The 128,742-nt window shown below is 45.0% G+C and overlaps 2 protein-coding genes across 3 annotated transcripts; both read right to left on the bottom strand.

The window, feature by feature from the left end:
* Nucleotides 1-24,348: 24,348 nt before the first annotated feature.
* Nucleotides 24,349-52,262, bottom strand: LOC135887924 (arylsulfatase D-like). Its single transcript, XM_065415728.1, has 10 exons — nucleotides 52,117-52,262; nucleotides 47,558-47,707; nucleotides 45,347-45,468; nucleotides 40,982-41,104; nucleotides 33,924-34,347; nucleotides 31,279-31,415; nucleotides 30,921-31,055; nucleotides 28,849-29,011; nucleotides 25,468-25,589; nucleotides 24,349-24,719 (listed from the first exon to the last, which is right to left on the bottom strand). Exons 1-10 carry the CDS (start codon nucleotides 52,260-52,262, stop codon nucleotides 24,349-24,351), a joined length of 1,893 nt encoding a protein of 630 aa, XP_065271800.1.
* Nucleotides 52,263-54,669: 2,407 nt separating this feature from the next.
* On the bottom strand, nucleotides 54,670-79,878 carry LOC135887705 (arylsulfatase D-like). Of its 2 annotated transcripts, none has more exons than XM_065415441.1 (10): nucleotides 79,844-79,878; nucleotides 76,161-76,310; nucleotides 74,797-74,918; nucleotides 72,664-72,786; nucleotides 66,541-66,964; nucleotides 63,484-63,624; nucleotides 62,418-62,548; nucleotides 55,929-56,091; nucleotides 55,477-55,598; nucleotides 54,670-55,040 (listed from the first exon to the last, which is right to left on the bottom strand). In XM_065415441.1, exons 1-10 carry the CDS (start codon nucleotides 79,876-79,878, stop codon nucleotides 54,670-54,672), a joined length of 1,782 nt encoding a protein of 593 aa, XP_065271513.1. The 2 variants fall into 2 exon arrangements, with proteins under 2 accessions (XP_065271513.1, XP_065271509.1); XM_065415437.1 differs by having other exon boundaries at nucleotides 62,418-62,552; nucleotides 63,488-63,624.
* Nucleotides 79,879-128,742: the final 48,864 nt, after the last annotated feature.

Raw genomic sequence — 128,742 nt, 5'->3', positions numbered from 1 at the left:
GCTTCAGAGGTCAGGGCAGAGGGCTGGGGGGGTGTGGGGGTGCAGGGCAGAAGGCTGGGGGTGTGGGGGGCTTCAGAGGTTAGGGCAGAGGACTGGAGTGGTGTGGAGGTGCAGGGCAAAGGGCTGGCGGTGTGGGGGGCTTCAGAGGTCAGGGCATAGGGCTGGGGGTGTGTGGGGGTGCAGGGCAGAAGGCTGGGGGTGTGGGGGGCTTCAGACGTCAGGGCAGAGGGCTCGGGGTGTGTGGAGGTGCAGGGCAGAGGGCTGGGAGTGTGGGGGGCTTCAGAGGTCAGGGCAGAGGGCTGGAGAGGTGTGTGGGGGGTGCAGGGCAGAAGGCTGGGGGTGTGGGGGGCTTCAGAGGTCAGGGCAGAGGGCTGGGGGTGTGTGGAGGTGCAGGGCAGAAGGCTGGGGGTGTGGGGGGCTTCAGACGTCAGGGCAGAGGGGGTGTGGAGATGCAGGGCAGAGGGCTGGGGGTGTGGGGGGCTTCAGAGGTCAGGGCAGAGGGCTGGGGGTGTGTGGAGGTGCAGGGCAGAGCGCTGGGGGTGTGGGGGGCTTCAGAGGTCAGGGCAGAGGGCTGGAGGGGTGTGGGGGGGTGCAGGGCAGAGGGCTGGGGGTGTGGGGGGCTTCAGAGATCAGGGCAGAGGGCTTGAGGGGTGGGGGGGGTGCAGGGCAGAGGGCTGGAGGGGTGTGGGGGGGTTCAGACGTCAGGGCAGAGGGCTGGGGGTGTGTGGAGGTGCAGGGCAGAGGGCTGGGAGTGTGGGGGGCTTCAGAGCTCAGGGCAGAGGGCTGGAGGGGTGTGGGGGGGTGCAGGGCAGAGGTCTGGGGGTGTGGGGGGCTTCAGAGGTCAGGGCAGAGGGCTGGGGGTGTGTGGAGGGGTGCAGGGCAGAGGGCTGGGGGTGTGGGGGGCTTCAGAGGTCAGGGCAGAGGGCTGGGGGTGTGTGGAGGTGCAGCGCAGAGGGCAAGGGGTGTGGGGGGCTTCAGAGGTCAGGGCAGAGGGCTGGAGGGGAGTGGGGGGGTGAAGGGCAGAAGGCTGGGGGTGTGGGGGGCTTCAGAGGTCAGGGCAGAGGGCTGGAGGGGTATGCGGGGGTGCAGGGCAGAGGGCTGGGGGTGTGCGGGGGCTTCAGAGGTCAGGGCAGAGGGCTGGGGGTGTGTGGAGGTGCAGGGCAGAGGGCTGGGGGGCTTCAGAGGTCAGGGCAGAGGGTTGGAGGGGTGTGGAGGTGCAGGGCAGAGGGTTGGAGGGGTGTGGGGGGCTTCAGAGGTCAGGGCAGAGGGCTGAGTGGTGTGGAGGTGCAGGGCAGAGGGCTGGGGATGTGGGGGGCTTCAGAGGTCAGGGCAGAGGGCTGGGTGTGTGTGGAGGTGCAGGGCAGAGGGCTGGGGGTGTGGGGGGCTTCAGAGGTCGGGGCAGAGGGCTGGAGGGGTGTGCGGGGGTGCAGGGCAGAGGGCTGGGGGTGTGCGGGGGCTTCAGAGGTCGGGGCAGAGGGCTGGGGGTGTGTGGAGGTGCAGGGCAGAGGGCTGGGGGGCTTCAGAGGTCAGGGCAGAGGGTTGGAGGGGTGTGGAGGTGCAGGGCAGAGGGTTGGAGGGGTGTGGAGGGCTTCAGAGGTCAGGGCAGAGGGCTGGAGTGGTGTGGAGGTGCAGGGCAGAGGGCTGGGGATGTGGGCTCAGGGTGTGTGGAGGTGCAGGGGCAGAGGGCTGGGGGTGTGGGCTCAGGGTGTGTGGAGGTGCAGGGCAGAGGGCTGGGGGTGTGGGGGGCTTCAGAGGTTAGGGCAGAGGACTGGAGTGGTGTGGAGGTGCAGGGCAAAGGGCTGGCGGTGTGGGGGGCTTCAGAGGTCAGGGCAGAGGGCTGGGGGTGTGGAGGTGCAGGGCAGAAGGCTGGGGGTGCAGGGGGCTTCAGACGTCACGGCAGAGGGCTGGAGGAGTGTGGGGGGGTGCAGGGCAGAAGGCTGGGAGTGTGGGGGGCTTCAGAGGTCAGGGCAGAGGGCTGGAGAGGTGTGAGGGGGGTGCAGGGCAGAAGGCTGGGGGTGTGGGGGGGCTTCAGAGGTCAGGGCAGAGGGCTGGGTGTGTGTGGAGGTGCAGGGCAGAAGGCTGGGGGTGTGGGGGGCTTCAGACGTCAGGGCAGAGGGGGTGTGGAGATGCAGGGCAGAGGGCTGGGGGTGTGGGGGGCTTCAGAGGTCAGGGCGGAGGGCTGGAGGGGTATGGGGGGTGCAGGGCAGAAGGCTGGGGGTGTGGGGGGCTTCAGAGGTCAGGGCAGAGGGCTGGAGGGGTGTGGGGGGGTGCAGGGCAGAGGGCTGGGGGTGTGGGGGGCTTCAGAGATCAGGGCAGAGGGCTTGAGGGGTGTGTGGGGGGGTGCAGGGCAGAGGGCTGGAGGGGTGTGGGGGGCTTCAGAGGTCAGGGCAGAGGGCTGGGGGTGTGGAGGTGCAGGGCAGAGGGCTTTAGGTGTGGGGGGCTTCAGAGGTCAGGGCAGAGGGCTGGGGGTGTGTGGAGGGGTGCAGGGCAGAGGGCTGGGGGTGTGGGGGGCTTCAGAGGTCAGGGCAGAGGGCTGGGGGTGTGTGGAGGTGCAGGGCAGAGCGCTGGGGGTGTGGGGGGCTTCAGAGGTCAGGGCAGAGGGCTGGGGGTGTGTGGAGGTGCAGGGCAGAGGGCAAGGGGTGTGGGGGGCTTCAGAGGTCAGGGCAGAGGGCTCGGGGTGTGTGGAGGTGCAGGGCAGAGGGCTGGGGGTGTGGGGGGCTTCAGAGGTCAGGGCAGAGGGCTGGGGGTGTGTGGAGGGGTGCAGGGCAGAGGGCAAGGGGTGTGGGGGGCTTCAGAGGTCAGGGCAGAGGGCTGGAGGGGTGTGCGGGGGTGCAGGGCAGAGGGCTGGGGGTGTGCGGGGGCTTCAGAGGTCAGGGCAGAGGGCTGGGTGTGTGTGGAGGTGCAGGGCAGAGGGCTGGGGGGCTTCAGAGGTCAGGGCAGAGGGTTGGAGGGGTGTGGAGGTGCAGGGCAGAGGGTTGGAGGGGTGTGGGGGGGTGCAGGGCAGAAGGCTGGGGGTGTGGGGGGCTTCAGAGGTCAGGGCAGAGGGCTGGAGGGGTGTGTGGAGGTGCAGGGCAGAGGGCTGGGGGTGTGGGGGCCTTCAGAGGTCAGGGCAGAGGGCTGGAGGGGTGTGCGGGGGTGCAGGGCAGAGGGCTGGGGGTGTGCGGGGGCTTCAGAGGTCAGGGCAGAGGGCTGGGGGTGTGTGGAGGTGCAGGGCAGAGGGCTGGGGGGCTTCAGAGGTCAGGGCAGAGGGTTGGAGGGGTGTGGAGGTGCAGGGCAGAGGGTTGGAGGGGTGTGGGGGGCTTCAGAGGTCAGGGCAGAGGGCTGGAGTGGTGTGGAGATGCAGGGCAGAGGGCTGGGGATGTGGGGGGCTTCAGAGGTCAGGGCAGAGGGCTGGGTGTGTGTGGAGGTGCAGGGTAGAGGGCTGGGGTTGCGGGGGGCTTCAGAGGTCAGGGCAGAGGGCTGGAGGTGTGGGGGGTGCAGGGCAGAAGGCTGGGGTTGTGGGGGGCTTCAGAGGTCAGGGCAGAGGGCTGGGAGTGTGGGGGGGTGCAGGGCAGAAGGCTGGGGTGGGGTGGGTCAGGGCAGAGGGCTGGGTGTTGGGGGGGGAGGTGCGGGGCAGAAGGCTGGGGGTGGGGGGGTTCAGGGCAGAGGGCTGGGGTGCTCGGCTCATGGGGGTGCTCCCAGCCCCCTGCCCTCTGCCCTGAGCAGCTCATGGCAGGGGGTTGGAAGGGATATGTCCTGTTCCACCCCCTGCCTCAAGGCCCGTCCCTACCTCCTCTCTGCCTCCTTTACCCAGGGCCGGCTTTAGCAAGGGGCCGCGGGGCTGCCACGCCCCGGCTGGGGGAGGGTGGGGAGCTTGGCTGCTGCAAGACGAAGCTTCTCCCTCCTGCCCCAGCAGGGGAGAGCGGTGCGCGGGGGGGCTGAGTGAGGCTGGGGGTCGGAACCACGGCAGGCAGCTGTGTGCCATTCAAAATTGGCTCGCCTGCCGTGTTTGGCACGCGTGCCGTAGGTTGCCGACCCCTGTGTTAGACACATCCTAGTGGATCAGTGCTGCTTATCAGAAAGTGGCATATGTAAGCAGCGGAATAGTCCCGCTATTGTGGGGAACTTTCCTGGCTTCTACACTACCCCGGTGAAGTGGGCTAGCGAAAGGATATGAGTCCTCGCTCCCAATTCCTTTACCCAGAGGCCTCCCTGCCCTTGAGGACTCCCCTTCCACTCTCCTGTCTGGCAGAGTTCTCATAAACCCCGACAAGGCTGGGCCCAGAATTCCTGGAGGGCTCAACCCCCAACCCTGCTGTAGTCACCCAGGACAGGGGCTAGGGTGTCCCCACTCCGGGGTACTCGCTCTGCACTGGACACCTCCCTGACCCACTGATCATTTCATACAATTTAAAGCAAATACAAGTTGTTTAATTAACAATTAATTTTAAAAAAGAATAAGGAAAAATGGGAAAGGTTAAAGGAAAACACATCACCCTGCTCTGTGGCAGGGAACATTACAAACAGTGTCTCTGGAACGTCAGGGCAGTTCACAGTCTGTTCCTTGTAGGTTCCAGGCTCCTTCTCAGGCCCTGGCTGTGCTGCAGAGACACTGCGGGTTGGACACTTGCTCTGGCGGTGGCCACACGCTCTCAGGCTCTAGGTGGCAGGACCCTTTTTCCCAGCGTCGCCCCTGCCCGGTCGGGGTTATGATCCGCCTCCAAGTCTGGCCTGCAGAGCCTCTTGGCTGAGGCGTCTCCCTGTGCTGGGCCCACTGCCCAGGGTCCCCCTCACTCTCCCAGCTGCTCACCGCACCCAGCTCTGGACTGCTCCAGCCCCAGCTCCAGCTCCACTCTGCCTCAGCACGGCTGCTGCTGCTGCTCTGCCTCCAGCTCCCTGGGCTGCTTCTCTGGCCCCTCTGGCTCTGGTTGCTACAGCTCTGCTCCCAGCACAGCTCTGCCCTGCAGGCTGCTTCTGTGGCTCTGCTCCCAGCTCTGACCTGCTTCCTGGCTGCTTGTCTGGCCCCTCTGGCTCTGGTTGCTGCAGCTTTGCTCCCAGGGCAGCTCTGCTCTCTCTGGGCTGTGCTCTGGCTTTGGGGCTGCAGCTCTGCTGCCAGCAGCTTAACTTGGGCCTCTGCTCTCTCCTTAGCTTGGCCCCACTCTGTCTGACTCAGGCAATTCCAGTTCACACGGAGGACGGGACCCTCCTGACTCTCTGATTAGCCTACCCGCCCTGTCAATCAGGCTGATCTGGAGCATTGGCCTCTCCCCATTGTTCCTAGGGTCTGTCAGTCTCAGGCTCCTGATTTGCCATCGACCCTTCCCCTTTTAGTGCTGGGAGCTAGCCAACCAGGAGCCAACAGTCCCCTTACACATAGCTAAACCAGTCTTTCTGCTTTTCCTCGGCCATCCCTCCTCCCCCTTACCTAGTCCTTTGCACAGTGGGTCAAGGGTAACATTGCCAGGATTAGCAAACATAACTGCTGTTAAAGTTTTACACAAATTCCTGGTTAGCTGAGTATTATGACTATTTTCTTAAAATGCTGGAAAGATACTTTTACGGGACGTCCTATCTAGGCAGGGGCGGCAGGTTTGTATAATTTTTGGTGGTGCCCAGAATGGGTCTAGTCCCCCACCCCCGGCCATCTGCCCGCCCACCCGACCTGTAAGCCGATATATATTTTATTAAATAATGTAAAAATAATGGAAACCGTAAGCGTTTAACAGTTTCCCTTTATTGCACAATATCACTATTGTAAGAAAAAAATATTTAACTAAGAATATCAACGTTATTAATACTCTTTTGAATATGGAAACAACCAAGCACTCTTTGATCAATAACCCTCAAAAGCAAATACTTTCTAAAATTAAAACAAATATAGCCCCTTCTTTTGCAATATTCTTCAGGAGGCAGCAAACACTTTTCGTTGTTGTTTGGTTCTTGAAATGAAGTCATCCAGGAGACTTGCAATGTCCAATTCAGAGGTAGAGTTCTTATGAACGTACAGAAATGCCAAGTGATTTAGACGTTCTTGTCCCATTGTCGTTCGCAAATAATTTTTCAGTCGGTGCAAGCAACTGAATGATTGCTCAGCGGTGCAGGTTGTAGTCGGAATTGTGTAAAATAATTTCAGGAGAATTGTAATTTCTGACAACATAAAACTTAGAAGCCTTTATCTTTTGCACAATTTTTCTTAGCGCTATCATTGACATCATTTCGATTATTTTGTTAATAACCTCATGTGACAGCCACTTGTATTTTGTGCGATTAAGCCACTGTCTCAGTTCCTCAGAATCTGTACTGCGTAGCAACAAGAGCTGCATCAAATTTGAATCACTCTCATTATGTCATTACGTAATGCTATTCCTTGTTGAGCTAGGTACTGAACACTGGTAAAATGTTGTGCAGTGCAATCCTAGCTGATTGTGATTCTTTTCTGTAACTGGCCGACATTAGTGCAGAAATATTTACCTGTGATTGCAGAGCAGCATAATTCATTACCGCTTTCTTGTGACAGGCGGATTTTTTGTGTGATGTAAAACCACGCAATGTGTCTCCAATCTTGAAAACCAGATGAAATAAATGTTGGTTCAGCCTTCGTAGAAAATATTAAGATCTTCTTTTCAAAACAGTTTTTGCAGACTGAGCAAAAAGCTCTGTTTAATTCGCTATTGTACTCCAACCACTTAAATCTTGATAGCCAAGGCTGCTGAAAACTCCTTTTCTTATCTTGTAGATTTGCCACATCTTTCTTTTGTATGACTTCAGTTTGAAAGCTGGGTGTCGAATTCAGGCCGTCACTTGATGAATTACCCTTTTCTTCTTTTTCTCTGGGTAACTTTATTAAGAATTTATCCATTGTTGATTGTTAGTGGTCCTACAAATCAAGAATTTGTTGCTGAGATAAAATGAAGTTACAGCGCACTGGTGCCACAAGATTACAAGGGTCAATTAAAAGTGGAAAGTCAGAAGCAGCACTCGCACACTCCAATATATTATATTTTGTTGTACCTGTTGTGACGAAGTGGGAATGTTCTTAATGTTTTCTCTGAACACTGTGTGGTTGCCTCAGTTTCCCCTATGCATTTCTTAAGGTTCCAGGTGGTGGGATAAGGGTGTGTGATTGTTGTAGAGCCCTAGCGAGTCCGCCTGGGTGAGGCTCCTGGGGAAGCCAGAGGTCCCTGCACCCCAACTCCGCAGTCAGACTTGACTCTCAGCCAGCCGGTAAAACAGAAGGAACACAGTCTGAAACAGAGCTTGTGTAGGTACAGATAACATGACCCCTCAGTCAGGTCCATCTTTGGGGGTGGGGAGCCCAGACCCAAGTTCTGGGCCTCTCCCTGTTTCCCCAGTCAGCTCCAAACTGACACTGCCTCCAGCCCCTCCTCTGGCCTTTGTCTCTTTTCTGGACAAGGAGGCCACCTGATCTCTTTGTTCTCCAACACCTTCAGTTGGCACCTTGCAGGGGAGGGGCCCAGACCATCAGTTGCCAGGAGACAGGGTGTCGGCCATTCTCTGTGCAAATGGCATCACACTGGCCCTCTAGGGCTCTACAACAATCACACACCCTTATCCCACCACCTAGATCCTTAAGAAATGCATAGGGGAAACTGAGGCACCCACACAGTATTCAGAGAAAACATTAAGAACATTTCCACTTCGTAACACCTGCATACAACCAATTATATACTTTAAAGGGTGTAAAACAATCAAGTATTGTGCTAAACACGATCATACCCCAAACTGACCACCAAATTTAAGTTGCGTGTTTTTCCCCTCAGGAGAGGGCTCTGAGGTGGGGCTGGGGATGAGGGGTTCACAGTGCAGGAGGGGGCTCAGGGCTGGGACTCAGAGTTGGGGCGCTGGGGGCACAGGGTGGGGCAGGGCTGGGGATGAGGAGCTTGGGGTGCAGACAGGCTGTCCCAGGGCTAGGGTCAGAGAGGACTCTCCCACTCCGCTCCCCGCCGGCAGCAGCGAGCTCCGGGTGAGGGACCCCTCCTCTTCCCTCCCTCCCTTCCCCCACAGCACACTCACTCTGCACCACTGTCACTGCACATGCTCCTAGGGCCCCGTTCAGGTCCAGGAAGCCCCCTCGCCTCCCCTATGGTGGGTACTGGGGGGTGGGGGGGCTGCCATCATGTGTGGCCTCCCCTGCTGCTGTCCCTCACTGTAGCCTCACTGGAGGTGGGGGATGGGGCTGCCCCTTGCTCAGCATGGGGCAGGAATGGTGGCCGTGGGGTGTGTGTGGGGGGGGGCAGGGTGTCACAAAATTCACCCAAGCCCCAACTGCTCAGGTCCAGGAAACCCCCCACCCCATCTCCCCTGCAGTGGGTGGGTGCTGGGGGGAGGGAGGGGACTGCCATCACATGTGGCTTCCTTCCTCCCCTGCTGTCCCTCACCATAGCCTCACTGGGGGTGGGGGATGGGCAGGGCCGGTGCAAGGAAGTTTCACGCCCTAGGCGAAACTTCCACCTTGCACCCCCCACCCAGCCCTGCGGCAGCTCCCCGCCCCCCCCGCCCTGAGGCACCCCCCCCCGCAGCAGCTCCTCCCCCCCGCCCTGAGGTGCCTCCCCGCGGCAGCTCCCCCCCCCCCGGGAGCCGTGTGGCAGCTCCCCACCCCAGCTCACCTCTGCTCCGCCTCCTCCCCGAGCACGCCGCCCCTGCTCTAATTCTCCTCCCCTCCCAGGCTTGCGGCGCCGAACAGCTGATTGGCGCTGCAAGCCTGGGAGGCGAGAGAAGTGGAGCGGCGACCACGCGCTCAGGGAGGGGGCGTAGGAACGCTGTAAAAAAAATTGGGGGCACCGCTTTTTGGTGCCCCCAAATCTTGGCGCCCTAGGCAACCGCCTAGTTTGCCTAACTGGTAGCATCGGCCCTGGGGATGGGGCTGCCCCTTGCTCAGCATAGGGCAGGAGTGGTGGCTGGGGGGGGCAGATTACAGGGTCAAACATTCACCGAAGCCCCAGCAGCTGCTCAGGTGAGTGAGGTCCACTGCAGATGATCAGGTCTTCTCCTGGTGGGTGCTAGGTGAGGGGAGAGCTGCAAATCATGTGTGTGCCTCCTCCCCTCCAGAGTGCAGCAGCCAGCTGCCTCAGCCTACCGCCAGCGTCTTTTGTTGCCATAGGCAGCAGCAGCCGGCAGCAAGCCCAGGCAGGGAAGGGAGAGCCATGCGCAGCTTTCAAACACTCCGGGGCGAGGGACGCTCTGGGGCATGGGGGACGGCAGGTGGGGGACGGGGGCCGCTCCAGGCAGGGCCGGGGGAGAGACCCAGCTCCAAATATTGGTGGAGCAGGGCCCCTGGCCCTGAATATTCCTGGAGCATGGGCACAACGAGCCCATATAACTTGCCGCCTATGTATCTAGGCTATTCTATTGAGATTCATATAACACCACACATCACTGTTGTATCTGAGTAACTAAAAAGAGCCACTGTAAAAATAAAAATCACAACTGGCCAGTCATGGTCTCAATCTTCCTTCCCACTTCCCTTGAGTCAGAGCTTTGGAGGGGGAGGAGGGGCTTTCCAGAGGTGAAGGGGCTGGTGTCTCCTTTTAATTTATATCTTTTCTCTCTCTTTTTCCTCTTCCCTTTTTTAGCCTTCCCAGAGCTGCAACTAACTAAACCTCACAACGTTGAAGAAATGATTCTTACCCTTCATTTTGAAGGCAGTGAGCTTTGCATTCATTCCTCCTCCCCGCTTCCTGTAGTAGAGGTCCAAAGTCTTGGACCTATTGCAGAAACAATGCCCCGTGTCCTGCTCTCACAGGCTCCGTCCTTGGATCTGGCCCGCAGTGCTGCCGGCACCACATCCCTGCGGCCAGGGGAACCGCGGGGAACCGCGGCCAATGAGAGCTTCGGGGGAGGTACCTGGAGGTGCGGCAAGGGCAGCACATGCGGACCCCTCTGTCAGCCCCTCCCCCAGGGGCCACAGCGCTTCCTGGAGTGGCACTGGGCCGGGGACAGGGCAGGCAGGCAGGGAGCCTGCCCTGGCCCTGGTGCGCACCATTGCCACCCTGGAGCCTGAACCCCTCCTGCACTCTGCCCCCCAACTCCCTGCCCTAAGCCCCTTCATGCACCCCGCACCCCAACTCCCTGCCCTGAGCCCCCTGCTGCACCCTGCACCTGTGCACCCCAACCCCATGCCCTGAGCCCCCTGCTGCACCCCAACCCCCTGACCTGAGCCTCCGCCTGCAGTCTGCACCCCTGTCCTGAGCCCCCTCATACACCCTGCACCCCAACCCCCTTCCCTGAGCCCCCTCATACATGCCGCACCCCTCCTCTGCCCCAATCCCTGGCCCTTCCTGCACACTGCACCCCCTCCCACACCACGCACGCACCCCAAACCCCTACCCCGGCCCTACATACAATTTCCCCACCCAGATGTGGCCCTCGGCCCAAAAAGTTTGCCCACCCCTGTGCTAGGTGGATCCCAAGAGAGCTCAGAGATAACACCAATTTTTTAAGGATCAGGGCATATGCCAGAATATGTGGAAGAGTTGCTGACACTGGAGAGATTTGTTGGGATGTGCACCAAATCTGGAACCTGGACCATTTCTGCAGGTAAGTGTGTTGTGTGGAGGACTTTCTACTGTGTGGTAGAACTTCTTGCACTTCCTTTGGGCATGAGCTTTCTATGTGCTGGAACCAAGTAGGAGCCATGCTTTGAGGCAGAAGATCCCCAAGTTGGGATGCATGGTACACCGAGCTGCGTGCCAAAGGTTGCCGATCCCTGTACCATAACCTTGTATCAGGGTGTTCTGGTATCACCCTTCCGGAATGTGTTTACGTGAGTGTCCTGTGCTTAGTACTTCTTAGGAATGTTTGTATTTTTGCAATACCAGCCCATTCTTGCCACATGAACTTGTAGGGATATTAAAGAAGGTACTAACAGTGATTCCCCCAAGTGACAGTGACCCCCTCAAAATTTGTCCCCCACACTTTAAAATCCAACAGTTTCACCAAGAACAAAAATCTCTTGGGTCTTCTGTTAAAACTTGTAAGCTACTGTCTGTAGAAACCATTGATTATATCTATCCTGTGAAAGATACTTTATTACTATGTAAAACTTACAAACAAGTTAATTGACTTTGTTCTTGAAGTAATTGATACAATGTAAACAAACACTATAAGCCATTAAGTGACTTTCACTTCATTCAAGGGCTCCTAGGACAGACCCCCACCCTCTGTGATTAAAGGGCCGGGAGTCTCAAATGAATTAGCACACACCCCGAAGCTCCTAGGACAGACCCCCCACTTTCTGTGATTAAAGGGCTGGGAGTCTCAAATGAATTAGCACACACCCTGAAAGTGGTGGAGACAGTAAATTAAAATATGGTTAAAATATGAAATGTATGCTGATGAATGCTTGATATACATGAATGGTTAGGGAGGTGCCAGCCTAGAAAGGGAGTATCCATCGGCCGAAGAATGTGTCAACTGGATGACCAGAAAACCCCCGGAGGGTAAACTGGGATCCACCCCATCACCTGGAAGGATGAGAAACACAAACTTTGGACAGTTTGGAGCCACCAGGAATGTGTCCAGGAATGTACCATCTGCTGATTGAGTCAGCAACAGCAGGATGAAACAGCTCCCATAGACTAACATAGGAATTAATTCCTATAAGAATGGACTCTCAAGACTGATGACTTTGAGTCTCCGGTTCTGCTGCCAGCCTCCAGGAGCATCAGGTGCATCTGACACAGACTCCGCTCCATCCTCATGACCAAGATACCTGGCCAGTAACTTGGCATGAGCAACTGCTAGGCTGGTAACTATAACACCTATACAGAACTTGAATAAATGATTGTGTGAATGAATCTCTCGCTCTCTCTATATGTGTGTGTATAAGAAATAAGTAGTGATAGGTATAAGTAGTCAAACAACATTGTTTACTTTTATCTTTTGCTTTACCATTATATTTACAATAAATGTGGCATCTTTGCCTTATCCCTCTTAATAAGATCCTGCTGGTTTTTATTCTATTGGTATAACAAACTTGCAAGTAGGCATGTTTTGTAACAGGGCAGGGCCTGACTTGACCTCTTGCTATTTCTGCTTAATATTAGTAAGTCTTGACTCTGTTTAGGCTTTAGGCCTTATACTAGGCCTTTTCTACCAGGCCTCATGTCTCTCTCTATTACACTGACCTAACCTCCACTTTCAATTACTCTTTTTATACCTTTTGAGCCTGCTGTGTTTTTTTCAGAACCTGATCTACGAAAGCTCTATTAAAGCAAAGTTTGTGATGGTGGCTCCACTAGTTAAGGAGCTGCTGCTGTTCAACTGCTACTAAACTTAGGGTATGTCTACACTACGAAATTAGGTCGAATTTATAGAAGCCAGTTTTATAGAAATTGGTTGTATACAGCCGATTGTGTGTGTCCCCACATAAAATGCTCTAAGTGCATTAAGTCGGCGGACCGCGTCCACAGTACCGAGGCTAGCGTCGACTTCCGGAGCGTTGCACTGTGGGTAGCTATCCCACAGTTCCCGCAGTCTCCGCCGCCCATTGGAATTCTGGGTTGAGATCCCAATGCCTGAATGATGCAAAACTGTCGCGGGGGGTTCTGGGTACATGTCGTCAGGCACCTCACCCTCCGTCAGAGCAACGGCAGACAATCGATTCGCGCCTTTTTACCTGGGTTACCTGTGCAGACAACATACCACGCCAAGCATGGGGCCCGCTCAGCTCAGCTCACCGTCACCATATGTCCTCTGGGTGCCGGCAGACGTGGTACTGCATTGCTACACAACAGCAGCTAATTGCCTTTTGGCAGTAGACGGTGCAGTATGACTGGTAGCCTTCATCGGCAATCTGGGTGCTGGCAGACGTGGGGCTGGCAGACGTGGGGCTGCATTGCACACAGCAGCAGCCCCTTGCCTTTTGGTAGAAGATGGTATATTACGACTGGTATCCGTTGTCATCGTACTGCAGCGGCTGTCAATCATGGGCACCTGGGCAGACATGCTCAGTCCTATCGAACTGTCTTGATGATGATGGCTATCAGTTGTAGTATGCTATTTTCTGCCAAGCGCCCAGTATTTTCTGCCAAGCACCCAGAAGATGCCGAGGACTATCAGTCATGCTGCACCGTCGTCTGCCAGCTTAAGATGTAAAAAATAGATTTGTTCTGTATTCATTTGCTTCCCCCTCCCTCCGTGAAATCAATGGCCTGCTAAACCCAGGGTTTTGAGTTCAATCTTGGGGGGAGGGGGCATTCTGTGTGACAGTTGTTTGTGTTTCTCCCTGATGCACAGCCACCTTTATTGATTTTAATTACCTGTACCTGTACGCCATGTCGTCACTCGCCCCTCCCTCCCTCCGTCCGTCAGATACTAGTTTCGCGCCTTTTTTCAGACCAGACGCCATAGCACTGGGATCATGGAGCCCGCTCAGATCACCGCAGCAATTATGAGCACTATGAACACCACGCACATTGTCCTGGAGTATATGCAGAGCCAGGACATGCCAAAGCAAAACCAGGACCAGCCGAGGAGGCGATTGCAGCGCGGCCACGAGAGTGATGAGGACACTGACATGGACATAGACCTCGCACAAGGCACAGGCCCCAGCAATGTGGAAATCATGGTGTTACTGGGGCAGGTTCATGCCGTGGAACGCCGATTCTGGGCCCGGGAAACAAGCACAGACTGGTGGGACCGCATCGTGCTGCAGGTGTGGGACGATTCCCAGTGGCTGCGAAACTTTCGCATGCGTAAGGGCACTTTCATGGAACTTTGTGACTTGCTTTCCCCTGCCCTGAAGCACCAGAATACCAGGATGATAGCAGCCCTCACAGTTGAGAAGCGAGTGGCGATAGCCCTGTGGAAGCTTGCAACGCCAGACAGCTACCGGTCAGTCGGGAATCAATTTGGAGTGGGCAAATCTACTGTGGGGGCTGCTGTGATCCAAGTTGCCAGGGCAATCAAAGACCTGGTGATATCAAGGGTAGTGACTCTGGGAAACGTGCAGGCCATAGTGGATGGCTTTGCTGCAATGGGATTCCCAAACTGTGGTGGGGCGATAGACGGAACCCATATCCCTATCTTGTCACCGGAGCACCAAGCCACCGAGTACATAAACCGCAAGGGGTACGTTTCAATGCTGCTGCAAGCCCTGGTGGATCACAAGGGACGTTTCACCAACATCAACGTGGGATGGCCGGGAAAGGTACATGATGCTCGCGTCTTCAGGCACTCTGGTGTGTTTCGAAAGCTGGAGGAAGGGACTTTCTTCCCGGACCAGAAAATAACCGTTGGGGATGTTGAAATGCCTATCGTGATCCTTGGGGACCCAGCCTACCCCTTAATGCCATGGCTCATGAAGCCGTACACAGGCAGCCTGGACAGTAGTCAGGACCTGTTCAACTACAGGCTGAGCAAGTGCCGAATGGTGGTGAAATGTGCATTTGGACGTTTAAAAGCGCGCTGGCGCAGCTTACTGACTCGCTCAGACCTCAGCGAAAAGAATATCCCCATTGTTATTGCTGCTTGCTGTGCGCTCCACAATATCTGTGAGAGTAAGGGGGAGACATTTATGGTGGGGTGGGAGGTTGAGGCAAATCGCCTGGCCGCTGATTACGCGCAGCCAGACACCAGGGCGGTTAGAAGAACACAGCAGGGCGCGATGCGCATCAGAGAAGCTTTGAAAACGAGTTTTGTGACTGGCCAGGCTACGGTGTGAAATATCTGTTTGTTTCTCCTTGATGAACCCTCTGCCCCCCCCCCCACCCGGTTCATTCTACTTCCTTGTAAACCAACCACCCCACCCTCCCCTCCCCCCTTCGAGCACCACTTGCAGAGGCAATAAAGTCATTGTTACTTCACATTCATGCATTCTTTATTAATTCATCACACAACTAGGGGGATAATTGCCAAGGAAGCCCGGGATGGGTGGGGGAGGAGGGAAGGAAAAGGACACACTGCAGTTTAAAACTTTAACTCTTATTGAAGGCCAGCCTTCTGATGCTCGGGCAATCATCTGGGGTGGAGTGACTGGGTGGCCGGAGGCCCCCCCACCGTGTTCTTGGGCGTCTGGGTGAGGAGGCTATGGAACTTGGGGAGGAGGGCTGTTGGTTACACAGGGGCTGTAGCGGCGGTCTCTGCTCCTGCTGCCTTTCCTGCAGCTCAACCATACGCTGGAGCATATCAGTTTGATGCTCCAGCAGCCGGAGCATCGACTCTTGCCTTCTGTCTGCAAACTGACGCCACCTATCATCTTCAGCCCACCACTTGCTCTGTTCATCCTGCGATTCAGCCCACCACCTCTCCTCTCGTTCATACTGTGCTTTTCTGTAGTCTGACATTGACTGCCTCCACGCATTCTGCTGTGCTCTTTCAGCGTGGGAGGACATCTGGAGCTCCGTGAACATATCATCCCGAGTCCGCCGTTTTCTCCTTCTAATCTTCACTAGCCTCTGTGAAGGAGAAACATTTGCAGCTGGTGGAGGAGAAGGGAGAGGTGGTTAAAAAAAGACACATTTTAGAGAACAATGGGTACACTCTTTCACGTTAAATTTTGCTGTTCACATTACACAGCACATGTGCTTTCATTACAAGGTCGCATTTTTCCTCTTATATTGAGGGACTGCCGGTTTGGTGTGAGAGATCACTCACGCAGTGCCAGGCAACAGATTTCGGCTTGCAGGCAGCCATGGTAAGCCACAGTCTTTTGGCTTTTTTAACCTTCTTAACATGTGGGAATGGTTTCAAACAGTAGCGCTCTCATTTCCCATACCAAGCACCTGTTGGGTTGGCCATTTAAAATGGGTTTGCAATGTAAAAGGAGGGGCTGCGGTTTCCGGGTTAACATGCAGCACAAACCCAACTAACCCCCCTCCCCCCCACACCCAATTATCGGGGATGATCACTTCACCCCTCCCCCCCACCGCGTGGCTAACAGCGGGGAACATTTCTGTTCAGCAGAGCAGGAAGGGGCACCTCTGAATGTCCCCTTAATAAGATTGCCCCATTTCAACCAGGTGACCGTGAATGATATCACTCTCCTGAGGATAACAAAGAGCGATAAGGAATGGATGTTGTCTGCATGCCAGCAAACACCGGGACCATACGCTGCCATGCTTTGTTATGCAATGATTCCAGACTACGTGCTACTGGCCTGGCGTGGTAAAGTGTCCTACCATGGCGGACGGGATAAGGCAGCCCTCCCCAGAAACCTTTTGCAAAGGCTTTGGGAGTACATGAAGGAGAGCTTTCTGTTGATGTCCCTGGAGGATTTCCGCTCCATCCCCATACACGTTAACAGACTTTTCCAGTAGCTGTACTGGCCGCGATTGCCAGGGCAAATTAATCATTAAACACGCTTGCTTTTAAACCATGTGTAATATTTACAAAGGTACACTCACCGGAGGTCCCCTGTGTGCCCTCAGGGTTTGGGAGCACGCCTTGGGTGAGTTCAGGGGTTACTGGTTCCAGGTCCAGGGTGATAAACATATCCTGGCTGTTGGGGAAACCGGTTTCTCCGCTTCCTTGCTGCTGTGAGCTATCTACATTATCTTCATCCTCATCTTCCTCGTACCCCGAACCCGCTTCCCTGTGTGTTTCTCCAGTGAGGGAGTCATAGCACACGGTTGGGGTAGTGGTGGCTGCACCCCCTAGCATGGCATGCAGCTCCGCGTAGAAGCGGCATGTTTGCGGCTCTGCCCCGGACCTTCCGTTTGCCTCTCTGGCTTTGTGGTAGGCTTGCCTTAGCTCCTTAATTTTCACGTGCCACTGCTGTGCGTCCCTGTTATGGCCTCTGTTCTTCATGGCCTTGGAGACCTTTTCTAATATTTTGCCATTTCGTTTACTGCTACGGAGTTCAGCTAGCACTGATTCATCTCCCCATATGGTGAGCAGATCCCGTACCTCCCGTTCGGTCCATGATGGAGCTCTTTTGCGATCCTGGGACTCCATCACGGTTACCTGTGCTGATGAGCTCTGCGTGGTCACCTGTGCTCTCCACGCTGAGCAAACAGGAAATGAAATTCAAACGTTCGCGGGGCTTTTCCTGTCTACCTGGTCAGTGCATCTGAGTTGAGAGTGCTGTCCAGAGCGGTCACAATGAAGCACTGTGGGATAGCTCCCGGAGGCCAATAACATCGAATTCCGTCCACACTACCCCAATTCCGACCCGCTAAGGCCGATTTTATCGCTAATCCCCTCGTCGGAGGTGGAGTAAAGAAACCGGTTTAAAGGGCCCTTTAAGTCGAAAGAAAGGGCTTCGTCGTGTGAACGTGTCCAGGCTTTATTCGATTTAACGCTGCTAAAGTCGACCTAAACTCGTAGTGTAGACCAGGCCTTAGACAGTCAGGAGACGTGGTTGAATTTTGAGTCACTGTGTGCTTTATGTCATCTTTCCCTCATAGACTCATAGACTCATAGACTTTAAGGTCAGAAGGGACCAATATGGTCATCTAGTCTGACCTCCCGCATGATGCAGGCCACAAAAGCCGACCCACCCACAACAGAATCTTCCAGCCTGCGACACCTGCCCTATGCTGCGGAGGAAGGCGAAAAACCTCCAGGGCCTCTGCCAATCTACCCTGGAGGAAAATTCCTTCCCGACCCCAAATATGGCGATCAGCAGTACCCCGAGCATACAGGCAAGATTCTACAGCCGGACCCTCATTTTACCCGCGATGGCACGTTAATGCCTAATTGACTAAAACCACGTTATCCCTTCAAACCATTCCCTCCATAAACTTATCAAGCCTAATCTTGAAGCCAGAAAGGTCTTTCGCCCCCACCGTTTCCCTCGGAAGGCTGTTCCAAAATTTCACCCCTCTGACGGTTAGAAACCTTCTTCTAATTTCAAGCCTAAACTTCCCCACTGCCAGTTTATATCCATTCGTTCTCGTGTCCACATTACTACTGAGCTGAAATAATTCCTCTCCCTCCTTGGTATTAATCCCTTTGATATATTTAAAGAGAGCAATCATATCCCCCCTCAGCCTTCTTTTGGTTAGGCTAAACAAACCGAGCTCCTCGAGTCTCCTTTCATAGGAAAGGTTTTCCATTCCTCGGATCATCCTAGTGGCCCTTCTCTGTACCCGTTCCAGTTTGAGTTCATCCTTTTTAAACATAGGAGACCAGAACTGCACACAGTACTCCAAATGAGGTCTCACCAGCGCCTTGTATAACGGAAGCAGCACCTCCCTGTCCCTACTAGAAATACCTCGCCTAACGCATCCCAAAATCGCATTAGCTTTTTTCACAGCCACGTCACATTGCCGACTCATAGTCATCCTGCGATCAACCAGGACTCCGAGGTCCTTCTCCTCCTCCGTCACTTCCAACCTATGCGTCCCTAACTTATAACTAAAATTCTTATTAGTCATCCCTAAATGCATCACCTTACACTTCTCACTATTAAATCTCATCCTATTATTGTTACTCCAATTTACAAGGTCATCCAAGTCTCCCTGCAGAATATCCCGATCCTTCTCCGAATTGGCAATACCTCCCAACTTTGTGTCATCCGCAAACTTTATCAGCCCACTTCTACATTCGGTTCCGAGGTCAGTAACGAATAGATTGAATAAAATTGGACCCAAAACCGAACCTTGAGGAACCCCACTGGTGACCTCCCTCCAACCCGACAGTTCACCTTTCAGTACTACCCGCTGCAGTCTCCCCTTTAACCAGTTCATTATCCACCTCTGGAATTTCATATCGATCCCCATCTTTTCCAATTTAACCAATAATTCCTCGTGCGGCACAGTATCAAACGCTTTACTAAAATCGAGGTAAATTAGATCCACCGCATTTCCTTTATCTAGAAGGTCTGTTACTTTCTCAAAGAAGGAGATCAAGTTGGTTTGGCACGATCTGCCTTTCGTAAACCCATGTTGTAATTTGTCCCAATTGCCATTCACCTCAAGGTCCTTAACTACTTTTTCCTTCAAAATTTTTTCCAAGACCTTGCATACTACAGAAGTTAAACTAACAGGTCTGTAGTTACCCGGGTCACTTTTTTTCCCCTTCTTAAAAATAGGAACCACATTAGCTATTTTCCAGTCCATCGGTACCACCCCCGAGTTTACAGATTTATTAAAAATTATCGCCAAGGGGCTTGCAATTTCTCGCGCCAGCTCCTTCAATATTCTAGGATGGAGATCATCCGGTCCGCCCGATTTAGTCCCATTTAGCTGGTCAAGTTTGGCTTCCACCTCTGATACTGTAATGTCAATCGCCCCTCCTTTATTCCCCTCTGTCCCGCTCCCTCTATTCCTAAGCCCTTCATTAGCCTTATTAAACACCGACGCAAAATATTCATTTAGATATTGTGCCATGCCTAGATTATCCTTAATCTCCACTCCATTTACATGCTTCAGCGGTCCCACTTCCTCTTTCTTTGTTTTCTTCCTATTTATATGGCTATAAAACCTCTTACTATTGGATTTAATTCCCCTCGCGAGGTCCAACTCTACACGGCTTTTGGCCTTTCTCACCGCATCCCTACATGCTCTGACCTCAATAAGGTAGGTTTCCTTGTCGATCTGCCCCCTTTTCCATTCTTTGTACGCTTTCTGTTTTTTCTTAATCGCCCCTTTGAGACGCCCGCTCATCCAGCTAGGTCTAATTCTCCTGCCTACTAACCGTTTCCCCTTTCTCGGGATACAGGCCTCGGACAGCTCGTGCAACTTCAGCTTGAAATAATCCCAGGCCTCATCTGCCTTTAGCTCTCTAAGTATGTTAGCCCAATCCACTTCCCTAAGTAGTTGCCTTAATTTATTAAAGTTGGCCTTTTTGAAATCGTAAACCTTAGTCACAGTTTTATTTCTGTTAATCCTTCCATTTAGTTTAAACCGAATTAGCTCATGGTCACTCGAGCCAAGGTTGTCCCCTACTACCATTTCCTCAACTAGGTCCTCACTACTCACCAGCACCAAATCTAAAATGGCATCCCCCCTCGTCGGTTCAGCTACTACTTGCTGAAGGAATTCATCTGCTAGCACGTCTAGGAACATCTGAGCCCTATTATTGTTACTAGCATTTGTTCCCCAATCTATGTCTGGGAAGTTAAAGTCCCCCATGATCACACAGCTCTTATTAGTTTTTACTTCCTTAAAAACATTAAATAGTTCTCTGTCCGCATCCAGGCTAGATCCCGGCGGTCTATAGCACACCCCAAGCAGTATCTCAGGGGAGGCTCTAGTAGTTCTTTTACCCAGTGTAATCATTGCCCAGACAGACTCTGTCTTATCCATTCCATCACTTATTATTTCTTTACATTTTAGTTCATTATTCACATACAGTGCCACACCCCCACCTTTACCTTTTTTCCGGTCATTCCTAAACAGCACATACCCTTCGATACCTGTACTCCAGTCATGACTACAGTTCCACCATGTTTCAGTTATTCCTACGATATCAGGTTTTATTTCTTGGACCAGGAGCTCCAGTTCCTCCATTTTGTTACCTAGGCTTCTCGCATTGGTGTATAAACATCTTACCGTATGCTGTCTATCCTTTCTCCCATTAGTTATGCACTTTGGTACGGACCCCCTAGTGTCCATCCGCCCCCTCCTTCTAATGTCCAATTCCCTACCCCTATCTATATCTGTGCTTATCTCTTTGCCCTCATTTTCAGTGTCGGAATCTGGCGTGGAGATCAACTGGACATCTCCCAACCGTCTCCCCCAAGTTCCTAGTTTAAAGCCCTTTTGATGAGATGAGCCAGCCTCCCTCCCAGATGTCTATTTCCTTCCCTACTCAGGTGAAGTCCATCCCGCGAGAACAGCTGTCTGTCCCCGAACGCCTCCCAGTGGCCATACATCCCAAAGCCCTCCTTATAGCACCACTCCCTCAGCCAGCTATTTATCCTCACAATTCTGTCTGCCCTTTGCTGTCCTTCTCTAGGAACAGGCAGAATCCCACTGAAGATAATCTGAGCCTCAACTTCCTTAAGCGTCTTCCCCAGCCTGGCATAATCTCCCTTGATTCTCTCTAGCGAGAACCTAGCCGTGTCATTCGTTCCTACATGAAGGACGATCAAGGGGTTCTTACCTGCTCCCTTTAGGATCCTTTTCAACCGCAGGTCCACATCCCGTATCTTAGCGCCCGGCAGACAGCACACCCTTCTGTTTTCTGGGTCTGCCCTGGTCACAGGCCTGTCTAACCTCCTCAGTAAGGAGTCCCCAATCACATAAACCTGCCTTTGCCTAGGGGCAGCGCAATCTACCAATCTATCCCCCGTTCCCTGCGGCCGTAACTCCTGTCTGTCTCCATTTTCCCTTATAGTCCCCCTATTGCCATCCTGTATCCTCCCGGGGCCGAGTATTGATGCCGTCTCCATCAACTCCTCCCCCCTGTCTGTTGGACTAGCTGCCCTTCTTTTCTTCCTCTGTCTCCCACCATCAGTTACCACCTGCTGCGTCCCCTCCTCGTTAGCCAAACACCCAAACCTGTTCCTGAGTTCTATTTCCCCCTCACTAGCCCTCCTTTTCCTTGGCCTGCTTCTCACGGTCACATGCTTCCACTGCTCTTGTTCTCCCCCCGACATTCCCCCCTCACAGACCATAGCCCCCACTTCCACCTGCACCCCCGAGCATTCCCCTTCAGTCACCCCTTGCCTTTGTTCCATTAGCTGCTCAAACCCCCTTCTAAACTCTACCAGGGTCTCTACCTGCATCTCCAACCCCCGAACCTTTTCCTCTAACAGGGCAAGTAGGCGGCATTTCATACAGACATACCTCTGATCAGGTGCACCTGCTAGGACTATATACATACCGCAGCTGCTACATGCTTTCATCTGCATTGTGTCCCCTGCTGCTTGGCTCATGGCTGCCATGGTCTCTGCCTGCAGCATCTGAGGGAACAAAGCACACCGACCACCGCGCCCTCCTGCCTCCCCTTCCACCTCCCCCTGTAAACTCCCACTTAAACTCCCCTGTTAGCCGCCCTGTTTGCCGACCGCTGCTCCCTGCTTGGCTGGGAGGCCTCTTTTATAGGCCCCCTAATCAGTCAAGCTCCGCCCCCTAATCAGGGCTCGGGGCTCAGCACACTGCCCCTACAGGCCTCTACCCATACAAGCACTACAAAGACAGACGCAAGTACAGACGCAAGTACAGATACCTTCTCCTCCAATGAGACTCACTCCCACTTAAACTCCCCTGTTAGCCGCCTTGTTTGCCGACCGCTGCTCGCTGCTCGCTGCTTGGCTGGGAGGCCTCTTTTATAGGCCCCCTAATCAGTCAAGCTCCGCCCCCTAATCAGGGCTCGGGGCTCAGCACACTGCCCCTACAGGCCTCTACCCATACAAGCACTACAAAGACAGACGCAAGTACAGACGCAAGTACAGATACCTTCTCCTCCAATGAGACTCACTCCCACTTAAACTCCCCTGTTAGCCGCCCTGTTTGCCGACCGCTGCTCGCTGCTAGCTGCTCGGCTGGGAGGCCTCTTTTATAGGCCCCCTAATCAGTCAAGCTCCGCCCCCTAATCAGGGCTCAGGGCTCAGCACACTGCCCCTACAGGCCTCTACCCATACAAGCATTACAAAGACAGACGCAAGTACAGACGCAAGTACAGATACCTTCTCCTCCAATGAGACTCACTCCCACTTAAACTCCCCTGTTAGCCGCCCTGTTTGCCGACCGCTGCTCGCTGCTAGCTGCTTGGCTGGGAGGCCTCTTTTATAGGCCCCCTAATCAGTCAAGCTCCGCCCCCTAATCAGGGCTCGGGGCTCAGCACACTGCTCCTACAGGCCTCTACCCATACAAGCACTACAAAGACAGACGCAAGTACAGACGCAAGTACAGATACCTTCTCCTCCAATGAGACTCACTCCCACTTAAACTCCCCTGTTAGCCGCCCTGTTTGCCGACCGCTGCTCCTTCTCTCCTTCTCACACATCTAACTTCTAGAAGCATATTCTGATATCCAAAAATTTAGTTTTTCATCTGACAAGTTATTTACTTGGGAACATACATTGATCACAACAGTCAATAATAAAACTCAATATTGGAATGCTACAGGAATGGGAAAGAAATTGTTTCTCATTTAATACCTTTAAGATGAATAAGACAATTTCCTTCCTCACTTTGTAGCATGACAACATTCTAGTCAGTTCCTTTTCTGCTAATCAATTGAAATGTGCGAGTCACATGTTTGCAGGATCAGCCCTAGACACATCTTAAAAAAATATATATTTAAAAATCAGTTCCCATTTATTCACTTTCCAAGTCCCAAATTCTTCCTACAGCAATTGGTAACAGAATTAATGCCTACAAGCAGGTGAAACAATACAGCTAGCTCCCTGTATGGTTTAGGTATTGTAGTTATCATAAACTGTGGCTGCACATATATACACCATGCAGATGCCATAGTCCTCCATGGGGATCAAACTAGGCACTAACATGACAGGCTTCTCCTTCAGTGGGCGCTGTAACCCATGGGTCAAATTTGTCCTGGTGAATCTGAGTAGAGTTACACCAAGGATGAAATTGACCAAGTATTTCTGAATTCTTTACTGAGCAGCACCTCATTCACTTAGATATTTGCTTATTATATTAAATTACATAGATTTCTCCAAACTATTATTTTTTTCTTGTTCGTTAATTTAAGTGGTATATCCCACCAATGATCACTATACTTCTTTACTCAAGATGATTGTAAACATATCAAGTAAGTTTATTTATTTTATACATTTTTATTAGCATCATTTATTAGTAAAACTGGCAGTTACAAACTATAACAGGACCCTTTGCTCACCAACCAAAAGCTACTTTTAGTAATGATTGTGCAAATGACAATAAAAAAAATCTTAAAGAGCAATATTCTGCTTTCTGGCATGCATGATCATTTACTTTACTGTTATCCAGTTAAAGCTGGAGTTTGTTCAAAAGTTGTTGAAAAATTGCAGTTGGTTCTTTCCTAAGCCAATTTCACGTTTTCTTGTGTATATATCTCTGACAGTTTCAAATATTTATCTATAGCTAAATGCCCAACAGAGAATGGAGTTATACCTCTGCAAGGCAGTGATGTGCTGGGAAAAGGAAGTAATTGTAACACAGACGCCACTGTATCTGGATGCCTTATGGCCAAAATATTCAGACTTGGGTGCCTAAAGTGAGGCTCCTAAATACATATTAGAAGGCACAGTCTCTCCAGGTCCTATTCTATGTGTACATGGAGTGCACTTTATGCACCTAACTAGTAGTGGAGAGCGAATGGGAGAAAGCACGATCATAACCTCCTTGTCCCCACTTACAGCCTCTTTGCTCCCCAGAGAGAGAGGGCAGTAGAATAGCATATTTCAGGGATAATTTGGCCTAAAGGAGACATGATTTTTCAGAAATGATGTTATTACACATTGACTGTAGCAGAGCATTCACAGTTGCAGGGTTTTATGAACCACCACCTATTTTACAGAGCAGGGTGGGCATTGTCACCTTCTTTATCACACCAGCAAAACGGGAATGTCCCACAGCACGGCTGCAGCCAGGGCTTCCACATAATGTTATACAAAGAGAGCTGCTGTGGGACTGGAGTCAGCGTCTGGCGATGCTCCTGAACAGTTCTTGCTATTCTGCTTATTACTGTGTCAAACAGGGGCTCAGTGCGAGGTGATAGAGGTTTGGCCTCAGACGGGTCTCTCGAGAGATCAAAGAGTAAAGGGGGGTCATGATGGGTTACACCTTCCCCAAAACATGGGCAAATTCCTCTTCCATAACACGCTCCAGCACCCTCTGGATGGAATATTGGGGTCACATAATGAGCCTTCCACAGTGCACCACCTGGAAGGAGAGAAACCAGATATAGGGACCAAATGATGAGTATAACATAGCACTATAGTATTTGAGAGTGCTCCTTTAAGGAATACAAAGACATTTACCAATGAAAATATACAAGGTTACAAGGCTTCTTAAAATCCTTCAGAACAGATACTGATTTTGAAGGCACTAGACATTGTGGAGATGAAAACTTCTGTAGGATGGTACAGTACGTGTTTTCATTAAACTTCCGCTTACATCTTTTCTCTGTTGATTGCAAAGAGTCCTTCGTAGTGGTGCACCTTCTGCTGGCATCAGACATCATTACAACTTCCATGCCAGTTTTGACTTGACAAGAACCTCAGAAGTCAATCCATAGATTCCACAGAACTTGGACCAAGCACAGACAACTTCACTGAGGTTATGTCTACACTACGCAGCTTTTAGCGACAAGCCGTGCTGCTAAAAGGCGCACAGTGTAGCTGCTCTTTGTTGGCTATCCTGCTGACAAAAATCTTCCACCCCCAACAAGCGGCATTAGCGTTGTCAGCAGGAGACCACTCCTGCCGGCAAAACTTTTGTCTTTTGGGGTGTGTGTTTTTTTTAACACCTCTGAAAGACAATTTTTTTGTCATTCAGTTGCCAGTGTACTAAGTGGACTAAGTATTATTGCAAAAAAGTAATCAGTTAGGGTTGCTATGATGACTGCTCCTATGAGGAGAAAATATTTGCTAGAATTTGTATCCCTCATGGGGAGAGTGTCTATACTCACTGTCCTTTTGGTGCCATCGCACCGCGTGTAAGTATGACCCACAGTAGTGAAACATGAACTCGTGCTCTGACTGTTGAACTTTTCCTTGTAGTAAAGGCATCAGGTTCCGGCCATCAACTACCCTGATGTGATGGAGATAAGAGAAGTCACCAAACTGGGACAATAAATATTGTATTTATTACTCACTCTGCAGTAAAAAATTCTTAGTGCCACTGGCACTACATCTACAGATTGTTTACATGTTTATCTGTATATAATTTCCCTGCTGCACTTGTCCTACATTTAGAACAGCTATTAAAGAAGTTAAGCAAATACTGTAAATCCCTAAATAAAATGCTTTTTAAAACAAAAATTCAGACTTATCCCATTGAATAGTACACAAACAGTTTTTACAAAGACTTAGTTCTTATGGAAAACTAAGACCCCTATTCAGGAAAGCATCCCTAATGAGAACAGCACTTAAGCATGCTTTCCTGAATAGGGATGGATTTAAGCACATAAGTGCATCCCTGAATTGGGGCCTAAATTAGTATTTAATAGTTTTCTTGTAATAACGCTGGCGAGTAATTTTTTCTCTCCTATGTATAAGCATTTCTAAAATGTATTTCACAAATGGTATCTAGGTAAATTTTTCCGATACTTTACTTTTCCCCTTTTCTCCTAGAGCAAAATTTTCAAAAGCAGCTAAGTGACTTAAGAGTCCCATTTTTAAGGCACTTAGGTGCTTTTGAAAATATTACCCCTGGCGTGTATATTTCTGACACTTCTGCAATTAGGAGCAGTGTGGCATTCGGGGGATAGCCTCCCCACTCACAGCTTTCACCACACTCTAGTGGCGGTGAGTGTGGGGATATTGAACAGTAGGGTTGAAATCCTAATCCCACTGAAGTCAGTGATAACTCTCTCATTGACCTCAAGGGGACTAGGATTTCACCCTAGAGTATACTGCCTTTCACAATACCAGTATTCTGCTGGCAGATGGCTGCCTTTCAGTTGCTAAAGGACCACAGGGCATCCACTTTCTGGCAACGGAGTAGTCAAGCCTAAGTGATCAGGAGAATGGGATTACAAATTGCAATTCCATTCATTTTGCCAACTCCCCCCTCTGTTACATCCCTTGGGGTAAGGGCTGAGGCAGAGAGAGATGCTTTGGCCTCCTCCACAGACAGGAGGGTCATGGGTGGGCAATATTTGTAGGACAGAGAGCACTGCACTTGGCAGATTAAGTATATGGAAAGTAGATTCTGGACTGCCTGATTCTCTGCCCGGTGATGTGAGAACACATCTAGGCCTCTATAGGAAGTATGTTGGGAGCTCTCCTCACAAGATTTATCTTGCTCAGGGAGAGGAGCACATTTCACAGAACATGGCTGCTAAAAAATGGGTTATAGCTGCACGGACCAATAGAAAGAACTGCTCTTTTCTCATGGGGGCACAGCTAGAGAAAGTCTCTCCACTCCATCTAGCGCTTGTTGTGGGAGAGCAAACAGCAAGGAGAGACATGGATAGAAAAAACACATGCTTTGGAAGATAAGATGTAAGGAGGAGGAGGGGCTACAGAGAGGGTTATGAGGAGACATTTATGGGTCTTTGTGGTGCGGGAGGGAGGAAAGCCTTCTACAGTTTCCACAGAGCCTAGCAGGAATTGTCGCAACCCCTATATGGAACTCAGTCCCTTCCCTCTCGTCGATTTCCACCACAAGCCTCACTACTCATAAGGGCCCGTGTGGGGTCCATGTATGTCTGTTTGGCCCCTGCACTTCTATTACCCTAAGTGTTTTTAATTGGATATACGTATACACTGTAATAAAACAACCAGGGCTGGCTCCTATCAGCTGATTCGGGCAAGCAGGACTCGGGCTGCAAAATTGCACTGTGATGCTGTATGATTGGAAAATGACTGTTTATATAATTAATATTGCCACTTGTTATGCAATTGCAACAAATCTTGTACAATGTATGTCATGTAAGGTGTTAATGGAAAAGTTATGATTTGATGAGTAGGATTATTCTGTTTATACGCATGTATCATTTTGTATCTGAAGTTATGAATATTGGCTACATAGATCTATATTTCAATTGTGTTTGCTCCTGGGATAACACCCACAAGGCAGTTTACGTCCAGGCTAGCCAACACATTGTGAATGAACTATTCAAGTTGATGGCCCATTAAAAGAACACTTAATTCTCACAATGGGCCACAGAAAAAGCTTGTCTCCACCTGGTTAGCCTTCCTGTAGACACTTTAGCCAGAATACGGGTAATGGCTTCTATGAGTCATCAAAGCATGCAAGGGCATGTGACCCTGGACTCCATCTTGTGCCTGTAATTTTCCACAAAGTAAGACTGAGAGCAGTCCCTCAACAAGGACCCTGGAAGCATCTCCATTTTGCCTCTTTCCTGCTCTGATCTCTGGACTATGGATTTACACTAAAAAGAGCATTCCAACCAATGGACTGAGGACCTTCCAATCGTTTGGAAGTTACCAGAGACTTTACAAGCCAGCAGTCTGTAACATCACAGCTACAAACCTGATCCAAGAACTTTGCAATGTATGTATATGATTTCTTTGACTACTTTAACTCTCTCCTTCTTTTCTCTTATAAACAAACATTTACATATTAGATACTAAAGGATTGGCAACAGTGTGATTCTTGGGTAGGATCTGAGTTATATATTGATCTGGGTATGTGGCTGATCTCTTGGGATCAGAAGAACCCTTTGTTTAGTGAAATTGGTTTTCAATAACCACTCATCATAAAGGCTAGTGTCTGGATGGTGAAATAAAGGCTGGGATGCCTAAGGAGACTGCATTTTTGATTTCTTTTTAACCAGTGTGGTGAGACAGAAGTTTACTTTTGTCACTGGTTTGGAATATCTAATGATAGAATAACCACCAGCTTGGGGGTGAGTCCAGCCTATTTCACAGCAGTTTGTCCTCTGAGGCACGGTGACATGCAATGTAGGCTTTTGGGCTTGGGCTAGAACCTGGGATCTGAGAATCAAGGTGGGAGGGTTTCAGAGCCCGGGGTCCATTCCATTTACACAACAATGTTATAGCCCCACAGTCTGGGCCCTGAGAGCCCAAGTCAGCTGACATGGGCCAGCTGTGGGTGTTTTATTGCAGTAGTAGACATACTCTTAATTAGTTCATTTCATACTCTCTGGGGTTTCCTTGTTCTGACAATTATCCTACCCCTATGCGCTACATGCTATAACCCATAGTAATATCCCACATTATGATTGTATAGCAGCAACATAAACCATCAAAGCCCATTGCTTAGTGCATACCACACTATGAATGTAAAGTTTAGCAAGAGCATAAGCAGCAATATTGTCATTACAGATATAGGGAGTGAATATATTTTGTTGTCTCCTTACCTGTCCTGGGGCACAATCCCTCCACCCAGGTGAGCCACTGTGGGATAAATGTCCATAAGGCTTGTAGGTTCATCAATAACTGTGTCAGCAGGAAAGACTCCTGGCCACCTAAGTATCCCTGGCACACGGATGCCTCCTTCCCAGCCTCCCATGCCTTTTCCACCTAGAGCAAAGTGACATAACAGTTATGACTCATTAACAGACATTAGACTTGTACATGAAATTAGAGACAGATGGCAGCAACACATTGCTCATCCCTAAGGTTTAATTCAATGGTTAAGTTCTGATTTCATAAACTTCAAGAGGGATACACAGAATCACTCAAAAAATAAAAATCAAACACACCCTCCAAAACTGGGAAGGTGTGTGTTATTAATGTCTTGACTTGCAGCGTGGGATAGATGGGAAAATGGGCAAGCAAGCTTTCAAATATATGTTCTTCGGCAATAATTTTCTTTCTTTTTCCCCTCACAAAGCTCCTCCTGCACTCAGCTGTTAGTCTACATCCTTTTGTCGGGTCAGAATGGGGTGACAGGAAACTTTTGAGAGCCTACACCAAATAGCCCCATGGCCTAGCAAAAAGGGAGGGACTGGACACTCTCTGAGAACACACAAGACTGAAGGGTATGAAATATGTCTTAAACAGCATTTAAAGAGCCTCATCCCCCATTTTAATTCAGAGTTTCAGTACAGACACTGGTTCTGTTTAGACATGGGCTAACATTTTCAAAAGTGACTCTTGCATGTAGGATTTAGTCACTTAGGAGTCTAAAACCTAAGTGCCTATTTCACTTTTGAAAATGAGATTTAGGCTCCAAAGTCACTTAGGTGGTTTTGAAAAAGTTACCCAAGAACTTCAAGACCAGAAACATGAATCTGAATAATACAAAAGCTATCATATACCCTTATTTGAACTTTCAGTCAAATGATTTTCCCTAAACACATAGTACACAGGAATCAGGCAGCTATAGAGAGAATAAGAATTCTACACAGATCAAGCATCAGGATGCTCAGACTGCCTACGTGCTGAAGAAAAGATGTGTATTGTGGCACAGTTGGGTACACCCAATATAGCCATCAGGTTTCCATGTCTTTTAGCTGCTCGCCATTGCAACCTTGTTTCCCCCTGCCCTCCAAATCCCATCAGACTCATTCACCAAATCTATAACGTACTGCTTCCATTCAATGGCAGCAATCAGAGCCAATTTACTGTCCAACTGCATGAGGAAGAGCCAGGAGCTAGCAAAAGTTCCTCCTCCCCCTCCCCGAAAACAGGCGAACTCTCCCTTTCAGTAGTACACAATTTCCACCGCTCAGGGAGTCACAGTTTCAACTCTTTGCCCCTGGCTGTGTAGTTGGCAAGTGCTACACTAAAAATAAGGCCAGGTTGCAAAATTAATACAAGCTGCAGTTTGAAAAATGAAAACATTTACATTCTTTCTGATTGGCATTTGTCTTGTTTAGAGTATACTGAAAGCAACAAAACCGTGCAGTGATTGCCTTCTCACTGTAAGGGACAGCACACTCCTCCTTTCCTTTTCTGTTCTGATTACCCATGTATCTGTGATTTCTGGGGCAAAATAAGTAACCATAATTGAATTTGTCTGACTGCATGGAAATCATTCACATTTACTGTCTAGTAGGAATGATTCCATAAAATGCCATTGAAGCTTGTGAATGTCAAGAGCTTGTGTACACAAAGAAGAAAGCTTTTTTTGGTACCACTTCTCCTTACTGTTTTCCCTCGCTCTCTACAAAAGATCAGTTAATAACTAATTTAATCCAAATATTTTTCTCTTCCATGAAGTCTTCCATCCAAGGAACAAATATTGATTTACAGGCATTATGCAAGCTTCACAATACTATTGTGAGACAGGCAAGTTTAATACCTTAATTTCAGAGAAATGAGATGCAGCACAGAGAGATTAAGTTTGCTGTCCATGGTTACACATGACATCTGTGCTAGAACCAGGAATAGAAACCAACTCACATTGAACCCATCGGTGTTAGTCAAGCAAATTAATTTTCTATTGCATTTCTTAACTTAAAAGAAATCGTACCGTATTTCTTACCTTTATATATGCCATTCCAGCCACCTAGCTGAGTTTTTCCTTCTTGAGCCTCCAATTGTCCTCCATGGTCAGAGGCAAAATATGTGAATGTGTTGTTTTTCAAATCTTCCTTGTCAATAGCATCAAGAATTTTGCCTGTAAATTAAAAGAAAGACAGAAAAACAGTCAAAAGTTTGCTATGAATCAAACAAAAAGATCAAGTTCTAATTAAAATGATTAGGGAACTAAAGCTTTGCAGAGCCCTTGCAGAAATCTTTAATAGCTTTTAAGACTCTAAAAGCTTGGTTGATATCAGTATTGCACCTTTTAAAATCCACTGATACATTTAAAGAAAATCTCTTTCATAAAGGACACTTACCCACCAACCAATCCATTTCTTCTACATTGTCTCCATATAAACCGTGTCTGCTCTTCCCAAGAAATTTCTCCGTGGTGAAAAGGGGTGTGTGAACATGTAAAAAGGAAACGAAGAGGAGGAATGGTCCATGCTTGTTTCTTAAAAAATTAAATGAATATTTTTGTTGTGCACTTGGAAAATTCTAGAAGCTTTCACATTCACACATGCACACACATAGATTATAACTAGAACCACATTCATCCTGACATAATGCCATTGACCTCAATTTGGCTGGTCCACGGAGCATTGTCTCTCGTAATGTGCACAATGGATGACACTAGCTATTTTGGGGGGTAATGTCTCTCCCCAGAAGGGTTTGCATTACCATGCACCAAACAGTACACTGTTACCCCGATATAACGCTGTCCTCGGGATCCAAAAAATCTTACCACGTTATAGGTGAAACCACGTTATATCGAACTTGCTTTGATCCGCCGGAGCGCACAGCCCCGCCCACCTGTAGCTCTGCTTTACCGCGTTATATCCGAATTCGTGTTATATCGGGTCACGTTATATCGGGGTAGCAGTGTATATATTTTCAAAACAATTGCCTTAGTGAGAACAATCCCAGAACCTCCTCACAAGAGGGCTTTACCTCAACACAAAATTTAGCTATTTTCCACTGCATAGTAAAGAGAAAGAGAGAGTGTGGCACCATGGAAGGCTGTAAACTGAGTGAAAGAAAAAAGAGGGACACATGATAATGGAACAGTTAGGCAGAAATAAATGTCAGACTTCAAGGTGTAAAACAGTTATCACATGTAGTCAGGAAGGGTAAATTTTTCAAAAACACCCCTATGACTTAGGCTTCTAACTCCAATTTTCAATGCAACTTAGGCACCTTTACTTACAAAAGTATTTAGATGCCTAAAGATGCAAATAGATGCCTAGAGGAATTTTCAAAAGTGCCTAAGTGAGTTAAGCATCTAACTGAGTGGTGGGCAAACTGCAGCCCGCGGGCCACATGCGGCCCATCAGGGTAATGTGATTGCGGGCCATGAGACATTTTGCTGATGTTGACCATCTGCAGGCCCGGCCCCCCGCAGCTCCCAGTGGCTGCAGTTCACCGTTCCCAGCCAATGGGAGCTGCGGGAAGCAGCAGCCAGCACGTCCCTGCAGCCTGGTACTTCCTGCAGTCCCCATTGGCCGGGAACGGTGAACCGCGGCCACTGGGAGCTGCGGGGGGCCAGGCCTGCGGACGGTCAACGTCAGCAAAATGTCTTGCGGCCTGCAATCACATTACCCTGATGGGCCGCGTGCGGCCTGCGGGCTGAGGTTGCCCACCACTGACTAACTCCTACTGAAACTCTTTCACTGAAAGTCAGTAGGACACAGGCTCCTAAGTGCCTATGCCACTTTTGAAAATGGGACTTAAGCACTTTTGAAATTTTTACCTGAAGTTTTGTCTGCTATGTATAGCACAGTACAGTTATCTGGATGTCTCACGGGGCTTTTTGTAGTTTGTTCCCTTCCAGATGAGCACCAAAGGGGATGAGCTGCTGCAGGAGGCAGGATACCTGACCAAATAGATCAAATGGTCAGATTTACTATGGTTAATTTGTCTATATTCTTATGTAAAAAAAATAAAGATGTCTGAAAGGGAGTAAGAGCAATATAAGCCAGAGAGAATAGCCTAGCAACCACTGTAGGAGAATTGCTGGATTATGTAGTGCTGGACCAGAAACAGCCCTCCATTAACAGAGATGGGGGGCTGGCAAGAGAAAAAGAGCAGCCTGAAAGCGAAAAGATGGGACAACAGGCTAGTAGTGGGGGTGGGAGGGAAACAATAATGGAAACCTAAAAAATAAGTAATTGCCAAAGAGCATGTTTTATTTGCAGCAGTCTTGTGCTGTAACGGTGCCACTCTTCACTGGTACAGTGGAGAGTATAGACCATCAGGCTGCAGCCCATCACAAGCTCTCCATAAAAATTACTTATTCTCTCACTACAGCTTTTCAAAAGCATTTACGTGACTTTGGAGCATGCACCCCACCGATTTTCACTGGGACTTACGAGCCTAAATCACCTGGCACTTTTGAAAATCCCACCCATATGGGTCACCAAGATGGCCCCAATTCCGCAGTGACTTACACCTCAGATGATACCATGGACTTTGGCCCAGCAGTCTTTCATGATAAATATGAAGAGATAGATTTAGTTAGGAAAAAAAACTTTTAGAGTTTGTCTGATAGCTGGGGAAGCTACACAGTGTTGTTTTGCAAATAATAAAAAAATTGAAAAATGAGGCCTTAGTCACATATGTCACCTGGTTAAAACCTCTCTTATTTGAAAAGCTCCAGGTAGTTGAAAAGCTCCAGGATTGCTGAAATAAAGTCGAATCCTTGGTGTACTCATTTGTTGTCAATACTCAAAATGCTCTCCCCATTAACATGTCATTCATACTGGTACTCTTTTCTTGGCTCCAGAAACCAAGTCAGTGAGCATGTGTTTGTGGGCAGAAATTTCTTATGTGCTTCAAAAATATTTGAAAAAGAATTATCCAGAGACATTAACAGCTTATGCAAAAAAAACCACTTGCACCAAGGATCTTAAAAACACTCCTGGGATCTTGTCTCCTTTAAGAAAAAAGGAAGGCCTTTAGTTACCTTTCAATAAATGAAACTGCTTCTTTAAGCACAAGGGCAGCCGTCCTTTCCAACTTCATAGGTTGTTCAGTAATGTCATAGTTCCTCATCAGGATACAGTTCCAATATCGCACAAATCCATAACTGGAGTACCAGGAAGTGAAAAAAAGTGAGCCAGCTAAGGCAAAGCAGGCAACTATTTTCCAGCTGGTGGAGATCAAGCCAGTAAGCTTTCCAATGGTAACTGTGAGCACAGCAAGGGCAATTATTTGAGTGTAAAGCCAGAGTTTGGCTTGAAGGGCTGCATCCAACTCGGGAGGTTTGTTTTTCTGACAGTTGTTTAGAAGAGTAAAAGGCATGCCATAAAAATAATCAAAACCATGGTTTGAAGGGTGGTGGCAGTGATCATTGAGGGCTTCACAGTTCATACCCTGATGCCACTTCCCTGAAAGTTAAATAAACAAAGAAAGGCAATTGTTAGGGCTGGGATTTTCAAAGAAGCCTTAGGAGAGATAAGTGGCAGTTGGGCACATAAATCCCCTAGGTTCCTTTGAAACTCCCAGCCTAGAACATTAAAAAGCACTTGTAAAAGATGGAGTTAGCACGCCCTGCAATGCACATACCTGCTGTGCACGACTTGGAAGAAGAGCCACGGATTTCCCTGTGTTTGCAGTCTTTTATTGTGCTTGTCTTATCACAGGCCCTGAATCTAAAAAGGGATCTTCACAGGTGGATCCTTGCACCTATGGTGGAATTCCAGTGAAGCCAGCAGAACTCCATATTGGCATAAGAGTTTTTGTAGACTCTGTAGGGGATCCTGGGGCCATAGACTAAGCTACCCAGGGAAGGGATTTGTTTTGTTAAAAATATTATTCTGCATCTATGCAGCCATAAAAGCAATGAGTACTGAAACATACTGCAGGAAACACATGTATCAACATTTGTAAAATAATAGTTTTCCACAAATGTAGGCAATTGTAACTACACCTCTACCCCAATATAACGTGACCCGATATAACATGAATTCGGATATAACGCAGTAAAGCAGTGCTCCGGGGGGCGGGGCTGCGCACTCCGGCAGATCAAAGCAAGTTCGATATAACATGGTTACACCTATAACGCGGTAAGATTTTTTGGCTCCCGAGGACAGCGTTATATCGAGGTAGAGGTGTATAATAAATGTAAAGGTGAAAGGAATGCCACTAGTTTGCTATAATATAACTCTTCCCCCAAAATGAATACCTGTTATTCTTTCAATTTTGGCATATGGCAATGTGCGATTCCGTTTATATATAACTCACAAAAAACTATGTTAAAAGAACATTTTTAAGATTGCAAAGGCAAGCACTAAAAAGTTATTCCTAAACAAAGAAACATTTCTTATGTCCAAGTGCATTTAAGAAGGTTTATAAATCCACATGCAATGGTCTATCTAAACTTAATTCCAAAATCCCTGTGCATTATAAGCCCCCTCCCCAAATAAGTCTTCTCATGTTGTCAGACCCATACCAGTATCCAATCCTCAGTGGGAGAAATGACTAATCTTTCATCTGTGTAAACCAGTATTACCTCCTAATCCCAAATTCTAACAGAAAATGCCTGATTTTCCTCTTGTTACAAATCCAAAAAAAAATATGAAAGATGAATTTGCAAGCATTGCAAACTTTTTTCTTGTTGACTTGATATGCACAAAGAATTGCTTCCAGTTTATACAATCTGAACACAGATTCTAGTAAAGGCATGTCTACACTGCAGCATAATCCTGGGCTCAGACTCAGGCTTGAGTCCAAATCCTCCTTCCATCTACATCCAAATCTCTCAGACTCGTGGTCAGACCTAGGGGTTTAGGACCTTCTGGAGCTGGAGGGTCCAAGCCTTTGTCAAGCCAGGATCCAGAGTTAGAGCCCTATTGCTTTGCAGTGTAGACACATCCCTGGTTAACTCATGTCTTGTGAGTCCACCAAAAGTATCCTACAATTTCATGGACCGACTTCCTTTGCCTTCTCTATCCCAACAATCTCCAATCACCTCTAGTGAAAAACAGAAGCCACCCCTTTTGGCGAGCAGCAGAAGCTCATCAAGTCAGCATTAAACCTACCATTGTTTTCTGACCACCAAGCTACAAATACCATCAAAGAACCTTCTGTGTTTGCAACAGAAACTGAACAGAACAAGTCTTTTGCAAAGCGTGCTGCCTAATGATTACGGGAACACAGCCAGATTTTGGTGAATCTCTGGTGAGAGGCCAGTAAAACCGTAGATTTTAGTAAGACTACCTGGAATTATCCCACATATCAGCAGATAGCTAAAAAGCTTGCAGCACTGCAAATTTTCTGGACTGGTGAGCAAGGCAGGGAGAGATTAAGAGGCTGAAGAGCAAGTGCCGGAAGACCACGGACCAGAACTGCACCTCGGGTAACTCGCCAGCCAAATGCCCATTTTATGAGGTGTTTGATTGAGTGCTGGGCACTGTGCCCAGCACGGAGCCAACTGTGCTGCACAACGACGTAGTCAGCCGAGATGGTGCCCTCCTGGCTCCTGAATCCATCATGTGAAATTCTTCATGCAAAAGTTCTGGATCCACTGCTGGTCATCCCAGTTCTTCATGAAGATGAGATCCCACCAGTCTGTGCTTGTGACCCTGTGTCAAAAGCGCCGGTGTACGTGGGGGCAATCAGAGGCTATACCGAGTGTAGTGAGCAGCATCAGCCAGTGAGAGTCTACCATGCCTGGGTACTCTGCCTTCTCTGCTTCCTCCTGCTCCATCCTACAATCAGTCAGGTGCCTTTGGTGGGTCAGAAAACACCACCAAAATGTCCACCAGTGTCTCACAGAAGCTCTGCCCATTTCCTGACACAGGAGTGTAAGCACAAGCAAGGGAAGTTCTTCAAAAGGTGCCTCCTTCACGTTGCTGGCTCCAGTAGCTCAGAGCACACAAACCACAATGACTCCTCGGCAGGCTGTGTTGACGGGCTGTACTTCCTCTAACATGCAGGGTGGACAGTCAAGTTTTCCCACAGTGCATCATAGTCAAAGGGCTAGAGCAACCACATTTTGGGAGGGCGCTAGAGAGTCTGGGATATGGCTGGTTTGACTTGGGGATGTGTGCTGCAGTGTAGATGCCAGAGCCCCAGTTTCAAACCCAGATTAGAAAATTGTTAACATAGGGTTAAGAATCAGTGTAAATGCTCAAGCCCCAGGTTTTCAGCTCACTCGAGTTCCACTAGCCCTGGGATTACCCTCAGACTGTAAACTCTTTGAGGCAGAGACTGTTTTTTTTCTTTGTTTGCATAGGAATCCCTGGTCTATGACAGGACACAGGTGGTACTGAAATACTAATTATTATTAATAATAAGAAACTGCAACACAAATTCAAAAGAGCATTTTGTACAGCATGACAATTATCATCGACAACACACACACACTGTCCTATTCTAAAAAAGACCACATACAGGACAAAAAAATATAGATCCATTTAAATATGCTAACTCGGGTGTAGGAACAGTCACACCATCTATCTTTTTGGGTGCTAAATGTTAAATAAAAGATAAATAGAACTGTTGACAGTAGAAAATTATTTTCGTCCAAAAATAATGTAAACAGGAGCCAGATATTCAAGATAACAGAATACAGCGGAGCTGGTGCAATATACTGTAAAGTACTGGGTGACATGAAAAATACACGCTGTTATTATAAAAGTTGTGTCAGTGATTAATTTTTAACTAATGCAACCCCACTTGGCTCATCTCTCCTTAAGATAGTTCAATTGTTAATCTAATGCAGGAAATAAGTTACTCAATTTCTCTTAATTCTTTTATACTTGTCAACCAAAATTCTACAGTGACCATAATAGCTCTTTGGATGTCATAATACTGAAAATACTCTAGCATGATGCCCTGGGAAAAGGGCATATAGAAGCCCTCCCCACCTCAGCTAGAATAGAAAGCCCTAAATTCAGCCAAAACTGTATTGTTCCTCCATCCAAGCAGGCCTCCCCATGATACAGCCCATTTTCTCAGGGCTAAATCATTTATCTAGTGCACAGCCTAAAGAGCAAATAGAGCTCTCAATGTTCTTAAAAATGAAGTTTGCAACTATGTTAATACTAAATTTGGTTGCTCCATTACCTCACTTTCGGGGGAGGGATAGCTCAGTGGTTCCAGCATTGACCTGCTAAACCCAGGGTTACGAGTTCAATTCTTGAGGGGGCCACTTAGGGATCTGGGGCAAAAATCACTACTTGGTCCTGCTAGTGAAGGCAGGGGGCTGGACTCGATGACCTTTCAAGGTCCCTTCCAGTTCTGTGAAATAGGTATATCTCCATATATTATTATTAATTTAAAAAAATGTGGGTTACCACATACTTGGGTATGTATTAACACCAGAACATTCTGAAAGGTTCACACGTCTCAAAAACTTTAGATCCAAGATGGCAAAGGTGGAATAGCACACTAGATCATATCAAAATTCACCTTGCGATCAAGTAAGACAAGATGCGAGGAATCTTCCGTCAGTGTCAAGAAGCAGACAACTACCTGAAGAAGGATAATTTTAATTCACTGACAGAGCCAACGGCCAAAATGAAATTGGTCACTGAGTTTGTACTGGGAGCTGTTAAGACGCCATTTTTTTCTTGCTGAGAAAATATCTGAGTTAAAAATAACCTTTACAGAGGAAAAAAATTGAAGGTGATGGTTAGCAAGTATGGAACAGTCCAGTGAAAGGGTGATATTCATCTAAATGAATCAGCACAAAAATATTCTGATGAAAAATCAAAATATTCTCTTTTTTCCATGATGATTCGTCAATAAGCAAATTCAACTGATTTCATGTCCTAGGATTTTTTGGCATCTCTATTTGTGTGTCTATATACTCAAATTTTAATATTTGCTTTTATTCTGTGATCTGTAAATAAATAAATAAATTCCTGGATTAGTCTTCAGACCTCTTCAGAAAAAAGCACCTGCTCGTCTCACCTATCATTACGGGTTACAAAGGCAAACAGTACCAATGACTTGACTTCTAGGCTATACCATCAAACACTTAAATAGTACTTCACATTTTCAAATGCTACTTAATAATCCAGAGACAGAACAAGCTATTTCTGAACACGGCTGGGCTCACCTATCTATGAGTGGGGAACATATTATATTAGCCAGTTATGTACTACCTACTTGCTGTTAATTTCTATATCCCTTTCCCCCTCTAAAGCCAAATGAAATGTTTAAAGTCCTTCCTTTGTTGGATGTGTGTCTCTCTCTCTATATATATATCAAAGGAAGCACTGACAGAGTTTTGTTAAGCTTTGGAAAAGTGGTGTGCTGAGTCTTCATTTATTCACTCTAATTTAAGGTTTCGCGTGCTGGTAATACATTTTAACGTTTTTAGAAGGTCTCTTTCTATAAGTCTATATTATATAACTAAACTATTGTATGTAAAGTAAACAAGGTTTTCAAAATGTTTAAGAAGCGTCATTTAAAATTAAATTAAAATGCTGATCTTACGCCACCAGGCTGCTCAGCTCGCTGCCAGCCTGGGGTTCTGTTCACCTAGGCCGGCAGAGGGCTGATCAGGGCCTGCGTCCGGGACCCCAGACCTGGGGGCGGGAGTGTTTCATGGGTCAGGGCAGAGGGCTGGGGGAGGGGGTTCAGGGCAGAAGTCTGGGGTGTGTGTGTGGGGGGATTCAGAGATCAGGGCAGAGGGCTTGGGGCTGTGGGGGGTGCAGGGCAGAAGGCGGGGTGTGGGGGGTTCAGGGCAGAAGGCTGGGGATGTGTTGGGGTGTGGGGGGTTCAGGGCAGAAGGCTGGGGGTACGGGGGGTGCAGGGCAGAAGGCTGAGTGTGTGGGGGGGTTCAGGGCAGAGGGATGGGGCTGTGGGGGTGCAGGGCAGAAGGCTGGGTGTGTGTAGGGGTGGGGAGGTTCAGGGCAGAGGGCTGGGGGTGTGGGGGTGCAGGGCAGAAGGCTGGGTGTGTGTTGGAGTGTGGAGGGTTCAGGGCAGAAGGCTGAGTGTGTGGGGGGGTTCAGGGCAGAGGGATGGGGCTGTGGGGGTGCAGGGCAGAGGGATGAGTGTGTGTTGGGGTGGGGGGGTTCAGGGCAGAGGAGTGGGGGGTGCAGGGCAGAAGGCTGGGGGTATGGGCGGTGCAGGGCAGAAGGCTGAGTGTGGGGGGGGGTTCAGGGCAGAGGGATGGGGCTGTGGGGGTGCAGGGCAGAGGGATGGGTGTGTGTTGGGGTGGGGGGGTTCAGGGCAGAGGAGTGGGGGTGCAGGGCAGAAGGCTGGGGGTATGGGCGGTGCAGGGCAGAAGGCTGAGTGTGGGGGGGGTTCAGGGCAGAGGGATGGGTGTGTGTTGGGGTGGGGGGGTTCAGGGCAGAGGGATGGGTGTGGGGGGGTTCAGGGCAGAGGGATGGGGCTGTGGGGGGAGCAGGACAGAGGGATGGGTGTGTGTTGGGGTGGGGGGGTGCAGGGCAGAAGGCTGGGGTGCTTGGCTCGTGGGGGTGCTCCCAGCCCCCTGCCCTGAGTGGCTCAGGGCAGGGGGCTGGAAGGGATATGCCCTGTTCCACCCCTTTCCCCCAGGATCTGTCCCTACCTCTGTCTGCAACCTCTACGGAGCTGTGTGCACGCTGCCGCTCTTCCCCCTCCCCCTCACTAGGGCCATCAGCTGATTAGCCAGGGATGGAGAGGAGGCGGGGCAGGAAAGCACCACGCTGGGGGAAGAAGCGGGGGAGGGGGGACGCTTGGCTGCCGCAGAACCAAGCTTCTGCCTCCTGCCCCCGCAGGGGAGAGCGGTGGGCATGGGGGGCTGAGTGGGGCTGGGGGCCGGGACTGCGGCAGGGAGCTGCGTACCACTCAAAATCGGCTCGCGTGCCGTGTTTGGCACGCGTGCTGTAGGTTGCCGACCCCTGCTATAAGGTATTATTACTACTATTATTAATATAGACACCTGCATTTATTAATTAGTTATTTTTTTCACCTGCTCAGGAGCTACACGTGTGACTGACAGACAGTTGAGAGAAAATAAAAACCCAAACAGTCTCCCAAAAATCATTCCTGTGCCAACTCATAATAAAACATATTCCTACATACCTATAAGTCCCGTGGTGTAACCCTGCTGACGCAGCACCTTGGCAAAAGTGGTTTCATTTACAGGAAGTCCTCCTGACCCAGCATTCCACTGCAGGGCACGATACCCATTACTGGAAGCCATGCCTGCAGTACATAACAAAATACACCTAGTCATTTTCTGCTTGATTTTTCATTGTTTTCATTGCTTAGGCCACACTCCTGCCAAGATTTAAGCAGGGTTAGGTAATATCTTTTATTGGACCAACTTCGGTTGGTGAGTGAGGCAGAAGAGCTCTGTGTTAGCTCAAAAGCTTGTTTCTCTCACCAATGGAAGTTGGTCCAATGAAAGATATTACCTCATTCACCTTGTCTCTCTAATGTACTGGGACCAACACAGCTATAACTACACTGCATAGAAGATTTATGCATGTACTTAACTTTGAAACTAATGGAACTATTCATGGAGCATAAAGTACAGCCACATAAGTCTTGCAGGATCAAGGCCATAAGAATAAAAAGTAGAAGTCCCAAATTGTTTATATACTAATGTACGTATTTGCACCACACTCATTATTGCGGTATCAAAGCACTTCAATGAGTCAAGGACAAAGCAAGACAATATTTTACAATAAACAAATAATATTTGGCACTGTTTTTTGCATCGGAGAGGAGGGATGGCCCATGCTTTAGGGCATTAACCTGGGAATTGGGAAGCCTGGGTTCCACTCCCTGCTCTGTCACTGACAGCTCTATCTAGTACCATGTGACTTGCAGAATTGCTAAGATTGTACTTATAGCTAAGAAAAGGGGGGGAGAGGGAGGGGAAGTGATCCGGGGAAATAACAAACCGGTTAGTTTGTCCTCAGTAGTATACAAGGCTTTATAACAAATTGTGAAGGACAGAATAATTAAATTAAAGGAGGTAAATGATAAAGGGGATGTAATGCAACAAAGGTTTGCCAAAGATAGATCATGCAAGTCTCACCTGATTTTTAGAGAAAATGACTGATTTTTAGATAAAGGAAGTGCAGTAGATCTAATATACTTGGACTTCAGTAAACCATTTGGCATGGTACCACATGAGAAATTTTTAGTTAAATTAGGGAAGGTGGGGATCAGTATGAGCATTGTAAGGTGGATGAGGAATTGTCTAAAAGGGGAGAAGGCATCAGGTTGTGCTGAAAGGTGAATTATTGGACCAGAGGGAGGTTACTAGTAGAGTTCCTCAAGGATCAGTCTTGGGACCAATCTTATTCAATATTTTTATTAATGACCTTGGTACAAAAAAGTAGAAGTGTGCTAATGATGATCATTTGCTGATGATACATAGTTGGGAGGCATCAATATGGAGGAGGATTGGAATGTTACACAGGAAGATCTGGATGACCTGGAAGACTGGAGTGATATAAATGGGATGAAATTCAACATAATACACTTCGGTCTAATAATAAGAATTTCTGCTACAAGCTGAGGTCTCATCAGTTGGAAGCGACAGAGGAGGAGAGAGACCTGGGTGTGGGGTCAACCACAGGATGACTATGAGTCACCAACGTGATGTTGCTGTGAAAAAGGCAAATGCAATCCTAGGATGTATCAGGTGAGGCATTGCCAGTAGAAATTGAGAAGTATTAATGCCATTGGACAAGACCTCATTTGGAATACAGTCTGCAATTCTAGTCACCCATGTTCATGAAAGATTAATTTAAACTGGAACAGGTGCAGAGAAGAGCTAATTGAATGATTGGGAATGGAGAGCCCATCTCATGAGAGGAGACATGGCTTGTTTAGTCTAGCAAAAAGGTCAAGAAGGAATATGATTGCTCTCAATACATAAGGGGGTAAATACCAGGGAAGGTGAAGAGCTATTTAAGCTAAAGGACAATGTCAGCCCAAGAACAACAGGAGTACTTGTGGCACCTTAGAGACTAACAAATTTATTAGAGCATAAGCTTTCGTGGGCTGCTGAGCTGGAATTGATATGCAAACTAGACACAATCAACTCAGGGCTAAATAGGGATTGGGAATGGCTGAGCCATTACAAACATTGAATCTATCTCCCCTTGTAAGTATTCTCACACTTGCTTCTTATCATACTGTCTGTACTGGGCTATCTTGATTATCACTTCAAAAGTTTTTTTTTTTTTTTTTTCTCCTCTCTTACTTAATTGGCCTCTCAGACTTGGTAAGACAACTCCCACCTGTTCATGCTCTCTGTATGTGTGTATATATATCTCCTCAATATATGTTTCACTCTATATGCATCCGAAGAAGTGGGTTGTAGCCCACGAAAGCTTATGCTCTAATAAATTTGTTAGTCTCTAAGGTGCCACAAGTACTCCTGTTATTTTTGAGGATACAGACTAACACGGCTGCTACTCTGAAGCCCAAGAACAGTTACATATAAACTCACCATGAACAAATTCAATCTGGAAATTAGAAGAATGTTTCTAATCATCGGAGGGGTGAGGTTCTGGAACAGCCTCCCAATAGGCATTGCAGGGGCAAACAACTTAACTAGTTTCAAGAGAGATCTGGACAGATTTATGAGTGCAATTGTCTGACAGAATTACTTGTGATGATAGGGGAATCTCAGTAATCCTGGGGCTGACATCTGGTTTCTGTCTTATGTTCCTAAAGCTCATGCTTCAGGCTTTCAGCTGGCCACCTGCAGGGGTCAGAAAGGGAACCCCACACCCCAGTGTATTTTGTTAGGAGTTTTTTTTGTTTGTTTTTTAATCTTCCTCTGAAGCATCAGAAATGGCCAAACTGGAGATGGGACATTGGACAGAGTGGGCCAGGGCTCTGAGGTGGCACCAAGCATTCTCTCTCTCAGGTGTGTGGCTGGCTGGTTCTTGCTCACATGCTAAGAGTCAAAACGATACTATATGAGTAGTTGGGAAGGAAGTTTCTCCCAGTCAGATTGGCAGTGACCTTGGGGGGGTTTCACCTTCTTCTGCAGCATGTGGGTCACCTGCCAGAATTTTCTGGGTATATCTCACTCAATCTTTTTCATATCACTGCAGGGGCCGCAGGCACTGGTGCACTTCGTCCCTCTTTATTCTCTGCCTGCGACACATAATAGTCTCCTGTGGGCTGTAATCCTTTGGCCTAATTTCAGTTGTTGGGTTTACTCTGCGGGTGCTGGGTGGTGTTGGTGGCCTGTGATAAACAGGAGCTCAGACGAGGTCGTCCCTTCTGGCCTTAGTCTTGTTTTGCCTCAGTTCCCCTATCTGGGTAATACTTTCCTACATTGAAGGTTGCAAGACACTCAGTAATGCCTTGCACTAATGGGGCCAGATAGATCTCTGAGTCTCAAAATTCATCACAAACATCAATTAAGTCTCATGACACCCTTGTGAGGCAGATAAATATTATCCTCATACTGCAGGAAGGAATGAAACCCAGTCCCTAGGCTTTAAACACAAAAGTATACTTATCTCCTCCATGTCTTTGGCTTACACAAGTTTAGGCAAGCTAAGACCAATGTCAAATCTGCATACCACACAGTTTATAACTCTCACATATTTTGTGCTAGTGTTCACATTTATATCAGCTTAAAAGGCACTTCTATAGTTCTGTAGTTAGAAGACCTGCAAATGACATATGAGTATATGATAAAGACACGACCATTCAAAACAGCACAGGGAGGTCAAGTTCTTCCTCAAGAGACTGCCAGGACTACAAAGAACAATTAGCTGTCAACAATATCTTGAAAAGCTAAAAGTTAACATATTTGGTCTCTTTATAGTGTCAAATCACAACTAGAGTCTATAAAATAGCTGATATTCTCATCTGATAACAGCCATTTGCTCCCTTGCAATGTTGACCTAAAATAAAAGAATTTCTCTATTTTTGTATAATTTTGTGATCTTCCACTCCATTCAGAAATTATTATGGTATGTCAATCACCCACTGAAAAAGATTTTAAATAAATGGGAAGGGTTTTCAAAACTGTCACAGCTTGACCATTGCTCATTAGGTTTTCCCTTCGTCCATAGCTTTCAAGCTCAGCAGAACACTAAAAAGTGGACATAGCATACTCTGTAAAAGTTAAGGATGTGAAGAATCTCATTTTACATAGGCATCTTTTCAATCCTACTGTAATACACTTAAATGCAACTCTCACTTTTCTCATATAGTTATGCTGAAGGTTTGTAAAATGATGTTAACCCCCCACCCCCAAAAGTTCATTGTTTACCAAAAGTTACGATCGGAATCTGAGATACCAGCAATAGAGTATTTTCTTCTACTTAGGATAGAAAATTACTGCAGTATTTTCTATTTCACTATTTGAGGACTGTTTGATAGATGTTGACTTGTTACTTATGACCACCAGAGCTCAGCTGTTTACATAGACAGCATTGTATCACTAAAAATGTGCCCAACCTGATCTGATGGGGTATCTGCCAGTCAGGAAAGCTGCTCTGCTTGGGGTACAAAGTGGAGCTGCAGCAATGTGCTGAGTAAGTTTCACCCCTTCCTTGGCCAGCCGGTCAATATTAGGGGTCCTACAAAGAACAAACAAGAGAGGCATATGTTAACACAAGTAGGTAGCAAGTTGAAGGATACGTACATGAAACTTATTACAAGATAAATCAAAACTAACTCAGCTTTCAAATGGTTTCCCTGGAAGCATTGCTCTTTTATGCTATATGTACTTTAAGAATGTGTTTGGTACAGTGCTGAGGAGCCTTTCACCACTAGAGAACTAGGACCAAATTCATCCCTGAAGTAACTCCACTGCTTTGAATGAGTTACCACAGGTATAAATCTGGCTACTGGTTTCAAATATAGCTTAATCTGCAAAACTGAAACGACTGCAATTATACGTGTAAGTGGGATGATGAACATAGAAGGGATTTCCCATTCAAATGCTTACAGTAGAACCTCAGAGTTACAGACACCCCGGGAATGGAGGTTGTCTGTAACTCTGAAATGTTCGTAACTCTGAACAAAGTGCAGTTCGGCTCCAGTTCCAGCAGCTGACACGCCAAGCCAGGTTCCGGCAGCAGCTGAACCCCCTCCTCAGTGCCTGCAGCTTCCTTGCAGGGAGCTTCTTTCCCTGGGTCGGACTGCAACTTTGTCCCCCTCCCAGCCAGGGCAGGGGTGTGTGAAAACAGCACCCCCCTCCCAGCTGGGGGAAGGGGGAAGATGTGAAAGCAGTGCAGACCCCAGTGCTGCTCTTGATCTGCTGGCTGCCTTGGGCTGGCAGACCCAGCATCTTCACTCTTAACTATAAGTGGCTGCCCCGCATCTGAGGGTTGGGGTGGGATGAGTTGAGGACAGGCATCCCAGATGTGCCTACCTTTAAGATGCAATACAGGCACAGTACAGTATTTGTTTTCTCTCTTTTTCTTTTGTCTCCACTGCTGCCTGATTGGTTTCTTCTGCTTTCACATGGTGTCCAGTTGACCAGTCAGTCCATAACTCTAGTGTTCATATCTTTAAGGTTCTACTGTATGTCACTTTTAGCAGCCATTTTATAATGCTATATTTTGGAGTTCACTGAACCAAAATCTCCTATCAGGTATGTGGAGCTTTTGTGAGCCAAGCAGTTACTGTTCAGTGTTGACACTACAGATTATATATGGCAGCATATAATAATATAGTTACACAATGATATTTTTATAAGGTTCTAACTCTCCCAGGAGGTAGGACTGCAGCAGTAGTAGGAGGGAAACAGGCCTTCCAGACCTTCCTACCTCCATCAATGGCATATCTGGACAACGGGGACAGGAAGTCTACAGTGCTCCTTTCTGCAACCTCGGCACCGCCATGTGAGGAAAGAGGCCCCCCTACCACCTCTCTTGGATCGCCTATAAAAAAGATGGTGCTTCTTCAGGAGGAACACGCCCTTCTGCTGCTGCTACACACCCAGGCTGACTGGGAGAGTACAGGCCTTGTGGGCCATCCCTCATGAGGAAATTAGCGAGTGCCAGCCCACAGGATGCCACCCACAGTGGGTGGAGGCCTCATGTGCCCGGAGAAAGGAGTGAGAAAATGGATGAGGGTTGGAGGAAAAGCATAGCACAGAAAGACCAAGGTTTATAGATAAAAAAAAGTAGAAGTGGGTAAAGTGTAAGATATATGTAGAGATAGACAAGGGGTAAACAATAATGATACAAGAAGTAGTCAGAGGTTAATGGACAGAAAATAAAAACTATGAAGTGGGTTCTAGCCCACGAAAGCTTATGTCCAAATAAATTTGTTAGTCTCTAAGGTGCCACAAGGACTCCTCATTGTTTTTGCTGAGACAGACTAACACGGCTACCACTCTGAAACCAGAAAATAAAAGAAATTCAGATCAAGTGGAAATAATAATGTTGCTTCCTTCCCCCATTTCTTTTTTTATTGTTTATGTAGGCCCTAATCCCACAAATGCATACACATGGGCTTAGCTATATGTGAGCTGGCCCCATTGACTACAAGAAGACTACTCATATGTATCAAGTTAAGTACATGCGTGAGTGTTTGAAAGACTGGGGCCTTGGACTGTAAAGTCATTGGGGCTGGAGCTTCTCTTATTTTATGCCTGTAAAACATGTAGCTTACTTGAAAAAATTAAACACATACATATAGTAATGAGAGAGCCTTTACCTTATGGTATTGTTTCCATAGCAACCTATGTCTCCAATCCCAAGATCATCTGCCATTATCAGTAAAATATTGGGTTTAGAATCCACAGCCACACTCATTTCACATGTCTTTGGAAATATGCATAATGCCAGCAGAGCAGTCAGGTAGCTCCTGAAATATAGTAAAACAACTTAAGTTGTTACCCATATGAACCACTGTACTGTTCACAAGGGAAATGCTAATATGATTCAAGGTTTGAATTAACTTAGGACAAAACGTAGCCCCTGCCTCCACGGCCGAGGACAGTGTTGCTGGCAGCGGGTCTGCTGCATGAGGAAGTGGGGGACTAGATACAGGGGTGGGTGTAGAGCAGGGGTGAAAGTAACTTAAATGACTTACCAGTACGCAGGGCGGCCGGGGTCCTGGACAAGGTGGGGGGTGGGTGGCTCTGGGCCCCCAGAAGGGGCAGAGCCTTGGGCAGACGGGGCAGGGCTGGGGCCAAAATCCCCCAGCCAGACCTTCGGCACTGCCCAGCCTGTGCCGATTCAAAGGGCCTGGGGCTCCAGCCACAGGCACGGTAGCAGCGGCGCTGTCCGGGAGCCCTGGGGCTCCAGCCGCTGGTGCGGTAGCGGTAGCCAGGAACTCGACCCTTTAAATCGCCACCGGAGCCCCGGGGTAGTGGCGGCGGGGGCTGGGAGCCCGGGGCCCTTTTAAATCACGGGGCCCCGGGGCAGCTGCCCCAATCAGCGGCCCTGCCGGTACGATCGGCACTTTCTTACTGGTATGCTGTACCGGACCATACCAGCTTACTTTCATCTCTGGTGTACAGCTAAACTCCACAGGGCCCGCTGTGAACAGGAGGCAGCAGGGCAGCAGCTCCATTGTTGTGTGTACCATCCCATCTGTTCCTCTCTTCCACGTACTGGTCTCCCTGACCCCAAGTAGGTTACTCTAGTCATTGGGCTGCCTTTGTGGAGGAGCTCTGCAAAAGTCTCTCACTAGGGGCCTGTATGGGTATGAGGATTCCTTATCCCATTTACCTGACTTTCATGCTGGCCACAGGATTATAGTCTGAGGGTAAAATTTTCAAAACACAAGAACTAGGGAGTCACCAAATGAAATTAATAGGCAGCAGGTTTAAAATAAACAAAAGGAAGTATATTTTCACACAACGCACAGTCAACCTGTGGAACTCCTTGCCAGAGGATGTCGTGAAGGCCAAGACTACAACAGGATTCAAAAAAGAACTAGATAAGTTCATGGAGGGTAGGTCCATCAATGGTTATTAGCCAGGATGGGCAGGGATGGTGTCCCTAGCCTCTGTTTGCCAGAATCTGGGAATGGGTGACAGGGGATGGATCACTTGATGATTACCTGTTCTGTTCATACCCTCTGGGGCACCTGCCATTGGCCTCTGTCGGAAGACAGGATACTGGGCTAGATGGACCTTTGGTGTGACCCAGTATGACTGTTCTTATGTTCAAAATTGACTTAAGCTCCTAAATCCCATTTTTTCACACTTTCTATTATACTAAGTATGTCTGTCTTGAACAGGGTCAGCTCTTGAAGAGTTCTCAGCTGCTCCAAATGTCAGTTAAAGATTACATTCCTTGAGCCTGACCCCACATTTCTCTCTCTACCAAAGTCCCTGGTGAGGGAATCAGTAATTTTGCTGGAGTAAGGACAGAAGCAGGTCCATAGTACTGCACGAGAAAAGAGTCTCCCAATATCAATCCAGTTCTAAGCCTTTAGCTTTTAAAGGATTGCTGTCAAGTTGTTTATTCCAAAAATATGATGTATGGAAAGAATAGCTGTCCCCTCACAAACAAGCTGGAAACAAAAACATAGTTAGAAACAATTCAATGGTATAAAAGATTAATCTGCTTCATACTGCAAATAAGGAACATGCTGCTGCAGCCACTGAATTGTTTGAGAGCAAAGTTCTTGTCCTTATGCAATTGTCTATTAATAATTTGTGGCTTTGTATTGTCATGTGAGAAACTTGGGTCTGGACGCAACTTTGAGAATTCCACGTACTCATATTACTTGTCCTCAGGAAGGGAGGCTGCTGATCACAGTGCAGTTGAGGATAGTTCTTAAAAGTTACACCATGTTGTACTGGTGTTATGAACTCCTACAAAAAGTGATACGATAATAGCCGTGCAAGGTAATGGAGGGTAATACATTATACCGGAGGAAAAATAACAGCCCCTAGGAGGACAGGTTAATTCATGCAGGCATTTTTTTGTCTAAAATGGACAGACAGGAATAACTCTCCCTTCTCTCCTACTACTAAAATCAAGGCAGTATGATTTTATAAAAGCTGCTTTTATTAATATCTACAGGTGTCCTAGCCCTTAATGTTTGCACATCACAACCCTCTAAATATTTGTCCATGACACTGGAGTTATCAACCCAAAGTAAATTCCTGCTCAGGGTAATTGAATTTTGCTGCCTAATGTATGGAACAAGGGCATTGCGAGATCTAATTACTTTTTGTTGGAGTAGGCTAGGGTAAAAAGGAAATGTGAAAGTGGAATGTACCATGTGCAACAATATTTTTATTGTTCATTCATCCACAGCATGCATAACCACTCATGTTTCTTAAAGAACATATGTGGTGTCAAAACATTACCATATCCTCTTTTAATAAAAACCCGAACTGTCCCTTCTAGTTAATTTAGGGTGAGAGATGGCTTGATTTTACAGGGACAGTCCCGATATTTGGGGCTTTTTCTTATATAGGCACCTATTACCCTCAACGCCGGCCCAATTTTTCACACTTGCTATCTGCTCACCCTAAGTTAATTCCAAGTGGAATGAAGCCTGCCATGAGAGATTGGCATCCTGCATTGCTTGTCTAATCACAAGTGAGGAACTGATCAATCTAGAAATGTGTACAAAAGGTTGAAGGAATAGGCTCCACAAACAAAAGGAACAGACTAGGAGAGAAAAAAAAGTATTTTAACGTAATGGAATTTTACAGGGAAAATTACAACACATGCAGAATTTCAGGGCAAGCATAGCTGCAAAATTCATCTGGATCTGCATCGCTTGGTAAGCTGGGCCCATTTTAAAGCAAAAGCATTTTAATACAGCTAAATACATACCAAAGTTATACATTTGGGAACAAGGAATGCCGGCCGGGCAATTGTGTCTTGGAAGGCAGTGACTGTGAAAAGGATTTAGAGATCATAGTGCACAAGCAACTGAACATGAGCTCCAGTGCGATACTGTGGATATACAAAAAGGGGAGTAGTGAGTAGGAGTACGGAGGTGATTTTACTTTTGCATACAGCATTAGTGAGATCAACACTAGAATACTGCACATAGTTCTGGTGTCCACATTGTAAAAAGGATGTTGAAAAACCAGAGAGAGTGCAGAAAAGATTACACTGATTCAAGGGCTGGAGAAAATATGACAGTGAGAGCCTTAAAAAGAGCTCAATCTGTTTAGCTTATCAAAAACAAGATCGAGAGGTGATTTGATTACAGTGCATACATACCTTCATGGAGAAAATACTAGGTACTAAATGGCTCTTTTATCTAGCAGAGAACAGAATAACAAGAACCAATGGCTGGATGCAGAAGCCTGACAAATTCAAATAAGAAATAAGGAGCATATTTTTAAGTGGCTGATTTACCATTGGAACAAACTACCAAGGGAAAAGGTCATGAAATTATGATGATGTCTTTCTGGCAGATATGCTTTAGCTTTACATAAATTATACTTTACATAAGCACAAGTAATTGGCCTCAATACAGTGATAACTGGGTGAAATGTAACAGCCTGTCATACACAGGAGGTCTGACTACATGACTGAATAGTGCCTGCTGGCCCTAAACTTTATTAATCTATAAACCTGCAGATTTTCCTTCAGATGGGACAGTAGGAAAAGAGAAGGGAAAAAAATCAGTGATAGAAACAAATGAGATGTATGAGGAAAATAGGGCAGGTAAGAGCAAAGTAATCAGAGAAGTACTACAGATCACATGAAATATATCTAGTGTGCAAAACTCTCAGATACACCAGTATAAATGCACAGTAAGTCCACTGATGGCGAAATTGAAAGCAAACTTTTCCCCAGTGTATCTGTGCTTCCCACCATCCAGCAAATCCAACTGGAAAGAGCTGAGTTTGTAGAGATCAAAGAAGGAAAGAGGAGAGGAAATAGGGATGAATTGCTATTTTCCTTTCTTAACACTGCTTACATGTTGTTTTCCACTGTTTATGACACAGTGTGCTAGGTCTGAAGGCAGCAGTTCTGATTAAGCAGACGATTGGAGACAAGGGCAGATAGGAGCTAGCAGAGAAGAGACATAAGAACATAAGAACGGCCATACTGGGTCAGACCAAAGGTCCATCCAGCCCAGTGTCCTGTCTGCCGACAGTGGCCAATGCCGGGTGCCCCAGAGGGAGTGAACTTCACAGGCAATGATCAAGTGAGCTCTCTCCTGCAATTTGACTTGAAAGCCAGACAAAAGTCAAGAAAAACAGACTTTTACTGCCTAGGGTTAACTATTTTGAAACAGCCTGTAAATAAAATTCTGCATTAAAACAGAATATGTCTCAAAAATACCTGGGAGCCTGTGCAGAGGGCACAAAGAATACAAAGCTCTGACCATGTTCCAGAGGACCTGGACTTACACACCTTCTGGACAAAGGAAAGGTCTCCGAATGCGACCCTTTGGTACAAGTGGCAGAACACTGCTGGCCGACCCCCATCTGAAAGCCAGATTCCTGCACTGCAAATCCGGAAGCAGGAACCCTGAGAAAGGGAGCCCTAGCAAAGCTAATGTTACAAAGGCCAGAGAGGGAATGAAGGCAAATTAGAATCTTCCTTAAAAAGTGTAAACTTCTCTAAGGGACTGAGGGAAAATTCCTCTCTGGAGAAAAAGCGTGGAGCACATTTTTAAAAGCAGAGGCTGTTTAGCTTTTTCATTCTGCAGACCAGGGTGAGAGAGAGAGAGATCCTGTCTCTGCTCTCTCCCACAAGTACTGCCACTCAAGTTCCAACCCTGGGGTGCTTGGTTCTTAAAAGGGACAGATTTTCAAAAGCACAGCTCCCATTGTTCTCAAAGATCAGTTGGGTACTAAGCCCTTTGGAAAATCTGGCCGAAAGTGTTTCATCCTCTGTGACACCAGGAATGTCTGCACAGACCATTACTGCAATGCACCCTAAATAAGAACTTTTTACAGGAAATATGGGCAGAGTAGGATCTGACACAGCCCAGGTGATGAGTCAGACTTGGCATGGCCACTAATAATCAGGTGGGGTGAAGATCAGAATTCAGGAATGGTGAGATTGTTCCGCTGCTTCTACTCAAAGTTTAGGTCTGGGGACACATTCTCAGCTGTGATATATTTTTGGGAGTCCATAATAGGTTTAGAGGGCCAACGTGGATATTAATACAAGATATCTCAGCAAGGTGCAGAAATCAGGCAATGCAGAAAGGATCAAATGAAGCGCTTAGGTTTGGAAGTTTAAAAGCAATTTAGGTATGAATGGAATTTTGACTCCAAAGTGCCTAAATCCCTTTAGAAAATGAGAGCTAGGCTCCTAAATCAGTTATATGTTACAATGCTGAAGGCAGCAATGGCTAAATACCATTAAAAATCTTGGCCCTAATAAGTAGAAGCCAATCAAAAAAGAAGCCAGGAAAAAGCTAAGAAAGCAGCTCAGACATGCTCCAAGCAAGCAAGAGAAAGTTTGCATCTAGTAATTCATAGGTTAGCGGAGTCTTAGAGTTGTTAATAGTTTATATACACAGTTTATATATAGCCAAATCATACATATCCAAGGGGAAGGTGGAGGAGTCTGGGTAGTCTATGAGAAGAAGTGGGTAGGATCCACATAGTCACTCCCTTTGGCCCCATATAAATTAATCAGCAAAATAATGCAGCCTTAAGATATTATCTTTTCTGCACAGCCCTGCCCCCTCCACCATCATGCGGGCAGTCGTGTCCAGGAGATAGCTTTGTTAGTATAGCTTCCATGGAGATGTGCTGCCAGGGATGGGAGTGGGGGTCAGAGCTGGTCTAAATGATGTGGGGCGATTCACGTTAGGGGATCCTCATAGGGATTCCCTCCCTCTGAGCCCTCCCATGGCCTTTTCAGTAAGAGAGGAGGATCTCAGTCCTTATTATTTTTATTGTTACTTGACAGCAGGAATCAGTTATCACTGCGGTGTGGTGGCTAGAATAACTTTTACAGCCCTCTATCACAGTACTAAGACTGGCTATGCATATTACAATTTTCAGCCTCCACTAGGGTTGGGTCTGGTGCTGACTGTTGCTCACTCAGGCATGCCAGGTATGCCATCCATTCCTCTGGAAGCTGCTGAAAAGGGAACTTCCTTCCCTCTTGCGTCCTCCACCATGCTCTAAGGAATGCATTAGGGACCGGACTGATAGCCCCAGACCAGTTAGGGGAGATTGCCATCAGCCAGGAGAGGCCTGTCCTCTTTAAGAACCAAAGGCGAACCATTCCCCAAATGATCTCCATGGGAGAGCTAATCCCTCAACCAAGCAGCTACTGCATAGCCAGAGGATATATCTGCCATCACCACTGCTTCTAGAAGAACTAGCTGCAAGATAGAAGAATCACCTAGAGGAGCCTCTATGAGGAGCTAGGGGAGGACTAAGGGATTCTTCTCCCATGGGGTATCAAGGGAAATTATTTTGGGGGCGGGGAAGTATTTTACACAGGACGTGTCTTATATATGACCAACTGGGCTGAAACATTGTAGGCAGCCCTTTGCTAGAATGTTGGTAGTACATCCTTGCATAGAAATTCAGTATAAAAATGATGCTGAGCTAGTGAACCTATATCCACAAATTTCAAGAGATTCAAAGTTATGGTTACTACAGCACCTTTAATTTTGGCACACTGCAATGTATCAGAGCTATGTCTTCAGCCGTGGATAGATACTCCTAAGACTTGCCATACTGGAACATATTAATTTGGTCCATCTAGACTGGAATCTTGATTCATGAAATGGCCTTCACTAAACCCTATTTCATACAGCTAGCCAACTGTGTAATCCTAAATCAACAAAAAGAGAATCCATTTGCTCAAAAAAGGCACTTGATTTTAAAGCTTTTCATACAGTTAACCTTCGATATATTTTCTTTACAGAGCAGGGTGGGCACTGTCACCTTCTTTATCACACCAGCAAAACGGGAATGTCCCACAGCACGGCTGTAGCCAGGGCTTCCACATAACGTTGTACAACGAGAGCTGTTGTGGGACTGGAGTCAGTGTCTGTCGATGCTCCTGAACAGCTCTTTCTATTCTGCTTATTACTGTGTCAAACAGGGGCTCAGTGGCAGATGATAGAGGTTTGGCCTCGGAACAGTCTCTGGAGAGATCAAAGAGTAAAGGAGGGTTATGATGGGTTACACCTTCCCCAAAACATGGGCAAATTCTTCTTCCATAACATGCTCCTGCACCCTCAGGCTGGAATATTGGAGTCACATAATGAGCCTTCCACAGTGCACCACCTGGTAGGAGAGAAACCAGATGTAAGATGATACAGATAGACATAAAATGTCATTAGAAGTGTGAAAGATCTTTCAGCACTGAACATATTTTCAGAACTTAACAAGTAAAGTTTTTAATTTGTAACACAAGGTGCCAAGTTTTGCCTTCATACTGCTGGATGGGGTAGTCAGACTTTGGGTCCATCCAAACAGGATTAACCCAATACTACCCCTCCCAGAGCAACTGAGCAGGGAGAACCTTGGTTCTGCACCCAATATTCTAGTCAGCATACTTGTGCCCGTAGCGTGTATATCAAAATATACATGCAGGACAACAGCAAATTATTACTGCTCTATGGGTACCTGCACTGTTCCTACCTGGCACAACTACATACTGTCTCCTATCCCAGGCTTGTTGCAAAGCCATCATTGTTTTTGGAAGAACCGTTATACTCACTGTCCTTTTGGTGCCACCGTACTGCATGTAAATACATGCCACAGTAGTGAAACAGGAACTCATGCTCTGAGTGCTGAATGGACCCCTGCAGTAAAGGCATCAGGTTCCGGCCATCGATCACCCTAATGTTGATGGAGAGAATGGCAGTCACCAAACTGCATTGAGCTGCAGGATAACAAGTTCTGTACTCGACTGCCATTGCAATTGAAAACACTTGCAATTGAAAGCACAATTGAAAACTTACTTTTGGAACAAGGAACATTTATGAGAACGGGGTGAATCTCAAACATGTAAAAGATTTATATGAACTATATGCAGCTTAGGGATCTGAAAAAGTAGGCTGGAAATCACATGATAAACATCCAATATTGAGATCTAACATTAGGATCGTTTTCAAAAAAGATTCCATATTGGAAATTTAAAGGACTGAATATGTTTTACAATTTCTGTACCTGTCCTGGGGCACTATCCCTCCAGCCAGGTGAGCCACCGTAGGGTAAATGTCCATAAGACTTGTAGGTTCATTGATAACTGTGTCTGCAGGTAACACTCCCGGCCATCTAAATATCCCTGGCACACGGATCCCTCCTTCCCAGCCTCCCATAGCTTTTCCACCTATTTTTAAATAACAAGGCAATAGAAGATATTTTAGAAACATGAAGTGTAAATTTAGTTGTTTCAATCCCATGAAAATGGATTTTCTTCAGCTGCCCCCTCAGTAGCTTACCCATCTACTGATTCCCCTTTGTTTTACAGACAAGAGAATTGCCACACTGGACCATAGGATGGATCACATTTTACTACGTAGATGGTCACATTGATGCCTCCCTTCCCATTTACAATTCAATGGATCACCTTCCATTCACAATCATGTAACACCCTGTTAAAACTATAGCAACTGTTTAATATTGTAAGAGTATTTAATGTGTTTTAGCAGTTTTTAATGCAATTTAGCATGTGACCAGCCAGTTCTTCATGAAGCGCCAGTTTGAGGACTTCTGAATTAAAGCATTCCATCTAATCACGTAGTTGCCTATGTACTAGTGTATCTCCTGGAATTCTTTTTGGAACATTTTAATAACATAGGAAAATAGATGCAGCTTTATCAATTCCTTTCACAATACACCTCTATCCCGATATAACGCTGTCCTCGGGAGCCAAAAAAATCTTACCGCATTATAAGTGAAACCGCATTGTATTGATCTTGCTTTGATCTGCCGGAGTGCGCAGACCACCCCCCACCCCACCCCACCCCACTCCCCAGAGCTCTGCTTTACCACGTTATATCCGAATTCGTGTTATATCGGGTCGCATTATATCGGGGTAGAGGTGTATTAAAATCCTCTTATACCCCTAGTATTTTGAGCAGTCTAACTTTGATTAATTACTTGAGTAGTGTAGCCTGATTTAGGGTGTGTTAATAATATTAATTTAATTTATCATTTATCATTTATTTTAATTAATTAGTCAATATCAATAATAGTTAATAATTAATATTAATAGTATGGGTTTTAGGCTCGCCAATCTGTTTGATCAGAAGATAAAAGTTCTTGTCCCAAATCAGGCTCCACAGAATTTATAAAGGACCCTCGGGGGTCTGACAGGAAGCTCACACTGACACAGATATAGCCTTAAAGACTTTTTATTAAAATCAATAATAGTAAGTAAATGGTGAAATACTCAGAGTTACAAAGTTACAATTGCATTACTGCTATTCGAAAGATACATATGATAATATAGTATTATATGCAACAAAGCTTTGGTTAATATACTCACACCCTTCCTTGATAACCTGGTGGTAAGAGACACAGGACCAGCCTTGCAGTTCAGGTTTCTCAATTCTTGAGTGAGGGATGCAGTGCTTAGAAAAATCTAATGCTAAGAGCTATCAAAACTAAATTACTTGACTAACTTAAACTTAAAATCAAAACCTAATAAACAAACTAAGAATAAAACTTAGGGAAACCAAGCTTAGCCTAGTTTCTTTGAAACTTAAAGTTTAAGAAGAACAAGTACAGCCTACTAATATTAGCACTCATCGTAGATAGATAGAATAGATAGAGACAGTGGAGGAAGTAAGTCAGAATAATAGAGAGGAGTGCTCTAGCGAGGAGGGTCACCTCTTTTATAGGCACAAGTGCCGGAAATCCTTCCTCCTATGCCCAAATTTCATTCCTCAACCACAAAATGTTAGGGTACGCTTACTCCATAGGCTAGTATGTTTGTGCATATTGATGACATGTACATACGCACATAAGTTCCCTTGTGGTACCTGCTAAGTCTGTGGGTACAACATTGAAAACCCCCCATGCCATTCTCCATTGTCTATTGGTCTAGATAAAAGGTAATAGACATAGGCATGGGTACTTATCTATTTAGGTAACAAGGTATAGGTCAACTTTACTTTTCTGGGTAAAAGGTCTTAATATAGATGTGCAAACTTTGCCTTAGTTTAACATACAGGATATGGCCTGTAGGTCTCTTGCATTACAGCCAAACTTACTTTAATATAAATCTATAAACCTATTACAATAAACCAAATACTTAAACTATAAGAAAAGATATATATATGCAAGCAAGCAGGTTAATCCTATAGGCTACAGTAGTGGAGTGATCAGCCAGTGAGGTACCAAGACCAGGCAGGTGCAGAGGGCAGTGGAGAGGTGGAGCAGTGGTTCCAGCAGCAGCGAGTAGAGAAGCCTAATAGGTGCTGCTAGAGGAGAAGTCCCTCCCCCACTTTGTGCTGGATGATTCAACTATATTAGCCAATACATATATGCTAGGCATAGTATACACCACATGAATAGATATTATGTGCATGGTATTAATGTAACTCACATGGGTGTTGGGAAGTTATGTTACCTGAATGTATTATGCTCGTCTCACAATTCTGCCCACCCACGGCAATTGTCCCACAGCACTTTGCAAACCTGAAGTCAGCTTTGGCATTAGAAAATAGAAACTTGCCAAAGCAAAGATGCATGACTACTTTGTACCAAGTACAGTTAGAGAGTACTTTCATGGCTCATCAGCACTTGGAATCTTGAATTTAAAATGAGATATGGGAAAGTATAGGGAGGTACCAAAGCCAAAGCTGGCACAAACTGGTGGGTTAAACTTAAATTGACTGTTTAATAATTTGTTCCAGTATCTTTCCAGCTATTGACATTAGGTTGACTGGTCTATAATTGCCTGGGCTCTCTTTGTTCCCCTTTTAATATTTAAAGATATTTCAGAAATCAAAGAATCTTTCTTTGATCTCAAGGTTATGCTGGGGATTTATGACTCCAGAAATTCTAAAGGAAGCATTTTCCCTGAGGCTCCCTCATTATTAGCTGTTAATTTGAGTAGAGTGTTTAGCAGCAGCTCTGTTCTAGAATAGCTTGATGGCCCTGGTGTGAGACCTATGACCATCACAAGAAGCCTGGTGGTGACAACTTCCAAATATTCCTGCTACCCCTCCTATACCTCTTAGGTTAGTAAGAAGTCTTTTGATTTGCTTCATCTTTTCAACCCAGTCTAAATGAAAGTACCCCTGATTTAAGGGGGTAGAAATTCTAAGTATTATTTGTCAGTGGCCCTATTTAAAAAAAAATTAGGGAAAAGATAGAGTCACATGCCAATTTGCAGTACCACATACGTGTATTACTAGAATGATCAGTGTTTTATTTTCTACCCAGAAGACACATTTTAAAAGGTAAAAAGGCTCTCCAGTTTAGGTTCGCAAGAGAGAGTGGAGGGGAGTTTAAAGACTAGTGCATGGCTAAGAAAGTCTGGCGTATGAGAGCTCTTCTTAGACAGAGGCCATTCAATAGAAAAAGTCAAAGGAAAACAGTCTATGAATGTACAGCCAGGAAGAATTTCTGTTCCTTTTAACAAAATAAGTGACCAGGTCACAGAAGAAAAACCTGTTGGACTATATTCTATTTTGGAAGTTGGTGGCAATGGGTTATGACAAGATTAAAGTTAATATTGAAGCCCATATCCCCAAACCTTTGTTCTTTTCCAGAATGGCTTCCAATCTCCAGGTAAGTTACAATTTTGATAAACCAACAATATCATAACAAAGCTCCTAGGGAGGATGTTATCGCAACACAGGTTTATAAGGACAGTATAAATTTGTGGGCCCCGACCCCTGTGTTAGTAGATTATTTACTAATATAAATAATACAGAAATTTCTCCTCTCCATGTTGGTCCATCAGTTATATTGTTCTTCTTTACAAAAAAGGTGAAAGCAATGAGCCTGCGAATTACCAACCAATTAGCCTTTTACATGTGATTTTTAAACTATACTAGAGATCTCCTGTGGATATTAAAGGTTTAGGTAGAAAGTTGTAATTTATTTGCTGAGAAACAAGCTGGTTTCAGAAATGGCTGCTCTATCATTGAAAACTATTTTACCCTGTCATGGGGTGCACTCACCACTAGTGGCGTCTCCTGCTGGCCATCCTGGGGATTAGCTTTGGCCAGCCATTGTGCCCTCCCTGGAAGTGTCTCTCCCATTGTTCTCTCACCCCGTAGACCCCTCTTATTTCAGGAACCTCAGCTTCCTTTTCATGACTGAACCCTCCAGCCGAGTCACCATATGTGTTTCCCCCTTCCAGGGCTGGAAAGTCTCTCTTCACAAACAGGCTCAAGCAGTACCCCACCAGTGCCACTTCATCAGCAGCTGGTAGGGGGACCTGGACGTTCCCTCTATTCCAGGTCCCTGCTAAGGGGCCCTCTCACTAGCAGGCAAGGTTTGACCTATTCCAAACCTTGCTGCTTTTCCCCTGAACTTTGCCTACCTCTTTGGCTCTCCCCCTTCTCTGGGCTTGCCAAGCTACACTCTCTCCTCCCACGGAGTAACTGTAGGCTTCTTGCCTCCAGCCCCAGACATACGTCTCTTCTCCCAGGGAGTGACTGGAGACTCCTTCCTTCCAGCCCCTTCTGTTGCTAGCTTCCTGGCATATATAGCCCCTGCCTCTTCCTGCCCAGCTGAGCCTCTTCTAATTAAATCCCTGCTCCCTGTATCCTTCTCCAGGTGCAGCCTGGGCAGTTAATTGTGGGGTGGACACCCCGTCACATACCCTTATTCATTTAATTCATAAATATTGCTCCCCCCCAAAGGGGGGGGGGATTTTTTTGTGGTCCTTGTTGACCTGAAATTGGCTTTTGACTCCATTGATAGAGGTCATCTCTAGGATAAACTTGTGAGCGCTGTCATAGCTCTTCGGCTACACTCTCCCCTGAGAGACCTTTATAGCCAAATGGTGGCCAAAGGTAGGAGATGGCAACGAGGTGAGCTGACTGACCCTATCTACATCACAAAGGGAGCCCACCAGAGCTGTTTATTGGCCCCTTTCCTAGTTCATGTTTACACTAATGAAGTTGTGGTGATTTTAGAAGTGGTATAGTGTTTCCCTCCCTGAGGTTTGCACCAATTTACATTGGCCTTTCTTTATGCAGATGCCATGATTTTGCTGCCTCATATACTTCCGGGCTTAATGCGAATGTTAAAGGATTTTAGCTCTTTTTGCCAGCAGGAGTACCTGACCACAAAAGGGAGCTCCAAATCAAACAAATTTGACCCAGAAAACTAAAGTAATTTCCTTTGGCCACAGACCGAAGCTTCTTAAATGGATAGAGGGCTATTATATTGAATAGGATCATTGAAACCTTTTTGGGTATTTGTTTTACATATAATGGCTAATGGGATAAATCTATAGAAGAGGTAAAGAAGAAAGCCTTAAGTTCTATGCAACTGGTGCTTTCTTTTACATGGGTCCACAGGGATAATTTAATCATTCTGGCTTTTAGAGTTTTCAGGGATAAAGTCCATGCCCAAATATTATATGGTGTGGACATTTGGAGCTGGAAAACCTTTAATGTGTTAGAGGTTGTGCAAAAAAAGTTTTAAGGAGAGTGCTCCGTTTCCCAAATTATCAACCATCTGCTTTACATATGGAGATTGTACAATTTCAACTAGGGCGTGGTGCCTTTGCATTAATTATTGGCTATGTGTTCAGCATATGAATCTACAGTGTCTTCCAAGGCTATGTCTGGAGGAACAGCTTAACAAGACACATACCCTAAAGTTCCCCTGGCTTTTGCAAGTCCGTTGTTCTCTCCATTCCTTGGGCTTCTCAGAACTTGACCTGGCTAGGACTGCAGGCAAGGGTGTGAAATCTTTACTTAATTTTAGAGCAGGAAATATTTGCAGACAACAGGATGTCAGTTGTCCACCCAACAAATATGTCTCCTTGACTTTCTCATTTAAAGAATATTCATAGTTGAAAGAAATATTTGGGTATTTAGAATAATAAGTTAAGGAGAGCCTTTACAGCTCTCTGGTCTCAAACCATGCAATCAGCCTATTTGGAAGGGAGGTACACTGATATTGAGAGACATAGTTGTCTTTGCCAAGCAGGTCTGGCCAGGTCAAAGATTTACTATGCTGTCTACTTTCTTGTCACCTGGAAATAAATGGTTAGCCCCATTCCTTGCTCAGATGCTTTTTACCACACCAGCTCAAATACCAGATTACTTTTTATGGCGAGAAAATGTCTAGATTATATGGGCTGGTCAGAAGAAAAAGAAAGTAGATGAGACCTAGATCTTTAATCTTTATGACCTAGAACTTTAATACTTGTTATGTTATTTCTGTATATTGTTTCAGGGGTATCTATATGATTTTAAAGGTGTAACTGATTTGGGGAGAAGGGTTAATCTTGTGTTTTCAATTTTTGAATTTTTAAAATTTGTATCTGTTTTACTGAGCGCTGTTGATTTTACAATACGCCTTCATTTGCTATGCATTATGGCCTATTGCTAAAATGCTATTTTAATAAATATGATTTGATTACTTACTTGCTCCTATGGTACCATTAAATACTCTGTTAATTATATCAGGAAGACAATTTGCATTTTTAAGGAATTCACTCTGGGTAACAATCCTCACCTTTGTATATTCCATTCCAACCACCTAATTGGGCTTTTCCTTCTTGAGCTTCCAAAAACCCACCATGGTCAGAGGCAAAGTATGTGAGTGTGGTATTTTTCAAACCTTTCTTATCAATAGCATCCAGGACCCTGCCTGTAAATAAAAATAGTGATAAGAATGTACCAAGAAACAAAAGTAGAGCTAGGACTAGTAAAACAAATTTTGGCTTCAGTCCTACAAATATGCACACATTTAACTTTAAGGATGTGAGTAGACTCAAGTGGACTACTTGCACAGATAAAGATAAGCATGTACTGAAGTGTTTGTGAGATCTGAACCTTTGCTTGTGATTTCATTGACAATTTTTAAATGCAAAGGAAAAGTATAATGTACCATTAACCCATTATTATTATTATTAGTAGTAGTAGTATTGTGGTAGTGCCTATGAATCCTAGTCATGGGTCAGGACTCTGTTGTGGTAGGTGCAGGACAAACACAGAGCAAAAAGATGGTCCCTGTCTTGGAGACCTTACAATTCGAGGGCACATCTACACAAACACTGACTGTGTGGCTAGCAGAGGTGTAAATCTACAGCTCTCCAGTATGCCATGCATTATCTATCTGTGTGGACCCTGCTGCTATGCACTGAACATTCCCTAGGCTGCACTGACATATTGCAGTTTGAATCAAGAGTATGTCAATAGACAGTCCATAGCCAGCATGGGTCAGATTGCCAGATGCACTAGGCAATGGTTAGTGCATAGCAGCCGGATCAGCACAGACAACTAGGGTGACCAGATGTCCCGATTTTATAGGGGTCTTTTTCTTATATAGGCTCCTATTACCCCCCACCCCGTCCCGATTTTTCACACTTGCTGTCTGGTCACTCTACAGACAACTGCCCTGTGGAGAGCTGTACATTTACACACCCCATCTTACCGCACAGTAATGGTTTGTGTAGATGAGCCCTCAGCAGCAGACTACCTCAGTGAGTAATCAGAAACAATGACTCTCCTTTATGAATGTTGTGAGCATTTTAATTGTGTGTTAGGTTGTTAGAGCAAGTATCATTTGTTAAATCGACTTACCCACCATCCAGTCCATCTCCTCTACATTATCTCCATATAAGCCATGCCTGCTCTTCCCAAGAAACAACTCCGTGGTGATGAGGGGTGTGTGGACATGTAGAAAGGAAACAAAGAGGAGGAACGGCCCATGCTTGTTTCTTTAAAAGAATTAATCTGTCATTTCCTTGCAAAGAAGTACCTTACTTTATACACATACTTTGCTTTTTTAAAATTGAAGTCACAACTCTTTTGTGAAGGTAATCTGTGATATTAATATGTGCTTATGTTCTAGTAACTAGATGCTTATGGGGTTAGTTTCTGTGAAATCATAGAATCATAGACTGAAAAGGACCTTGAGAGGTCATCTAGTCCAGTCCCCTGCAATCATGGCAGGACTTAGTATTATCTAGACCATTCCAGACAGGTGTTTGTCTAACCTGCTCTTAAAAATCTCCAATGATGGAGATTCCACAACCTCCCTAGGCAATTTATTCCAATGCTTAACCACCCTGACAGTTAGGAAGTTTTTCCTGATGTCCAACCTAAACTGCTCTTGCTTCAATTTAAGCCCCTTGCTTCTTGTCCTATCCTCAGACGTTAGGAAGAACAATTTCTCTCCCTCCTCCTTGTAACAACCTTTTATGTACTTGAAAACTGTTATCATGTCTCCCCTCTGTCTTTTTCCAGACTAAACAAACCCAATTTTTTCAATCTTCCCTTACAAGTCATGTTTTCTAGACCTTTAATCATTTTTGTTGTTCTTTTCTGGACTTTCTCAATTTGTCCACATCTTTCCTGACATGTAGTGCCCAGAACAGGGCACAATACTCCAGTTGAGGCCTAATCAGCGCAGAGTAGAGTGGAAGAATGACTTCTCGTGTCTTGTCTACAACACTCCTGATAATGCATCCCAGAATTATGTTTGCTTTTTTTTGCAAGTGTTACACTGTTCACTCATATTTAGCTTGTGATCCACTTTAATCCCTACATCCCTTTCCACAGTACTCCCTTCCTAGGCAGTCATTTCCCATTTTGTATGTGTGCAACTGGTTGTTCCTTCCTAAATGGAGTACTTTGCATTTGTCCTTATTGAATTTCATCCTATTTACTTCAGACAATGTCCAGATCATTTTGAATTTTAATCCTATCCTCCAAGAGACTTGCAACCCCACCCAGCTTGATATCATCCGCAAACTTTATAAGTGTACTCTCTATGCCATTATCTAAATCATTGATGAAGATATTGAACAGAACCAGACCCAGAACTGATCCCTGCCGGGATCCCACTCGTTATGCACTTCCAGCATGACTGTGAACCACTGATAACTACTCTCTGGGAAAGGTCTTCCAAACAGTTATGCACCCACCTTATGGTAGCTCCAGATAGGTTGTATTTCCCTAGTTTGTTTATGAGAAAGTCATGCGAGACAGTATCAAAAGCCTTACTAAAGTCAAGATATACCACGTCTGCCACTTCGCCCCATCCACAAGGCTTTTTACCTTGCCAAGAAAGCTAGCAGGTTAGTTTGACATGATTTGTTCTTGACAAATCTGTGCTGACTGTTACTTATCACATTATTATCTTCTTGATGTTTTGCTTTATTATTTGCTCCATTATCTTTCTGGGTACAGAAATTAAACCCAGTGATTACAAAATTACATTAATTTTTGAATATTTAAAATATTTCCCTTTGTCTTCTATTCACAAGTAGAGAGGTTCCATTTTGGAGGCCAGATTCTTTGCTGGTGTAAATCAGCTGAAGTCCAGAGAGTTAGGCCAATTTATACCAGGTGAGAACCTGGCCCTAGTTTGCTGCCTGACTATTTTAGGACCCCAGTTCATTGCTGGGACAGAGAGAAAAGGAGGAACGTAATGAAGCACCAATATAGATCAGTAGCTGAGGTGAGCTACAATCATTTAAAATAGTCTGGTCTCATGAGGACAAAAAGCAATTTTATAAACAGAGCCTGGAAATTTTCTGTCCAAAAGTTGAAAATTTTGAAAAGTTAAGAGTTCCTGAGAACAGTAAATTATAAGGAAAACCTTCAGGCAGCCTTAACTTCAAAGGAAAATGTTGGCACAAGAACAAATGGATAAAAACTGGCTATGAATAAATTCAGGCTGGAAATTAGAAGAAGGTTTCTAACTATTAGAAGAGTAAAGTTTTGAGCCAGCCTCCCAGTTGAAGTTGAAGAAGCAATAACCTAATCAGTTTTAAGAAAGAGATGGACACATTTATGAATAGGATTGCATGACTGGGTAGCCTGTGGTGGTGGTGGACTGGCCTTGACAGCCCGGAGGTCCCTTTTAATCTGTGTCTTATGTTCCTAAAATCTCATGCCTCAGGGCTTCAACTGCTTACCAGTAAGGGTCAGGGAGGGAATCCTCCCCGCCCCCACCCCAGTGTGTGTGTATATTTTGTCTCCTTCCTCTGAAACCTCAGAGATAGCCCTGACTAGAGATGGGACACTGAATGCGGTGGACAGGTGCTTTGAGATGGTACTGAGAATATTTTTATTTCAGGTGCTTGGCTGAGGACTCTTGCTCATGGATCTCACTGATCGCCATATGTTGGGTCAGGAAGGATTTTTCCCTCAGGTCAGACTGGCAAACCTTGGGAGTTTTCACCTTCCTCTGAAGCAAGGGGCACAGGTCACTTGCTAGAATAATCTTGGTATACCTCATTAAATCAATTCCCTGCCATTGCAGGAACCTCAGGAATTGGTGCACCTCACTCACTCCTGTTCTGTGCCTGTGCCACACAAAAGTTTTGTCTTCCAAGGACCGTGATACTTTGATCTAACATTGGTTGTTAGTTTGGTATGGGGGTGGTGGTTAGTGGCCTATGATATGCAGGAGGTCAGACAAGGTGATTTGGTGGTGCTCTCTGGCCTTAAACTCTATGTCTATGACTTTAACTTTTGGAGTCAAGGTAATAATTATATATAGAGGGCTTTACATTTGAAAGCATTATTTAAAAATTAACTAATCGATCAATCAATTAGATAATTAAACAATGTAGTAAGATATTCAAGAACTAAAACAAATATGGTCAAAATGAAATGTATTTTACCTTTCAATAAAAGAAATGGCCTCCCTCAGTATAAGGGATGTCGTTCTCTCTACCACCATTGGCTGTTCAGTAATTTCATGGTTTCTCATCATAATGCAGTCCCAATATCTTATGAATCCATAACTCGAGAACCAGGATGCAAAGAACAAAAAACCAAACCAAGCAAAGCAGGTGATTATTTTCCAGGTGACTGAGACCAAGCCAGTAAGTCTTGCTATTGCAAGTGTGAGTACAGCAAGGCCAATTGTCTGAGTGTAAAGCCAGAATTTGGTTCTCAAGACTCTGTCCTTCTCTGGAGGTTGTGTTATTTGACAGTCATTCATTAGACTAAACGGCATGCCATAAAAATAATCAAACCCATGATTTAAAGGGTGATGACAGTAGTCGTTGCGGGATTCACAGTTCACACCTTGATGCCACTTCCCTGAAAATATATATATATATATTTTAAATGTAAAGTTACAATACAATACAATCATTTAAAATATTCTGCTCTCATGAGGACAAAAAGCAAAAAACTACCTCATTAATAAAATTACTTTTTCCTTCTATAATGAGACCCTAATTATGTAATCTGCTCCAAGAGGCTGAGTCTTTACATCCTCACAAGTCCCTCTGAAACCATTGGGGTTGCTGTTCAGGTACACAGTCCCTCTTGCCTGGATCGGTTTAGGCCCTATTCATAGGCCCTAAAATAGGATCCAGTAATCGAGAACAGCCAGGATTTAAAGGGTAAGGCAGAAAATATCTGGCATTCTTGGACTTCTACCAGCTATGAAAAAGGGGAAAGAAGTCCTTTTGTTACACAGGCTGAAACAACATTATTCTCTTGCCTCTGTACCCTCCAGAAAGCCAACATAATGAATGAGGGCAGTAAGTAGGATATTGTTCTGGAAAACTTAGAACAGTGTAGCAGTAGATCTCTGTAGAAAGTCAGATAATGTGTGGGTTACAAAGTGATAGGGTGTGATCTGGATATAAATATGGAGCCAATTATAAAGTGAAATAGGCTCAAGACCCCTTATACCAGTGAAAATGACATCTTTTCTGGCTATCTGCCAAACAAGCCATGAGATGTTGGGAGATATCAGTGTAAACCCTATATTGGATGTAAATAGCTTTAGTGATGAGGATATATACAGTGAACGGACATAAAGAAATACTAGTTTATGGTACCTGTCCAAGCTCTAGATAACCTTTCCAACTCAAATAATAAAGCCATCATGAAACAAAACAACAGCCACTCCTCCCCCGTAATATATAATCATTACTCAGAGAAAAAGGCCACACCACAATCCAGCTCAGTCCTCCCGCAAGGGCCCACTCAAACAGATGGTCTTTGCAGCATACTCAGAAGATCACTAAATTCAAGATGGTTTGAACCAAGGTATGGGGGCTGTGAATTCCAAAACCAAGGGGCCAGCCGCTCCCTTTCATCTATATTAAGGGAGCTCCTCAGGTGTCACTGCTGATCACCAGTGTGATACAGGGGGAAGTTCTAGTCCATCAGGTAGGCCATTTCAATGTCATGGATCAAAAATAATACCTTGAATTCCACTTTGGAATCAAGGCACAACCAGCCCCAGCTATGGAGCACAAGAGTCATGCACTTAGAGCAAGAATTCTGCTAAACAAGTGGCCCACTGAATTACTAGTGGCACACTAACTTCAGACTGCAATTGGATTTAAAAGTTTAGCTGCATGCAGAGAGCACTGTAGTATTCTAATCCTGAGCTGACACGAGCAAGGATCACAACCAAAAGGTCTATATCTGAGAAAAAAGGATGCAGCCTCCTTGCAAGATGCAGATATGAAATGATGAATAGGTGGGTGAACACTCTGATCAGGAAGTCTGAATTGCCCTCAGCCAAATACTCAAGTAGGGTGACCAGACCAGATGTCCCGATTTTATAGGGACAGTCCTGATTTTTGGCTCTTTTTCTTATATAGGATCCTATTACCCCCCTCCACCCTCTGTCCCAATTTTTCACACTTGCTGTCTGGTCACGCTATACTCAAATTATTTCCCAATCCATCATGATCAATTCCACTTTTTGATGAAAATATAGGCATACTGTCTGTAAATACAAACACAGATATAATGGGACTGAATTCAGAAGTGTTGAATGCTCAAATCTTTAGCTGAAGTTAATGGTAGCTGTGGGTTCACAGATTCTCTTTTAAAAAAACCAAACAAACAGGCCCATAGAGAATAAACATATAAATAAGAGAAATACGTTTTTGGCAGACATGCAGTAAGCAACGTTGTCAAAGCCAACTCATCAAAAGCTTATAACAAAAATATTGCCCTCAAATCACATTGCTGATCATTTAATAGCTGTTCTTGCTCTGCAGTTAAATCCATTTCAATTTTAAAGAGAGACAAAATATGCAGCCCTTAGACAATTAGAAAATACAAAGTTGTGATACACATCTTAAAAGAAATTGTGAGTTAATTTAGTGCCCAGCTAAATGTAACATGGGCAGGAACTGTGCAAGATGCCTTACTTAATGGTCGTGCACTTCAATCCTGCTATTTATTGTCAATGCTGCTTATGACCCCAGACTGTTCAACAAAGACTGGCAGTCTTGCTCAATTATATGATGCTTTTGATGCCTATGTTGGGACTCAAACTTAGGCACCCCTCGGCAAAAAGTGAACACACTCTGCCATCTAAATCCTCAGAATGAAATGCCATGGGCTCCCTAAGGGATAATGTCTATGGTGAAGTACAGGAAACTGTACATGGTTTATGTCAGTGATTCAATACTGAAGCCAAGCGGAAGCACTTGGCAGCGTCAAATGTGATGTTTATGAAAATTCTGAAACAACTACAGCATTTTTCCTCATACATCACAAGGAAAATGAAGATTCAACACAGCACAACTTAAATAATAATAATAAAAATAATGTTTTCCTGTTTTCTAATGCCTTAAGGGCTACATTTTCAATATCTTCTGCTAATTTTTGTGTCTGATTTTGAATGTACACAAATCAACTTGTGCATGCACATTAGATAGCAGATTTTTAATTTGTGTGTGTAAATGCTGTTTTGTATATGTAGGCCAAAGTTTTTGGCTGCCCAGACTTAGGTATCCATATTAGGTAGGGTTGAGTCCTCTGGAAATTCAGTCTTAAAAATTCTCAGTTTATGCTTTTTCAGACCTGGCCCTTATGGTGGGGGAGGTTAGATGAACCATTTGAGGGAATACCATTTCAGGTCATGACTAAAAAAATGAATAGTTGTTTTAGCAAGTTGCCTTATGAAAATTGAGTGGCACAATTAGACAGGTACAAATGAAACTGACATCTTTATTAATCCTGTAAAAGGATGTTTTATTTGGGCTGTATTGAAATCTTGTTCAAGTACAATGTAGTATACAGGGCCGGCTCTAACTTTTTTGCCGCCCCAGGCAAAAAAGAAGAGCGCCGCCCTGCCGTAACACCCCCCCAGCGCCGCGCCGCCCAAACCCCTGGAGCGCCGGGCCGCTCAAACCCCCGCCCCCTGAGCGCCGCGCCGCCGAACCCCCCCAGCGCCCCCGAGCACCTCGCCGGGCTGCCCCCCCAGCACCTCGCCGGGCCGCCCAAATGCCCCCCCGCCCCCGAGCACCTCGCCGGGCCGCCACCCCGAGCGCCTCGCCGGGCCGGCCAAACCCCCGCCCTCCCCCGGAGCGCCGCCCAAACCCCCTGAGCACCTCGCCGGGCCACCCAAACCCTCGCCCCCTGAGCTCCGCGCCGCCCAAACCCCCGCCCACCCCCTGAGCGCCGCGCCGGCCAAACCCCTGCCCCGAGTGCCTCGCCGGGCCGGCCAAACCCCCGGAGCGCCAGGCTGCCCAACCCCCGCCCCGAGCGCCTCGCCGGGCCTCCCAAACCCCTGCACCCCGAGCGCCGCGCCGGGCCTCCCAAACCCCCCGAGCGCCTCGCCTTACCTCGCCGGGCCGGCCAAACCCCCGGAGCGCCGGGCCGCGCCCCCCAGAGTGCCGTGCAGGGCTGGGCCGGGCCACCCAAACCCCCGCACCCTGAGCGCCGCGCCGGGCTGCCCAAGCACCGCCCCGCCCCCCCAGCGCCACCCCGCCCTACCCCACCCAAACCCCCGGAGCGCCGCGCCGCCAAAGCCCCCGCCGAAAAAACCAAAAAAAACCCCTCGAGCACCACCCCGCCAAACAAAAAAAAAAGCACCAGGAGTGCCCCCTGCCACCCTAACATTGGCCGCCCCTTCTAAGTTGCCGCCCCAAGCACGTGCTTGGTCGGCTGGTGCCTGGAGCCGGCCCTGGTAGTATACTGTAACTTTTGAATAACCTTAACTCGTGGTACTGCTATACATGAAGGGCCAAATCCTCAGATGGTGTAAATTGGCTTAGTTCCATTGCTTTCAATTGGAGCGGTGTCAACTTATACCAGCTGTGCTTCTGGCCCAAAGTGTCTAAAACCTAAAGGTACAGGCTCAAAATGTAACTCATTTGTACATGTTAATATAATATTATTGGGAATCACTAGATAGCACTATTCCTGGTACAGTAATCTTGCAAGGTCTATTTAAATGAATGCAGAGGCAGTTAGATCTTGGACAAGTGCTTGTGGTTGGGTGTGATACAGTTCTCTTTCAAAGGTGAGCGTATCATCAGTATCATTTATTCTTTCCAGCTGAATGTCTTTCTGACTGGAATAGTTTCTTTGGTGCAGAACTAGTGCCTACAGGATGTACCTGGTGCCAGATCATGCCAAGGTCCCAGGCCTCACTGAACACTGACAAATGCACAGCTGGAAACCAGTCTCACTCACCTGTGTGTTAGTGTTGTTAAAATAGATATTAGAGTTACAAGAATGTGTTTAGACTTTATGGAATGCTTGTAGGATGCTGCATGCATTAATTCTACCTATAGTATCTGTATCCCATGTTCTAAGGCAGGGATTGGCAACCTTTGGCACGCGGCCCATCAGGGAAATCTGTAACAGGCCAAGGGATGTGCTGGCCGCCGCTTCCCGCAGTCCCCATTGGCCTGGAACGGCGAACCGCGGCCAGTGGGAGCTGCGATCGGCCGAACCTGCGGACGCTGCAGATAAACAAACCGTCCTGGCCTGCCAGCGGATTTCCCTGATGGGCTGCATGCCAAAGGTTGCTGATCCCTGTTCTAAGGTAATGTTTAAATGTTTGCTAAAACTGTAAATCCCTCCACAGTCAGGGAAGAAGCATTACCAAGTGTGAAATGCCAGTTTACCACAAAAGGTGTTATCTCCTCCCCAGCAAAAGAAGGTCTACTGTCAGACATGCCATTGTGGACAAAAGACTTTGTTGATTGCTTCCCTGCCCCTCTGAAGAGGGTATGTGCACAAGCCCTCCTCCCATCACAGCTTGAACCCTCGGGGAAGGGAATAAAAATGCCTGTTAAGGCATTTTCTTTATGCTACCTGGATTCTGGGAGGCAAAGATTCCTAAACATAAGCAAGAGATCCCCAAGCTGCTTGCCTTGGGTTCGCCCTAAAGGACATAAAACCTCACTTATTATAGAAGCTTCTTTTATCTTTTGAAACTTGACTAACTCATTTGTGGGTGTATGTTTACCTGCTTTAACCGCATAAATAACTCTCCTATTTCTTTTTCTTAGTTGTTAAACCTTTAGTTAGTTTGTTTATTACAAGATTGGCTACACATGTTATCTTTGATTTGAGATCGGGGTAAGTGACTGGTTCTTCAGGACTGGGAATAACCTGAATACCGATGTGGTTTTTGGTGCAAAGGGCCATCTATTACAAAGGCAGGCTTGCTTGGGTGTCAAGATAGATTGGAGTACTCAAAGGGGGACTGTCTGTGACTCCATGTTAAGGCTGTTATAATGCTTTAGGAGGTCACATTTGATACTTAGTTGGTGAAATCTAATTATAGAACATACAGTCAGTTTGGATTTTGTGCCCTGTTCCTGATCAGTCTGCCCTGAGGTTGCACTCACGCTTGTGAGCCACTCCAGACAGTTTGACACTGACACAAGGGAACAAAGACATATTATATGATATGATGTCATAAACATTAAAACTGAGAATTGATCAGTCCCCTCACAATGAAGTATTTCAGTGCTAAGTGGTCAGCTAATACTTTTTACCCAACCAATATTGAGTCTACATACCTATTAGTCCTGTGGTATAACCTTGCTGCTGTAGTATCTTGGCAAAAGTGGTTTCATTTGGAGGGAGCCCTCCTGAGGCCCCAGCCCACTGAATAACACGATAGTAATTAGTGGCACCCATACCTATAATACACAATTTTTAAAAGTACTAAACACAGCAATGAGGGTGCTTTAGTCAAAAGCAAATTTTGTTTTTATAATAGCTCGCTAGAGCTCTCTCGTCTGCACAGTCAAAACTTGCTAGACTCAATAATCAACCTTTTGTATCTTTCCATTGTCTCTCTCCTCCTTGCCTCCAATAACTGAATAATTAGCCGGCCACTAGAAAACATACTTACATTCTTGGATCCAGATCCTCAGCTGATGTAAATCAGCATAGCTTCACCGACTTTAATAGTGTGGTGCTGATTTACACCAGCTAAGAATCTAGCCTATGCTGTCTGGTTAAGTCCCAGTGAAAATAAATTAGTCTCTGGGTGAGAATGGGGAGATGTAAATCTCTTGCTTTTATATTACCAATTTCTCATTTGAACCTCACACAGATGTGTGTGATGTTTTCCTTCTACCTTTTAATCATTATTTGCAGCAGGACTTGGAAAACATAGAAAAAACATCTTTTTACAGATTTTAGAAACCAGAGTTGTGGATCTGAGTGAATGTTTGATGGTGGGAAAAAGAGGAAAGCTGTAAACACATAGGGCATGGAGATGGTCAAACATAAGTCAAATGTCAAGTTTCTGGAAGACTGAAATGGGTCACTAATATAAGGGCTATTATATATTACAATATCATCCAGACTTTACGGGTTCTGCACTGAGATATAGGAACACATACTAGACTGTAGATATGTGTGCACAATTCCCACTGATCTCAATGGGAGGTTAAGGGTGGAAGTGGGGCAGCATATTAACTTCAAACTCTCTGGGATACACACTGCAATAATTTGCTATAGTGCAATGACTAGGGAATTGCAATCTAGAAGCTTGCATAACTATTTGTCTTTCATCCCTGGAACTTGTATCATCAGGAGAGAAAATAATGCTTCTGTCAAATTGATTACTATTGTGTGGTTAGGGTGAACTATAACACAGTTACAGAATTATAAGTTACTGACATTTGTCTTGCATGTCAGTCATTCCTCTTTTTTGACCAGAGGGAATGAAACTAGTCTGAGTATATTGCCTACATGCACTTACTTGCCATTACATTACTATCACAGGTATTTCTGTTTAGGATTTAGGACTAAAGTAAACTGGGTTTAAGAAACCTTTTGCCATTTGAGCACGGTGCTATAAATTGTTAATGTTTTGCTATAAAGTTATTAAATCTCACTATTGGCATCACTGTTACAGAGCAGCATTATTCCATGATCGTTTGTGCCACAAAATATACTAGTTTGAGGGGAAGCTGCTGCCAGGAATGACTGTTTATTTTCTACCCCACTGACTTTCATATGGGCCAGCCACATCTGTTAAATATCTATGGATCTTCAAAAGTGCATTGCCCATGTGGAGAGGCTTCTGGTGGCAATTCAGTGGGGGACATCATGGCTACTGCTCCCATCTGTTTGCACCTCCTAGCCTCCTTTCACGATAGCTACATCAGTGCTCTTTTATGTGCTGTGCAGAGGCAGGGATGAATGGATCCATGTTGCAATAATTATAACATAAAATAAGCAAATATTCCCAGCTGCTGGTGATGGGACACTAGACGAGGAGGGCTCTGAATTACTATAGAAAATTCTGTCTCAGGTGTCTGGCTGTTGGGTCTTGCCAAAATGCTCAGGGTCTAACTGATATTTGGGGTTGGGAAGGAATTTTCTCCTGGATCAGATTAGCAGAGACCCTGGTGGGTTTTCGCCTTCCTCTGCAACATGAGGCACAGGTCACTTGCAGGTTTAAACTGGAGTAAATGGTGGATTCTCTGTAACTTGAAGTCTTTAAATCATGATTTGAGGATTTCAGTAACTCAGCCAGAGGTTAGGGGTCTATTACAGGAGCGGGTGGGCAAGGTTCTGTGGTCTGCAATGTGCAGGAGGTCAGACTAGATGATCATAATGGTCCCTTTGGCCTAAATGTTTAAAAGCTAAGATCTCTTGCTAAGATGGCACTGTACCATGAAACAGGTCCAAACCTGATCTGATGGGGTATCTGCCAGTCAGGAAAGCTGCTCTGCTTGGGGTGCAAAGTGGAGCCGCAGCAATGTGCTGAGTAAGCTTCACTCCTTCCTTTGCCAGACGGTCAATATTAGGGGTCCTAAAAACAAAACCAACACAACCAAATTTCATTACAGTGGTCTGTCAGCTAATAGTGATTAGCAATGTTGTGTACTGTATTTTTTCTTTTTTTTTAAAAAATAGAAAACCTAATAAGCATTTCCTGAGCTCTCTACTAAAGTTAGCCGTTGGCTATTTCCTCTGCCATAATTAGGATAATGGATTTTTTATTTCTCTCTCTCTTAGTCTGGTCATTACAATTGTTTGGACATTTTTAAAGTGAATAATTCCCAAGCTTAGACCCCATCCCTACAAGCAGTTCCACACAGTGTATCCTCATGCTGTGGAGGCCACTGGGGCTCTCTGGCTGCAGGGGCCCATCCCTGTGCGGCTACTCACAGGAACACAGCCTTACTCAGGAATTGACAGAAGCCTGCTGGTTAATGGAAATAGCAGGTGACAATGTAATACATGGTGAGAGGCTGAAGGTTATGTGGATTTTTTTTCAAAAAATAATTATGTTGTCCTACTCTTATGGTAGAAAGACACCTGGCACTATCATACCATCACTGTTTATGCAGAACTCATCACAAAAGGCAGATTGTCCTCACTCATGCAAAATTCTCATTGAAGTCAATGCGAGTTTTGCCCAAGCGAGGACTTCAGGATTGGTTCTCTGCTTACACAACCACATATAAAGCCTACAGAAATGGGATGAAAAAAAATCAACACATCGCTGTATATCAAAATTGCCTTCCATTTTGTTAACATTAATTAACTCCTTAAACATTCTCAACTGAAGTAGGCTGCCTTTAGGAGCATAAGGAACATTTATTTCTCCTTTTCTTTATTTTATTTTCACGTTTAATTATTTTTTTTATCTGAGAGTCAGAAAAAAAAATCGCCTAAACTTATACAAATGCAACCAGGACTTGTTTTTTAGAGGGGCTGCTCACCAACCACCCCCAGTGACTTCTGTTGGTGGTGATGGCTGCTTAGCATTTCTAAAAATCAGGCCCAAAAGAACACAAAAGAATTGTTATTGATAAATAACTGACAATAAACATAGCCATTGCTAACAGAGTATGTCATTGTGAGTCTTTTATAGCGCTGGAAGAGAAATGGTCCAGTTAGTACCTTTAACCTACTGCTGGTGACACCAGCAGGGAATCCCGTCCTTCTGCCAGCAAGCGTCTCAGCAGAGGAGGAATTGGACAGACTATGACATTCTTACAATAAAAAATAAATTAAAAACTTTGATTACTATGCTTAAATCCTTTACCTTATAGTATCATTTCCATAGCAGCCTACATCTCCAATACCAAGATCATCGGCCAGTATCAGTACAATGTTGGGCTTGTAACTGACTGAAGCATGTGATCCAGGTGGCCTTAGGAACAGACATAAAACTAGCAGGATGGTCAGAGAGGTCCTGAAAAGGTTAAAAAAAAAAAAAAAAAGGGCCTAATCAATATAATTTGGCTATTTTTATTTTTAAATACATCCAGTAGGAAATGGCAGGTTAAATCAGATAATTCTAACCCCGGAAGGAACAAAGTGTGAAAAGTTTTATGAAGAACTGACAACACAAATTAAAAAAAAATACATTGTATTATATAGGAGCTTTCAGTGAAATTCAAACTGAAAAATGACCCCCTGTTACCTATTCCAACCTACAAAGCAACTCACTTATTCCCATCACTTTCTATTTACTGCTTGAATAGTGTGAACCAACAGAGATTTCCACTGTCTTCAACACCTAGGATTAGATAAAGACAGCCAATCTGGTTCCGTTTGTCAACAAGAGAGCAATAATTTTGTTCCTTCATTTCTTTCATAGCCATGTAATGAATATCTCCAAGGAAGAAGACAGCAGGAACATACTATAGGAAGCAATAAAAGTTTAGCAGGGCTAGTCTGTGAGCAAGCCACATATCTATTATTAGCTGGGGATTTCTGTGAGAAATAAGCACAAATATTAACATAGCCAAAATGCCCCTTTGTTTCCAAATTGGTGTTATGGCATTGTCATGCAAGTTTTGCATTCTGGGCAAACAAACAGTTCTATAAATCTTTAGCTAGAAGTAAATAAGTGAGGGGAAGACTACAGATCTGATTAAGTATAAATTTGTCCCTCTATATGAATATATAATGTGCCACTATGCTGAAAAAATTAAAACATTTTGTATTTCAATCAGCTTTATGGATGTCAAACAGAGTTTCTATGGGTTCCTGAACCTGCTACAGTTTACAAGTTTAAAGTTCTTAATATTTGGCCAAGAAAAATAATTGTTAAGTGTTGATCCAACATTCCATATTACAAAGAATTAAAGTTGTGGATGATACATTTTTAATGGACTAACCTAAAATACACGGGACAAGTTTTCAATTATCACCCTCGTATCATAAGGACAATTCAAGAGCTAACTAATCAAAACGTTGCTAATTATTATGGTTATTTTTCTATTTAGTCTAATAAAATTTTCCTGCAACGTTTACCCACCTTTTCCTCATGAATATTTAAATTACTGAACTACTATAATAATTTGTCTGATTTTACTTTGCACAATAACCATGACATTTTGCCTTACTTCTTTCTATTCCAGAGTTAACAATGTGTCTAGTATTACTGAATGATAACAAATGCTGCATTGAAAAGAATGACTGGACAGTAATACCTACACCACCAATATGCACATTACAAAAATGTATTACAAGATGACACAGTATCCTTCTTGTACATATCATGATAAATGACTTAACTAAATTATATAGATTTTACAGATTACCTGCTTGTAAGGATCCATGCTAGATCAATTCAAAACTCCAGGAAAGCCCGCCTTAGCACAGAAATGACAAGGTCTACATTAGACCAGCTTATATCCAGATATAGAGATGAGTGTGAATATTACTTTAGTTTGGGGTGTTTGAATTTGGAGTTTCATTAAAGTCCCATAAGTCAAGTCGCAAAATTCAAATCTTTCAGAATAAGGATTTGGATATGGAGTTTCATTAAAATCCAGTGTCTGTCTTACACACAATCACATACTACATACTGAAGACACACATCAATTAAATAGGTTAGAAAGTGTCAGGATGTCTAGTGCCCATTAACTTTATCATGAAAGAACAGGCTATACCTCCTACATACTTCACTCCCATCTTCTGTTTATCTGAAATGTACTGAAAAGTATTGCATCAATCCCTGAAGCAACGCTGGAGTCTGGCTATCTGCCTTCATTACACATACAGACTGAAGTTCAAAGCTCCTACAGCTTATGCAAAATGTCGAAAATACTTATGGAATGAGGAAATAACTTGTGTGTACTGGCTGACTGGGATTTGGAAAGATATTTCACAGAACATGAAAGGATTTTAATTCAAGAAACACATGTAACTCTTCAAATGACAAAGATCTAAATAAGGAAGAAAACATTAAAAGATCAGCCAGCTACTACTTTCTGCAGCAACTACTTCTTGGCCATAGCTTAACACATGGATAAATTATAGGCCTTCACTTGGTAGTTAAGAAGTGACAAAGAGAGGAAAACTATTTTACCTTGGCATATTGAAACCCATAGCTCTGCTTGTCACATAACTCCAAAAAGTTTTGTGCAGTATTGTATTGTAAATCATTTTACCCATCTAATTTGGAAGATGAATCCCAGTCAATCAAATCCCCTTTAGCATTACCAATGAAGAAGCTTCTGCTAGGGTAATACTTTTACTCCACAGAAGGTCTGTGGGACAACAAGATATCTAGTGGATGAAATTCTGCACTAAGTCTTTAAGGGTATGTCTACGCTTTGAGCTGTAGGTGTGATTCCCAGCTAGAGGAGACAAACCTGTGCTAGCTCTGATGGAGACAGCACGCGAAAAAATAGAATGTAGCGGCTGTCATGAGAGTGGCTATCTGCCCAAAGTGTGTGCCCATCAGAGACTTAGGCAGGTATTCGGGGCACCTGGCCCCTTCCACTACTCGCACTGCTATGGCTACATTCTATTTTAATGCACCAGCTACATCAGAGCTAGTGTGGGTATGTCTCCTCAAGCTGGGAATCTCAACTCCAGCTCGAAGTGTAGACATACCTTTAGAGGCACAGCACAAAACTCACAGCCCAGGGAGAGGTAGGGGCCCTGTAGGCCTCTCTAAGTTACAGCAGTCTCCCAGGGCTGCCCGCTGGACCACTACATTGTCCAGAATGTCCACAGTGTTGTGCACTCTGGCCCACTTCTTCCACTATGCAAGGGGATCCTCAAAGGGCAGACTCACAGCTGTAATTGACAGTGCTTCTGTGGGAGCAAGCTCCAATAGGTAGAATCGGGGCATCAGTTTCCCCAACTGTAAAATGGGAATAATGATACTTATATGTCCTTTGTAAAGTGCTTTGAGAGCCACTGATAAAAAGCCCTATGTAAGAGCTAGGTATTATTATTTAGGGCTCCTTTATGCCAATCTAGCTCTTTTACCCACCATAGAGGGGCTGGAGTGTCTTTACAATAAACAAATGGTTTTTCCTAGAATTCTCAAAATCATGCAGAGAACAAGTGCAACCAATGTATTGACCTTAAACAGGTGTAACAGAGGGAAATCCAGTCCCATAATTTTAACTGCTTTTTTGATGGTTTCTAAACTTCCCAGAAAAATTGAACTTGAGACATTTACACATGACATGTACATTTAAGTGGAATCGGTTTCTTTTTGGGATTTTTTGGGTTTTTGGGGGGTTTTGGGGGCAGCTTCTGCCATTGGTAATTTGAAAAGATTAAGAAGAAACAGGATAAAAATACCACCACACCAACAAGTCACATTATTGTTATATTTTATTATATTTTTATATTCACACTACTTTTATATTTATGATGCTGATGTAGACTTTATTCTGTCACTATTCAACTCTAATGAGCTTTTACTCATAAATAGGAAGAAACAGTTATTTGTTCTAGTGATTTTTTTTTTCTTACAGGTAGCCTGTCAGGTGCCACATGATTTCCACCATGACAACAGAGGTTGGTATTTCAGGATTCTGTAAAATAAAACAAACCACATTAAAATTAAAAAATGGAATCATGTAAATGATTAAAGAGCCTGATCCAAACCCCACTGAAATCAATGGTAGTGCTTATTCACTTCAGTGAGCTTTGGATCAGGCCCAGAATGAAAAAAGCAATGACAACAAAAAGGAATAGACCTTTAAGAACAGGTCATGATACACTGATATTATTTAATTACTTCCAGTAACACCCACAGTGTTCTAGTTGCCTTCTAAACAGAGAAGATGGCATGATCCATGCTCTGAGAAGCTGGTACCCTAAGAAAAGACAAATAGACAAGTAGAACGAGAGGAAAGTGAAGGGAGAAACAAATTATATTATCCTAGTATATGGGCCTTATTCAGGGCCTTTTGAAGCCAATGGAAAGACTTCCATTTGAACCAGGCCTTATGGTTCAAATGGAACATACACATTTCACTGAGTCATGCAAGTCCACAGAAGTAACCAGATGCCACAAGAATGGCAACTGGAATCGTTAGCTCCCATGGCATTGCACCAACACCATCATATTAACTTGTGATGGAGATTAAAATGACAGTTGATTTCTCTGTCTCCCCTGCAATTTTCAGACAGAAGCCCATTGCCTCCCTCTCTTGATGTATTTATTCTCTTTAGCTTAGGACAGTTTCCCCATTGACTGGGTAATAATTCTCTTTCACTGTACTACAAGATTATATTAACAAAGTCTACCCTTTCTAAGTTAAGGAACAGTAAGAGATCTTCTTAAAGCACAATAATAGTCTGGTAGCTCGTTTTACAATATATTTTCTTGTAGTCTTCCTAAAGACATGCTTAATTGTTAAAATTTCTAGTCATCCACTATTACAGATTGTCAGCTGATATTGTCTAAGTGATGCTGACAATTTGCTTCTCTCAGGCTCTTTATCTGAAGTTCTGAGATGTACGTTTTCCTGATTGGTACTGTTTTTTGCACCTTTTCAGTTGTTTACACCTTTTCCCTCTGGGTGCATTCTCTGGAGATTGTTTCTCCATAGCTATGATCTGGGTATTTTACTTTCACACATTTCCTCTAAGCTCTCCTATACAGTTGGCATGGTTTATATACATTTAGAACAGGATACTGTAGTTACAAAGAATTAAAATAGCAGCCTAATGATCTTGATTCACAGGCATCCCGCAGTTCCCATTGGCCGGGAACGGTGAACCACGGCCAGTGAGAGCTGCAGGCGGCCGTGCAAATGTAAACAAACTGTCTGGTGGCCCACCAGCGGATTACCCTGATGGACCTCATGTGGCCTGTGGGCCGCAGGTTGCCCACCACTGCCTTAGAACAAGAAGTGCAGTTTTTACAATTAGGGTTTTAGAATGGATGTGGTACCAATACATGGCCTACACACACAAAAACCTCACAGTAACTTCCCCAAAGTTGACTAAAAATACTGAAAGCAATTATTTTGTTAACAAGTACCTAGCCGCATGTACTGCCCCAGTTAGTCTGTAGAGACCCAGATTTAGGTGTGGGCATTAGTATATAATGAACCATATTAAGATGAGTGAAAATTTCTTGCTGCCTTCAGATCCCTCCTCTAGCCACACATTTATGACCTTACTGGCAGAGGTACTAAGCCAATGATACTCAGACCTCAGTACAACTATTTAATAACATAGTAAAAGCATCCTGATTGGTTAATAATTAAATCACACAGTGTTTTAATATCATGTGCTGCAAAGAGCTGCAGGAGACACATTAAAGAGCCACTTGCGGATTCCCGAGCCTTAGTCTGAGTGTCACTGTACTAAGCAACTTTAATACCCACCAAAGTTAAAGGAAGTTGCAGGTACTCAGCAGCTTTGAAAGTTAGGTGCAGTTACTGTGCGTTTAGCTGCTATTCAGGTCTGGATTGGCCCGTAAAGTCAGACCTTTGGATTTACCCTCCTCACATTTACTCAGAATATGGGACTGGGTGGACTTTTCTGTGGAGGTGCTTATGAAATAAAAGACAATATTGTGACGAAAGTGAACTAATTCATTTATCTTCACATTCTCCAAGTCTCTCTTCCCCCCCGCCCCGCCCAGATTAAGGAGAGTAGAGTATGATCAGAGTGCCTTTGTACTCTGGTAATTCCTGGCTACCTAAACAGCGGCATTGGGGTTGCTGCATCCATATTCAAGTATGGAGACCTCAGGGCTGCTCTAACCTCTAACTCCCATGAGCTCAAATCACTATCCCACAACTGCTCTTAAACAGACTAGTCACTTTTTATTATCCAAATTGTATTAAATTCAAATACAAAAAAATAGTAAATCTGATGAAAATGAAATTGGATCTCACCCCAGTTTTAACAATTTAAGGTGTTGTAAATAAGAGGCCTTTTATATTTTATTAACTATACAAGATTTATACTGACAGTGCCTCTAAAACTTCTGAATATTTTGCTATCAAAATACTCAGAAGCATCTAGCTTCAAGCAAAATAGCACAGCCCTAGGCAAAACCTATAGGTATTTATAGACACAATAATCCTTTTCTTAAGGATGACTCCAGCCTGTAGTACACAGTTCAACATTACTCATGGAATTCTCTTATTTGATAATTTGATTTGATTTTGTGCCACTGAATTTGTTAAACTGTTCTTAATTGTAGACTGAGTGCATACAAAGTAAAACATCTCATAATTCCAGATCAACTGGTATGCAAAATGTACCGTATGCAAAATACAACTGATTGCTCCCACTTTATACAGCACTATCATGGGCAAGAAATATTTGTGCATGGTAGTCATCGCTGTAACAAGAAACATTTTTCAAAAGTTTTATCAACTTATTTTATACTGAGGGAAACAACAAACTTTTTGGAATGACCATTAATATTTGCCTGTACATTTCCAAACACATTTTGCTACAGTAGGTCATAGAAAGTAAAAAGTACAGTACCTGGTGTTGTCACGCTGCACTCTGGTAGTTTAGAATAGAAGGCAGTCGATGCATTTGTCTGTGAGCTCAGCTTCAGAGTTGATTTTAAGTCATTTCATGTTCGTCAGTGAAACCACCTCTGCCCCAGCACAGCATTTACCATCAGTCATCATATCTCCTCTATCTGCTCATGCACACTGCTCTGCAGCACGGAAGGCAGGGCACTTCTGCACTGACGGAAAGCTTACCCAGTATAGCACCAGAGAAGCCAAGCCAGAAAAACTTTATTACGTAGCTCTGCTGCTGCGAGGCTCAATATACTAAACTTCCCTAAAGCGTACCTCCGGCTGATGTTTGCACAGTGGAAACATTCATAAACACATGTGGGACTGATCAGTGAACAGTAGGCCTTTCATTAGAGACCTAGCTAACATGATTTCTGTTGTTCACTGGTTTCCAGAAGAAGATTAAGGGGTCTGTCTCCCTTTCAGCTCAACACAGTTCCACTGAAACTCTAATCAGTCATTAACAAACAATTCCCATTAAATCATTCATCACTGCAACTCAGGCCTGGAAAAAAGAACAAACGTAATACTTTCTTTTAAACTTCTAGTGAAGCAGCAATTCTGTAAAGTTTGCATGAAGTGAGGGAAACTAATCTCTTTTAAACAGCTTTGAGTGACTGCCACAATGAGTAGGAATTGCAATCGATTTTTTAAAAAAGAAAATAAGCTTCTAATATCAGACAGAATTTACAATATTTCTCTATAATGTCCCAATTTTGTCTTCAGAAAAGAGGGTATAATACCCAGTAACCAGAATAAAGAATGGTCAGTGTATCTAAAGGCATAATGGGCATTACATGTTTTAATCATGTTATTTTTTAAAGGCAGTTCTGACTCTGTATTGACCTGACCAATACATACAAAGGGTATGTCTTCATGGCAGAGTTAACTTGAGTTATCGACACTTGAATTACTTCTCTTCAGTTAGCATAGCTTGAGTGAAAGCAGCCATACTGCGAAATAACACTTGAGCTGCTGTCCATACTGTTGCTGTTTTCAGGGCTTGTCTATATAAACATTTAGTTTGTTACAAGCGGGGGTGTGAATCTAGCCTGCCATGCACTACTAGACACCCATGGTTGGCCCATGCCAGCTGGCTCGGGCTTGTGGGGCTCAGGCTGCAGGGCTGTTTAATTGCAGTGTAGACATTCTGGCTTGGGCGGCAGCCTGAGCTCTGGGATACTCCCACCTTGCAGGGTCCTAGATCCTGGGCTCCAGCCCAAGCCCAAATGACTACACTGCAATTATACAGCCCCGTAGCCCGAGCCCCAAAAACCAAGTCTGCTGGCATGGGCCAGTCATGGGTTTTTAATTCCAGTGTAGACATACCCTAACTGTCCATGTGGACCCAGCTGATGCGCACTAGCAGTTTGGTAGTGCACTTTGATCTGCCCTGCTTTGGAATTGGAGTAGATTAACATGCACTAACAAACTATTAGGGTGTATCATCAGGGTCCACATGGACAGTGTGTGGCAGGCTAGCGCAGGACAGATTCATATCCCCGTTTCCCATGAACTAAATGTTCACCTAGACAAGCCCTCACTCGTGTGTGGCATTAAGGGCTTGTCTTCGCTGCACCGGTTAGCTCGAGTTAGTACACTTGAGTTATTGCACTCAAGCTAGTCTAGCTTCAGTAGGAACTGCCGCCCTTCAGAACAACCCCGGAAGCTACACAGAGTGATTGGATTTAGCTTCTGATGAGTTGCTGTAACTCAAGCAATCCTGACTGCATTCCTAGCTCCAGCATCACTCGAGTTACTGCACCCCTCCCTCTGAGAGTATGTCTGCGCAGCCAGTGGCAGCCCTCGGCAGCGAGCACCGAAGCCTGGGTCAACAGACTTGGGCTTGTGCTACTGCACTAAAAATAGCTATGTAGACAGTGCTTAGGCTGGAACTCAGGCCCTGAAGCCCACCTCCCTCTCTAGGCTTCAGAGCCCAAGCCACAATGTCCACATAGGTATTTTTAGTGCAGTAGCATGAGCCATGAGAGCCTGTTGATCTGGGCCATATTATAGACGTACCCTGGTGGGCCAGCTCATTTAAGCTTAAAGCACCACTTAACTCAAGCTGGAGATTTTTGTATGTGGAGGGAAGTCGAGTTGGGGTAACACTTCAGTGATCATTCTTGCTAATTGTGATATGAAGACACACCCTAAACCTTCTGGGTCTTGTGGTTCTTTGTGCTGCAGTATGCTGAGCCACGCTATGAATTCTATCCCACTGTACTGTGGGAGAGAGCCTGTCTGTCCTTTCTGGGCACACTGGGGGAATTGTGGGAAAGCAATGGAGGACTATCAACATTCAAGTGGAGCTAGCCTGCATCCACATTGCTGAGTGGTGGTGTTAGCAAACTGATGAGCCGGCCAACTCAAGTAAAAAGCACCACCACACTTGAGTTAAGGGCTTTAGTGTGTGGACAGGACTCAAGTTACAGGCAACATTTGAATTAACTTTGCAGTGAAGACAAGCCCAAATGCACAATCCATTCTGTGTTCCCCCTGAGGAAGGCTGGCCCCATGCCATCACCAATGCAGGGCTGTGCCTAAATGACACAGTTTAGCCATTTGTTTATGTAACCCTTCTGCCAGGGGAAGTTAGCAGCAACAAGGGCCAGGTTCAATATCTAAGGATTCCTCTTGGCACTACAACACAGGGCTGGCTCAAGACCTCATCCAGTAAGCTGGGAAAACTTAACACCACCCCTGGGCACCTCTATGAAGCAATACTTGCAAGCACTGAGTCTGAAGAACAACAAAACAAAACAAAACAAAAAACCCCACCACACCCCTTGTATTAAAAGGGAAAAGAAACCCAGCATTAGTTTGGGAAAACACCACAACCATCTCCCCCGGCCCCCACCAACCCCTTGGAAACCGCAGTTCAAAAAAGCCTTCAATTCGGTCAGTGAGGACCAAGGCCTCTGAAGGGGGAAACTGCTCCCACTCTGACTGCCATAGGGTCAGCCATGCCCTGTGTCCGCTCTGGGCCTTTCTTCGTACAAGTTCCTGCAGACTCTGTCTCCGTACCCCCAGGGTCAGGCTTGTTACAGCTGGGGTCTCACAATATTTAATTCTGGGCACCACCAGCCAGCGCTTTACAGTCTGATAGCCACTGCAATCACTCATTTTGTTACACACATCCAGTCATATCTACATGTGCCATGTTCTCAGTCTTGTATTTGGATTTTTCTTTCTGAATTGATGATCTAGACCTGAACCTGAGAAAAGGATGAGAAGATAGAAAAACCTTTAAACCAAAAACCTTTCCTTCTTGTTATCTTCTACTGGCTCTCCCATTCCCACTCATTCCCTTTTCATATGCTCTTCCACAGCTTGTTTTAAGCTAGTGGTGTTGGCTATGTAGAACCACAGGATATGAATACCATCTTATTTCCTAAATGTTTTACTAAATTTAGAGTCCAGTGAAAAACCTAGTGCATGTCTATAATTTTAGCATAGAATTTCCTCAGCTTTTAAAATACAGACTCTCCTCTGACACAGAGAGGGAGACCTTGAAAGGTTTATCAATGATCCCTGAATGGACAATAAACCCCACAAGTTATAAACGCCCATAACAGAAGCGAATAACAGATTTATATATGCAGCTTATTAAGCAGTAATTTGTACACATGTGTAATCAAATTGTTAAAAAACCTGCTTTTAAGATACATAAACATTTGTAGCACAGAACAATAAAACTTAGGCTGGCAAAAGACATTCATTTATTCACTCGAAGGTCAGCTAATGCAATTCAGCCAATGCTAACCTCATGAAACACCAATCAGTAGAAAAGTAGTAAAATCGTCTCAAATGAACTCTGACAACACCCCAAGCAGGTATTACGTTGTGAAATGCTGGCTACCATAAAATTGTTCTGGAACATGAATGAATTCTAATGATTAGTGAGCCTTTAGAACAAATTCTATTCTTATACACACCCCCACATTTAAAAATCATATGCAAAAAAAGATCATTAATGGGTGTGTTAGCTTTAAAGGTATACAACCAAACAACGAGAAAGTTACTTTCAATTTGGCCTTTGCTCTCTAGAGCAAAACTTAAATTTAAGAGTACATCTGTTTTTCTCAAGGATGGGATTTTCAAAAGTTCTCAGCATTGGCTTAATTCTGCTCCCACACAAGTCAATGATAAAACTCACATTAACTTCAGTGGGAGCAGAGCTAGGGCAACCCTGAATATTTCAGAAAATCCCACCCTGAATCTACAGTTACATAGAGCTCAGGATGAATCAGAACACTTAGTCCTGAATCTCTTAACAAAAAACAAAAACAAAACCACAGTCATTTTGCTTAGCCTCAGTTTTTCCATCAGTAAAATGGGGGAAGTGATATAAACCCACCTTTGTAAGGTACAGGAAAAAAATGTTTTAAAGCATCAAGTACACTGCATATTTTAACTAGTATTTCTAATACAGTATGGTGAAGACCGGGGTCCCTCTAGTGGCCAATTTAATATCTGAAGGCTGATATTTCAGAAGAAAAGGTTAGATTCATCCATCCTGCCTTGAACCTTGTTTAGTTGTTTACCCTTGTGCAAAGAGAGGAAAGTGGGTGTAAAATGCTAATCATCTTGTTTTCACTAATGTTTCAAAGGGATAAAGATTACACAAGATACAGGACAGTATAGAATGAAGCTAAAAATCCCTCCATAGTCTGGTGCAGTGGTTCTCAGCCTATTAACCATTGTGGGCCGCATGACTGGGCTGCAGGTTGAGAACCACAGCACAGCCCCCAACTCCCCCCTCCCACACTGCTATGTCCAGTGTCCCAGCCCAGAGACTCCTCCACAGACCGGGGCAAGGAGTGGAGCCCCAATGGTGGGGCCGGGTGCAATGCATTCATCTTTGGTGGCTTCTCGTGTGTCCAGTACTTCTATTCCTTCAATTGCTATGCTATTAGTTCATTCACATGATCAGGCAGAAGGCGACTTCTTTCAGAACACAAAGTTCTATTCAATGATGAAAAAGAATGCTCAACTGTAGCTGTTGTGACTGGGAGTAGCAAGAGATGAATTCTTACTTCTTTCATTCCAGGAAACATAGCACAAAGATCAGGTCAAACCACTAGTGATGATAAAAAAGAAGTTGAAGTCAAATCTTCATTCATTCATTGTATAATATTCCACTCTGTGTTCAAATTCTCTATTCTGTCCTGAGCACATAGCAGCCCCATTGCTGTAGTGCCTCACTCCACTCAACTGTTGGTGTTTTATAGGACAAGGATCTGTAAAAGCTACGTAGAGGTTGAATAGAACCTACAAGTTGCTGTTGTAGATTTTTAAGAATCAAGTCTGTGTACTTTTTCAGTTGTCTTAACAAACACTTCTTGTCCTCTTCACTTAAGGATTCAATATAAATGCCTTCATTAGTCAACTTCTGGACTGAAGTCTTTGATTCTTCCAGTACTTTTTCAATGGAGAGCTCTCTGATTGATCCAAACGTAGCTTCTATTGCTGGCAGGGCTGGCTCTAGGTTTTTTGCCGTCCCAAGCAAAAAAAATAAAATAAAAATAAACAAAACCTGGAATGCTTCCCCTGGAATTGTGCCACCCCAACCACCCGGAATGCCGTTCCTGGAATTCTGCTGTCCCAAGCACGTGCTTTGTTTGCTGGTGCCTAGAGCCGGCCCTGATTGCTGGACAAAGATCTACTACTCTTGTAGCAGATGCCTGGATGGCATTGTTTAATGACCCAAGTGATTTCAACAGTAGTCTTACAAGAGAGAGAATGGCAATAGTCTTCTCTGAATGTAGTAGCAAAAGTAATCCACCAGCCTCACTACTTAGATCCATCCCATCTTGGTAGATACTTTCCAAAGCCAGTAATAACGGCTGGAGTAATTTTAAAACAACAGCCAAGGATCGCTCATGAGAAAGCCAGAGGATTTTCCCAGGTTGGACTAACTTGAACTTCAGTCCCAGTGTATCTTCTATATTTTCCAAGATATTCAGTCTTTTTGGACTCTTGCTGAAAAAAAGACTATAATGAAGACATTAAATGTATAGCTTTTAAAATGATTTTGAAGAGTCTGCAGCTCGTACTAGCGCTAATTGGAGTAGATGGCCTCTGCAGTGTGTGTATAGGAGAGATTAGGGCTACACTTTTCTCTGAGCAAAGTTTGTACTCCACCATGTCTTCCAGAGAAGTTTGCAGCTCCATCAAATGCATAAGCAGCCATCTGTTTGGGGTCCAATTGACAAGCATTTAATTCTTCTAAGATGTGGGTTGTCACAGATGCAGCCGGTGTGTCTTCTATAACTTGAACATCTAGAAATGCATCTACTGGCCTACCACTGACATCAAAATAACATACACAATGACTTAATACTTGATACCCATTTACATTGGTGCATTCATCAGCCATGTATGCAAATTTTTTGAATGTGGTGAGAGAGTTCTTCACTTTTTCAAGGATTAGTCTTTCACTGTTGCACCACATGTTTCTAGCCAGTCAGTTGAGTTTCTTGCAGAAATTAGAAAGATAGTGAGCATTTGCTGGTCTTGTTCGGAACCAGTGTTCAAGTTCAGGATGAACAAGTGACAATGCACTTAACATTGTCCTCCAGTTTGTAATGTGTGGTAGCTCTTGCTTAAATAGAAAGTATGATGCCACAGCCATGTTTGTTTGCATGAACTGTGTTGTGTCTCCAGCATTCTTAACAGCCTCATTAACACTCACCAGTGTTGTCCTTGGTCAGTGGAGACTCAGAGTTAAGAGGTGCTTTCACATAAGCTCACCTCCCAGGTGGAGGCACCTTGCTCGTTCCTCCAGCTGCTCACTGTTCTCTCTGGCCACTGTTGTTTGTTGTGCCACCGTTCACTCCATCATTCTGTTGCCAATGGCCCTGCACCATCACCTGCCACTGTGACCTCTGCGAGTTGGTCTCTTGAGGTTCCACCCAGCTCTCAGTGATTTCAGCTGAGCTCTCAGTCAGGGCCGGCTCCAGGTACGAGCACAGCAAGCAGGTGCTTGGAGCAGCCAACTGAAAAGGGCGGCACATCCGGCTCTTTGGCGGCAATTCGGCGGCGGGTCCTTCAGTCCCTCTCGGAGGGAAGGACCTGCCACCGAATTGCCGCCGAAGAATGAAGCGGCGGCGGTAGAGCTGCCATCGAAGTGCCGCCGATCGCAGCTTTTTTAATTTTTATTTTTTGGCTGCTTGGGGCGGCAAAAATGCTGGAGCCGGCCCTGCTCTCAGTGGGGGAACCTCGCTGCTAGTGCAGGCTGGGCCGTCTCTTCCACAGAAACACTGTCCCACAGCAGGTCTAAGTACTTAGACCTGATTATCAGTGATTTCAGCTCTAGTGGTCACTTAACAAAACAAAAGACTATCTATGGAGCCTAATCAGCTCTGTCTTTAAACAGTGGAGAGGGGCAGGTCAAATAGTACTTGTGACTCAGGCAGACCATCAAGCAAAACATCTGTCCCCACCCTCTCTTTTGATGCCCTCAATCAGCACAGGCTAAGTACAGTTCTACTGTCCTTTACTCATACAATAAGAAAAACAACATTTCATTCCCCCACCCCACATTCAAGTGATTTGTAACCCAACCCCAGCCAAAATCTATCACTTGGGCAACACAACTCTGTTTCCTAGACACCTGGGTAGATTAGATGTGAATGTAAATACAATCTGGTCCTGAAGCCTTTCCCCCCAGCCCATCACTAGCTGTCAGGGAGGGCTCATTTAGACTTTGGTTATAATTCATAATTTGAAATTATTAGGTTGGCCAACATCACCAAAATGAATGCACTGACATTGCCATAAAAAACAACAGCTGTATAAGGAAGCTAGTCTATGTTCATACTTTTCAAATCTATTATACTTTTTCAGATACACGTATTTTATCATACACTTTATATGCATTTAATGTGTGTATTAATGTTTCAATTTCAATTCAAATTTCCAAACAATCACTAAACTGGCAACACTGCATGTAACTAGTTCACAAACCTGGGAAAGGAGGAGGGTGTTGGGAAATCCCTGTTGGAGGAGTTAGGCAGGTAATTTATCTTAACACCAGTGAAAATCATGAAAGTATTGATACTGCAGTAATAATCACTGAAGTTACTCTGCGTGAAACTGGTTTATTCCAACTCTTAATGGCAGAGTGTCTTCTGCTTCTCACCTTCAGTCTAACTCTTATAGTGAGTCCTAAGACTTCCCCTTTTCTTGTCATCATTCATGTCATCTTCCCTTATTGATTTAGGTACCGCTCCACTTTAGTATCGGAGTCATCAGTGCCCATGCCAGTGCTGCACAATGGAGTCCTCGGGAAACCATTTAAAATATACAAAAAGCCAAGTTAGAAGAGTCAGTTGTGGAGATATTTCACATCATTTACAAATACAATGCTTAATCACATTAAAAACTTTGTAATCCCAATAGTGAAAAGGAAACAAGTTTCCGTCCTAAGTGACATTTACTAAGGATTTCATTTACGTACACTTGTGTTCATTCTTCTGATATATACTGTTCATGTCAAGGCATAAAAACCTCACTGCTCCTACATGATAATTGCAAGAACTTTCCTATTTTAATAATGTAGCACTAATTATTTATCTTGAGTTGGCAATCTTATTTCTCTTTTGTTTTAAAGTTAGTCAGAACCTCCTTACAAATAAAAATGGGGTGGCGGGGGGATCTGTAGTTGATAGCATAGGGCATTCAGAATAATATGTTTCAGTCACTGAGAAAATGGAAGGGGCTTACATAGATTCTAAGGATAACATTCTTTTAAAATCTAGCTAGGACCGTAATGCGAGAGTGGACGTGTTCAGTAAAATGCACCTAAATGAACAGACATTTCTGGAATCTTCCTCCCAGCCTGGGAGAGGGGAGAAAAGGACCAGCCAGTAACGCCTCTCTGGGAAAGAGGAGAAAAGGACCTGCTGCAACTACCTCCTAGGTCTGAGGGGGAGAGGGAGTAAAGAACCCCAGGAGAGGCAGAGGTATGCTGAGGGGCAGATGTGTGTCAGGGTGGAGCAGAGATTTAATTATAATTTTGGGGTTGAGGGTGAAGCTGGAAGCTTCACCCCATCAGGCAGCCAGCAAGAGCTCCTGCAGCCAGGTTCAAAATCATCTTAGTCTATGGCATTTGGGAGTGCTGGTGACACTAATTGTCACACACACAAGGGGGGGGGGGCAGGAAGAGAGCGGGAGTGGGGGAAGGGGTTCTTTAAAAATCCAAAGGCGGACCAAAAACATAATATAGTTTTGTTTAAAAAAAGTCATGATTTTGGGTAATCTGACTCATGATTTTTGAACTTCTGAGGTTGGCAGTACTGAGTCCCTGAATAGTTCCTGACAGTAGGCTGCTTCAATTGCACCAGTAGCTAGGCTCCAGTGCCTCCCACACTCCCTGGCTGTATGTAATAGTCCTTTACATGGACAGTAGCCCCTTCTTGTGGGCCCAATACCCAGTCAGAGTGTAACCACTAAGCTTTGATTACACAGGTACTGCAGGAATAGCGAGCGGGCTCAGTCTGTTTTGACAGCGGAACTCCCACCTGTGGATAATAACACATGATAAATATGCAGCTGTGGATGCCTGTATTCTAAGTTATTCCGGTTTGGAATAAAGACACCACAATGTAGTAACGCTACCCGGACTAAAAAAAAAGAAACCTTGACATTTATAATAAGACAATTTGAGGGTTAACTAAGACTCCTCATAAATCTAAACACAATCTTATCTTTACACCAATACTGCAAATACTATGCAAACAAAAATAATAGTATTAAACATACAGATTTCTTTAGTACCAAAGAGGTACACAGTCCACAAATCCCATGCATTTAAAACACACACCACTGATTTGGCATTAATGTCACCACACCATCCTGAGTGGAACAAGCAGCAAATGCCCAGTTCTTTCAATAGGCTGGTTCCCTCTCCTTGTGGTTATCTTCTTGTTGCAGTTAGTAAAAATGGGCCTGTGAGCATCAGCCCTCAAGGCAGAGATCTTCACATCCCCTCTGGGTCTGGCTGAACTCAGTCACGAGTCTGATGCCTTTTTAAAAAAAATACTTGGGAGTGGAATTGGTCCCCACTCTTGGAGTTGCCCTGCTGAGCATGCCCAAGGGTTCATGCCCCCTCCCCTCCAGCTACTACTGTTTAAAGGTGTTGTTAGATGTTTGGCTGAGTGTGTGTATTTTTCCTGTGTGCTGCCCCAGCTCTGCGCAGACAGCTGGCACAGCAGACCTTGAGCGAACTGCCCAATGACCAAAAGATCCGTTAAGGTATAAAGGTATCTGGCCAGGTTTATTGTTGACAAATCATGGTAATAGCACCTGGCAGACTCTATGAGGATACTAAGACAGGTATGCCTGTGACAATGGACGGAGCTCAGTCAGGGACGGGACTTTCCACTGCCCCCTAGGCTGGCCAAAGATACTCCCTCCGAGATACATCTTTATACCATGATATAAACAAGTTACATACTATTATCCTGACCGTATCTTTTAGGAGGGGTCAGTATGTTTCTGTTATCCTTGGGGAATGTTTTTGTACTATCCCCCTTGATATCAGGATGTTCTGGTACTATTTGATATCAGGATGTGTTTGCGTGAGTACTCTGTGCTTAGCACTTCTTAGGAATGTGTATTTCTGCAATATTAGCCCTCTTCTTGCCATAGTCTATGAGCAGGTCCTGCCTTATACCAGGCCTCTGATACAAGGGCTTATGTCTCAGGCTCTCTTCCTAGTACAAAAGGAACAGCAACAGAAGCATAGGTTACAAGAGCACATTGAATACTTCTCCGACTAGTCCACAGTGTCTAGTGCATTTTGTCTGCAACAGCCTTCCTCAGGCTCCTGTCCCTCTAAGAGCCTGGGCTAGCCCTTGGCTCTGTTTCATCCCCTCCCCCCGAGTTCTTTTGAGGCTCCTCTCTGCTCAGCCTTCTGACTGAAGACCCTGCCACCCCATTCTCTACTACTGCTTCCCCACAACTTCTGCATAGATGTGAACCCAGTTACAATGTCTGCCCATCACAACCTGCTCTACATGTGGCTCTCTGGCCTTCTCAGCACTTTCCCTTGCAGCAGCCACATGCCAAGCCTGGAGCAATGCAGGGAAGCTGACTGTATTTCTTCCTCACAGAGAAAGGTTCCTTCCTGTGTCAGAGTCTTTCATTCAGTTTCCACCCCTGCCCCTTATTAGGCAGGACAGGGGGATCTCTGCATGTTCACCTTGGAGGGTCATCAGAGGTTAGCAGGGAGGGGATGGGACTGGTGGATTCCTGCGTAGCCAGTTCATCACAGTATTATTATTTGCAGTCCATCCAAAGTTGTACTAGACCCCTTGCATATAGCTTAACATGATTCTGGCCCAAAGAGTTTACAATTGAGGATCTGGATATAACACAGAAAGTAAGGGAGAAAACACGAGAATGAAAGAGGAAGGGACAGGTTACATAAATATGATCATGTGGAGACTCAGTCAGTTCGTGAACACTTTGTGCACAGTATAGTTCCTGTTTAACGTAAATGTTAATTACTTCACTTCTTGGAGGTTTCATGATATTCTGTTTAATCTGCTGCCTTTAGTAACTGTATTTTTAATCCTATTTGCATGGCAGAACCAACACAGCTGATAACAGAGCCCATCTCATTCTCCTTCTTTTACAGTGGAGTGAGTGGAAGTTTACTGCATATAGGTGTGTGTGCGTGTGTGTGTGCATATATATATGTGCACACACACACACACACACACCCCTTTAAAATGTCTATCCCAAGTGTTTTCATGTATGGAAAATACAATAAATAAATAAATAAATAAAAAGTGAGATGAGGGAGTTCTGCAGGCAGTTGAAGCTAAAATTACACAGAAAAATTCAAACTGCCAAACCCAACTAGTTTTTTGGGGGCATATAATCAATAAAGAAGGAGTGAAGACAGATCCATAAGAATTCAAAGCAACAGCAAGATTTCCCCTGCTTAAAAATATATCAGAATCAAAGCAGATTCTTGGTGTGACCATTTCTGGAGGCAAAATCTGTTCTCAGAATGCATATTCTTTAAAACTACTTAAATCAGCCTCTTTGTGGGTCTGGGATAAAGTACATTATCGTGTGTTTGAAGTGCTAAAGAACTTACTGACCTTATCCCCACTATGTGTTTCCAAGGGTATGTCTGCACTACGAAATTAGGTCGAATTTATAGAAGCCGGTTTTATAGAAATTGGTTGTATACAGCCGATTGTGTGTGTCCCCACATAAAATGCTCTAAGTGCTCTAGTCGGCGGACCGCGTCCACAGTACCGAGGCTAGCGTCGACTTCCGGAGCATTGCACTATGGGTAGCTATCCCACAGTTCCCGCAGTCTCCGCCGCCCATTGGAATTCTGGGTTGAGATCCCAATGCCTGAATGATGCAAAACAGTGTCGCGGGGGGTTCTGGGTACATGACGTCAGGCCCCTCCCCCTCCGTCAGAGCAACGGCAGACAATAGATTCGTGCCTTTTTACCTGGGTTACCTGTGCAGACAACATACCACGGCAAGCATGGAGCCCGCTCAGCTCAGCTCACCGTCACCATATGTCATCTGGGTGCCGGCAGACGTGGGACTGCATTGCTACACAGCAGCAGCAGCTAACTGCCTTTTGGCTGTAGATGGTGCAGCATGACTGGTAGCCTTCATCGGCGATCTGGGTGCTGGCAGCCGTAGGGCTGCATTGCACCAGCCCCTTGCCTTTTGGTAGAAGATGGTATATTACGACTGGTATCCATCATCGTCATATTGCAGTGGCTGTCAATCATGGGCACCTGGGCAGACATGCTCAGTCCTAGCGAACTGTCTTGATGATGATGGCTATCAATCGTAGTATGCCGTTTTCTGCCAAGCGCCCAGTATTTTCTGCTAAGCACCCAGAAGAGGCCGAGGGCGATCTGGGTGCTGGCAGACGTGGGGCTGCATTGCTACACAGCAGCAGCCCCTTGCCTTTTGGCAGTAGATGGTGTATTAAGATTGATATCCGTTGTCATCATATTGCGGTTTGATCAGAGGCACCTGGGCAGACATGCTCAGTCCTATTGAACTGTCTTGACGATGATGGCTATCAATCTTAGTACACTAACTGCCAAGCGCCCAATATTTTCTGCCAAGCACCCAGAAGATGCCGAGGGCTATCAGTCATGCTGCACCGTCGTCTGCCAGCTTAAGATGTAAAAAATAGATTTGTTCTGTATTCATTTGCTTCCCCCTCCCTCCGTGAAATCAACGGCCTGCTAAACCCAGGGTTTTCAGTTCAATCTTTGGGGGGGGCCATTCTGTGTGACAGTTGTTTGTGTTTCTCCCTGATGCACAGCCACCTTTGTTGATTTTAATTCCCTGTACCTGTACGCCATGTCGTCACTCGCCCCTCCCTCCCTCCTTCCCCCGGTCCGTCAGATACTAGTTTTGCGCCTTTTTTCAGACCAGCCGCCATAGCTAGCACTGGGATCATGGAGCCCGCTCAGATCACCGCGGCAATTATGAGCACTATGAACACCACGCGCATTGTCCTGGAGTATATGCAGAGCCAGGACTTGCCAAAGCAAAACCAGGACCAGCCGAGGAGGCGATTGCAGCGCGGCGGCGAGAGTGATGAGGAAATTGACATGGACATAGACCTCTCACAAGGCACAGGCCCCAGCAATGTGGAAATCATGGTGTTACTGGGGCAGGTTCATGCCGTGGAACGCCGATTCTGGGCCCGGGAAACAAGCACAGACTGGTGGGACCACATCGTGCTGCAGGTGTGGGATGATTCCCCGTGGCTGCGAAACTTTCGCATGCGTAAGGGCACTTTCATGGAACTTTGTGACTTGCTTTCCCCTGCCCTGAAGCGCCAGAATACTAGGATGAGACCAGCCCTCACAGTTGAGAAGCGAGTGGCGATAGCCCTGTGGAAGCTTGCAACACCAGACAGCTACCAGTCAGTCGGGAATCAATTTGGAGTGGGCAAATCTACTGTGGGGGCTGCTGTGATCCAAGTTGCCAGGGCAATGAAAGACCTGGTGATATCAAGGGTAGTGACTCTGGGAAACGTGCAGGCCATAGTGGATGGCTTTGCTGCAATGGGATTCCCAAACTGTGGTGGGGCGATAGACGGAACCCATATCCCTATCTTGTCACCGGAGCACCAAGCCACCGAGTACATAAACCGCAAGGGGTACTTTTCAATGCTGCTGCAAGCCCTGGTGGATCACAAGGGACGTTTCACCAACATCAACGTGGGATGGCCGGGAAAGTACATGATGCTTGCGTCTTCAGGCACTCTGGTCTGTTTCGAAAGCTGGAGGAAGGGACTTTCTTCCCGGACCAGAAAGTAACCATTGGGGATGTTGAAATGCCTATCGTGATCCTTGGGGACCCAGCCTACCCCTTAATGCCATGGCTCATGAAGCCGTACACAGGCAGCCTGGACAGAAGTCAGGACCTGTTCAACTACAGGCTGAGCAAGTGCCGAATGGTGGTGGAATGTGCATTTGGACGTTTAAAAGCGCGCTGGCGCGGCTTACTGACTCGCTCAGACCTCAGCGAAAAGAATATCCCCATTGTTATTGCTGCTTGCTGTGCGCTCCACAATATCTGTGAGAGTAAGGGGGAGACATTTACAGCGGGGTGGGAGGTTGAGGCAAATCACCTGGCCGCTGATTACGCGCAGCCAGACACCAGGGCGGTTAGAGGAGCACAGCAGGGCGCGGTGCGCATCAGAGAAGCTTTGAAAACGAGTTTTGTGACTGGCCAGGCTACGGTGTGAAACTTCTGTTTGTTTCTCCTTATTGAACCCTCCGCCCCCCGCCCCCACCCGGTTCACTCTACTTCCCTGTAAACCAACCACCCCACCCTCCCCTCCCCCCTTCGAGCACCGCTTGCAGAGGCAATAAAGTCATTGTTACTTCACATTCATGCATTCTTTATTAATTCATCACACAACTAGGGGGATAATTGCCTAGGAAGCCCGGGATGGGTGGGGGAGGAAGGAAGGAAAAGGACACACTGCAGTTTAAAACTTTAACTCTTATTGAAGGCCAGCCTTCTGATGCTCGGGCAATCATCTGGGGTGGAGTGACTGGGTGGCCGGAGGCCCCCCCACCGTGTTCTTGGGCGTCTGGGTGAGGAAGCTATGGAACTTGGGGAGGAGGGCTGTTGGTTACACAGGGGCTGTAGCGGCGGTCTCTGCTCCTGCTGCCTTTCCTGCAGCTCAACCATACGCTGGAGCATATCAGTTTGATGCTCCAGCAGCCGGAGCATCGACTCTTGCCTTCTGTCTGCAAGCTGATGCCACCTATCATCTTCAGCCCGCAACTTGCTCTGTTCATCCCGCGATTCAGCACGCCACCTCTCCTCTCGTTCGTATTGGGCTTTTCTATAATCAGTCATTGACTGCCTCCACGCATTCTGCTGTGCTCTGTCAGCGTGGGAGGACATCTGTAGTTCTGTAAACATGTCATCACGTGTCCTTCGCTTTCTCTTTCTAATCTTCACTAGCCTCTGTGAAGGAGAAACATTTGCAGCTGGTGGAGGAGAAGGGAGAGGTGGTTAAAAAAAAGACACATTTTAGAGAACAATGGGTACACTCTTTCACGTTAAATTTTGCTGTTCACATTACACAGCACATGTGCTTTCGTTACAAGGTCGCATTTTTCCTCTTATATTGAGGGCCTGCCGGTTTGGTGTGAGAGATCACTCACGCAGTGCCAGGCAACAGATTTCGGCTTGCAGGCAGCCATGGTAAGACACAGTCTTTTGGCTTTTTTAACCTTCTTAACATGTAGCGCTCTCATTTCCCATACCAAGCACCCGTTGGGTTGGCCATTTAAAATGGGTTTGCAATGTAAAAGGAGGGGCTACGGTTTCCGGGTTAACATGCAGCTCAAACCCAACTAACTCCCCTCCCCCCCCACACCCAATTCTCTGGGATGATCACTTCACCCCTCCCCCCCACCGCGTGGCTAACAGCGGGGAATATTTCTGTTCAGCAGAGCAGGAAGGGGCACCTCTGAATGTCCCCTTAATAAAATCGCCCCATTTCAACCAGGTGACCGTGAATGATGTCACTCTCCTGAGGATAACAAAGAGCGATAAGGAATGGATGTTGTCTGCATGCCAGCAAACACTGGGACCATACGCTGCCATGCTTTGTTATGCAACGATTCCAGACTACGTGCTACTGGCCTGGCGTGGTAAAGTGTCCTACCATGGCGGACGGGATAAGGCAGCCCTCCCCAAAAACCTTTTGCAAAGGCTTTGGGAGTAGATGAAGGAGAGTTTTCTGGAGATGTCCCTGGAGGATTTCCGCTCCATCCCCATACACGTTAACAGACTTTTCCAGTAGCTGTACTGGCCGCGATTGCCAGGGCAAATTAATCATTAATCATTAAACACGCTTGCTTTTAAACCATGTGTAATATTTACAAAGGTACACTCACCAGAGGTCCCCTGTGTGCCCTCAGGGTCTGGGAGCACGCCTTGGGTGAGTTCGGGGGTTACTGGTTCCAGGTCCAGGGTGATAAACATATCCTGGCTGTTGGGGAAACCGGTTTCTCCGCTTCCTTTCTGCTGTGAGCTATCTTCCTCGTACCCCGAACCCGCTTCCCTGTGTGTTTCTCCAGTGAGGGAGTCATAGCACACGGTTGGGGTAGTGGTGGCTGCACCCCCTAGAATGGCATGCAGCTCCGCGTAGAAGCGGCATGTTTGCGGCTCTGCCCCGGACCTTCCGTTTGCTTCTCTGGCTTTGTGGTAGGCTTGCCGTAGCTCCTTAATTTTCACGCGGCACTGCTGTGCGTCCCTGTTATGGCCTCTGTCCGTCATGGCCTTGGAGACCTTTTCTAATATTTTGCCATTTCGTTTACTGCTTCGGAGTTCAGCTAGCACTGATTCATCTCCCCATATGGTGAGCAGATCCCGTACCTCCCGTTCTGTCCATGCTGGAGCTCTTTTGCGATCCTGGGACTCCATCACGGTTACCTGTGCTGATGAGCTCTGCGTGGTCACCTGTGCTCTCCACGCTGAGCAAACAGGAAATGAAATTCAAACGTTCGCGGGCCTTTTCCTGTCTACCTGGTCAGTGCATCTGAGTTGAGAGTGCTGTCCAGAGCGGTCACAATGAAGCACTGTGGGATAGCTCCCGGAGGCCAATAACGCCGAATTCCGTCCACACTACCCCAATTCCGACCCGCTAAGGCCAATTTTATCGCTAATCCCCTCGTCAGAGGTGGAGTAAAGAAACCGGTTTAAAGGGCCCTTTAAGTCGAAAGAAAGGGCTTCGTCGTGTGAACGTGTCCAGGCTTAATTCGATTTAACGCTGCTAAAGTCGACCTAAACTCATAGTGTAGACCAGGCCCAAGACTACAGCTGTTTCTGCAGATACCAGTAGCTATGGTTTCAGTGGGGTGTAACTCCAGCTACATGGAGGCGATTGAAAGCCCACAGCATATTGTTTTAGACAGCTTACAGATACTGAGACCAAATATGTTCATATAGACAAGGAAGAGACTATCTGGTAAGCATACGAGTGTACAAGAATTTCACAAAATATTTGCAACCTCTTGATAATTATATGTAGTGACAAGCCACAAGCCACTGGTACCACTAAACAATGGCAAAGAGCTAGATAAGGGACTCAGATGCCAAAGACTATTCATATGTCTAAGATTTAAATATGTTCTTAGTGATAAACACATACCTTATTAAGGGGCCTAGAGACTACCCAGATCCCTAGGCCAATAGAAGAGCCTGTATGGGCTTGGTTTGGGGTTGCCTGCCAGTCTCACCACAGAAGCTAGAATTGATTAAAATGGTCATCAGTGTTGAAATACAGCTGAAAGCTCTGTCAAAAGTGATTTGAAATGGCTGGCCTAAAGACTTTGACATCCCATACCCAAGTCGTTAATGCTATCCATTGAAGGAGGACTTGTTTTCACCTATAAACCAATGAGCCCCACAGCCACTGAGGCATGCTGGCATCTGGGCCCCACAAAATGTTGGGAGAGATCCTAAACAATGTTGTGGTGGCCAGTCATAGTGCAGGACAAAAAAAAACACAGGATAGACATATGTGAGACCTGCAGAACTCAGAGAACACAATTAAAAGAAACACGTACCACACTCACACATTTACGTTAAAATCCTTGGAAAACAGTAGCCTAAAAGCTATGTTCAATATTTCAGTGGAAATACTCAGTGATGACAACAAGCTACACTTCATGAGTTCAGAATTCAGAGCCCTGGGACGCAGTTTAAGCTTGTTGCTTTTAATTCTTGTCACTCAAAGAAATGGATAGGCAGAAAGGGCAACATGGACCTGCAAACTATGAAACCTAAAAAAATCATTCTAGCCAAATTAAAGGCCTCGATCTATTCTTTCCCCACAAGTAATTACTGATTGAGTTCCCATCTTGATGGTTTAAGGGTGCCTGATTTTCAAAAATTGTTGAGCACCCAAATTTTAAAAATTAGGCCCCTTAGGTATACCAAATCATTGGTGATATGCCAATCTTGCCCCTTTGTCTATAGTACTTTTTCACAATTTGTCAAGCAAATGGGCAATAGCAACGGTAGAAGTGCTTATGTAGATTGGGTGCGTGTGTTTTCATCCCCGTAACATGTAACCCCGCTCCAAGGCCAATGGTGGGAAAAGTGCTGAAAATTTTCCGTATAGACACAGACAAAACAAGCACAATTTTAACAGTCTACACAGAACGTATTAGGAAATCTAAGTATTGCTCTGTCAATCTCATTCTCGGTCTCTCTGTTCATGCACATACTGTACTTTTCTGACCCCACAGGGAACAAAACATCTGCTGCTTTTGGTGAGATATGTAGCCAGAATTTTTAAAGTAGAATACCGTACTGAAATTCTTTTGGAATTCTGACTTGCTTGTACATCATGCTGTGGGCTGGAGAATACACTATGGAATCTGTAGCTTTATAAAAACGGTTAAGTACTGTAGTTCTTTTGTCTGTTATTTTACTATGTTCAAAGAACTCTCTGGGCTCTCTCAAGGTTAATGACCTGTCTGTTCATGAAATTTCAGATTTCATTCTTTCCCCCCAGTGAGGACATCAGATTTTAATATGTCTGATTTCCCCCCTTTGTGAGGTTTTTATTAAATAAAGTAGATCTGTTTTCTTAAATGTAAAATGAGTTGAACTCTGTTGCTATCTCCACTGGGGGAAATGATCGCTGCTTTAGGATAACACCCAACATGTAATATGAAGATTCATATCTTCTGCCCCCTTAAAATATATACATACTAAGGCACCAAGAAAATATCTCCAAAATTCACACATGGTCTCTTTCAGCTTTCACTTATTATGAGAGCCTAAGTAGTGACTCCATAGTCATGGTTGTGTTGAGATTTGCACTTAAAACAGAACTAAAAACCTTTTGTTTCACACTTTAATTATTGAATGTAGTCTCCAGACTTGGCATAGTAACTGCATTTTTCTTGTGAGTTTTTAAAGAAAAATATGTACTGACTTTAGCAGAGAAAGTACGTTTGAAATTTTGCTCTGATGGCCAGTTATTTTAGTCTAACTGGGGAAAGAACCAGAACGTCACATATCCATACACCACAACCCAGACATTTTTGGAATGTTCTAGTTAACCACATAAAGCAAAGTTTCCTTCTTACCCTTCATAACCTAACTGTTCGCTAGGAAGAAAAGCGGATGGAACTGCTCAGAACTATCAACTCCTTCCCTTTCCCAACGTTACAGGGGACAACCTGTCTCTGTAGTGGAGCTGCAAGCTCCTAATCTCTAGCAACATGGGTTACAACTTCCCCCCTCTCACTGCCCACCCCATCCTGTTCTAGTGCTGGATAATAAGGAGAGTGGAGGAAGATGGGAGTTGAAGCCCAAATTCTCAGAGACCTGGCATGAAATATTGCCCCCCATTGAAGTAAATGGAAGTTTTGCCATTGACTTCACTGAGGTCAGAATTTCACCCCTGGAGTTTGCAGCTGTGCTACAGAGGCAGCTGCTTCCTCTGACAAGCCACCAGCATTCAACAGAGGGCAGCCCTGGTCTTCGGGAATAGATGAGTGGAGTGTAGATGGGATGTTGAATGACTTTCCTACTTATTTCCTGGGTTTTTAGAGTATGCATCAGTGAGCTTTGCACCTAACAACCCCAAGCCTAAATGAACTAAGTTTCTTGTGCGAGAGTTATAAAGCATTTGGGAGAGTTCCTTTACATTTATTATTATAAAAAATGACAATTAAAGACAGGCAGTCAGTAGTGGAAACAGTGTTGGAAGCTGCAAGTAGGCAAATATTCATTGTGCCAATAGATACAAAGTGTTTAGATAATTTGTTTAAAATGTAGAGTGTGTTTGAATAAATATTTAATATTACCCAAGCCCAGGACCATGTTATCCAAACAGTTTGGTGCACTGAAGTGTGGATAATAAAATGAACAGTATCTGGGATTACATTTGTGTGTGAATTTCTATTCATTTGTTGCTTTAAGTCACAACAATAACTTCTTTTAACCCTTAGATTACTGGAATTGTTCTAGACTGCCAAAACCTACTGAATGCTTAGAAGGAAGTATTATTATTATTATTATTAACTAATTATGCAGTGCTAATGCCCACAGGCCCCGATCAGGATGGTAGCTGCTACACCTAATCCCTGCCATGAAAAAATAAGAAAAAACAGACAAAAGGTGGGTGAAATCATATTATGTGTATGAAATTATCTGTTTTAATTAATATATATTGCACGTCATGCACACAGCACATATGATGGGCATATCAGTGTGATAAATTATGGAACTGTGTCCAATCTCCAAATGAAATTAAGCTTTTTAATGCAAACATTAAGGTCTCCGTTCTGCAAGCTGTTCAGCCTGGACAGATCCTTACCCCTCTGTAGAGACAACTGACTTCAATGGCTTGCAGGACTGAGGCATAATGTGTGGAATACTTGTTGAACCACAAGAAAAGTCATTGTTTTGGTCAGAAGCAATGTGCCTAGAAAAAGCCTTGTTGTGGTTGAAACCTACTTTCTCCATTTCCTTATAATGGACAGTAATATGTTCCGTATTTAGAACAGAGAATTTCAATGAGGACACTGTAAGAATGAAATAAGCAATTCTAAATTATTTGAGGTATACTGTATTTTTTATATGCATACTACAGTATATGCATAAGAATCAACAGTAAATGTTAATAAACTGAATTGATGTGTGGAAAATCCCACCACGAGATTGGGATCAGTTAGCATGAACACCTCTGCCTGTGTGGAATGCCATTAAAGGCTAGGTCTTTAAGTTCTGTATCTCATCACCCTCTTTAAATAAAAAATATGGCCTCATCTTTGCTTTTCATTAAGACTCTTTTTTCAGCAACTGCCTCCAATCCGTCATGTGTTCTGTGGCTAAAAACTGAATGATGCTTTTAAAACTGTTGCTGAATGGATTATTTTAACTTGTTTCTGTTCGGGAGTTTTGACCACTAGAGGGTGTAGAGACACAGTACTTTACACTAGGTAGCAGTGTGCTGATCTTCAATAAACTTAAGTATTATTGCTTTCCATACATAGGGCTCCTTACTCCCCTTTCCTCAACATGGCTATTAGGGAGTAAGGTACTGTTCAATGGGAGTAAAGGTGGAAGAATAGGGATAATAGGCAGAGGAATAAAAACAATAAAATAATTGGAAATTCACCTCAAACAACCTCCCCCACCCAGATATCAACAAATCTGAACTTCAGGATTCAAACCCAAGCCTGAATATGAATTTTGCAAATGCCAACATCTTTATAGTGGGCTGAAGCTAGGGTGACTAGATGTCCCTATTTTATAGGGACAGTCCTGATATTCGGGGTTTTGTCTTATATAAGTGCCTATTACCCCCCCCACCACCCCCTGTCCCGATTTTTCACATTTGCTGTCTGGTCACCGTAGCTGAACCAAAACACTGGATCAAAATTTGATATGTCTGAAATCTGGATCTGAATTATGCAGCTTGAACCTATCACAGCTCAGTCAGAAAACTGATGAGAGATCTTGCATGATCCACTTGTCTCTATGCACCTCAGTTTCCCCATCTATAACTTTAGGATAATATCTATGTTTGGCAGCTATAAACAGCCTCCTAACATCCTCATCAAGAAACCATATGGCTCTCCATGCTCATCAGCATACGAGTTCCTGGACAGATGGAAAACACATTATGAAAACATGCTGAATCTGCTGAAGGCTGTCTAGAGCTGCGTGACCCGGCAAACCACATGGCTGCAGACCCCGGGACAAACACTGATCTTCCATCACTTGAGGAAGTACGAAAGGCCATCCAAAAGTTATGGAATGGATGTGCTGCTGGACCTGATGGTATTCCACCCCGGCTGCTCTAAGGTGCTTTGGAATCAGTGAGCATTGGCCTGCATCAACTGTTCTTAAAAGTGTGGGCATTAGGAAAAGTACCAGCAGAACAGAAAGATGGCATCATAGTGTCCCTGTACAAGGGCAAAGGATCCCAGACAGATTGTAGCAACCAGACTCCAGTCTCATTGTTATAAGTCCCTGGAAAGGTCTTTGCTCATGTTCTACTTGGTAGGATATAGCTGCTCCTCTTAACAGACATTGTCATTCACAGCAATCAGGTTTCACTGTTGGGTGGTCAACAGTGGGCGCTGTTCTTACCCTTCCGTTTCTGGCAGAGCTGCACGGAGAATTTAATTGCCTACTTCATGTAGCTATGTCAACGTCAAACTGACTTCTGATTTGGTTGACAGGTCAGTGCTTTGGCTCACAGTGAAAGGAGTTGGCATTCCAGATGTTCTGCTGAATCTGGTGTGCACAGTGGTACTGATGTGAGGGCACACATTGATTCATGGCTATCACAGCATTTCTATACAACCTCGGGTGTGCATTCTCACCCCAGCACTATTCTGTCAAGCTATCACCTGGATATTAGAACTTGCTGCTCCACATGTCAAAAATCAAGGGTGGTCAAGAAGTGTTTACCAAACAAGACTAGGCTGATGTCAGAGAATTTCAGCTCCACTCTCCAAAGTCTTTGTGATTGGGCATTTCATGGCAGATGACCAAGGTCCAGAATCTGAGCACTGGGTCACTGGAAGCCCCAGTGCAGCGTTCAAAACAGTCACAGCAAACCAGACAGGCTTTGATAAATAGGTCTCACCGCCTCCAGTATTAAGTCCATGTCTCACTTATGGATGCAAGAACATCTTTGCACTGAGTACCTGTGTACTATCTGTATTGCTTATGTATTGCTCAGAAACCTGGACACTCTGACAGGCAGACTTGGAGTGGCTAGAGGCATTCCAAATGTAATGTCAGTGCCAAATCCTGAACATAAAGTATGGTAGTTTGTGCAAAATGTCACAATTTCACAGAGATTTGGCCTTTCTTAAATTGCCCATTATATTCAAAAGTGTTGTTGCATGCTCTTCAGCCATGTTGCCAGGATGGACAAAAACACTGCAGCATGCTGTGCCCTCTACCTCTCCATCAGTGTGTCAGGGAGTGTATGCCCTGACCCCACCTGATGCCACCTGTGAAGTTGCCCCAGAGGTCTGTGGACTTGCAGGATTGAGCCAGATCTGGGAACTTCACTACAGGATTCCTGGTCCAAGGCCATCTACTGTGATCACTCCAGCTGACAAAGCATTCCTCAGTAGTCCACACGTGTTTGATAATGATGATATCTACCTTAGTAAAGTGCTCTGAGATCCTTAAATAACATCTCTCATTCGTATGCAAAGTATGCAGCACAGGGCAAAGATGGATAGATGGAAAGAAATAGATAATTAGTTTGTTCATTATCATCAACTGACATGGTTACAAATAAGTGAGCAGATTTTATACATGGATTAGTACATTTTAGTTCAGCCTTGAAAAGTTTTTAATTTTCCTACAATTCTGAGGCTTAATGAAGGCAACCTGAAGTTACAGGCTAAAGGTTACACAAAAAACAGTACTGGTAAAATAAACCCTTTAAAAATCTAACTGTTCAAAAACAACTTCTTTCCAACATATGTTGCAGAAATGCATCGCACGATGGTATGTTGCTATATACAGTCTTTGCTGCTCAGTGCATCAGTCCTACCTCTTGTTAGTAAAACCTGTCTGCTACCACAAATAGACATGCACTCTGCCTCAATGGGTGAACTTCAGCGTAGGCACCTCAGACAAGGCCTGATGCAGCACTTAAACTGCACATAGCCCATAGGGTTTTATGTGGGCCCCCTGCATCAGAGTGAACTTCAACCTATGTTAATCTCTTTTAATTTCACCCTGATGAATTTTGGGAAATTCATCAATCTCTAGTTTTTAGCTCTCATGGCCTGGCCATATTCCAGTTTGAATTATTATACATTCTGCCTATTTACATTCCCCATACCGTTTTGAGTGGATACAATATTCTTCTTCCTACCTTAAAATGGTTTGTAATGCAGTGCACACTTAACAGTCATGTTCCACTTAAAAATACACTCCACAAATGAACTGGAGGATCTGTTTTACATCTCCTATTAATAACACCAGCAGTAACACAGTGCTGGAACATAGGTTCAGTACCCAAGAAGACGTACACGGGTTACTGTATCATCACCAGTTTTGCAGCACCAGGGTTTTCCTTGAAAGCCTCTATATCAGAATGGCTGTTTCTAGGACCCTGCTCTGCATAGTTGAGCTAAGCAGATCTGAGATGCTAGAACGTGGTCTAAAGATGCAGAGTAATTACTGCTGATTTATGCTGTCAAGAGGATCTTGTTAGTTCCAAGTAGGATATAACAGCAGCTGGGGTAGTACACGGGAGGTCATGCAGAGAAGCCATAGGAACAGCCAAGCTTGGGGAGAAAGTTTAGGCTGACATTTATGGGTTGTTTTAATTCTTATTTGAATTACTAATAAAGCCAAGTCCCATTAAGGCCCAATGAGCTGTTATCTGTCAAGTGTCCATGTGGACAACAAATTCCAAGAAGTAAAAGGAGGAGAACAGAGAAGGCAGATAAATGCATCTTTTTACAGAGCAGAATTTTTATATTTTTCAAAGCATATTTCCAGTTCCATAGAGTTTGTTATAAATCCATTGGGAGAAAAAGCAACTTTATTTAAAAAACAGCTGCTGTAGAGAATTCCTCTTTGAAAACATTCTCCTTTCATAACCTCCTGGCCAGAAGTAACTGGGTGTTTAATGTCAACAACTCTGCTTTGAGAGTCAGCAACAGTCGAGGATAACTGAGAAGAAGGTGGAGCAGAACCAAGTTGGGGACCTTCACTCTGGTGTAGTTCCTCAGAGTATGTCTTCACTGCAGGGTTAACTCAGATGATCGGCATCTGGGTTAGCATAGCCCAGATGGGAGCAGCTACATTGCAAAGCCCTACCTGAGCTACTGTTTCCCCACTGGTGCTGCACTCATCTGAGGGTGTTGCTAGGACTTCAGGAAGCATATCATAGAATCATAGGACTGGAAGGGACCTCGAGAGGTCATCTAGTCCAGTCCCCTGCACTCATGGCAGAACTAAGTATTATCTAGACCATCATGATTTTTTGTGCTGCACAAAGCTGAGCTGCTCTGTGATTCTTTCCCAGTGAATTGTGGGATAACTTGTCTTTCCTTCTAGGCATATGGTGGGGATTATGGGAAGGCACTGCAGGGCTATCAGTCAGCACTTGAGTGGTTTAACCTAGATCCAAACTGCAAAGTGGGTGGGTTTCCATCCCAAGTGAAAGTGGAGCCCAGGTTTTAGTCTATGGTCCCAGCTTGGCCAACTAGCCTGGAATGAAATCACCACCACATTCACGCGAGAGTGGTTTGTGTGTGGATCAGAGGGGGGTCAGGGGAAAAACCCAAGGAAGAGCCTGAGTGAACTGTGCACTATGCTGCTAAAATGTATTAACTAATGTGTTCTAGTAGTCTAGTAAGACAAGGCAGACACATACAAGCAACCAGTGCAGGTAAGCAAGTTGCAGAGTTCCCTTTCATGATAAAATAAAAGCCATTGGTTCAAGACTGAAAAAAGAAAAGCCAGACTGGCCTGATAGGAGTGAAATTTGTGGACTCTTTGTCCTTGGCAGCCTGCTAACGGGTAAGGTGTTGTCTGGTCAGAAAGCAATTGAAAGCTATTGTTTTTCTGAAGTCTTATTTTTCATACTATTCTTTCTGCATACTATGCTGTTTTCAGTAAAGTAAAACATATGTGATTTGTTGCTGAACATATGAAAAATCAATTATTTCTCATGCCGGTACAGAAAGTCACTACTTAAACTCTTTATGTGTATCTAGTAGTGTTTCTAGTTCTCCGTTCATAAAATTAAACAAACACTCATTAATGATAGATAGTTTATAGCAATATGCAACATCAAATATTTTAGTGTTGTGTCCTTTGGTTTCAAATATAGATGGTATAATTTCTGAGTTTTCTTCTCTTTATCCTCTTATGTATACATTTTGGCAGCCTAGAATACAAAAAGCCAAGATAAGACCTCCCCTCATAATGGCTTGGACAGTGTATGTGAGTGAGAGAGAATTTACACCATCATCTTTTTAATGTTTTTTGGCAATAATCCTAAACAGCGATTTAGGGATTTTATATTAAATATGGTCTCATATAACCAGCTTTAGTCACTCTGGACCTCATGGTCCAAAAAAACTATGCTATAAAGAGAAACCAGTCCTGCACCATTGAATTCATGAATCACAGCTCTCTCATTTACTTCAATGAGAACATAAGTGGGCTCAAAGTAGCTCTCTTCCTAGGTTCTTATATGGTCCCTATCAGGATAGTAGCTGAGCATACAGATGCTATGGGACAGTGATTTCTCAGCCAAATCTTTTTTTTGTGGATGCAGTTTTCCACTGTCATTACAGGCCTAAATCCTACCATTTATACTGCAAGCACAAAAGTGGTGGGCATAATCAGATAATTAGACATAACTTTCATACCTGCAATCAACTATGAGTTTAAAATGCAAGCACAGTTTACTGCAGGTGCAAAGCGGAACCCCTAAAGCAGCAAGCTGATGCTAAAAGTATGATCACATGAGTATAAGACATTGTAAGTCACATGAGTATAAGACATCTCAAGTATATCAAGCTGGAGTAAATACAATCATGGCCCCCAATCTTGCATTTAATGGTAATTAGAATATCATAGAATATCAGGGTTGGAAGGGACCTCAGGAGGTCATCTAGCCCAACCCCCTGCTCAAAGCAGGGCCAATCCCAGATTTTTGCCCCGGATCCCTAAATGGCCCCCTCAAGGATTGAACTCACAACCCTTGGTTTAGCAGGTCAATGCTCAACCCACTGAGCTAGTATTATAGTAGAATCTAGAGGCCCTCTCTAAGATAAAGGCACTATTGTGTAAACACATACTGAAAGGCAGTCCCTGCTGCAAAGAATTTACAATCTAAATAGAGACAAATTAAAAAACAGAGGCACAAAGAAGTGAAGCAACTTGTTCAGGGTCACACAGCAGGTCAGTGGCATAGCCAGAATTAGAAACCATCTCTCTTCACTCCAACAGGACCAGATCCACAAAGGGACTTGACTTAGGCAAAATTGTGATTTACAAACCCCCATTCTGCTGCAACCTAACATTGTAGGCACCTAAACTCATTCAGTGCCTATATTTTCACTGTAAAAGTTCCCTCAGCATCTACGTTTCTGCCTGTGGGCATGCACGCTGCTGCCTCACTCTAAGAGTCTGGGTGCCTCTGTGCTGCCTAAGTCCCAGCATGATTGTCAAACTGGGAGAAGATACCACTACCTAACTCACCTGCAGGTCCCAACCACACAGGTGTGCTCTTGGCTTTCCACACAACATGGTAGGGTGAAGGACCTCCCTTAAAACCTTTAGTCCCGTGATTAGGGAACTTACCTGGGATATGGTGTGGGAGAGCTTGGTTCAAGTTCCGCCACTGCCTAATGTTGAACAGGGATCTCCCACCTCCCAGATGAGTGCCCTCACCACAGGGCTACAGAGTCATTCTTACTTTCTCTGGCCCAATTAATATTTAATTATTTAATCCAAGTGGAACAGCTTCAACAAGAGAGGTTGAGAGAGAGAGATACCTACAACAGAATATCCCATAACCCAGAGGCTAGGGCACTCACCTGAGAGGATGGGAACTTCTGTTCATGACCAGACAGAGGGGGAACTTGAATTGCGGTCTCCCACGTCCCAGATGAGTATCCTCAACACTGGGCTCACGTTTATAAGAGAGGTAGTCCTCTTCCCATCCCATCCCATCCCATCCCATCCCACTTCCCTCCTCCCCCAGCCATTTTGTGTGGAGTTATTTGCCTGTCTAACTCATTCTTAGAAGAAATGATTTTGGCACCTAAACTGCCCAACTCCAAGAGAGGAGTTCCAGATTGTGGACCACAAGCAGAGATTAGTGCTTAAGTCCAGTTCAGTGCCTAACACACTGAGAGGGGCAGTGGTTAGGACACTGTCTTCTCCTCAGCATTTCCCATTAGCTAGCATAGGCAGCTCCCTGCCTAATTTACTGGCTTTTGTGGATCCCATTCTCAGCTACCTATCTTTCCCCTTCCATTGCACAGGGAGCGAAGGCACCTACCGCTTTGTGGTTCCCATTGTTGTTTCAGGTGACTTTCTAGGTGCCTAAAAATTAGGTGTTGCAACACCAAAGTCCCTTTGTGGATCTGGGGCTTCTTTACTATAACCTGGTGCTTTCCTATTCCCATAGCATTGCAGTTTCCTTTGAAATCAATAGGGGTCTACACGAACACAATGCCCACTCATGCAAAGTTAACTGCAGGGCTGAGCTCCAAATTAAGAAGTGAGGTTAGTTGAAAGGAAGGAAAGACAAGCTCCCTCCAGAGTAGGAGGCCAGTCCCAGAGTGGGACCACAATGTTGATTACCAGCTGTTCAGGTAACCAAGAAACATTCATCTATTGTCTGGGTCAGGACCTCCTATATGGCTTTTGTGTATTGGATTTGGTTTAATTAGTTATATAAAAACTGCAGCTAATTTGACCCCACACTGCTTGTGTATTTTGTGACCTGGTTTAATTAAATGATGTTTTAGGAAGAGGGTGGAGCTAGAAACTAATTAAATAATTTTGTGGGGGGGAAAAGGCATGCTTGTTTGGAAGAAAAGGTTTGTACATGTTCTACCTGCACCATTTAACTTTCCATGTGGGCCTCTCAAAGTAGTTTGATTTTGTTAAAACTGATTATATTGCTGAGAATGACCACACCACTCTTAAAGCAGGAGGGACATTGTCCAGGCTTTCCGGAGGAAGGCAGTAGTGCTTTATGGTGGGAGGGGGGAGGGAAACAAGGTCAGAAACTGCTGCAAAAAGGTTGGTGTTGGTCAGCTTTGCAGCACTGACTCACCACCTGGGAATGTAAGGGCGGAAGGATTTAAAGGTACAAGCCCTGGTGTTGGAAACCCCTTTCTCCATGCAGCACGAAAGGCAGCATCTACCCTCTCTCCCTTTGAGGTGTGATTATCAGGTGGGGTTTGAACCTGCTGTGGGCATTGCGCTAGTCACTCCTTTTTAGGGGGGCTGGGAAGGAATTTTTCCCTCACCACCATATTGGCTTCGGTGGAGTGAGGTTTTTTCACTTTCCCCACTGCGGGTGTCAGAGAAGACCTATTATGGTGAGCACAAAATTGTGGTAGGCCATATGTCGCAATTTATTTGGTAAGTGTGGGGTGGATGTCCAGTGCAGGTACTCCATAGGGAAGGCATCCAGTGACCAGGCAAATGGCCTGGTAAAGGACTTAAAAAGTAGGTGCTGGTTAAAGGCACGGAATGGTGTGGGGTTTGGGGCTCCTGTGGTTGGAATGGCAGGGAGCCAACCCCCTTTATTATAGCCCATCTTACCCCTCCTATGAGTGGGGGTGGATGGTAGGTTCCAGCAATGGATGTGCTGGAGGGACCACGATGGAAAAAGAGGAGGAGCTGGTAAAAGCCTCCTGGGTATGGTAAGGTCCCGGCAACGGATGTGCTGGAGGGACCTGGATGGAAAAATGAGGGGGAGCTGGTGGAAGCTCCCCAGGTAATGACAGAATAAACAGGGGATTACCTGCACTGTACACTTTTATCTGCTGGGTAGTCCCAGACATTAAGTCCCAGACATCTAATAATAAAGCTGCAGCCAGATAAAATCCATATCAAGTGTCTGCTGTCCTTCTTTCGTTATAGCCAGACAATAGAACAATTCAAAGAATTCAAAGTACGACTAATATTAAAAATTATTACTAAACCATTCAACACCCAACATCATTGTCTCTGCATACTTTTTCCTGATACCTCCATTACCACCTTTACACAGAAGCCCGATTTTTTGTAGCATATATGTAGGCTTGGGAAAATTAGACTTTTATTGGTAAATGTCAATTTCACCAGGCACACAAAAACTGCTGAAACATTATTTCTTCAATAATAATTGCCATTTACAGATAGACAAAGTAAGAAAAATGCTGCTTGAGAACTTAGTTTGATTTAAGGATATTTACTTTGTATATTTTGAAACATGATATTGACTGTGTGTTTTGATGGTATAGAGCTTTAACTTTTTGAATCTCAATGTCCATTGTCATTAAGTAATTGCTTGTCCCACCCACAATTTCCTGCAACTGTGAAAATTTCAAATTGATAAAAACTGGAAAAAAAAATGCTTAAAAGTAAACATCAAATTCTGCCAAGCCTAGGTATATGATCCTAGGTCCAAGATTCAAAGGAAAGGAGGATATGAGAACAGTAAAACAAGGACACTAAAAAAAGCAGACTTCAACCAACTCAGAGAAATAGTAGGCAAGATCTCCTGGAGAGACCAATTAGGAAGAAAAGGCGTTGAAGGGCACTGGCAGTTCCTAAAAGATGTAATATTAGAGGCTCGACATCAAACTATTCCGATGCAGAGGAAAGATAAGAAGAGCCACAGGAGAGCAATGTGGTTGCACAAGGAGCTTTTTAGCTATCTAAAACCCAAAATGGATACAGATAGGAAATGGAAGGAGGACCATGTCACTAAGGATGTATATGTGGGAATAGCAGGAGCATGTAGAGACAAAAATCAGGAAAACCAAGGCAAGGAATGAGTTACAACTGGCCAGAAATGACAAAAAGAAGGGATTCTACAAATATTTCAGACATAAAAAGAAAGATCAGGGATGGTGTGGGTCCACTGCTTAATGGAGAAGGTGAGCTGGTAATGGAAGATAAGAAGACAGAGCTGCTCAATGCTTACTTTATTTCAGTCTTCACACAAAAAATAAACATGTGACCAGATGACTAGCAAAGTTACAGACAAGAAAGGGGAATGGATGCAGATCAGGATAAGTAAAGAACATGTCAGAGAGCTTCTGACTAATTTGAATGAGTTCAAGTCAGTGGGGCCTGATGCTATTCACCTCAGGGTGCTGAAGGAATTAGCTGAAGAAATCTCAGCACCACTGGCAAGAATATTTGCAGAGTCATTGATGACAGGAGAGGTCCCAGAAGACTGGAGATGGGCTAATGTAGTGCCCATCTTTAAGAAAGGGGAAAAAGGAGGAGCTGGGGAACCATAAATCAGTCAGCCTGACCCCCATACCTGGGAAGGTACTAGAGCAGTGTATAAAACATTCGATTTGCGAATATGTGGAGGATGAAGGGGTGATCGCTAGCAGCTAGCATGGATTTACTAAGAACAAATCTTGCCAAACCAGCTTGATTTCCTTCTTTGACAAGGTTTTGGTGGATGGGGGAAATGCAGTGGACATAATACACCTGGACGTTAACAAGGCTTTTGACACAGTCCCACATGACATGATCATTGCATCAGAGAAAATGATGACTTTCTGGATAGAAGTCAGTGTTTGGTACTGCAGGCACAGCATTCTGCAGAATCAGAGAGGGCAGTGCAGAATGGGGAAGAAAATTGGCAGCATGTGACCTCCAGAAGAAGAAAGAGGAGAACCTATGTATCTCCAATGCAGATAGAGGTAAGAAACCATTTGCAGGCTCTCTGCACAAGTACTATGGCGGAGAATGGTTTGGAAGAGTCATCTGAGGGAGAGGATCAGAAGGAGACGCCATTGACCGGAATGCATGGGAGACATTGTCCTAGGGATGGGGGTTCCCATGACCAGGGGCAGCTCCAGGCACCAGCGCACCAAGCACGTGCCTGGGGCGGCAAGTCGCGGGGGGCGGCCTGCCGGTCGCCATGAGGGCAGCAGTCAGGCTGCCTTTGGCGGCATGCCTGCGGGAAGTCCGCCGGTCCCGCGGCTTCCAAATACGCATTACCAGCTGGACCTCCCACAGGCATGCCGCTGAAAGCCGCCTGACTGACGTGCTTGGGGTGGCAAAATACATAGAGCCGCCCCTGTCCATGACCACCACTCCCAAGAGAAGGAGATGGGTGGTGGTGGTAGGGGACTCCCTCCTAAAAGGGACGGAGTCATCCATCTGCTATCCAGACCGGGAGACCCGAGAAGTGTGCTGCTTGCCTGGAGCTAGAAGTCAGGATGTGACAAAGTGTCTGCTGAGACTGATCAAGTCCTCGGACCGCTACCCCTTCCTACTTCTCCATGTGGGCACCAATGATACTGCCAAGAATAACCTTGAGCAGGTCACTGCAGACTATGTGGCTCTGGGAAAAAGGATAAAAGGAGTTTGAGGCACAAGTCGTGTCCTCCTCCATCCTTCCTGTTGAAGGAAAAGGCCCAGGTAGGGACCATCAAATTATGGAGGTAAATACGTGGTTACAGAGGTGATGTCGGAGAGAGGGCTTTGGATTCTTCGACCATGGGATGCTGTTCCAGGAAGAAGGATTGCTAGCAAGAGAAGGGATCCTCCTAACTAAGAGAGGGAAGAGCATCTTTGCAGGCAGGATTGCTAACCTAGTGAGGAGGGCTTTAAACTAGGTTTGCTGGGGGATGGTGACCTAAGTCCAGAGATAAGTGGGGAAGTGTGATACCAGGAGAAAACACAAGGAGAAGGGTACAACAGGGGAGGCCTCCTGATTCATACTGAGAACAAAGGGCAATTGGCTAGATATCTTAGGAGCCTGTATACAAACGCAAGAAGCCTGGGAAACAAGCAGGAATAACTGGAAGTCCTGGCACAGTCAAGGAACTATGATGCGATTGGAATAACAGAGACTTGGTGGGGTAACTCACATGACTGGAGCATTGTTATGGATGGGTATAAACTGTTCAGGAAGGACAGGCGGGGGAGAAAAGGTGGAGGAGTTGCACTGTATGTAAGAGAGCAGTATGATTGCTCAGAGCTCCAGTATGAAACTGGAGAAAAGCTTGTTGAGAGTCTCTGGGTTAAGTTTAGAGGCGAGAGCAACAAGGGGGATGTCGTGGTGGGCATCTGCTGTAGACCACCAGACCAGGAGGATGAGGTAGATGAGGCTTTCTTCGGAAAACTAACAGAAGTTTCCAGATCACCCTGACCTCTGCTGGGAAGAGCAATCCAGGAAGTTTTTGGAGAGCGTTGGGGACAACTTCCTGATGCAAGTGCTGGAGGAACCAACTAGGGGCTGTGCTCCTCTTGACCTGCTGCTCACAAACAGGGAAGAATAGGTAGGGGAAGTAGAAGTGGGTGGCAACCTGAGCAGCAGTGACCATGTGATGGTCGAGTTCAGGATCCTGACAAAAGGAAGAAAGGAGAGCAGCAGAATACAGACCCTGGACTAAAGAAAAGCAGACTTTGACTCCCTCAGGGAACTGATGGGCAGGATCCCCTGGGAGGCTAATATAAGGGGGAAAGGAGTCCAGCAGAGCTGGCTGTATTTTCAAGAAGCCTTATTGAGGTTGCAGGAACAAACCATCCCGATGTTCAGAAAAAATAGCAAATATGGCAGGCGACCAGCTTGGCTTAACAGAGAAATGTTCGGTGGGCTTAAACACAAAAAGGAAGCTTACAAGAAGTGGAAACTTGGACAGATGACTAGGGAGGAGTATAAAAATATTGCTCGAGCATGCCAGGGTGTAATCAGGAAAGCCAAAGCCAAATTGGAGTTGCAGCTAGCAAGGAATGTGAAGGATAACAAGAAGGGTTTCTACAGGTATGTTAGCAACAAGAAGGTGGTCAGGGAAAGTGTGGGACCTTTACTGAATGGGGGAGGCAGCCTAGTGAAAGATGATGTAAAAAAAGCTGAAGTACTCAATCCTTTTTTTGCCCCAGTCTTTTGCCCCAGTCTTCACGGCAAGATCAGCTCCCAGACTGCTGCACGGGGCAGCACAGTATGGGGAGGAGGTGAGCAGCCCTCAGTGGTGAAAGAACAGATTAAGGACTATTTGGAAAAGCTGGACATGTACAAGTCCATGGGTCCAGATCTAATGCATCCGAGGGTGCTTAGGGAGTTGTCTGATGTGATTGCAGAGCCATTGGCCATTATCTTTGAAAACTCGTGGTCATCGGGAGAGGTCCCAGACGATTGGAAAAAGGCAAATATAGTGCCCATCTTTAAAAAAGGGAAGAAGGAGAATCCAGAGAACTACAGACTGGGATCAGCCTCACCTCAGTCCCTGGAAAAATCATGAAGCATGTCCTCAAGGGATCCATTTTGAAGCACTTGGAGGAGAAGAGGGTAATCAGGAACAGTCAACATGGATTCACCCAGGGCAAGTCATGCCCGACCAACCTGATTGCCTTCTATGATGAGATAACTGGCTCTGTGGATATGGGAAAAGTGGTGGACATAATATATCTTGACTTTAGCAAAGCTTTTGATGCAGTCTCCCACAGTATTCTTGCCAGCAAGGTAAAAAAGTATGGATTGGATAAATGGACTATAAGGTGGATAGAAAGCTGGCTAGATCGTCGGGCTCAATGGGTAGTGATCAATGGCTCGATGTCTAGTTGTCAGCTGGTATCAAGCGGAGTGCCCCAGGGGTCAGTCCTGGGGTGGGTTTTGTTCAACATCTTCATTAATGATCTGGATGATGGGATGGATTGCACCCTCAGCAAATTTGCGGATGACACTAAGCTGGGGGGAGAGGTAGATATGCTGGAGGGTAGGGATAGGGTCCAGAATGATCTAGACAAATTGGAGGATTGGGCCAAAAGAAATCTGATGAGGCTCAACAAGGACAAGTGCAGAGTCCTGCACTTAGGATGGAAGAATCCCATTCACTGCTACAGGCTGGGGACCGACTGGCTAAGCGGCAGTTCTGCAGAAAAGGATCTGGGGATTACAGTGGACGAGAAGCTGCATATGAATCAACAGTGTGCCCTTGTTGCCAAGAAGGCTAATGGCATATTGGGCTGCATTAGTAGGAGCATTGCCAACAGATCGAGAAAAGTGATTATTTCCCTCTATTCGGCACTGGTGAGGCCACATCTGGAGTATTGCATCCAGTTTTGGGGCCCCCACTACAGAAAGGATGTGGACAAATTGGAGAGTCCAGCAGAGGGCAACAAAAATGATTAGGGGGCTGGGGCACATGTCTTATGAGGAGAGGCTGTGGGGACTGGGTTTATTTAGTCTGCAGAAGAGAGGAGTGAGGGGGGATTTGATAGCAGCCTTCAACTACCTGAAGAGGGGTTCCAAAGGGGATGGAGCTTGGCTGTTATCAGAGGTGGCAGATGACAGAAGCAGCAGCAATGGTCTCAAGTTACAGTGTGGGAGGTCTAGGTTGGATATCAGGAAAAACTATTTCACTAGGCGGGTGGTGAAGCACTGGAATGGCTTACCTAGAGAGGTGGGGGAATCTCCATTGTTAGAGGTTTTTATGTCCAGCTTGACAAAGCCCTGGCTGGGATGATTTAGTTGTGGTTGGTCCTGATTTGAGCAGGGGGTTGGACTAGATGACCTCCTGAGGTCTCTTTCAACCCTAATCTTCTATGATTCTATGATCGTAAGTAAGCTGGAGAAATGTGGGCTTACCAGTAAGTATACATGATTGGTTAAACAACCGCAAAGAAGGAGTCATTATTAATGCAATGATGTCATATTGGAGGGAGGTCCCAAGTGGGGTTCCACAGGGATCTGTTCTGGGTCTGGTGTTATTTAGTTAGAAGAGAGAGTTTACTGATCAAATTTGCAAGTGACACAAAGCTAGCAGGGGTTGCAAACATTTTGGAGGATAGATCTAAAATTCAAAAAGCTCTTGATAAATTGGAGAACTGGGCTATAGACAACAAATTGAAATTCAACAAAGACAAATGTAAGGTGCTGCACTTAGGGAAGAAAAGCCAAATTCGCAATACAGAATGGGGGATAATTGGCTTGGCAGCAGCACTACTGAGAAGGATCTTGGAGTTGTGGTGGATCTAAACCTCAATATGAGTCAACTATGTGATACTGTTGTAAAACCAACAAATGCAATTTTGGTTTGCATTAACAGAGGCCTAGCATGCAAGTCACGGGAGGTGATAGTACCACTCTACTTGGTGCTAGTTAGGCCTCAGCTGGAATATTGAGTCCAATTTTGGCCAACACTGTATAGAAAGGATGAGGAGAAACTGGAAAGGATCCAGAGGTAGTCAACAAAGATGATCAAAGGGATGGAATACAAGCCATATGAGCAAAGGTTGAAGGAACTGGGTATGTTTAGTTTGGAAAGAGGAGATTAAGAGGGGACATGATAGTAGTCTTAAAATACTTGAAAGGCTGCCATAAAATGTTGGAGAAAAATTGTTCTCAAGCCACAGAGGGCAGGACAAGAGGCAACGGGCTCAAACTACAGCATATCAGATTTAGATAAAATCTCAGGAAAAACTTCGTGATTGTATGAACAGCAGGACAATGGAACAAACTGCCTAGGGAAGTCATGTACTCTTCTTCACTGGAGATTTTCAAAAAGAGGCTGGATAACCATCTGTCTTGGATGGTTTATACACAACAAATCCTGCATCCTGGCAGGGGGTTAGACTAGATGACCCTTGAGGCCCCTTCTAACTCTATGATTCAGTTTATTACGCTCACCACAAGCTCCAGCCTAAGTAATTTCCTTCTCTTCCCTACATGGACAAAATAATAAATCTCCATTTCCAATTACATTTCAGATCACTACATGATTTATCACAATTTTTTTTTATACTTGAATGCCTAAAAGTTAGGCACCTAAATCCATATTCAGAACTTGAAGGGACTGATTATCAGAGGTTCTGAGATGCTAGCACTCCAATTGACTTTAACGGGACAAAATTGCAGCCTTCCCCTTCCATTGCCACATTGTTCATTTTATCAGCAGTTGTGTACACTCACTCCTACATAGTTAGGAAAGTGGTGGCTCAAAGCAACATTATCAGATAGCAGATCACACCAAAAAGCTTGGCAACATTAGTCATTTAGGTGGGAAAACACATAGGTGGCTCAGTTCATTTCAATACCCTCTTGAATTAAGACTGAAGGAGAAAAGAAAAAAAGAACTCAGCTTGATTCCAAATAATAAACAAGAAAACATTAGGCAAAACATTAACAGTATTTAAATTCAGCTCTTAGGCTTTTAAGATTTTTCAGAAGAAAAATTATAAATCAATATATTTGGTCCCCAGAGTAGCATAGTTAGCTGAATAGCAAAGTTAGGAAAACTTAGTTTAGAACTTATAATGCATGCATTCCATTAACGACATTCTCACTGGAGTAAAAAATGCTAGTGTCTATTGTAAGATTTGGAAACAGCTATACTCTACTCACTAAAATTGAGTTTGATTATTTTAGCACCTCTAATTGGCTAAGAACCACAAAGTGGATTTGTGCTACAATCATTGTAGCACATTGTGTCATATGTAGAAGATGGAGGTCAGTCCCCTATTTATGCAGGCAGGCTAATGGGGATAGGGAACTATCTAGGAGAAACTGGCTAAGCAGCAGTTCTGCAGAAAAGGACCTGGGGATTACAGTGGACGAGAAGCTGGATATGAGTCAGCAGTGTTTCCTTGTTGCCAAGAAGGCCAACGACATATTGGACTGTATTAGCTGGTGTGCTAATGTGCCAGCACTCCTGTTGGTCAGATGGAGTGTTGCACAGGGTTTGATTGGTCAGGCAGGGTGATTAGTCAGCTCCTCTTGCTTGAGTCCCTGTGGTAGTCTCAGTCTAGGCTATAAAGGGTTTCAGTCTCAGTCTCACTGGGCTGTGCAGGTTTTCCCCCTTATACTTTGTGAGGTTAGGGTGACCAGACAGTAAATGTGAAAAATTGGGACGGGGGTGGGGGGTAATATGAGCCTATATAAGAAAAAGACCCAAAAATCAGGACCGTCGCTATAAAATCGGGACATCTGGTCACCCTACGTGAGGTCAGCTCAGTTCTTAAGTCTCTGAGGGATTGGTCGGGGAACCCAGGCCTACCCACTCCCCTGGTTTCCAGCTCAGTGCCCTTAAACCACACAGGCAGAATCAAGCCTCAACAACTCCTCCTGCTGAGCCCTGAGCTCCTTCCTAGGTTCTGTAGGCTTCTCCAGCCTGTAGATCCATCATCCCTTCTCAGCGGTGTCATCTCTGGGCAGCTTCTCACCAGCTTGTTGGCAGGACTTTCCTTCTCCAGCCTGCTTGCTCCTCTGGCAGCTGCCCCACCCCTCTGCTTCTCAGCTCTTTTAATTTTCCCAGCTGCTGTGAGGCTGCCAATCAGCACTGGCTGGTGGTTGCAGCATTCATTTCCTGGTCACCAGGCCAGCATGGGGGTCTATACACCCCATGACACTCTGACAGCATGTTTCGTTTAGACGGATGTTGAATTAATCTCTGCCCTTAGCTAATGCATTTACCAGACTTTGCAACACCATGGATGAAACCTAGATTCCTTTGTGAGTATTTTCAGAGTTACATGGAAAAGATCATTAAATCAAACTAAATTCCCAGGTCAGCTCATTTATAAGCCAAATGGCTCAGATCACTTCCTGCAGAAGGTGGGATGAAAATTATTCACCAAGTCACTCCATACACTACATTACTGATCAAAATATCCTCGTCACTAGATAATTCATTCAGTGGTAATACTGGAAGGAATATAAAAATCGCTGAAACAGATAAAGCATATCAGAAATGTCAAAAAGGAACTTGAATAATGTTCTTTAAAACTACAAGCAAAAAATGAACGAAAAGGAAATGGTACAGAAAAAATTTGTTACAGGAAAAATGGCGTATAATATAAATACTTCTCAACTATACTTTTAGAACAGAACATTCTAAATATAGCATGTAGCACTGTGTGAGCAGTGTAGACATGTTGTTTTATGCAAGGTACCTTAGATATTACTAATGTAAAGATAATGGACCAAATACTTGTCTAAATCTGGTGGTAAACCAGGGATAACTCCACTGGATTTACATTAGTTTAATTGAAAGCAGAATTTGATCCATTTATAACTGTAATTTAGGGCAACAAGCTAGCAAGTTAGCCAGACTGAATTCCTTTAGCAGTTGATTAAAAAAGCAGGCAGGCATTTGTAACAATGCCAAACATTGTGATATCACAGTTACTGAGTTTTGTAAATATACTGTATGTTAATTCTTTAGAGACTGAGACAATCTGGAAAAAAAGCTGTGTTATAAATTAAAAAGTCTTGGGCTGTCAATTTGAAAGTTATATGACGAAGTTTTCTGCAATGCAATTAACACTAAATATGAACCAGAGTTTCCTTTTAAGACACAACAGTTCTTAGCTTTAGAGTATCTCTTAAGAGTCATGATCCTTCGATATTTCAAAGATTATCCAGACCTGCAGCTATACAATTTAAGACTGTGATTTAGCCAGATTTCATAAATTAGGCAGGTCTGACCTTGAAGGAAAACCCAGGTCTGCAGGAAGTAATGTTGGTTAATCAGTAGGTGATACACTCCCCTCTGAATCAAGGCTTGGGCATGGTAATAGGGTGCACTTACTGTGCTTCTGGAATACTTCCTTGATATTAGGGCATGTTTTCCAGAAGACAGGTGTTAGATCTGTTAATCTAGCCAAATTTCTAACAGGCTAATTACTTTCTCCCTCAATTCTCCCTGGAATTTCAACTGGACTCAGTATTCTTTTTCACTCCAAGACTTACACTGTTCTGAATTGTTCCTGTTTCCCTCAAAAAGAATATACACATCAATGATGAAGTGCTTCCTGTGTATATAAATAGTTTTGGGATCTTTTGGGGGTGAGAAATGATACCTGACTAAAATATTATATTCAGCTGCAATTTGCTTCTTTATAGAAAGCCCATTGTAAACCGTAATCCCAAAATTGAGTACTTTCAGATAAAAAGATTGATTGCCAGCAAAAAAGTTTGCATTGATAAATAAATGGATAAGTTTACATTCATTGTTTCAAATTGGAGACCATCTGCCATATGTGGATCTGTGGTTTTTGCCTATTTATTTTAGCAGAATTCACTATTCTTTAAGAATATTTCATTTTTGCCATGAGCACTTATATATATTTATCTTTTTACCAGGGCCGCCCAGTGGGGGGGGGGGGGCAAGTGGGGCAATTTTCCCCAGGCCCCCGTCCCCACAGGGGCCCCCACGAGAGTTTTTCAGGGTCCCTGGAGCGGGGACCTTCACTCGCTCCGGGGGCCCCGGAAAACTCTTGCAGGGCCTGAGCCCCCCGGAGCTTCTTCTGCTCCGGGTCTTCGGCGGCAATTCGGCAGTGGGGGCCCCCCGCCGCCGAAGACCCCAGGCCCCCTGAATCCTCTGGGCGGCCCTGCTTTTTACATCAAATGATGATTAGCTCTGGGATCAAGGTGTCAAACACTCCAAGTGTTTCAAAAGATATACTTTGCAGCTATTGACATGCAGTATTACTATAAGATTATGTGGAACCACAAAACAAATTGCAGCAGACATTGAAACAATATTTTTCCAACTGGTTCTCTGTAACAGATTAAAAACACAAAGAAAGTTAGGGAAAGATTATTTCAATATCAAAGAAAGGTATAACATGATCCAATGGCAGGAAGTTGAGGCTAGACAAATTCAGACAGGAAATAAGGTGTAATTTTTTTTAACTGTTACAGTAACCAGCCATTAGAACAATTTATCATCAGTGGCAATTTTTAAATGAGGTTGAATGTTTTTCTAAAAGGGATGCTCCAGGAATTATTTTGGGGAAGTTCTATGGCCTGTGTTATACAGGAGGTCAGATTAGATCAGGGATCGGCAACCTTTGGCATGCGGCCTGCCAGGGAAAGCCACTGGCAGGCCGGGCCAGTTAGTTTACCTGCAGCGTCCGCAGGTTCGGCCGATTGCAGCTCCCACTGGCTGCGATTTGCTGTCCCAGGCCACTGGGGGCTGTGGGAAGGGTGGCCAGCACATCCCTCGGCCCGGGTCGCTTCCTGCAGCCCCCATTGGCCTGGGACGGCGAATCGCGGCCATTGGGAGCCGCAATCGGCCGAACTTGCAGATGCGTGCCAAAGGTTGCCGATCCCTGGACTAGATTATCACAATAGTCCCTTCTGGCCTTGGGATCTGTAAATCTGTCTATGAATATATGTCAGTATTGAAATTCACAAAATGTCCACAGGTACAATGTGGTTAACTGCATTTGCTATAAATCTCGGCAGTGTAGTACACTGTATTTAGGCTTGGCAGAATTCAGATTTTATTTTTTTATAATTTCAATGAATAATAGCAATATTTTTAAGCATTTTCTCATAGTTGCACAAAATCATGAGTTTTAAGCATTTTTTAATTTTTATTGATTTAAATTTTTACAGTTGTGGGAAATGATGGAAGTGTCAGACAATAATTAAATAACATTAGACACAGATTCAAAAAGTTAAATGTATAACCATTAAAATACAAACTGTCAATATCACAAGTCAACATATAAAAAGTAAATATCCTTGAATTCTAAGTTTTCAAGTAGCATTTCTCTTACTTTGGTTATCTGTAAATTTCAGTTATCATCAATGGACATATTTTTGGTCAGTCTGAAATTGATGATGATTCACTTTTCGATAAAAATTTAATCCTTCCAAACCTAATTACATTGCATAATACATATTCATGGAGGTTAGGTCCATCAATGGCTATTAGCCAGGATGGGCAGGGACGGTGTGCCTAACCGCGGTTTGCCAGAAGCTGGGAATGGATCACTTGATGAATATCTGTTCCATTCATTCCCTCTGGGGCATCTGGCATTGGCCACTGTCAGAAGGCAGGATACTGGGATAGACAGACCTTGGTCTGAGCCAATATGGCCATTCTTATGTAACTCATTGCCATGTGCTTTGTTGATCATCAGTTTCAAAGACACATTCTTCCCCTCCAATATGCAAGTTGGTGGGGAAATTGTGTGCAGTAGACAGTGCATTTCGTTTCCAGGTCAGCTGATACTCTAGTATTTAAAATGAACCAATTTATTGGTACACTGCTTTGCATGCACCTCCTTTAAAGTTCAGTAAAGGGGTATTCAGAACTGTGGAAATCTTTAAAGAAGGAAACTAACCACAGTCATTTATGTTTTTCTCTTTTCAATGAACACCTTCAAATACCTGAAAGTTGTTTCTATTTCAACAAAGTAAATTCTTAGTATATGACATCACAAGATCCAAAAGTAAGGAGGAACTTGGTTATTTGGGACATCTCTAAAGGGTATGAACACAGTACCAAGACACAAACTCTCAGAGGAGATATTTCTCCAGCTTCATTTGAGGGAATCCTAAAATTTTTAACTTTCTTAAACAAATCCAAATCATTACTGTTGCAGACACTCTGGGCAATTAAACTTGTGTTAGATAGGGTAGGGTGCAGGTGAACATGTCTCAGACATGAAAGGAAAAAAAGCTAACCATCACAAATATACATTCATTAGAGTTTCAGGTCAAAGTTACATTTACTATCTTAGGTCATATCTTAATTTACACAACTCTGTTTGCCAGTCTACAACCCAGTACTACACAATACACTTCCCTAAGGAAAAGGATGCATTGGTCTGAATTCTCACACAGTGACCTACTCTATGAGACCCATTTGCAGCTGGCACCAGAAATAACTGGTGGTACTGCCTCTATCAAAAGTACCCTCGTATTTCCCATACACAAAAATATATGTGCAAGGCATGCACCTAGTGTTTGTGAATACATTTACCACCATGATATGCCCCAAAAGGTTTTAGGCACCTCCTAAAATGTATGCACAATTGCTAGTATGCATACACAGCTGTGGAAATTGAGCAGTCCAATAAAAATACACAATTTCACATGCATTGATGCAAAAAACTTAATCAGAGTGGTTTTTTTTTTTTTATTTTTTATTTTTGCCAGCTCAGATTTTGTGATTTTGATGCAAGATAGGAGAAACAAACCGCAAGCGTAATAAATGGAGTAAGATAGTGCCCAATCACCCCTCCCCCTCACTGCCCATCTATTGCTACTTGTTTCCTATGTGATATTCTGAATAAATGACTTATGTTCTATAATCAGGGCCGGCTTCAGGCATCAGCTGAGGAAGCTGGTACTTGGGGTGGCAGATTGTTCGAGGCGGCATTCTGCCCAATCCTAGGGCGGCACGGCCGCTTTTTTTTTTTTTTTTATTCCGCTCCGGCCGCCCTGTATGGGGCGGCGGCGCGGAGAACCAGAGCGCCCTGCAGGGCAGTCCTCTTCCTTCCCTCCCCGCTGACCGGAGCGGAGCCCTCGCGGCAGGCGGCAGGAGGCGGCACAGCGGGAGGGGCCGCGTGGCAGCGCCCCTGCTGTAGCCCTGGCCACCCCCTTCTCTCTCTCTCCTGCCCGCTCCCTCCTCCCCTCCTCCCCCAGCTGGTCCCCCTGCACCCGCGCTCCGGCCGCGCCGCAGGTTTTTTTTTTTTTTTTTTGCTTTGCCGTTCTGGCCGCCCCGTTTTTTTTTTTTTTGCTTGGAGCGGCCAAAAAGCCAGAGCCGGCCCTGTCTATAATGAACATGTGCTGCTGTATGGAAAACAACACAAAGTTTCATTTGACAGCACCTTCTCCATTCACTCAGTTTTTGTCTTTTCCACTGGAAAAAATTGTGAGAAATCATTCTGGGACTTATCCAAGGCCTATTGAGGTCAATTAAAAGTCTCTCACTGACTTCAGCAGGCTTTGCAGAAGGGCCTACATCCTTATGACATTTAATGGAAATGTGGCACATACTCAGTTGCTTTCACCAGTTACCAAAATCTAAATAAATTTAACAATTGCTCATCTATCTATATATTGAAGGTACTTATATGGTCCCCATTACCATAGTAAATGAGCATTTTACAATATTTAATGTATTTATCCTTACAACACACCCGAGTGGTAGGAAAGTGATATTATCCCCAGTTAACTGAGGAACAGAGAGACTAAGACCCAGATTTTTCAATGTATTTAGACCAGGGATCGGCAACCTTTGGCACGCGGCCCGCCAGGGTAAGCCCACTGGTGGGCCGGGCTGGTTTGTTTACCTGTCACGTCCACAGGTTCAGCTGATCGCGGCTCCCACTGGCCGTGGTTCGCTGCTCCAGGCCAATAGGGGCTGCAGGAAGCGGCATGGGACGAGGGATGTGCAGGCTGCGGCTTCCTGCAGCCCCATTGGCCTGGAGCGGCGAACCGCAGCCAGTGGGAGCCGCGATCGGCCGAACCTGAGGACGCGGCAGGTAAACAAACGGGCCCGGCCCGCTGGGGGCTTACCCTGGCAAGCCGTGTGCCAAAGGTTGCCAATTCCTGATTTAGACATTACTCCGTTCAGCATTGAAAGGTATAGGAAGATGACTAAATCCAACTTTCCACAGTGATTTAGACACTTAAAAGCCTAAGCCTCACTGAAAAACCTAAATTTTAAAGGTATTTAAAGGTGCCTACAGATGCGTATAGGCACCTAGGAGGATTTTCAGAATCATCTAGGTATTTAACTCCCTTTGATTTATAGGTCATTTTTCCTTCTCTTTATCAGTTTACCTAAGCCCTACAAAGCACTCATTAAATCACACCTGTGCTTAAAGTTAAATATGTTTCTAACTGTTTTGCTGGATTTGGGCCAAGGTGCTTCTCATTTTGCAGGATCAAACTCTTGTTTTCTAATCCAAGGATCTCTTATTCTACCTGATATATAGATTTACTCATTTAACTCCTGTTGAGGTAGTTCTGCATACAACTGCCCCTGTTAAACTTTAGATTAGGTATAAACTCACCAACTTAAAAATACAGATATTATATTCCTGTTAGATGGCAGTTGAAGTCTCCATCTGCCAGAATAGTAGGTTATTAAATAATATCAAATGAAAAGCAATGTGTTTTAGCAATTAAAGGGCTGTTCTACAGCCACTAATTTAAAGAAAGCTACTGAAAGAGAATGTATAGAAGATAAATGAAGACTTCAAATGCAACACACTAGCAAATGGCACTGAATTGAAACAAACATTTGGTCACTGTCATATTTGTTTTTCTTTGGAATTCTGCCCTGAAAGCTCTGTAGTTTTGTATTACTATTTTATCTTGAATGACTTACGAATATAGCTTATACAGGCTCCATGCTACAAAAACATTTCATGCAACCAGTTCGTTGGTTGCAGACTATGACAGAGCAGCATGAATAAAATTTACTTTGTATTTGTTTGATTCTGACTGCCTGAATTTCAGGAGAGAGGAAAAAAGGGTGACCAGGCTAATTTTTCTTTTAAAAAAAACTAAACAAATTTTGTGCTTGAAAAATTTAAATATGGTTCTCATTAGTTCATGACCAGCAGGAATTTATCAAGAATAATATTAAACTATTCTTTGTCTGTAATGTGGAAAGTGTAGCTGCTACCTTAAATTCTCAGTCACTTTGACTCTGTAGGGCCTTACCTGACGGGAATGAGTTGGCGTTGAAACTGTTAATGCTGCATTTCCTTGTTTTTGCTTTGTGTTACAACCTATGTGATAGCCAGATGTATTTATTTTTTTCTAAAGAGTTATCTTGGGATACAAAGTCACTGCTTATGAATCTGATTATATTGGATCAGATCCCAGTGCAACTCTCTGGAAAATCCAAATACTATTACCTC

This window comes from Emys orbicularis, chromosome 1 (genome assembly GCF_028017835.1).
Source record: "Emys orbicularis isolate rEmyOrb1 chromosome 1, rEmyOrb1.hap1, whole genome shotgun sequence".
Lineage (NCBI taxonomy): Eukaryota > Metazoa > Chordata > Testudines > Emydidae > Emys > Emys orbicularis.
Note: the sequence above shows the minus strand (reverse complement) of the source record. Positions and strands in the feature narration are given on the sequence as shown.

Coding starts and splice junctions, on each gene's coding strand:
- LOC135887705 (XM_065415441.1), bottom strand. CDS start 79,878: ATGGTGGAAATCATGTGGCACCTGACAGGCTACCT. Junction 62,549..63,483: donor ATGGACTGGATGGTGGGTAA/GTCGATTTAACA, acceptor ATTTACAGGCAG/GGTCCTGGATGCTATTGATA. Junction 56,092..62,417: donor TTGGAATGGAATATACAAAG/GTGAGGATTGTT, acceptor ATTTAAAAATAG/GTGGAAAAGCTATGGGAGGC.
- LOC135887924 (XM_065415728.1), bottom strand. CDS start 52,262: ATGGGGGTCGGCCAGCAGTGTTCTGCCACTTGTACCAAAGGGTCGCAT. Junction 31,056..31,278: donor AGAAATGGATTGGTTGGTGG/GTAAGTGTCCTT, acceptor TTTAATTTACAG/GCAAAATTCTTGATGCTATT. Junction 24,720..25,467: donor GCGATGGCACCAAAAGGACA/GTGAGTATAGAC, acceptor CTCTCCTTCCAG/GTGGTGCACTGTGGAAGGCT.